Source organism: Lagopus muta, chromosome 18 (genome assembly GCF_023343835.1).
Source record: "Lagopus muta isolate bLagMut1 chromosome 18, bLagMut1 primary, whole genome shotgun sequence".
Taxonomy (NCBI): Eukaryota; Metazoa; Chordata; class Aves; order Galliformes; family Phasianidae; genus Lagopus; species Lagopus muta.
Window position 1 is genome coordinate 1,921,240 of NC_064450.1, and position 114,486 is coordinate 2,035,725.

General features: G+C 53.3%; 4 protein-coding genes across 11 annotated transcripts; 1 reads left to right on the forward strand and 3 right to left on the reverse strand.

Moving 5' to 3' along the window:
• The first annotated feature begins 13,254 nt into the window (after positions 1 to 13,254).
• CCDC42 (coiled-coil domain containing 42) lies at positions 13,255 to 17,360 on the forward strand. Its single transcript, XM_048965064.1, has 7 exons — positions 13,255 to 13,617; positions 13,933 to 14,038; positions 14,144 to 14,248; positions 14,713 to 14,910; positions 15,590 to 15,799; positions 16,163 to 16,321; positions 16,690 to 17,360. The coding sequence occupies exons 1-7, from the start codon at positions 13,529 to 13,531 to the stop codon at positions 16,759 to 16,761; spliced, it is 939 nt and encodes a 312-aa protein (XP_048821021.1). The 5' UTR covers positions 13,255 to 13,528; the 3' UTR covers positions 16,762 to 17,360.
• A 2,663-nt stretch (positions 17,361 to 20,023) lies between these two features.
• Positions 20,024 to 31,952, reverse strand: LOC125702322 (bMERB domain-containing protein 1-like). Of its 2 annotated transcripts, none has more exons than XM_048965435.1 (7): positions 31,763 to 31,952; positions 26,913 to 27,033; positions 24,840 to 24,913; positions 23,167 to 23,281; positions 22,994 to 23,034; positions 22,386 to 22,540; positions 20,024 to 22,079 (listed from the first exon to the last, which is right to left on the reverse strand). In XM_048965435.1, the coding sequence occupies exons 1-6, from the start codon at positions 31,836 to 31,838 to the stop codon at positions 22,422 to 22,424; spliced, it is 546 nt and encodes a 181-aa protein (XP_048821392.1). In that variant the 5' UTR covers positions 31,839 to 31,952; the 3' UTR covers positions 20,024 to 22,079; positions 22,386 to 22,421. The 2 variants fall into 2 exon arrangements, with proteins under 2 accessions (XP_048821392.1, XP_048821391.1); XM_048965434.1 differs by having other exon boundaries at positions 22,961 to 23,034.
• Positions 31,953 to 34,370: 2,418 nt separating this feature from the next.
• PIK3R6 (phosphoinositide-3-kinase regulatory subunit 6) lies at positions 34,371 to 57,735 on the reverse strand. 4 transcript variants are annotated; one of them, XM_048965370.1, is made up of 20 exons: positions 57,386 to 57,735; positions 49,671 to 49,787; positions 47,955 to 48,038; positions 47,519 to 47,610; positions 45,943 to 46,011; positions 45,399 to 45,531; positions 44,789 to 44,858; positions 44,401 to 44,584; positions 44,099 to 44,246; positions 43,668 to 43,754; positions 42,993 to 43,449; positions 42,221 to 42,317; positions 41,971 to 42,093; positions 41,443 to 41,553; positions 39,939 to 40,029; positions 39,480 to 39,550; positions 39,162 to 39,252; positions 38,964 to 39,034; positions 37,913 to 38,025; positions 34,371 to 37,225 (listed from the first exon to the last, which is right to left on the reverse strand). In XM_048965370.1, the coding sequence occupies exons 1-20, from the start codon at positions 57,729 to 57,731 to the stop codon at positions 37,069 to 37,071; spliced, it is 2,712 nt and encodes a 903-aa protein (XP_048821327.1). In that variant the 5' UTR covers positions 57,732 to 57,735; the 3' UTR covers positions 34,371 to 37,068. The 4 variants fall into 4 exon arrangements, with proteins under 4 accessions (XP_048821327.1, XP_048821330.1, XP_048821329.1 ...); XM_048965373.1 differs by lacking the exon at positions 57,386 to 57,735 and adding an exon at positions 55,054 to 55,534; XM_048965372.1 differs by lacking the exon at positions 57,386 to 57,735 and adding an exon at positions 55,043 to 55,534.
• A 5,094-nt stretch (positions 57,736 to 62,829) lies between these two features.
• PIK3R5 (phosphoinositide-3-kinase regulatory subunit 5) lies at positions 62,830 to 112,311 on the reverse strand. Of its 4 annotated transcripts, none has more exons than XM_048965221.1 (19): positions 105,349 to 105,587; positions 85,995 to 86,104; positions 80,542 to 80,639; positions 79,550 to 79,618; positions 78,734 to 78,872; positions 76,578 to 76,647; positions 74,598 to 74,772; positions 73,815 to 73,968; positions 73,237 to 73,320; positions 71,292 to 72,042; positions 70,813 to 70,966; positions 70,567 to 70,692; positions 70,221 to 70,346; positions 69,475 to 69,568; positions 68,671 to 68,747; positions 68,062 to 68,155; positions 66,644 to 66,726; positions 66,303 to 66,415; positions 62,830 to 65,344 (listed from the first exon to the last, which is right to left on the reverse strand). In XM_048965221.1, exons 2-19 carry the CDS (start codon positions 86,089 to 86,091, stop codon positions 65,203 to 65,205), a joined length of 2,646 nt encoding a protein of 881 aa, XP_048821178.1. In that variant the 5' UTR covers positions 86,092 to 86,104; positions 105,349 to 105,587; the 3' UTR covers positions 62,830 to 65,202. The 4 variants fall into 4 exon arrangements, with proteins under 4 accessions (XP_048821178.1, XP_048821176.1, XP_048821177.1 ...); XM_048965219.1 differs by lacking the exon at positions 105,349 to 105,587 and adding an exon at positions 112,205 to 112,311 and having other exon boundaries at positions 62,831 to 65,344; positions 80,542 to 80,642; XM_048965220.1 differs by having other exon boundaries at positions 62,831 to 65,344; positions 66,303 to 66,412; positions 80,542 to 80,642; positions 105,349 to 105,586.
• Between the last annotated feature and the right edge of the window lie 2,175 nt (positions 112,312 to 114,486).

The window sequence follows — 114,486 nt, forward strand, 5'->3', positions numbered from 1 at the left end:
TCCGATTCCTGTATGACTTTTCTCACCACAGATACATCTCACTTCCATTTGGGTTTCATTATTCTGGTTTTGACAATGTGAGCAATTTCTAAATACTTCCTACCCCAAATCACACAGGAAAGGCTGTTTCTGTCAACGTGCTGTTAATCATGTTTTCAGAGGAGGTGAGCTAAATTGGAAAAAATTCTGGATTTTTTAACACAGAAATTTTAAAAAAATAAATAGAAACAAGCCCAAAAGACTGTTATTTCCCTGCAATAAAACATATAATTCAGAAAAAGAACTTGAGCAAGAGAGAAATGCCTTGGGAATACTTGTAAAATCTCTTATCAAGAGGCTGAAGATATGAAGCCGTCCTGCTGCCTCTTTGCCTGCCTGTTTTCTGTCCTATCAGCTGGAATATCCTGTCCACTTCCTACTGGTCTTAACAGGGACATTAAAACATCAAAAATGTTTTATTCTTGCAAGAAAACCTGGGAAAGGAGAGAGCCCCACGCTTGGGCTGCCACCAGGAGGAAACCTGGCAGCCATGAAGCTGGGAAGGACGGGGCTGTGAGCAGTGATGGAGCTGGGGGTGTCCCTGCTCAGTGCATGAAATGGGACCAGGTGGCCTTCAGGGGTCCCTTCCAACTCCAACCATTCTACAAAGCCCTGGAGATCTGTGGGACTGCAGGAATGGTGGTGGTCCATGTGGGGATGGGACATGGGGTCCCAGGACGAGCTCAGCGGGTCTGAACAAACAGTGCCAAACTTGGAAGCATCTGCCCTTGTTCAGAGCACTCTGCTGCAAAGCACACGCATACTTTGACTGAACGTGGGGTGCATTGCAACATCCTCTGCGTTTGGAGTGAGTCCTGGACGCTCTCTGATGACACTGTCCAAGAAATGAGAAAGCTTTTGCAAAACCAGCACCTTGGATCCTGGCTTGCTGGACCTCGGGTTGTTGCACGGATTTGTTTCCTGCAGCACTGCTGAATCACAGCAAAACCCCACAACGTCCCAGCTCTTCTCACCTCTCCAATACTTCTGCCACTGCAGCAGATGCCAAGGCTCAGTTATACCCAGCTTTGCCCCACGCTGCATTTGATGCCACTGCTTCAGGTTTATGAAGTGACAGCCTGCTGGCTTTAGAAAGGAGCTCCCCCCAAAACTTGGTCCTTTTGCCCATGGGCTGCTGCCTGCTTCTTCTGCAGTGATCTCAGTGGCGTAAAGCTTTCTTCTGCAGACAAACTCACACACATCCCTTCTGTTTCTGCAGTCCTGGTAGGCAGAGATATCTGCTGCAAGGCTTTGGGGTGGGTTGCAGCTCTTTTTGTATCTGCTGTCCTAAGTGCAAGCACTGAGCATAGGCTTCAATGCACTGAGCAGGAAAAAGAAAATACTGGTGTTCTTCCAGCGGTCAGCGAGTAAATATTTATCTGCTGTGAATTTTTGGACAGAAGGTATTTTATGGGGTTAGAACTTTTGAAACAGAGAATTAGGAGGCTTAGTGCTAAATGGAGGGCAGGCACTGGGCGAGGTTACACTTAAAAGAGATTCGTATCAGATTTATTAGGATTTGTTTTACACCACATACAAAGGAATCCCTGGAGATTGTTTCATTCTCACAGCTGTATCTGACAAAGTGCCGTTCTGCTCTGTCCTTCCAGCACCTGCCTTTCCCATCTCCCACAAAGCACCGACACTCCAGCAGCGCCCTCATCTCAGTGCTTGGGGTTGGAAAGCCGTGTGCAGTGCTGAGATGCAGGAATTCCTGGTGGGGAGGCAGGAGGGGCTGCCAGTTCCTATCAGCCACCCATCAGCAGGATGCGTGCAGCTGATGCTGATTTCCTCCAGGACCGCCGCGCATCAACCTGGGTGAAGCAGCTCATTAAAAGCAGCTAATTGCTGCAGTCAGCTGTGACATGAATTTTTCAAGGTTAATTCAGCGGCCTCACAAATCCTCCATTTGTGTCCAAAGGTGGTGAATTGCACACTCCGGGCAGTCACTCCTCTGCTGCATCTCCCCCGGGCTGTGGGGGCATCCGGAGCATCCTCAGGGAGCACTGAGAGGGATTTGCCATGGAGAAACCCAGCCCAGAGGATGCCAGGTGGTGGGACCAAAGCATTGTGCTTAATGCGTGCGGTGGCTTTGCTCTGCCCCCTCTGGAAGATGATTTCTGAGATCCCAAATGCTGGGCCTGAGTGTTGGGGCATTGGGGGCACCCTGAGCCCCAGCACTGCCAGACCTGAGCCCTGACCAAGGAGGAGGTGTGCAGTGCTGGAGGGGAGCTGGTGCTGGGGCTCATCGCACCTGAGCAAAGGCTGCCAGCACCCACCGCAGGCAGGGAAGGGAAATGGGCTGTTTAATGAAGGGATCCTGTGTTTATGGAGAACCCGCCAGCCATGACAATCCAGATGTTTCCTGTCTCCCCGCATCTGCAAACAGCCATTCGCTGGTTAAAAGTGGTTCCCAGCACGAAGCTGTGCATCTGGGCTTTGGTTCTGCAGCCCGAGGCAGTGGCGGACCTCCAGCATGTGGGACGTGTGTGGGTCTTCATGGGCCCAGCCCTGTGGGGTTGGTGTCCATCTGCAGCCAGGTCCAGGGGCAAAACTGAGCCCAGTGCTGAGATGGGGCTGTGCAGGATGTGCTGCTCTGCAGGGAGGCAGGGAGAGCCTAGGTGGGAGCACAATGGGAGGATGCAGATCTGCTCACTACCAACCCCTGTTGAGTCTCTGATTTTTCCTTCCTGCTGGACCCCTGGAGTCTGGTGTTGATGTCTCTTTTGGTTCGAAACTGGTTAGGAAGCAGACAGCAGCAAGGTTTGGCTCCTCTGCTGTCTGAGGACAACCTGCAGGCACAGCTGGGTGATAACTTCTTCTCTTTGTCTGAGCAAGCCCGGGTGCAGCAGACACCAGAGCACTGTACAGGCACAAAGCAATGCTATTGGGAAACTGAGGACAGGCCTGCATCCCAGAGACTGTGCTAAATGGGGCTCCTGAGAGCTGCTCCTTTCCTCTGGGATGAGTCACATGAACAGACTCAACCAGTTCTCCAGCCTCAGGACAAGAGCAATGACCTCCCCTCTTGCTGCTCTCCAGTCTTCCTCAGTAACGTGTGGAGCCTTGTGGGGACCATGGGAGTACAGGGCATAGGGATGGGACCATGGCACAGACCACTCAGAAGCCATCTCCTCTGAGGAAGGGTGCTGGGAGAGGTTTGCTTTTAAACACTGCAATATCACCAATTTCCTCTGAGGGGAAATATTTGAGAAGTTTTGCAGCAAAAATATCCTATTTTCATCCCAGTTTGCAATGCCAAATGAGCAGGACTCCAAGTGGAGTGGAAACACTGACTCTGCTCTGCTTTGCTTTGCAGTTTAATAGCAAAAACCCAGAGTTCTCCCTTTGCCTGTTCCTTTCCCATCCTGCCAGCTTTCCAGGAGTATGAAGCAGTTTTGGAGCCTGTGATGGATTTTCCCCTCTCTGCTAAAGGTTCTCACCATCTCCTCCACCCAGCTCACCACGTGGGCCCCTCACGTGTCTTCTTCCCAAGGCCTCTCATTTTCTTGGGCTGTTGCCACTTGGGCTCTATGCAAATTACAGAGCTGCAGCAAAGCAGAGCCCTTTTGGGATGGCATGGGATAGGATGGCATGGGATGGGATGGGTTGGGATGAAGGGGGATGGGATGGGATCAAGTGGGATGGAAGGGGAGGGGAGGGGTTGTGATTGAATGCAGATGGAATGGGAAGGGATAGGTTGGGATGCATTGGGATGGGATGGCTATGGTTCCTCTCCCACTAATGAAGCCCTGCAGCAGGCAGTGTCTGGGCATGACCTCATGGAGCTGACCTGTGCATTTTCTACAACTCACTGTGCCAGGAGCAAATATTTCCCCTGGTGGCTCATGCACTGCAATGCTGGGGCAAGTTCTGGGTATGGAACCCAGGGAGGATTTCTACCCGAGCTTTTTCATGATGAACTCCCATCCTGCCAACACGGAAACATGGAGGTAAATTCACTCCCTGCAGACCGAACAACTGAGTTGGTATCCTCAGAATGCCATCTTACCCTGTGCAGCACTGTTAGTCTCAGCTAACCACCCTGGTTTGTCCCTGATGGACATGGCTACCACACTGCTCCATGCCTGGACCCAGGAGGGTACAGGGATAGGTACTGAAAGCAGGGAAACCCTTCAGCAGTGCCACAGATGTGTTGGGTGTTTAGTGTTTCAAGCCATGGTTGAGCTCAGAGAATCTTGCCCTTCATTCTCTGCTCCAAATCCCAGTTCCTCTCTCTCTGCGGGGCACCCGGGGCCTGGGCAGAAATGCAGGTCTGTCCCTGTCTCTTCCTGTCCCAGGTGAAATCCCCACTATGGGCTCCTTCCCTCTGGGGTGACGCTACTGAATCTAGGACTGCTGTGGGGCTGCGATGGGCACCCAGAGCTGCAAACCCTGATCAGGTGCTCCCTTGCCTTCAGGACTGCACCTCAAGTCACTTCTACCACCCAAGATGTGGGACAGCCTCTATGATCCCCACCCCTCCCTGCTGTTTGTCTTTCCATCCATCTGTCCTTGCGGCAGGAGGAGGCCACGCTGGACACAGAGGATGCCCCAAATGCCTTAAATCCAAGGGAGGTGAAAAATTCAAGGGGACGGAAGCCAAAACTGGACAATTTAGCCACTGTTGCTGGAGCCTGCTCAGAGCCAGCTCTCCATGCCGGTGGGCATGGATTTGGCTCCCGCCTTCGTTTCCCTCCTGGGGCCGTGCAAACAAACACGCCACGATGGGTCAGGGCTCTGCCAGTGCACCCCTAACACAAAGGGGGGTCAACTCCAGAGTGAAGGCAAAGTGAGCAGGAGGGAGGGGGTCAGGAGGGAGAGACAAAGGCACAAGCTGAGGTCTGGCAGCGAGAGTTCTGAGCTGGGAAAATCCTCTGATTTATTGCAAGAGATTTGGCAGCTCGAGGCAGGGGCACAGCCCTGAGCTGCATTTGAGGAAGTGGCCGCTCTGAGAGCTCCTTCCCCAGGCACATTTCTGTGGGGTGGGAGTGAGGGGATGGGTGGTGGGGGAACCTCAGGGCTGCCCTGCTCCATCCAGCTGTCCCACGAGGCACCAGTGATGGGCACAGGGTGCCATGCACATGCCCATGGCTGCTCCAGCATGGATATGGTCGGTAGGGGTTGCACTGATGCTGTTCCATCCCATGACAGCCAAGGGACATCTGCTGGAAGAAAGTCACCAAGCGGAGCACATCGTGTTCATGGTTGAGATGAGTGCTTTGAACAATTCTCTTCCTAAACAGAGGCTTCACAGCTCTTTGGGCTTCTGCTCTGAGGGTGACCCAAAGCAGACAGGGCTGCAGGATACAGGCACAGCTGTCTTTCCCCCCAGGACTCACAATGACCCTTGCACTGGCTCTGGTCCTCCTGCCAGTCTGGGCCTCTTCCAAAAAAATCAGAGCACTTATTCATGCTTATAGACACATCCCCACTTAGAAACATACAATCCTTCTGGCTCCTTATGCTCTTACTGGTCCTCGGAGCAAGCTCCCTGCCCCAGCAGTGATGGCTCTATGGGTGTTTGGGCTCAGCAGCTTCTGAAGTGCAGGCAGTGAGTTGTGTGTCTCCACATGGCCTCCCAACATCGGTGTGAGTTTGCTGAAGGTGTGATCTGAGGAGCACGTGCTCCTGAGTGGCGCCTTGGGTAGGAATGGGTTCTGCTCCAGCTGGGGAAGCTGCTGCCCAGTTTGTGGGGTGCTGCTGGGACCTGCTGGGACCTCACACCCCGCAGCGTTGGGATCCAACCTGTCCCTGGAGCAACTCACTGCCCAGTTTGGAGAGATGAGCAGAAGGAGCATGGAGCTGCCTGTCCAAGAGAGACAAGTATTTTTCCCCTGCCTCCATCCGTGGGTCACTCCCAGCTCTCACAACAGGCTCAGCACTTTGGAATCAGTTTTAAGCCACAGCCTAGAACATATTACCAAAAAAGCAAACAGCAAACACATTCTTCTCTTGAATTCTTGCCCTTCTTCTGCCCCTGACCTCCTGGACAGGCCCTGGCAGCATGGGCTGGAGTGTTCTCCTTCAGCCTCTCTGCTTGCGCAGGTCCCACCCCCTGGTGTGTGCAGAGCCTCCCAGGGTGGCCAAGGGTTGTTCTGCAGCATCAGGCAGGTCTTGCTTCTCCATTTAATGGCAGGGTGAAACACGAAATGTGCTCATCTGCACTTTGTTCCTAGGCAAGTTCCTTCCTGACCAGCTTTGCAGCTTGCTTTAAGGATTCAGAGGGCTTGGGGGATTGCCCACTGGGTTGCTGAGCCTTGGTACTCTGCTCCTCGGCTTGAAAACAGTGGTCTGCTCATTTCTTTGTGTCACCTCTTTCTCCTCCTGAGATCCTTTGCCAAGATCAGACTGTGCCAGGGATAAGTCCCCTATGGCCCCTCAGGCAACCCCATAGACTGGAAGGAAAAACATCTTCTGGACAGTATCAGCCCAGGGCTCCACATCTGCCCTGCTGCTGGCAAAAGCTGGAAGGGAAATGCTGGCTGCACTTCTGTGTCTGGCTCCTCCAGAGCTCTGCAGAGCAGGGTCAGGCCCCTGCTCTTCCCTTGGCCTCAGCCCATCCCAGAGCGGTGCTGAGGAGCACACAGAGCTCCTCGTGCCTCATCTTGGCCAGACTTTTACGACTGGCTGGAGACTTGGGCTTGTTCTGAACTCTTCTACCCCGTGCATAGTTTGCATTTCCTTACTGTGAATCAGGATGTGCCGCGCTCTGCAGGACAGCTCCTCTTTTCGCTCCCTGAGACTTTTCCAGGCAGCACAGAACCTCCAGTGCTGGTGCCCTTAGTGCTGCTCACAGCGATGGGCTGTGAGGATGTGCCTATGGGATGGGCTGCTGGGCATGGGCTAGGTACCAGTGTGCTGAGCAGGATGGGTTCTCCCAGCCTTGCCCTTTCTATCAGGCTGAGGATCGGCGCTCAGCACTGGCTGTGTCATCTCTTCTGGCTCCCTAGCATGGGAAATGCTTTGTTTTTGGGCAGGATTTCAAGCGCTCGCACCTCCCAGGCACGTCCATCCCAGCAGAGCACGGCTGAGGAGGGCAGGAGCCGGGAGCTGTGGGGAGCCCCTGGCTGGAGGCCTGGCCATGGCTTCCAGCATGGCCCTTGATTTATTTATCGAGTGCAGCAATCTGAAACATAGAGGCAGCAGCCAGAGAGGGCTCCACATCCTCACAGCCCTGTGGAACCCCAGCCCTGAGGCTGCTGGAGCTCAGCAGAGGACAAAGCAATGAGCCTGGGGCAGCTCTGCAACATCAGCTCGTGCCCTGGAGCAATGGACGGGGCTACATGCCCACAACTTGCAGTTTCCCTCTCTGCCCCAGGGACAGGCATCCAGGGACCAGCGCTGCTGATGGAAGATTGGGATGCCAACCAAACCTCCACCCCAGGAGCTGGTGGTGTCCTCAGAGCTGCTGTGTGTAACAGGCAGTCCAGGAAGGCTGCTGTGCTGCCTCAGGCAAGAAATCCCACCAGGGCTGTGAGTGAACTGTTGCAAGGGAAGAGGTTCCCATTCCTCCCCAGAGCTGCTCTTCCCACAGATCTCACACTGTGCTCCAGCTCAAGGAGATCCTCCTGACCCCCCCGCATTGGGCTGCCCCCTCCCCCCCCATCAGTTCATTTTCATGGAGCTGTGGCATTTGAGGGCAATCTTTTGGGGAAGGATGGGGTGATAAAGGAGAAGAAGGGGTGGAGAATTAATCTGCCATTGCAGTGTGTGGAACCAAGATAGAGGAGGGGAGAGAAGAGACACTGTACCTGGGGAGTACAGCCCTGTTTCAGGGGTTGGTCCCAGCCCCGTCATAGCATCCCCCAGATCCCAGGGGCAGCCCAGGTCCCTCTTTGCCAAGGTTCCTGGGGGGTGACAGTGAACTCTGGGGACTTCAGGAGAAGAGGAGGAGGGGAAGGGACCAGAAGGCCAGAGGAGCTGCAGCCATATGTCACATCTGTGCCCTGCTTCACACCAGAGATCTTGCCCTCCCTTTGCACTTTGTCCCTGCAGGCCAGCACAGCTCTGCCTGCGCTCCCTGCAGCAGGGTGCGTGAGAGATGCTGGGGTTGGGGTGGAGGAGGCAGTCATGCAGCTGACCATCAGTGCCTCTATCCTCCCCTGTCCCTGGGTTTGCCCTCGGCTGCCCACCTCCCTGCTTCTCCAATGCTCTGCTATTTTTCCCAGAGCCTGGGGATGGCATCACCTCCTCATTTTTCTGGCTCTGTGGTGAGCAGCTGGATGCACTCAGCTTTCCTGTGTCCTCTGCACAGCATGGAGAGGGAGGCAGGTTGGATGGATGGGGCTGGTCTGGGCAGAGAACAAAAAGGTGCCACGCTTCTGTCAGAGCTTTTCACTCATCGTTTTCAGCTTCAAGCAAAGGCTGAGAAAGGAAAAGTTAAAGGGTGAATTTCAGCTGAAATGTGAGGGCAGGAGGGCTGCCTGAGCACTCAGAAGAATTGCACACGAGCAAATCTGACCCTGGAGGGATGGCACGAGGGAGTGGGATGGGAGTGGAAGAGCAGAGGCTGCTGCTTGCAGAGTCAGTGCAGGCAGAAGGAAGAACACCTGCAGGGAGGAAGATGAAGTAGAGCTTAAGCTCATTCCTCAGTGGGGAAGAGGAACTACTAGGGGAGGATGCAGGGAATACAGAACAGTTTGGTGGTTCCTTTTTTTAGCTTAAGCTTCATAGACATCCAGACGTGACCAGATAGCTAATGAGAGGGGAGGAGAGAAAATAGACCAGAGGAGTAGTGGCTGGGTTAAAAAAGACACAGATGTGTGGGGAGTGTTCATTTTGTGAAGTCTGGGGGGTGTTTCAGGGGAGAGGACAAGGCGGAGAGCAGCAAGAAATGGTTATCTTTATTATCTTTATTATCTTTATGGGAATCTTTATTTCTGGCCAGAAATAAAGAAAGGGGCTATGAACCCATCATTACAATGATGTCGGACCAAATCAAGGTGAATTATTAAATGGTTTCTACATGCTCATGTGATCCATTCACACCAGATGAGCCTCATGTCCTCATTTTGCAGGGCTTGTGGCGAGGAAGAAGGGAAGCTGTGATGCTGTGCATCAGTGCACTGAGCTGCTATACTTGTCCAAAGTGCTTAAGGGGATCCCAGCATCAGCCCCGCTTGGGGAGATCTCCATGCTGGAGGCATCAGCATGGCCACCAATATGTGAGCCACCTCCTGCCCGTCTCCAAGCATTACCCCAGTGCTGGGCACAAGCTTCCACCCATGCATGTGCTAACAGGCTCCTGAGCTGCTCTGTCCTTCCTGCCACGATGTTTTCCAGGCAGATGGTTCCAGGTCAGGGCTACCCAACACTTCTGTCAGCGTGGGGGTGTGAAGGGCTGGGAATGAGCAGCTGAGGGCGAGGGGCCTTGCTGCATCACGGACGGATTATGGCAGCTTAACACATCCATCAGAACTCAGCTGGCCTGGCTGCAAGGACAGCTCAGGGAGGCTGCTGGGGATCAGCAAAATTGCACAGCCCTGCACGGCCTGATGGTGGGCACCAAACCCCAGCATCCATTTCCCAGAGGGATTCCAGGCTGCAAGGAGCTCCCACATCACCCTTGCATCCCCTGGTTCTGTGTCTGGCCTGCTGGGATGGCATCAGATCATTGCTCTACAACCAAGGGTGAGGCAACATGATGGAAATGGCTTTGCTGACTGATCGTGTTGCTTGCTTTGTCAGCACTCAGAAAAATGCAGCACACAAAAATGTGCCCTCCTCAGCACTGGGAGCAGCGACGGAGGCTCGTGGTTCACAGAAATACCCTGCCCTACACATCCGTGTTTAGGTGGTGTGATTCAGCAGCCCTGCACATCACCCATCCCATCAACCTCATTGCTCTGAGTGTCCCCAGGGGCGCATCACACAGCTCAGGTCTGCTCCTCTGCAGCAGTCATGACCACAGCAGAGATACATGCATCCTTCCATGGCTGTTCCTGGGCTCTGCCTGCACTGGGATCCTCCTCCTCTGCCTTCTGGAAGGTGTTCAGTGGTCTCTCCACAGCCCCATTTCTGCCCAGATCTTTTCTGATGAGCTCGGTGACACATCAACTGCTTGCCACCACATAGACTTTCAACACCAATGGAAAGAACTGAGCCAGCACAGAGCTCTTGGGAAAGGGCTTTGGGTTTCTCTTGGTTACCAGAAAGCTGCAAGCTGCCCAAGAAACCCCAGAAGCTCCAGCTTTGCAGTGACTCTGCTGTGTGTTTCAGCTCCTGTGGAGCTATGATCAAACCTTTGATGGGGAACGAAAGGAAGGAAGGGAAGGAAAGGAAGGAAGGGAAGGAAGGGAAGGAAGGGAAGGAAGGGAAGGAAGGGAAGGAAGGGAAGGAAGACCTTTCCGGCAGCTGTGACAGAAGTGACAGCTTTGTCTGATGCAAGGGAATGGGGAGTTTGTTATCCCTGAAACAACCTGTCATGCTGGAAAACTGCTAAATGTGGGAGGAGGACCTTTGGGATCGGGTCAGTGTCAGCGGCCCTGTGCTGAACACCTCGAGGGTCTGTGCAGCCTGTGCTGCAGGCATGTCCAAGCACTGAGTCATGGTTTGCTCCTTGTGACGAGTCATCTTCGTATTTTTGATTCACGGACCTCTCTGTGCACAAAAGAGCAAACTGTCCTTGCCTGCTATAAAGCAGACGAGGTCTTAAAATGGAAGCCTCCCCAGACACCTGTGTTGAATTGGACTCCTGCAATAGGAAAGCGCATTCCCTTTTTGCGTTCTTCACCCGAACACCTGGGCTGCTGCTCTTTGGCAGCAAATCCTCCCCATCTCCAGGTGTCGCTGCCATTTGCAGACACCCTTCTGCTGAACAGCAGGATGGGAAGGAGCAGCAGGGGCAGCAGGCGCGGCAGGGAGGTGCTGGGCAGCCCCCTCCAGCGAAGCCCACACACCCAGATGCAATTTCATTCCGGGGCAATTTTGGCAAGCCAGCTCAATGAGAATAGAGATAACACTGCAAGAGAGAGGCTGGGTAAGTCACCATAGCCTGATGTGTGCAGAAACCCAACGTGGCAGCGCAGGGGTGTGACATGCAGGGAAGCCAAAAGCCCAGATGGACAGAGGTGGGTAAAGCAGGCAGAAACAACAGTTAGAAACACACAGAGAGGTAACAGGGGGACAGGGAACCACCTCTCAGCTCTGCCTGCTCCTTGCAGCAGCCCCCAGGTACCTCCAGGTCGGGGTGCAGTAGAGGACTTGGGACAAACCAGTGCTGGGGAACCTTGGAGATGGAGAACCGCCCTGCAGAGTGGAAGAGGCACTGATGGGCACCTCCTATAACCTCAGCTCCTGGGGTTAATGCAGTGCTGGGCAATGCAGAGCAGGCAGCAGAGGAGTGGAGTGGAGACTTGGGGTCCCCTCACCCCCCTCCCCTCATGGATCAGCAGATTCCTCCCTCATCTGCTGCATGCACAGGAACGCTTCGTGGAGTTCTGCTAAGGCGACGGTAAGGCAGGACGGGCTGCGCAGCGACTGCACACTTGTTTCCTAAGTGCTCCCTCTCCTGGGCTGTGGCCACACCATCCCGGGGAAAATCCAGTTTTTTTAGGCAAATCGGGGGTACTTCGGGCTGAGCAGCCTACAGAGCAGCGCTGGGACCTCCCCAGGGCTCCAGGCAAACCCAGATCTACAGGAGATTCACCGGCAGTGTTTTATACCTGGTTATTCTGCAGGCCAGAAGGGAAAGGCTGCGTCAGCGTTCCGTCCGCCTTCAGCTCCAGGGACCTTGGGAGTACAGGGGATTTAAAAGGAAAAGAAGTAGCTTCCTTCAAAGAGTGGAAAGGTGGGGGATGAACCTGAGGGATGAGCAGAAAAGCTTTCTGCTGGGCTGCTGTGACTCAGATATGGCATTTTCTACATTCTAATAAGAGATGTCAAGTCATGGGTAATTTATTCATGGCAGGCTGATGCAGTTGCTATGGAGAGCATGATAGGAAGAAACTCTTTTAATGCATAGTCTATTGAGGAGGAAAGCATTTGTCAAAGATAAAACCTTGGTGAGAGGATAAAAGCAGCAAACAGTGATTAGGGACATTAAAAAAGAAAAAAAAAGCCATCTGAGGGCACTTCCACCACAGCTGTGATACTGTTCCAGGTTTGAGAGGACCTACCAGGACAGGGCACGGCGTTGGCCATCACAGCTCTTGGACCACAGGCATGGACCAGCATCTTCTGAATGGGATCTGCGTGCTTCCTCTGAAACAACAGTGCGTGGTGAGCAAAAACCCCATGGACTGCCCAATGGATGGGCGTTGCAGCCCCAAGGGAGCAATGAAATACTGTAGAGGCCAAGGCAGAGGGGCAGCCCTGGTAGCAGACGTGCCTTGGGAGCAGGAAGGCAGCTGATGGCACCGCCTGCTCCCCACAGCCTGCCTATCATTTGTATGGCCGTGTCGTGTAACGGGGAATTCTCAGCGAGACTGGGAAGCCAGCCAGTGTTTCCCCTTGGAAACGCCTGCCTCCAATTATTCATAGAGGTAAAGAACTTTAACTGCCTGAGCTGCTGATCCCAGCGCCCAGCAGCCACCTCAGGCTGCTCTGCTCTTCCCTAAAATGATTGCATTCCCCCAGAAGCCCAGCTGGAGTCTGCCTGACCTGTTGATATGGGAATAGCTCAGTGCTGTCCACAGGGAAGACACCTGTGGCTGATTTTAACCTTCATAATAAAAGCCAAATGCATCCCTGGCTTTGCCTTGGTCATTTGTTTCTAAATGAAGCATCTCTCGCATAACTAATGGTCCCCACCTGCACCATATATCTTCCTGCTGCTTAAAGCAGACAGAGCTGGCAGCCTTTCCCCGGCTTGCTGGTTCATAATGAGCACAGGGTGATGTTTGCCTGAAAGTAGTTTCCCTGATACAGGTCGGGCTTGTAACCAAAATGAAGCCTGCAGAGAGTCTCACCACCAGGGCAGGGGCATTTCACATGCAGTAGCCTGCAGATGGATCTTGCACGTTAGGGCTGAGGAAGGCAGAGGTTGCCCTTGGCAAACATAGAGGGTGAAATGTTTTGTGGAAGGAGCAGATATGGAGGTTAGTGCTATCTGTGAGTGGGGACCTTTGGGAGCAGTGTGTCATCACAAGGCACTGTCCTAAGCCCATGGGGCAGCAGAGCCCTTCTGGCAGCCCAGCACTGCAGGGAGCTGGGCACAGCACGGACTGCAGAGGGGCAGGGCCCACATGCACTCTGCAGTCCCTTCCATGAGGATGTGGGGTATCACACCGCTTTGGTCTCTAGATAACTGCCTGAGCATCTTCTAACCGCCTTGGAACCTGTTCCATGCCAACCAACCACCAACAGCAGCAGTAGGCACAACCAGGGCATAGAATGCCCTAAAAAAGTAGAAGCAGGAGGCTCCCAGGACTACAGCCCTTCCTGAGCATTTCTCCTCTGCACTGCTGAGCCGTGGGCTGGAAGGGCAGGTCCTGGGGTGACGGGGCAGCAGCTGCACCAGGAAGACCTGAACTCTCTGGGCCGCGCAATGGCTGAAGCAATGGCCACTGTGGACAGTGAGGACCTCTCAGGCTATTTCAGCATGCAATACAGGCAGAATCTGCTGCTCTTGCTCAAGTAGGGAGCTCCTCCATTCCCTCCATCCTCTTGTTTCCTCCACCCCTGCAAGCTCCCATCCCTTATCTCCCCCATTCATCTCCTTACCTCCACCACTTCAGCCTCTCCTTGCACCTCCCTTCCCCAGCCCTGCAACCCCTCCTCAATGTCTCCATGGGATCCCCTCCGTAGAGCTTTCCACCCTGGTCCTGGGAGACTCGTGCTGTTGGACCAGCTCTGAGACAGGTCCTGGGCGGGGTGATGGGGCAGAGCAAGCCAGCATCCTGCCAAGGTGCTGAGCCCAGCCAGTCACTGCACTGAATGCTTCTGTGGCAGGAAACTCAAACTGACCGAGGAGGACTCTCTGTCTCCATTTATTCGCCTCCAGGAGAAGAAGAAAGAAGCCCAAGAGATGCAAAGGGTTCTGGAGGATAAGGAAGAGGTGAGAAAGGTGGAAGGGCTCTGGTCACGGCTGGGATGGCCCACGGCTTTTTGGAGGGTGGCAGTGAGCACGGACAGCCAAGCCTTGTCCCCTCTGTGCTTCCAGGCCTTCAGGGTGAGGATGGAGGACATCACCTGCAGGTGGAAGGAGCTCCAGGCCAAGGAGGCCGAGCTGAAGGCTCACATGAAGAAATCTGAGAGGACCCTAAAGGTACAGCTGCCCCTCCTCTGCCCATCTGACACAACGCTGAGATGCACGGCCAACTCCTCCCCTCCCCTGGGAAGAAGGACTGCAGAGCAAACTCCTCTCTGCATGGATCTCCCTTAAGCCCTGAGCTGCCTTCGCAGCTTTGTACCAGACACAGAAGGCCCTGGGAGGGCCAGTGCAGCACCCAGCTCATCCTGCCCCACTGTGACCCCCAAGGGCCCCAGGCAACCCCCAGAGGGGCTCATACTGTCCCCACTGATTGAAAAGCAAAGTGCCATCCTAGATGCTTGTCTCCAAGAGCAAAGTGCCGGTGCTAATGAGATGGCCTGATTAAGCAGAAAGGAAATGTGTTCCAGGGGAAAGATGACTTCTCACAGCACTTCTGCATGACACAGTTCCTTCTTCTCTTGCTTTCCTTTCCCTGTGTGCATATATATGTGTGTGTCTTGATGGGGAAACACTGACAGGAAAATGATAAGATGCGAATCCAAGCTCTAAAGAAAGCTGGCAAAGAAAGGAAGATGAAGATGCAAAAGGAGAGTGAGCTCTTGAGAGCTAAGAAGGAACTGGAAGCCCTGAAAATTAAGCACCAGAAACTCAGTGACAGAGTGCAGAACTACTCTATCTTTGAAACCTATCTGGAGGATGTGGTGAAGGTCTCACAGGTGAGTGTGGAAGGCAGCTCATGGCCTCAGGGAGGGCCTTACTTGGGCATTAAACCTAGAGAAGATAAGGTACATCCAGGAAAATCATAGCATTTGGTCAAGCCCAGAGGCCTCAGATGGGATGAGAAGAGGTTCACTGTAACCAGGGTGAGTCAGGGGAATCAGAGTTAAAGGAAGAGAACCAGAAAAGGAGGGGAAGGCTTGGGAAAACTAAAGGAAAACTATTAAAAAGGGAAAAGGCACAGGGATGAGTGGAATGGGGAACACTTTGAGTCACTGCTTCATATCACACTGATGGTGTGAGAGGAGTAAAATGCTGTCTGGAGATGGGAACCCAGGCTGTATCCTTTCAAGGAAGCCTGGGAATTATTCCATGCATCACTCCTCCTGGGATGCCAGTGGCCCCCTCCCAGGTCCAGGTAGATCAGCACAGGCAGTTGCATTTGTGCTTTTATCGGAGCGCTGCCCCCTTGGAGAAGAGGCGCCATGCCTCACCTTGCTTATGGCAGCTCTGGGAAGAGCACAACAAGAAGTTACCAGGGATGAAGCACTGCTCACAGCCCAACTTGGCTGGCAGTCCATAATAGAGGGAAGACATTCCAACTGGGGCAGGTGCTGCACCTCATGAACAGTGCCATCATGATGGAGGGCTGGGATTACTAACCCCACTGTGCTGCAGTTTGAGGAGATCCAGGCAATCATTTGGCACTACAAGAGGTTAGTGAGGATGCGCAAGGCCCTGCTGCAAGCAGAACGTGGGCTTAAGGAAGCAAAGCAGAAAGCCAAGGAACTCAGCCAGCATGATGAAGATGAGAGCCTGCAGTACAACAGTGACCTGGATCAGCTTCAACTGCGTTCTCATCAGGCTCAAAGGGATGTTCTCACCAGGGTGAGGAAAGATGGGGCAGGCAGGGGAAGACCTCCCAGGCCTGGAATGAGTTGAGTCCCATCAGGCAGAACGGGAGAGTGGGAGGGTGGCAGCAGGATTCCCAGTTCACGGAGGTCACAAATGGGGTGAAACCCACCAGAGCGAGGGCTGCAGGAGCCAGAGGAGAGATGGAGAAACTCCTGGGGCAAGGAACAACTATGGTGGTGTCTGGATAAGGTTAAAACACGCCAACCAGCAAGCATGTGATCTTCTCAGAAAACCAGTCAACTGTGGAAATTAATCTCTCCAAATCAGGGTCTCTAGTGCTAAGGCAGCATCTTTGCTGGGTCATGTCCACATGCTGCCTGTCTCCTTTCCTCTCAGGAGTGTCTCTGGGCTGACATGCAGAAAACAGCTGCCAAGAAAAGCCAGGAGCTGGGGACCATCAAGATGGCCATCCTTGGCCTCTTCCAGCACGTGAGCAAGCAGATGAAAAGAAGCCTTAATGTGCCAGTGGATGACAGCTACGCACAGCTGAGCGCGGTAGGGCCAAGCCAGACCACTTCTTCCTGCCCAGAAAGAGGAGCAGTAATGACCCTCAGCTGCCCAAAGGGAGGGGAGAGCCCAGGGAAACCAAGATGCCCAGCAGATACCAATGTTTTCACCTGAGTCCTCTGTTGGACAGAAGACATCAGGAAAACCTGGGTGTGGGTCCCTGCTGCAGGGTGACAAGGGGTGGGAGACTGGCAGGTTAGGACAGGATGTGCGGGTCAGCCCATGGCCAAGGTCTGGCCTTTACCCCTTGTCTTCCTAAAGGGCCAATAAGTTCCCCCCTGCCTCTTGCTCCCATCCCTACCGTGAGACACATTCCCCAGCACTCTGAGCTCTACCATCTCTCTTCCCTACCCTAGATTCAACAGTTTATCCAGGACCTCATGCACATCTTAATGGAAGTGAAAAGAAAGGGCATACAGAGCCGTTAGCATGCAGCTATGCCTATGGGGCTGCAAGGAAGATGCCAACTTGACCTGGTCTGCCAGCAAAGGCCCAGCAGCATGAAAAGGGTAAGAAAAGGACAGAGAGCCCCACAGATGTTGTAGACTTTACTATAGGTTACGTCAGTGAAGTTTCATACCTTTCTTGCCCTTCTCTCCTGCACTGTCACTCGCACCTTCTCACACTATTAAAAACAATATGTTTTAAGATGGATCCATTTCTTGGGGTGGTTGGCACCATTGGAACAGCTCCATCCCACAGCTTCATCCAAGCGGTGCCTTCTCTGGCAGATGGGATGCTGGTTGCAGAGTACAGCATCCCAGGATATAGGCTCAGATAGGGGTTCATGTCCACACCTGGACGTACCACTCAGTTTAAGCTGAGGTATTCAACAGGAACATCACAAAGGAGGGAGGACTGTCCTTCCAGAGAGCTTCAGAGATTTTCCTGCGTCACCACACCCAGTGCCTATGGGAATGTGGATTTCCCTACGCAGCCACTCACTGTGTACCCAAACCCATCCCTCTGCTGCTGTTAGAAGTGTTGACAGGTGAAGGATGAACCAGATGAATGAATCGCAGCAAGCATTTGCTTGTTCACTGTGAGTCCTAACATGATGAATACAGAAACAGAGGACTACTTTCACCTGGATTTCAGGTCTCAGCAGCAGAACATCGCCCTGCTCAGCATCTTGGTGCGATGAAAACGCAGAAGGAAACACAACAGTGAAAAACTCAATTGCAGAGGCAAGGGCAGTAATTGCTCCTCAGCTACTGTGTGTGAAAAGAGAGCTCATTTCTTTCTGAAACCTTGACATGTTAATGCTGTGTGGGCCAAGACAGGCCCTGTGTTCTTCTGAATAGATCACCAGAGCAGTGGGAGGTGAGTGGCATTCTGCATTCCAGCTGGCAAGGAAAAGTAAAAGATGTTGCAACTTTATGCAGCCACCGTGTGCCCACACTTTAATGATTTCATTATGTTCCTTCTGTAGAATGGGGATTGTGACTGTCAAGGAGGAGCAGGGGTGGGCTGCTCCTTGAGGCGGGTGCCCCATGGTATGCCACCAAGGAGAGGTTCATGGCTGAGGTTCATGAGTGATGGCCAGGCTATGTACAGCTCCAAGATCAAGGTAGAAAATCCAGCTGGCAGGTCAAGATGAGAATCAGTTATAAGGCCATGCACTGGCTTTCCTGCAAGGCAAAGACCAAAACTCCCACGCTGAGTCTCATGCTGGAAACTCCTTGGGCAGCAGCTCTCCATGCCAGTGCAGGATCTGAGAGCCCTTCCCCCATTGCATCTTCCTATCTTGCACTGCCTTGCATCCTGGGCTCTGCTTTCCAGTGAGACCAAGCAGCAGCAGCAGAAGGGAGAGAGAATTACAGGAGAGAGCACATCTTGGTGAGGTCCTCAGGGGTACCAGAGGTTGGTAAATGTCTTGTAGAGGCACTGGTGACGATAGAAAAAGCTGCTGAAAAAGTCATCTCATGACTCATCCCAGCAGAGATGAGGTTGTGTGTTTGTGTCCTTGCGTCTCCTCTCTGCAGAGATGCATCCAAAAGGACCAGGAGCATTTATACCCACCCTGAGAGGTGACTCAGCTGTCCTCTCTTCTTCCACCCATGGCCACCCCCTCACCATCTTCAACATCAGTGGCAGCTGCTGGTGGCTGATGGGAACGGGGTGGTTGTGCCCAGGGAAATGGGGGCTGCATGGGGTAATTATGGAAAGACCTTGGAGAGTCTCAGGGTCAGGCTGTCCACTGCAAACAGGCTACTGGAGGGAGAAACCAGCAGCTGTGCATCTCCAGAAGGGAAAAGAGTTATTCCCAGAGCCCTGCCGGATGGCTTTGGCATGAGCAGGGTGGGGAGACGGAGCTGAGCCTAATGCCAACCAAACTGTAAGGACAGGGGGGTGACACAGGAGGCGTCCAGGTGGGAAAGTGTGAGAGCAAGGTGTTTCCCTGAGCATCACAATGACTGCAGTGCTGCCTACCGACCCCGTCTGCCTTGTGATGGTGGGTGAAGCAAAAGCAATGTGACTCACACTGCTGTGGGAAATGGAAGTAAAAACTAAAATTACCTGATCAGATGTCAGGGTTTAAGCTCAGTGATGCTGCATATAGCCAACTGTTTGTGTGTGTGTCTGTTAATAGCCTGTCTTTTCCTTGCAGAATTGCAGGGTTTTGGTTTGTTTGCATTGTGTTGCTTGATTTTGAGTGTCGGGGTGTTTGTTTTTTTGTTTTGTCTTGTGTTGTTTTTTTGGTTTTCTTTTTGTAAGATTTCTTTCTCTTGGCGCAGAAATGACTTAAGCATTGGCTAAATCCACAGACTGTTGACAGAAAATCCCCGTCACACTGAAATGTTGTCACTGGTTTAATCTGGGTTCTGTTAACATTTCCTCTGTTCCATCAGTGTGGGAGGAGCTGGAAATGCAGGTCCCCCTGCTCTGACCCCACCAGTGACAGTGGCATTTCCACTGTCCAGAGAAGCCAGGTGTGCCTGGTGCCATTGCACACTCAAGTGATGGGACAGGCTCTGACACAGAGGGTCACCCCATGATGCTGTCACCTGGAGACATGCTTCTCCCATCTTAGGTGCTCTGTGAGGACCTAGGACAACCCATGCTAGCACCAACTGCTGTCCTCCATAGTGACTTCAGAAAACATTGCTGGCTTGTTAACCCCATAATTAGCACTTACCCAGGACTTGGCATGCCAAGCATCACCAGATGCCAGATGGCAGACATGAGAGTCATTAGACCCAAATTAGAGCATTGTTTCTGCATATGTAGTTTCTATTCAAGAGAGAATGTGGGTGCCAGAGCTGCCTGGTCCCCCCTCAGCAGTCACTGGAGTAAAAACACATCGTGTCTGTGAGTGACTGTGAGCTCCTTGGTCCTACACATCTGCACAAAGCCTGTCCTGCTTCTCTGCCCCCAAACTGCCTCTCTCCCCTCCTCGTTATGGCCACCATGAGGTGTTTTATGAACCAGAAAGGGAGTCTCCTGCCTTCCCAAAGATTTTTCAGCCTGATCCAGAAATGAAATGTTAGGTCACCAGCCAGAAAGAGAAGGGTCAGGCTTCTCAACCCTTTTGTTTCTACTCCTGCAACACTAGGGGATCCCAAATGCTGCCTGGCTTTAGGGGACTTGGTTCACGTTCTGCTCCAACCACCCTGCTGTGACACCACCTGATACACCTCCGCAAAGGTTCCAAGCAGGAAAAGACATTTACAAATGAAGCTTCCAACAGACATTTATTAGTTTGGGTTGAAATCAATGCACATGAAGGAGTGTCGCTCCCGTGTGCTGCACACCTTTGCCATCAGTTCAGTACAGGCCAACTGGGATCATACGGCCAGGACTGCAGCCTTTCTCCATGACCAGCCTTACAAACACAGCCATCAACAGAGCAAAGTGAGTCAGGATCCTCCCCACCTTCTTCCTGGCCATCCTCCCTGCCCTACCAGCACTGGGTCCTGGGGCCTCATAGGGTGGAAGCAGGGATTAATTTGGGGGTCAAACTGAATCAAGAGCTCTTCCTTGCCTTTGGCTCCCTGTCAGCCCAAGCAAGCAATGTGGCTCTGCTATTCCCCCTTCCAAAGAAGGCCTGGGGAAGGCTAGCACAGGGAGGGCCTTTCTAGTTCTTCAGGTCTGTTGTCCACAGTCAATGCCCACATTGCACCATGTGTGTGGCTGCAGAGTGATGAAGCCAACCAACCACAGGGCAGGGAATGAAAGAGCAAGGAGTAAGAGAAGCCTCATCTGCCCCACCAGCTCCAGGCTGGATGCTATTGAAGATGGTCCGTCTTCTTGAGCAACAGGCACAGCACCTTATTGCAGTGTGGAGGCACCTTGTGCTGCTCCACAGGTCTGGCAGAGCAGAGGGAAGCACTCTGACCTGCAGTGCTTCCTCCAGGGTTCCACATCCCCAAAGCAAAGGGTACAGGGAACAGCAGGCAGGTACTGTGGGATGCAGGTCACCAACAACAACAACACATAAGGAGGCTTCACACTGAGACCTCAGAAGATACCAAAAGCAGGGTCCCACCAGCACTGAGTATTATCGGGATGAATGTACCATTAGGTGCAAGGAAAAGAGACTGATGGTTGTGATCTCACTGACCTGGGCATGCAGGACAGTGACCCAGGCAGGAATACCATCTCAGGACTGCAACAAACAGCAGCAGCACTGAGCTGAAGGCCTCAGCAACTTGGCTACGGGGCAACCAGAGCTCTTGGGCAGCCACCAAATGCCCCCCCCCCCACCTATTGGAGCCATCCCATCCTACAGGGCAGGCAGGTTTTGGAGATGTGAGAGCTCTTCACATCCTATAAAGAAGAGCCCTTGTGCTGTCATGACAGCCATTAGCAGCTCCAGTTGTGCCATCTAAACATGGATCAAAATGTTGACATGCTCAGAGGGGACACCAGCATCTGAGGCACTGGGAGACCTCATGGTGCTGTGATCTTTCACACAGGGATTACGTGCTGGTCATGGTGCCAAGCCTGGAGGCACTGGTGGGCACTGGTGGTCAGGGCTGAATGCCCTCCTGGCAGTGCAGGTGTCCCTCACCTGCTCTCTCCAACCATCCCTGCCATGTTTCTCATCTCCCGTTTGGTTTCCATTTCCCATTGCATTTTCCCCTGATCTTCTGATTTTTTTCTCCTTTCCTGTTTTGCTCTGGTTTCCTTTTCCTTTGGAGCTGAAACTGAACCCAGTAACAGTGAGCTGGGAAGGGCAGCTCATCTGCCTGTAATTCAACACACTACATCTGTGCTCAGGTGACAACTTCACGAAAATCAGCCCTTCGTTCAGTTGCCTTTAGGGATGGCCCTTCCCTCCTCACAGCCCTACCCAGAGCCATAAAACCAATGCAAGCACAACAAAACCCTGACCAGAGACATTCCCCACAAAGAATCCTTTGGAATCAGCCCACAGAGACTCACAAGGTGGTACAAGGCCAAGGATGAGATCTGCAACGACGACATGTCCAGGGATGGTGGATGCTCCCCAAATATCAGCTCCAATGCTTGTTTAGTTGCCCTGTCCAGGTGAAGAATATCTCTGGATATTCTTGTTTGCTGCACACATCTCTTCCAAGCTGAGCTAAGGTGGAATTCAGTGTTTGTTGATGTCATGGAGGTTTGGCCATTGATGTGGCACCAAGGAAACATACCATCATTCAAGCTTGCACCAGCCTGCATGGAAAGTCTCGTTGGTAGCAGTGCTGCAGTGGGAAGCATGAATAATGACGGGAGGTTGGAACTCTCAGAGGAGAGCAGGTTGTGGACTCTGGCTGGAGACCTGGGCAGGAAAGGAAAGAAACAGGAGACCATGGGTCGCAAGTGTGTGATCCCCTTGGTGCTTCCTTCCATGTCTTCAGCATCCTCCCAGCAATGACCACTGCTTCCCTTCCAAACCCTCTCTCAGGACTCAGTGGGGCTCTGACACTTTTCTTCAGTGACCAACCCACAGAGCAGGGCTGCAGCCTGGTGGTCCATCACACCCTGCTTCTTTTGTGTCCCCCACATACCAGTGCCAACCATCCCTCCCTGCACTTGGCGGCTTCAGCACCCCCAGAAGTCCTTGTCACAAAGCCCAGCACACTACCGTGGTCACGTCCCATGCAGAGGAGCTGGGAGCCGGCTACATGATGGAGCAGGTGAAGCCACAGCACTCCTTGAGCAGGGTGAGGCCCGTTTTGGTCATGTACGGTGCGGAGGTTTGCTGCCCCCTGGAAGTCATTTTTTTCTCTCTGACAGGAGCTACAGAAAGAGGCACTGTAAGCTTCAGGTGTGTTCTTGGAGACAAGGACATAAGTCTGCTTCTTCTGAAAGGTCCTCTCAGCACAGCACTGCTGCCCCAGAGGAAGGCTGAGTGGATGGCACGACTTGTTGCTTTAGTCAGTGCATGACGAAATGGAAGGAGCTGATTAGAAAGGGCCTGATGAAGTACATGAACCACAAGGTGACACCTGCTCATCCCAGATCTCCTAGGACATGCTGGCTGAGAAATGTATGGAAGCATTGCATCTCTACTGACTGGTGATGTTTCCAGCACCAGCACCTCCCCACACTGAGCTAGTTCTACATAGAGGGATGAAATCTTGGCACCAGACTGCTTAGGGAAGGGAAGAAACTGCCAGGGAGGTTCAGTGCAAGGAATATAACTCATTGACCACCTACTTGCTTTCTGGAGGTAGCTTTTGGAGAGCTTACTTTGCAGGAATTCTGCCATTTCTTTGTCTTCTTCTCTCTCCCTGCAACAAAGAGATTGTTTAGCACATGGAAAAGGAGCAACGAGGCATCCAGAAACATCTGTCAAAGCATAATACAGATCTGAGGAAAGCTTGCACTGTCCTCACTGCAAGGAATAACTTGTTCCCAGCTACCTGAGCCTCTCAAACTCCACATCGTCCACCAGGAAATCCCGTGTTTCCACCAGCTTGTGGATCTGCTGCACCAGTTCCTCCTCCTTCTGCTTCTCCTCATTGGACTTCTCAGTCTCTGCATCACAAGAAGTGTATTTAGCTCCTCTGCATCCCTCCCATGCAAAGTTGAGCCAAGCCAAGCTTGCTGTGCTCTGCTCCACCTGGGAGTGGCTATGAGAGTGGGGGTAAAAGCCAACCCAAAGTAGGCTCCAGGATCCAGATACAGGCTGCTAAATAAGCAAAAATCTCACCTCAACTCACCCAGGTCTGGTGTCATCAAACTCAGATTTTTGAGTTTTGCCCCTGAAATTTCCATGGGGATGAGCACTGTGAGATGTAACTGGGAGCTTCACAAGGCAGAGGGGTCCCTAAGCAAGGTGAGATCCCACCAGTGAGGCTACCTTGCTTAGAGATCCCTCCTCTGCTTCCCTAGGGGTCTCCACCCTGCACTGGGCACCTGACCCCCAGGTGCTCAGAAAAGTCAGATTCAGGTGTCATCCTCCTGCCAAGATGCACTGAACCCACGTTTCCCACACCAGCACACCCAGCCGCAGTGCCAGCATGGTGCTGACCCATGGAGAGCCCCAGAAACCCACCTGGCTGCCTCTGAGCACCATGGGACCCATTTGTGTCACACATATAGGAACCTTCAAAGCCCATCTGGTCCTACTCCCCTGCACTGAACAGGGACACCCACAGCTCCATCAGTGCTCAGAGCCCCGTCCCCTGACCCTGGGTGTCTGCAGGGATGGGGCACCACCACCTCCTTGTGCAGAGAGTTAGTGAAGCCCTGGGAAACTCTCACATCATGCAAACTCATGTTCTATACAAACTGGTATATAGCAGCAAGCAGAATGCATAAAAATCCTTGGGGATTGGACTAGAGGATCTTCACACGTTCTCTCTTGCTCAAAGCACTCTGTGATTCTACAAGATGACAGAGCTAGCGCAGTGTTAAATATGGACAGCTAGCTTGGGTGGAAATAGTAAATGCCTGTGTAGCACTATTTAATAACAATTTCTGAATTCAGCAGCCAGCTCCAAAATCAATCCAGCTCAGGATGGATCAATCTCCTGTCTTCCTTCAGCTAAATAAAAATGCAGCAGAATTCACAGCATGGAGCCAGCCAGGGTCTCAGCAGCTCCCTAAGCTGTGTATTGATCTGCAGCTTCAAGTCTGCTTTGTATTGATGGGAGGTGCTGCTGCAGGGGTCTGGGTAGAAGGAACTTCTCATAACCTTTGTGTTGTCAGAAAGATCCCCAGAAAATAATTTGCTGTGATATTTTGGTACAAATAGGGCACTTCACTCTGATGCCACCAGAAACATCAGGTTGGGCACAAACATACCAGCTACATGGGGATAGTTAATGGTCTGCACTCCTGGGTTAGAGCACATCAGAGTTAACATACCCTCCATACAAACACTGCTTTTTTCCAAATTGCTGATGTCACAGTCCACCAGGACCACCCCTTTGAACTACTAAAGGCACTTTAAGCTCAAGCTTCTCATTGCTGCCTTCAGCAGCAGCATCTCCGGGAGCATCCCAGTGTGGGAGCTGGCCAAGAGCTTCCTGGGCTTCATGGAGATCTTTCTGCTGAGCGCATGGCAGGGTGCAGCTCTACAGAGCCTTACCAGGAAGGGCAAGGAGCTTTTGAAGCTCCTTTTTCAGCCGGCTGATTTCTTTGCAGAGCTGAATGTCATCCATCCTGCAGAGACACAAATGGAATCAGGGCGGTTAGCGAAGCAGAAATCTCATCAATGACAACAACACCTCAGTAAAACCTGGCACACGCGCCAGGCGATAGCATGGATAGCATGGAAATGGGGTATGGGCTGCTGGATCATTGAAACCAAGGAACTGTGATCTGTTCTTCATCCCGACAGACTTCATTGGTCCTCCCAAGCTCTACCAAGAACCCAACATGAAGCATGACCTTCCCAAGGCCTCCAGTGCAGCAATGCACCGACACTGCAGGCACATGGCAGAGCAGCCAACCTGGCACCACACAGTTGAGATTTCTCACAAGCTCCACGTCTGTGAGCAGTGCAAAAGCCCTAATTCACGCTCTGTGTCTGCAGATAACACACGATTGGATCCACGAGCTGCTGCCACAGATGTGCCCCTGGCTCCCTGTGCGGTGTGCATTGCTAAGAGCCCTGTCTGCTTCTCCAGTAATCCCGCAGCCCTTCGCTGAGTCACCCCGTCAGGATGAGTCACACTGGAGCTGGGGGCACCAGAAATATTAATTAGAGAGAGGGAAACCAACAGAGCGACAGAGAGGAACCCTGTGTGATACTGCTGTAGGAGGAGAACATCCCAAGTGGAGGAAGCCTTTCCTCTTGGCAGAAGTAATGAATTGGCAATAATAAAAGTTGTCATTTCAGTACAATCTGGGAGATAGCAAAGGCAAGCAGCCGGGTCGTTGCTGCTGGAGCTGGGGTTGTCTCTGCCACCTGAGACATCTCGTTGCAGCAGGTTTCATTATCTTCCAAGCACGGACATCTCAGCAACATTGGAATGTGTTGGTTTGACATTTTCAACAAGAAAACACTGATTGCTATCGACTGACCAGGCGACTCACATCACTGTATGGTGGCACACGACGGAGGTGTACGTCTCCCTGAGTCCTACAGTCCACCTGACCCTAAATATGACTTTTATTTCCCCCACTGTGTCAAAAGTCCCACTCCAACCCCCAAGCCCTATCCGTTGTAGCCCTGGTGTGCGGAAGGTTCCTGTGCCCCCAGCAGGGCAGCCCCAGCTCCTCCTGCCCAGCAAAGCTGATGTTCCCATAGTTTCACACCACAGGTCTGATGCTCAAGCTCTGATGTGCAGCCCTGCTGTTCCCCAAAACACCCAAGCAATGAATGCTGCAGCTGTACCCACCCCAGGATGTGTTTTCTGTAGGTGATTCCCAAGTGCAAGCCAAGGAAGAAAACAAACAATGAGGTAAGAAGAACCACGAGCTGTGAGTTTTGACAGCACCTGTGAGATTTAGGTGCCAGTTGCCATGGAAAACATTCAAGCAATTCAGCTTTTGTGACTCCCAGAAATCCTCTGCAATCCCAACAACAACACCTCAGCTCCAGGTGTGTGGTGTGCGCTCCCTGTGCCAGCCCAGCACTTCTGGGGTCAGCCCAGGGCAGTGCTGGCAGCCCCGTCTCCATGGTTCTGGCTCAGAACCCAGTGCTGAGAGTATTGTTTATCCCATGCTGCAAATGAGCCTTGCTTTTTCCTTTGCTTTTTCTCAGCTCCCTCCCTGTCTGCTAAGCCCGTGTTAGGGCTGTGTGCACCAATTGGCTCCAAAGGAGCCGTGCAGCTCTGTCACATTGGCTTTTCTCTTGTCACCATCCCTCTGTGTTACAGTGGCTTTATTTCTGCTTCTTTGGCAGTGCCATATTGATTCTGGCACTCTGTGGACACAAATCCTCCATGCTGATGCTCCAAAAGGGGAGGAGGGGCTGGGAGGCCATAAGGTCTCCTCCAACCCACCCATGATGTGATACAATTCAATGATAAACTCAGGTTCTGTGGCTGCCCATGTCAGGGAGCAGCAGTGAGCTCCCAAACCTCGAGTACCTTCCCATGCCCAGCCCAAGAGCATCAACCTGCAGAGAAGATATAGTGCTCAGAGGACCATGGGCACGTTTTAGCTCAGTCAAACACATACCCCCAGTCCGCACAGGTTGGCTCCCAGCACTCACATGTATCGCAGCTCTGACTCCCTCCTCACCAGGATCTCCCTGATCCTCTCTATTTTGAAGAGCTCCCCTTCGATGTCATCAATAGTGGTGGAGGAGTCAGCCATGGAAATTATCTCATCCTCTGCAAAGGAAGCAGGAGCCCCGTCAGCCAGCAGCAGATGTTAACCAGGTGCTGAGGACAACAGGGCTGTACAGCAGACACCACGCAGCATCACCAGGCTACACATGCAGCTTCAACTTCTTTTCCAGGCTACCCACCAGGCGCTGCAAGAGGAGACAGCCTGACATGGAAAGTCACCACCAGATACAGGGGCACTGAGCTACTGGCAGATGTGTTTTGCCTTTATTTGTGCTCCACACAAAGCTGAGCACCAGAGCAGCTTTGCTCACTGCTGCAGCTGCATCAGACCCCTTGGCTGAGCAACCTCAGAGACACAAGCCTGTGTCTGCCTCCTCCTCCAGGACATGCCAGGGCCAAACCTGGGCCCATATAACACAAAACCCCCAAGGAGTCATGGAGGTGAAGGTCCCACTGCAGCTCCCGTTCCATTGCAGGGTGGGTGAACCCCTCCAAGGTACCTGGCAGGGCAGTTCAGCTTCCTTATCTCCTGAAGTGCTGAGCATCATCTCTGCAACCCACCTGGGGAAACTGAGTCAGGAAAAAGGGATGCCATTTGCTCCAGACCAGAGGCAAAACCATCCCAGCAAACCACAGGAAAAAGAGGCTGTTGTTTTTTAGTGGCAAGTTCAGGGATAGGCAGGATGAGAGCCCAGAAGCAGAGCTCTGCTCTCACCACCAGCTTTGTCTCTGCCAAAGTCTGATGTCCCACAGCTCCCAGTCTGCTCTATGGGATGACAGCTGAGGTTCTGCTCCCAGGCCAGCTGCCACCTTCCTGCCAGCCCAGCTCCCAGCATCACATCACCCAGCTTGTTATCACTGATGTGCAGCAGTGCATTCATCACACAGTGGCTAATCCAGCTCTCCTGTGATGTACAGGCAGCACAGGGTGGGGGGTGGGGGGCTCAGCAGCTACAGCAAAGCCAGGCAATGAGAAACACTAACAATCACATATATCAGGGGAAACTGAGCTTCCTTTGGATCCCCACAAGGCACATCTCTGCTCAGAGAGTTTCTGCAGCCCTGTAGATCAGGGAGGGGTTGCTGTGAAGGCACAAGGCAGAATGCCCCACACAGTGGTTCTCTACCCATCGCATAGAGCTGCTGGAGAAACTGTCCCCAGCGAGGCATGTTTCTGAAGCTGCTGGTGGAGAAAGTTGAATAGCAGAAATATATGTAGTTTAGGTTGGTGTGACTGGTTTGGAGAATAGCTTTCCACTCTTTCTGGCTTAGAAACTCATGAGGATTAATTGTAGCACATCTCCCTCTCCTCCAGCCATGCAGGTACTTTCTACCAACACCTTTACATGGAATCCTTAAACACTCCCCACCCTAAGCTGTTGGGATGCTCCCAGGAGCCCCACCCTGATGGACCACTGGATATGTGAGCTGAGCACAGAGTGGGGTGGGATGGGCTGCCTTCTGGCAGCTCTTGTCCCCGCTGCAAACGGGTGCTGGAAACCCTGCCCTTAGCCTGCTTTATACTGGCCTGAATGGGGTTGCTAGGGGACTGGACTGTGGTTGCTATGGGACCAAGGATGCAGTTTCTGCAGGACCGGACTGCTGTTGCTAAGGGACCGGACAATGGTTGCTAGGGGAGAGGGATGCTGAGCTCCCTTGTCCCAAGCATCCACCTGCTCAGCCACCCCAGGATGCCCGTGGCCCAGGGGATTTCGTGCACCTGAAGACAGGCAGGTGGCCCTGGTCACATCTCCCTGCAGCTGACGGGGACAAGCAGGTAACAACGCACGCGAGGTTGCAGATGGAACAGCCGCCGTGTGCCTGTAGGCTCCCTGGGGCTCGGCTGTAGTTCAGTGTGGCTGTAGATCTGCCAGAAAAAGCTGCATTGCTCAGCGTCACTTCTGCAACCAGGCTGAAATGACAAGGCTGATTATTTTATACATTCTCCAGTAAACAAAGAAACGAGCTCACTGCAGCTCTCATTAGCCAGGAACAAATCTTGGAGCACAGGGGTGGGTCTGGGGGAGGGAGGCTGTCACTGCTGGTCTGGGTGGGTGAGGGAATAGCCCAGAACATCTTTGATCATCGGTGGCAGAAGTACTTGGCTCAGGTCATCAGCCAGCTGCTTCCCAGTGGACGAGCACAATGCCTTGGAACAGGTGTCAGCATCATTCCTTCTCCCTTTTCATCCCAGAACCTCATTAGCAGCAGCCAGCCCGTCTGGGAGAGGCAAATCCTCACCTGTGTACCAAAGGGAGGAGGAGGCTGGATGATTTTTGCCCACGGTCACTTCCAGCAGCAGAGGCTGCAGGTTAGGAGTGTACTGTGAACCAAGGGCAGGTGGACATCACACAGCACAGCCATGGCTGCAGGAGCTGAGCTGGAGGCTCCCACTGGTGATGGGGTGGCACTCTGTGTCCCGAAGGTGAGACTTATCCTCAGACACACCAGGGAAGGTGTCAACAGAGCTCTAATCAAAGAGCTGCTTAAAACAGGAGAAGGGGCAGCTCCAAGTGAGAGCTCCTGCAAAAGGAAGCCTGTGGACCTCTGGGGGAGTGCACTCTTCCCACTGATTCCTTAAAATTTGCCCCAAGCACCTTCTCACCTTCTAAATTCAATGAGGAATGGGAAAAATCCTCGGGATCATAAATGCCAAGCTGCTGCTGTGCTTTTGGGTAAGGGTGAGGCCAGCATCAGCCAATCCTTCATGCTGTATTTGACACCAAGATTGCCCAAGGGCTCTGGAAGCGGGGCCAGAGACACCAGAGGCTGTGTGAACACCCAGGGAAAGGGACAAACTGCTACACTTCTGCATGAAACCCATCCACCAAACCTCATGAGAAACCAGTGAATCTGTGCAAGAGACCAAAAGGCAGGAACCCTTCAGGAAACTGGAACGGCTACCAGAGAAGTCCAGGGATCTGCATCGTTAGTCCAAGACACCTTCTGGACAAGGCTGTGAGCAACTCCATCTACCTACTAAGCCTGCTTTCAGCAGGGAGTTGGACTCGAGATCTGCAGAGCTCCCTCCTGATCCAAGTTACTCTGCAAAAACCAACTGAGTTTTGCATGGCTCTTCCCTACTAGACCAGGAGATGCCTCCTCCAGACAAATGTGGGGTGATATCAAGTTCCTGAAGCCCCAGCTACAGACATGGGCTAAAGCACAGCTTCCCTTTGCAGCCTGGGGTCCCCAGGGCTCCATGCATCCACTGCAGGTGTGGGAAGTGGGAACACTCAGAGCTCAGGAGGGACTAAACCTGGGCACATGGTACAGCAGGCAGCTGGGCAAAGACTTCCCTGGAGGTGGTTTTACTGAACAGGTCTGTAACACCCAACTCTCATTGCCTCCTTACATCTGGGCCCATGCTTGTGGTGCTGAGCATCCATTCAGGGATGCAGGATGACCCACGTGTGTGCAGCTCCCACAGATGCACACGCCAATGGAACCAGGCACAGGCATCAGCCCCACACTGCCCACAGAGCTCTCCAACAGCCACTGCTTCAACCTGGCAAACTGAAGAACAGGAGAAGGCTTTGATTTCAACTTGGGACTGTTCTGATCGTCACACACAGCCCAGGGGAAGAGAGTATCGTTAATGAGGAGTATAATAGCTGGAGACTCTCACTCCATATGGCTTTGATGCAAACATTTAGACAGCCAGCAACAAGCCCAGGATGAGTCACAGCAGCAGCCAGTGCAGGGTTGAGTTGCAAGTGATTTCTTTCGTGATTAAAGATGGGCAGTAGATTGGCAGTGCTCTGGGGAGGGAGGGCAGAGGTCTTCACCTGGGCTCCGTCCCAAGAGGCTTTTAATTCAGCTGCGGGTTTTCTCTGCCAGGAAAAGCAGTGTGAGCAGGGGGCATCCAGCTCATCAAAACCAACCCTTGTTGATTAGTGCATATGTGATAATGAGAGCAATCGCAGCTCGCTGCCCAGCTCTGGGCAGTGTTTGCAGAGGTGATATGGTGCTCACACCCCTGGTGCCTGCAGCATCTTCAGCACACAGCCAGGCACTCCAGACCTGGAGGACAAGGTCAGATCCCTGCAGGCCCCCCACCCAGATACCTGCCATGCAGGGGCAGGATGGAGGGATAAGTGCTGCTGTGCTGGAAGATACAGAGGAAGATAAAAACTTCAGGATGCTCCCCATGGAGCCGAGCAGCACCCGCACACTCGCATCCAGCTGGATGCTGAAGTTTGCTCTGTGCCTCCCCTTTTTGCCTTTCTGGCTGCTCGCCGCTGTCCTGCTGCACGCAGAGGTCTGGTGGGGAGCAGAACGAGATGGGAGCAGAAGGGGACGGGGGAGATGTCGGAGTGATGTCCTGGCAGGAGGTCCCCCCAGGCTGCGATGCTGCCTCCCAGCCCTGGGGCTCGACTGCGGATGACACCCGGCTCAGACCCCGTTTCCTACAGGAGGAACTGCTCAGAGTGGGGAAAGGCAGCAAAGGGCCGTGCGGGCACCCCAGGCTGCCCATCACAGCCATGCCCACAGCACGGTGCCTCCACATCTCTCCGGGCTGCACCAGCCTTGCGGAGGGCTCCATCTCCCCTCCACCACTTCATTTTCCCCAGCCATCCCTCCTTCCGCTTCTTTCCGTCTTTTCTCTCCCCCCATCCAGCCCTCCCACCCAGCGGGGGGCTCAGCGGCTCCCCCATCCTCTCTCCCCTCGCTTCCGAGACGCACCGCGAGGCTCCGCGACCCGACGTAGGTCGGGGGATTTGGGAAGGGGGCAACACCGGAGCCACCCGGGGGAAAGTTTGGATCTCACCTGGCGCCGTGCTGGCGGGCGGCCACCGGGTGGATTCCAGCGAGCCGTACCGGGGGGGGGTCCGCTTTCCCTCCATCCTGCAGAGCGCTGCGGCCGCCTCGCTTCTCCCCCGTCCGCACCGCTCGGAGCGGAGCGGCTCGGGGCTCCCGAGGCTCCCCGCCCCTCCGCCCGGCTCCCCCCGCTCCGCTCCCGCCGCGCCCTCTGCCGTTCTCCGCCGCCCCGCTCCGCTCCCCGCCCTTCGCCCGCACCGCGGCCGCTTTCTGTCTTTCTCTCTCGGGGCGTTTCGGAGCTCAGCTGGGTGTCCTCTGCCGCCGCGCACCCCCAGCCCAGCCACAGCCCCTGCCTCTCCAGTTCCGTGCCACAGACTTGAGCAGCTTCAGCACGAACACGGTCCCGTTCAGCCCAATGCATCCTTTGTGTCTCTCAGCGGGGCACGGCTTGCTGCAGACAAATAAACCGTGCGACAAAAGCGGGACAAAGAAAAGATGGTTGGCAGCGCTTTGGGAGCACAGGGGCTGGGCATGGGTCTAAAACCTTGCAGGGATCTTAGTGATCATAGAATCACGGCATCATCTCAGTTGGAAAAAATCATCGAGTCCAACCATCAGCCACGTCCCACCCAAGGCCACATCCATCAGTGCCACCTCTGGAACACCTCCAGGGATGGGGACTCTGCTGTAGCCCAGGGCAGCCCTGGAGATGTCCAAGGCCACGCTGGATCGGGCCCTGGGCAGCCTGGTCTGGTATCAAATGTGGAGGTTGGTGGCCCTGCCTGTGGCAGGGGTTGGAGATTCATGATCCTTGAGGTCCCTTCCAACCCTGGCCATTCTGTGATTCTGTGAATCATTAAGATTGGAAAAGACCACTAAGATCATCTATTCCACCCACCAACACACAACCACCATGCTCACTAAGCCGTATCCCTACGTGCCACATCTGCCTTTTCCCTGAAAACCTCCAGGGATGATTCCACCACCCCAGTGCGTGTTCACCGTGGCCACAAGGAATGAGTGCCTGGATCAGCTGTGCTCTGCAACTGGCATTTAAAGCACTCCAGAAGTTTGCTTTGCTCTCCCCAAAAACACGGGATCACCTTTAGCAGCGCAGTCACACTCAGAACTGTTTGCACACCCATTGCACACACTGCTTGCTCTCCTCTGCCCAATGCTATAGTTGTGTACAAACCTCTCTTGCAGAAGATGTTCTACATCCTCGAATCCACTGTAAAGAAGTTGTAATGGATCCACTCAGACACTGGAAAGGTACTGGGAAGCACAAAGAGCACTGAACTGCCTATTCCTGCAGAAGGGCATGTATGCCTGGCCAGAATAACAAGATGGGAGTTATTAAATAATTCCATGAGCTTCTTTTCCTTGGGATTTGTCAAAAATTCAAGCTCACATCTCTCAATCCACTATTAACACGACTCCAGCGTGTGATTGTGTTTCCTGGCTCAGAATTCCTTTTCCCATTAGCACAGGCCTGCTGTTCTCACTGCTATCATCCCCTCTGCAATCCCAACCTGATTACAGCTGGAAATGCTTTCAAAGGTCCAAAACCACAGCCCTACTGCCAACAACGTCCTTCTCTGCTCCGATAAGGTTGGCATGAGATCACTTCTTCTGTTGCTCGATTTCTCCAGGCAGGGTTTCTTAATACGAAAGGTGAAACAGAGCTTAATTTTACAGTTAGCTCCTGCTAAGCTCTGTGTCTGCGTGCACAGTGTTATGGTGTCAACACATCTGATTTCAAGGGAAAAAAAATTGCCTTTGGCTAAAAAAGTAATTCCTATCACAGCAAAAGCAGTGGAGAAGTGATGCACAAAGAAATGTATCTGTGCCCAGAGAAAGGTACAACTGAAGTCAGCAGATAGAAGAGGAAGGGAAGGGAAGGGAAGGGAAGGGAAGGGAAGGGAAGGGAAGGGAAGGGAAGGGAAGGGAAGGGAAGGGAAGGGAAGGGAAGGGAAGGGAAGGGAAGGGAAGGGAAGGGAAGGGAAGGGAAGGGAAGGGAAGGGAAGGGAAGGGAAGGGAAGGGAAGGGAAGGGAAGGGAAGGGAAGGGAAGGGAAGGGAAGGGAAGGGAAGGGAAGGGAAGGGAAGGGAGGGGAAGGGAGGGGAAGGGAAGGGAAGGGAAGGGAAGGGAAGGGAAGGGAAGGGAAGGGAAGGGAAGGGAAGGGAAGGGAAGGGAAGGGAAGGGAAGGGAAGGGAAGGGAAGGGAAGGGAAGGGAAGGGAAGGGAAGGGAAGGGAAGGGAAGGGAAGGGAAGGGAAGGGAAGGGAAGGGAAGGGAAGGGAGGGGAAGGGAGGGGAAGGGAGGGGAAGGGAGGGTAGGGGAAGGGAAGGGAAGGGAAGGGAAGGGAAGGGAAGGGAAGGGAAGGGAAGGGAAGGGAAGGGAAGGGAAGGGAAGGGAAGGGAAGGGAAGGGAAGGGAAGGGAAGGGAAGGGAAGGGAAGGGAAGGGAAGGGAAGGGAAGGGAAGGGAAGGGAAGGGAAGGGAAGGGAAGGGAAGGGAAGGGAAGGGAAGGGGCCAGCTGTTTTAGCTGTTTCCTTGCAGTGTAGGAATGAAAATAAAAGGTGAGATAAAGTATTGGGTTTAATGAGCTGTGTGGATTCCAGTCCAGTTCCATTGGCCATACAATGACTTACATGCAGGGTCTGGGCACTGTTTCACTAAAAGCAAAGAGACATTCAGCATTTGTTGGTGAATGCTGCCTCATCTGCTGGAACTGATTCAGTGGGAACCACTGAACCATGTCACAGAGCACATGTACATCAATCCATGTGACACCCAAACAGCACCAGCCACAGAGGACATCCTCAGCACCACCAGTTAAACCAACAAGGATTCGCGTGGCTCTCAGGTGTGCTGCTTGCACAGGACTGCTGTCAATGCACCCCGTTAACGAGCAATTAGAGTTCCTGAGGTATGATATGGTAACAAGGCTGGAATAGATTCTTGACACTAAAACTGCTCTCTCCTTGAGTTTGAGTTCCAGGGAGAAGGCAGTTCTCAGTACAAAGTTCCAGTTATTCTTGGCTCAAGGACAAGCCTATCTACAGTTCTTGCAGCAGGCTGTGGCATGGCATAGTGGGTTTGTGCCAGAAAATGGGGAGCTAATTATGCTGAAAGCATCTGACATGCAGATAAACTGTAATCAATACACACAGAGATCATCTGCAATAGCATCACTTTTCCTTGTCTCTGCTATGAGCACAGCGGGGAGCAGGGCAGGAGATCACCATGGCCCTCGTATGCTACATAATAAACGTGCATTTAGAGAAGTACTCTGGGTTTTGCAGCTGGCTTGTAAAACTTCAGGGAGACGCTATTAAAGTCAATTCTTCTGCAAAGGAATGAGGTCTTCCCATGTACCTGGTCAAGTGACAGCAGCTTCTGATGAGAGCTGAAAGCTTTTCAATGCAGAGCTTAGTCATTAACACAAGTTCATGAATTGTTTTCCACTTATGGGGCCGCATGTCCTTCTGTTCCCACAATTCATACCCCACTCACACCAGCCACAAGCAAGTAAATTTATAAAAAGATCCATTTCTGCTGCTTTTTTTTCCCTCTTTACATTTATATTTATATATATAGGCATTAAAAGAGTCGCACCTTCTGATATGAATCCTCTATGTCACCTGTACAAATAACTTATAACCCATCTACACCATTTACAGCTGTACAAATTCAACCCTGGACACCACAGACCACTCTGTGAGCTGCTGTGAGCTGCTGGCTGGTGTGCCAAGGGCCAGCAAAGAGCCCAGAGAGGCAGAGGTGTGCTCAAATTCACCACTTTGAGCCCAGCGTTACCATATGCAGCAGTTCAGAAAGGAAGGATGTTGGGACAAGCAGGTTGCTTATTTCTGAGCCTCCTTTCCAAATTCAGCTCCTTCCAAGGCCAAAGTGCTCGGTGCTGTCCTGGCATTGGTCGTCATTTTTGAGGAGAGATGAAAAACTGCACTGAAGAATTGAAGATGGTTGCTGAGACCTTCCAGGCCGTTGAGGTGCTGTGATGCTGTTGCCCATCAGCTATAGGTGCTGGTTTGGGGTTAAAAGCTTTTTGGGACCTGGAGGCTCTTTATGCTGCTGAATAACCCATCACACACCAACAGCTCCAGAGTTGCTTTGCCCCCTGTAATGTATTCCAGTGCTAGTTTGGGGCTGTGTGGTGCATCCAAAGTGAGAGTGCATAAAGCCTGAATTTGGAACAGGAACCAAAGCTGTCTTCCGTGCCCAGGCAACAATGAGGGGCAGCAGCAGGAGGGTTTCACGGGGCCCAACCAGCCAGGGCAACCTGCAGGCTTGGAAGGAAGCATCTCCAGACTTGGGTATCTGTGCTCCAGGGATGCCCTGTGGTGACACTGGAAGAGCTGCTGTGTGCACTGACAAGGATGGAGGATTCCTCCTTGGGGCAGGGGATACAAGCCAGCACCCCTGAGCTGCTGAGAGCTGAGAGAATCAAAGCTGATAGTGTCATAGGAGGGTGCCAAGGATCCCACATCCACTCCAATGTGATTTACAGAAGACTCCCTGGAGACAACCCAGACATCACAGACCGTATTCAGAGAGCCAACCAATGTTGCGCACCGTGTTTCTTCCATTACTTCAGCAAAGATGGGCCTTGGACACACTGCTCCATAGAGCTGCATGGGTTTGAGCCCACCTGCAAACCAGGGGAGGGCTCCCACACCCTGACAGCAGCAGGGGGAAGGAACAGAGGAGTCTGCCAGGGGTTCTGCAGGCTTCTCAAAACAAAGCCAGGCTGTGCTGCCTGGGCAACCTGAGTACATCACTGCCAAATATTGCACTGGATTTCTCGTGTCTCTGCTTCACACCACCATCGTTCTTGCATAGCCCCTCTGCAACAACAGTGGCTGTCCCACTGACTGCACACATTGGACACACAGGCACACCAGGCCAGGAGATGCCAACCCAATAAATACTAGTGCTAGCAACTGCTCTCTGATCCACAAGCACAGCAAGCACCATCACCTCGGCTCTATTTTCTCCAGTCCTTTCCCTGAAATGAAAAGCTTGGAGGTTTTTCACCACTTGTGCAAAAGGTCAAATCTCTCAGTCATTCAGGAGAGCTCTGCCCTGGCAGGGAATGCAGGCTGTGGCCACCACAGCTTGGCGCACAGCTGTCCTTCCCAAGCCCTGCCCACCTCTGCCTTTGCAGCTTTAGAAGGCTTTAGAAACACCTGGTTGCAAATCCACTGTTGGCAGCTTCTTAGTGTGCTTTCTTCTTTCCACGTCTTCTATCACGACCCAGGTGCTGCATCTTGCACATCGGCTTTTTCTCCTTTTCTTCATTGGATGACACCTGCAAATGTGTTGATGGGCAGCAGCAGAGACTTGGGCATGTATTTCACAAGTCCCACATCCTCTGCTTCGTGCGGGCTGAATTTCATTGTCCTTGACTTTTGCAGGCAGTAGCTGGGCTCTAGGCAAGGAGACACTTCCAGGCTGCAGGAGGAACAAGAACGTGATTACTACTCATGCAAAGCTGCCCTTGAGGGCCAGAGTCTGATCTCAGACTAAATCCCAACTCTTTGCTCTGACTGCAGAGCAGGGGCTGCCACACAGAGCCGTGCAATTGCTTTTATGCTTTCAGAGTGGATTTGGCTGGGAGCTGATGTGTACCAGCATTTAAACACTAAAGCAGTGGCGTCAGCCTTGCTTGCTTCAGTTCTCAGAAACTCCCACTTTACCTGTGCTCCACATGAACCTCAAACTCTGTCTATTCCCTTCCAGCACTTCATATGTCACTATCACCACTGCAGCCACATTAATCCCTGACTTTTCACAGGGCTGATTCCTCTGCCTGACCTTCATGTGCTTGAGATACCCCAGGAACCTTTAGACCTAAGATTTTGGACGTACTTGTCCTTCTACTGCCTAATGACAGCACCTTACTTAAAACAGAAGAACCCATTTTTTTCACACCATCACCCCAAGATGCAAATCTAGGAGAGCACAACCCACCTCCTGTCCCTGCAGACACCCAAGGTCAGGCTGCATGGGACTCTGAGCACCTGATTGACTTGAGGGAAGTTGGACCAGATGGCCTTTCAGGGTCCCTTCTGACTCAGACACTTCTCTGATTCCACAGTTCTTTGACTCTGCCCTGCTTTCCCAGGAGAGCACCCTCACCTGATCACACTCCTGTAGGTCCTTCTGCTGTCCTTGTCCAGACACAGTGTGAAGGGCCTCTGCTCCGTGCTCCTGATTTTGATGTTGCACGTCTTCAGCTTGTTTGCCACAGTCTGGGTTGGGAGAAAAAACGACAACATTCTCACTCAGTTTAAACTTTAGAAGTGATGCAAGGTGGCTGCTCTAAAGATGGAAGGGTCTCTCTTTCCATGATCACAGCCTAAGGTTGCAAGGGCAGACTTTGTCAATTGGCCAAGTTTGCACAGGCTGGAAGGTTTGGGACGTCTGATGTGGGGCATGGCCCTCTCTCCTGGTGGACTTCAGTGGGCAGCATGGGCTGCAGTACCTTGGTGTTTACAAAAGCCAGAATAACCAAAAGAGTACTGGCTATCTGAAAACACCAGCAGAGAGACTGAAGGCTCCATGGCAACACAAAATGACCAAGGCACGATAATGCTTATGGACACCCAAACTGTGGAGATATATCACTGCAGGTCAGAACATCCCCTGCCTGGCCTCTCATGCGAAACCAAAGGAGCCTTAGAGAAAATCCGTCTCTCTGAGGTGCTGATCAGATTCACTGAAGTTCCTGTTTCCTGTTTATGCTTTTTAAAGCATTGCTATAACAGCCCCTACTCTGGTGGGCCATACATGGATTGACACAAGTGGTCTGGAGAGAACTGCAGCTGGAGGTGTATAGCTAATGGGGTCGATCCCAAACCTACAAATCCTCTTCCACACACACCCAAGCAGAGCCCTGGTGACCAAAGGACTAAGCTTTATTTCTCTTTAGCCTTATTCATTCTGCCCCTTGAATCACACAATCACCAGTACTTCAGAAGTGTCCTGAGACTGTGTGTGATGCAGTGTTGAGCAGCAGGGACAGTATTTGGGGTTGGACTTGAGAAAATAGACTTTTCCAGGGAACACCCAGCCACGGAAACTCCCAGAGCCTTCCCTTTCCATGGAGAGTTCCCCTTCATTGTGGTTGTAAGGGCTTTCCATTCACTGTCCAACCCTCCCAGGGTCAGGATCACCCACAGCCACGTACTGAGAAGGATCGTCCTGACAGGTTGTTGATCCTAACGACTTCAGTGATGTCCACATTTAGACACGCCAGATCTGCAACGGAAGCAGTATGTTAGACTCGGGCAGCCCAGGCACAAACGGCACTGAGTACTATGGTCAGATCCACCCTATGGAGCACCAGGAATCTCAGCAAAGCTTGCTCCCAAGCAGAGAAACCTACCTTCAGCCGCATTGGCAGGGATGGCCTTCATGGAGAGACCTGTGGAGCGCAGGGACAGTGACACCTCCTTTGCCCGGTCACTCACCACGACCTGTAGGGAAGGAAGGCTCTGTTCATTCAGCCAAGCCATGGGGTGGCTCTGGGGAGCTTTGGGGCAGTTTTTCACAAGTCCAGGGATAGCTGGCAGTCTATCAGAACCTCTCTGTCCTCTCATGGAGTGCAACTCCAGGGAAAGAAGCAGAGCCAGATCACTGCTTTTGGAAGGTCCACGCTATGCCTGCGGACATGGGCACGTTGGGTGCCCAGAGCCCCACTCACCTTCCTGTATGTTACAGTCAGATCTATGCCAGGGCCATCCAGGGTCGTCTTCTTCTTGGTTGGGTTTACCTCTGCAAGGGGAGGACCAAGAAGGATGGAGGTGTCACTCATCCCACCCACCTCAGGGCAGAGGACAGCAGTCAAGGGACAAGCCACTCTAGGCACACTGGAGGCTCTGTGCCACCAAAAAAAGGTTTGGTGAGACGGACTCGCCGTAGGGTCTGTGCTCAGCCCCAATGGCAAGCATCCACTGGATCAGGCACTGGCTACAGATCAGCCCTCGGGCATCACCTGTCTGAGTCCAGGACCCAGCGACACCCTCTTGCCTATCATCACATGCCAAGGAGGGAGACAGAGCAATTCAGGGCGGCTCCCAGTCCTGGGTATGAGGGCTGTGCTCATTTCAGGGCCGTGGCTGGTGTAGCCCCAGCTGTGGGGTTTCACGGGGAGCAAACACACCTCTGGGGGGGATGCTGTCCTGCAGCTGGGCACACAGCTCCGTGAGGAACACATCCTCAGCTGGCTCCTGAGCTGAGCTGCTGAAGAAAACCTGAAAGAGAGGGAAAACTTTGAGAACAGTCGTCTGTACCATCACAGAGGGACTGCGGCAGCAAAAGGTTCTCTGAGAGCCCCAGTGGGACATCGTCAAAGGAAATCTGTCACCTCACTGTGGGGGACAGATGGGATGGGGAGAGCTGATTTTGCTTTGCGAAGCACAGGAGCACGGCACGCCTCGCAGTGCACAGCCATGGGCCCTCGCCACTGGGTGTCACTGCGTGCTCACAGACGGCTGCTCCCTGCAGATGCCCAGTGCTGGGGGAGCAGCTTCCAGCTGCCTTTACTCAAGGCTGGTCATTTCTCCCTGATACACCTGAATCAGCCTCTCACATCAGATCTATGCAGTGCTCTGAGCAAAATATGAAGACAAGCTCCTGGAGAGCTTGCCCTCCACCCAGCTCTTGTGGGGCTCAGTCCTCATTTCTAAGAAAGCACTCTGCAGCCAAAGAGGAACAGCGTGATCTTAACCAAAACAGCAAAGCAGGCTCTGTGCTTCCACATCGTGCTCTGTATGACAGCAGGGCAGTCCGAGTGCTTCTATATGAAAACCACATCTGGAGGCAGTTCCTCTTCCCCCTTTTGAGTCACCACTCTTTCACTCGCTCCTAACTTCTGTCTTGGAGGAGGAATGAGTCCAAGAAAAATTCAGAGGGAAAACAAAATCCTCAGCAACTCACATTGCAGATCAGGTGCTTGCAAGCTACACGTTATTAATTCAAGTCTTGGTGATGCTCCACCAATAATTAACAAAGCTCTTCCATCTCTTTGCAAGCCATGTGCCTGTTTGCTCATGCAGTGGCTGCTCCTCTGCTGCAATAGATCACCACGTTGGCTGCGGGCAGCTTCAAGGGAGATATGTGCACTGATACCACCCTGAGTTTTGAAGGGGGAAACTGCCAGAGGAGCAGATGGAGGGCTGATACTTCAGGACCAAATACAGAAGTGGCAGTATCAAATACCAGGTCTCACCCTGCTACCATTTCAGAGAAAAGCTGGCAGGAAACAAAAAAATTAGCATTTCAGGAAACCCTGCAAATCCTCTGCAAGGTTTTGTTGAAGCCACTCAGTGAACCCCTGCTTGAAGGGGTGGCCTAAAGCAGCAGGAGGTGCCAGAGCTGCTGAGCAAACCTGTGCCCAGCAGAGCAGGGAGTCCGCATTTGCTTTGCTGACTTTCAAGATCCCCAAATAGCCTTCCCAGGATCACTGACCTATCTGTACCCAGAACCTTACCCCTACCCCTAACCGCTGATCTGGGAGTCTGGTGAGGAGGGGGAGGGCTGGGGGACAGGAACCAGCTCAGAGCCGCCCAAATCCAGCTGACCCCAGGGGCTTTGCAGAGCACTGCCAGCAACAGGGAGCAAGCACTGGCAGTGCCACGGGGCAGCACAGCATCCACAGAACCCACCTTCACTGCGTACACCTGGAAGCAGACGGGCTGGGCGCCCATACGGACGTAGTAGGCAATCACATCAGTGATGAAGAGATCAGTCACCAGATGCTTGCTTGGAGAGGAAGGCTGAGGAGGAAATCGCAACGAGGATCAGCCTCGGTCACTGCCTTCCTACAGGGAGCTCGGCTGCTCTGCCATGACCGGCCAAAGCCAATGGGAGAGGTGCAGGTTTGCCCCCACCTCCCCACATTTCTTGCAGGCTGTCAGTGCTGGCTCAAACTGCCAGGAAATGAGAGCTGGGGTATTACAGCAAATGCCTCGTTTACATTTGTGTTCTTGAAATGTGCCATTTCCTGTCCCTTGGCCAAGAAAAAACCAAACCACCATCGTAGAAAATGGGTCTCGTGGGCTCAACACCAACCCTGGCTGCCTGTAGGGCGTGAGCCGCCGTCTGGGGCACAGAAGGGCTTTGCAGGCACGAGCTCACCCCTGCGGGTTTTTGGACAAGGGATCAGTGCTGGGGGTGGGGATGGTTCCTCGTACCATGGTGGCCAGCTTGGGGATCACGTGGCACAGCGTGTTGATGTTGCTCTCATACCAGGGATCGGCTCTGCCCAGGTAGGCGGCCACCTCGCAGAGCTCCTCAGGGCTGGTGGCAGAGGGGTTCTGGTGGAGAAACACAGCTCAGGGCACGGCCACGGCTCACACCTCATAGGAGGCAGAGGGAGGCACTCATGGGGGTCAGTCCCTGGGATCCCCCTGTCCCTCCTCCTCCAGCAGTGACCAGACTCACCGCAGCTGCCAGTGTGCCTGGCTGCCCGGTCACCGGCACGTAGTAGAACTGCAGGTTTAGCCTTGGGGTCAGGAAGACACGGCGTGTTTCTCGCTTCCTTGAAAGGGAAGAAAATAAATATAGCCATGCCTGAAAGGTGAAGAGGCAGGAAAACAGTGCCAGGAGATGACAGCGGCTCTGCAACACAAGCAAACAGCCTCCCTGCTCGCCTCCTGTACCCAATGCAACACAGCAGCAAAGCAATGCCCCTAGATTCCCAAATCCAGATTCCCAGAATCTATGGGATGTCCCATAGGTGGGCTCATTAGGTTCCTTCCCCTGTGCACTGGAAAAATTCTTGCCTGGTTTGACTGTTATTTTTTTGAATCTGTCTTATGCACAGAATGGAAAAATTCCACATGTGCACCATTTGGGCCTTGCAGCTGGGGAAGATGGCAGTTGTTCAACATAAGCGTGGTGAAGCACTGGCACAGATTGTCCAGAGAAGATGTGGATGTCCCTCGAGGTGTTCAACAGTGAGTTGGATGGGGTTTTTGGCAATGTGGTCTAGTGAAAGATTTCCTTGCCTACAGCACGAGGGTGAGACTGGATGGTGTTTGAGGGTCCCTTCCAACCCAAACCATTCCAGCATTCATTCCAAGATTCAGGGGCAGAACATCCAGCTCCAATCCTGTCCCAGGTAACCCTGAATCCCAACCCATCCCCAACCACAACGGCTGCTGCGACCAAGAAAAGCCCCCACTCCACCTCCCTCCCCCTGGCAGCTGCTCACCGCAGGGAGTGGTAGGCTTGGGCCAGGCGCCCCAGGATGCGGTCGTCCCCCAGCAGCACAATGCGGGCAGTGTGCAGCCTCAACATGGGGGCCATGGGCTCAGTGGGGATCCCCACTCTCCTCTGCACTTTGGCTGCAGGTTTCACCCCGGGGCCGTTGCAGCCGGACTGCAGGAAGGCCACGCTCTCCAGCGGCGAGGGCTTTTTTTTAATGCCACCTTTCCTATGGAGCCGGGATTGCTCTGTGTCAGCACTGCACGGGGCTAAGGGCTCCTCGGAAGTCGGTGGCAGATCTCTCTCGATGCCGCTGTCGGTGGAGAGCACGGAGAAGCGGGTCTGCTCACAGCACTCGCAGTCTGAAATGATGTCCTGGATCTCAAAGTTGTCCAGGTCCTGGCTCAGGTGATCGGGCTCGCAGCTCTGCGACAGCGGGCGGATGAACAGCACCAGCTCTTTCCCTGCAGGCAGGAGGAGCTCAGGGAGGGAGATGCAGCCAGACTCAGGCCGAGCCTTTGTCCTGTCCCAGCTGCCAACCAGAGGGCCACCAACAGCTCCAGATTGCCCTTCCAGCCCCATTTCCCAGCTCAGCACCGCTCTCATCGGGCGCTTTGTGTGCACCTCACAGGTGTGCCCTGCTTGTCTTTCCCTCCCCGTCCATCCCTGGTGCCTCACTCACAGAGCTGATCATCTTCTGTCCAGAGGTGGAAGCTGATGTTGGGGTTGGGCAGTGGGGTGCCCTGCAGCCCTTCCAGGGGAGCATCACCTGCAGGAACAAGGGTGTACGTAGCACGTGGAGCAGGCAGTGCACAAAACCCACTGGTGCCCTACTTCAGCAGTTAGAATAGTCCTGAGCCCTGGGGGTTCTCCCACCCCATCACTTCTGACCAATTCCAAGGCTGTAATCACAGTCCCCTGCCCTCACAAACTGCACAAATGAAGGTCTGTACACGACCTGGGAAAGGGAGAGGTGACATGAGGCAACTGAGGCGCAGGCAAGTGAAGGACCTTGCTTAGCTGCAGACAGCAGAGAGCTTGCAGAACAAATAACATTCATGGATGGGCTGTGGGAGGGTAATGGTGAGGATGGGCAGCACGGCGGGGGCTCACCTGGTGGTGAGGAGCTGAGGATGGCACTGTAGATGCTCTGCAGCCTCTCCATGTGCTGCCCACGGTCTGCAGCCACTTTGCTCCCTGTACACTCGACGGCCATCACCACCTCCTGGAACCAGTGCTCGACCTCGCTGCTGGCCATGCCCTGCCACAGAGGTGCTGTCAGTGCCCCCAGGTGTAAGAGCAGATGCTCCATGGGCAGAGCGTTATATGACAGCAAATGGGCCCTGTGCAAATGGGCTCACGGATAAGCCTGTATTAGGAAATCATACTGGGGCCATATGAGTGCTGCTGGTTACCTGGAGCCGCATCCTCAAGGCACTGAGGTCACAGCCCTCGCCCAGGGCTGCCTGCATAGCGTGGGTAATCACACAGCACATACACGCCTGTGGGCTCTGGGAGACACGAGCTGCCTCCGTGTCGCTGAGCAGAGCCTTGCAGATGGCTTCAGAAAGCAGCTCCGGGTCGGCGAAGATGAAAATCCTGCGCAGGTGTAGTTGTTGGGGACATCAACATGTAATCAACAAATTGCATCCCCCCAGCCCACACCCTGCCGTGGAGTTTGCCTCCAAGTTGTCTGTGCACCCAACATCAATTCAGGGTGCAGGAAAGGGACAGCTTCACTAGAAAATTCAAAGGGTGTGGAAGAAATAAGAGTGATGATACATTTGAAGAGGTACTACTCACTTTTCCTGGTAGGGGTAGGGGTCGCTTTTAAGACTTTGTTCGGAAATCACCATCCTTTGGTAGAGCATCCCTACAAAAGTGAGAAAATCAGTGCATAAGGGCTGGAGCATGAGGCAAAACAACCTGGCCTGGCTCGTGGGAAGGGCTCCGAGTTGGCCCTGGGTTAAATATAACCACAGACAAAGATAGGCCATGCTACAGAAGAAGAAAACTCCTTCTATTCATGGATAATTTCCTGTATTTCCCTTCCTTTGTTTAGAAGATTATGAGCTCAGAGGAGAGCTTGGTGCTGGAGGAAAGGCTGACTGCTGGCCACGGCCATGGGGCCACGTCAGGGATGGCGCTGAGTGTGGGGTGTGAAGAGCACCATCCCAAGTGTGGAGGGATGTGCTTCACCCCACCTGGCCCTGGGGTAGGAAAGACATAAGTGTCCCATCCAGCTGCTAATACCCACCCAAAACCAGGAAAGGGGAACTCTTCCATCCAAACATATCCTGAAGACCTAAGGCTGGGCCAGCCTCACGCAGCAACCCCAGGCATAGCTTTAGGCAAAGGCCAGCTCTGTATGCAAACCCCCCAAACTCAGAGGCAGAGCAAGGGAGCATCGTACCTGGTGCCATCCTTTCCATCTTCAGCCTGGCAGCATAGTCCAAACCAATGGTGCAGAAAGGCCTGGGCAGGGTGAGCAGCTTCGTGCAGAAATCATACACTCTGCTGCAGAGCTCGTCGGAGATGCAGGGAGCCTGGGGTGAGAACAGGGCAGCTAATGAGATGCTGCAGGCAGTGATCCCACATGGACTTTCTCCATGACAGACCCTGGGAGGGAGGGCAGGATCAGGCACCAGGACGGTGATGGTGCCTCCATCAGTACCCACCAAAGGCTGAGGGATGCATTTTGACCGGCTTTGGAAAGGTGCTTGGACAAATGGACTTCATTAGCAGTGTGACTTCCTGCACCATCAGCACCAAGAAAAGGGGCAAGGACCCAAGTGGGATGACCTTCCCTCCCAGACGTGTCATTATTTCAGACATCACACTGGGAAATGTGTGCCCATCTGTGGCAGGGCAGGGCTTGGCTGGGCTATTTCAGTACAGGAATAGGTGGTCCCTCCCCTGCCTTCTGATTTCCCAGGATCTTGCCCCAGGGAGGTTACCTTGATCAAGGCGTACATCAGCGTGTGCAGCAGGGGGATGATGTAATGCCTGTAGTCACCTCGCTCTGCCTGCAGGACCAAAAGATGCAGTCAGCGCTGGGGCATCCGCCACAGACCTGCATGGGTGCAGGGTGATGCTCATGGGCTCTGTGGGCCACTGGAGTGGGCAGGGTGTCCCTGGGGATGAGGACAGGTCCTGCCTGGTGGGCTGCCCTTGTTGGCTACAGATCATAAGGGGTGAGTGGTAAACCACTAAGGGCACAGTATCTGCAGAGGGAGATGGCAAAAAGTTTCTATCTGAGCTCACTGGGGAGTGCTTTTTTATTGCCCCTCCCCCCCCCCCCCCCAAAAAAAAAACAACTCAAATAGAAACACAAAACCTCTAGGAACCCTCTGGGAAGGGCCCATGTTGTGTTTGGTGGGAGCAGAGTGGTGAAGGAGGTGGGATGCTCCCCTGTTCCAGGCTGTGGGAAGGCAGCTGGGAGCTCCCACACATCTCCAGCAACAGGAACAGCCCCAGATACACCTGATTTCCACCCCAAAACCTCACGGATCCTCACTGCCAGAGGGAAGGGGCAACGTGTTATATAGGTGTACTCAAATGGAAATTGGGCTGCTGCAGTGTGAAGGTGCTGCACGCTGCTGATGCTCCCCCACTCTCGTGTAGCTCAGCAGAGCAGATAAGAATACATAGCAGGGCTGGCAGAGCCTTGCCGTGGTGGTGATGATGCTCAGGGTCTCCCCCCAGCACCTCTTTTCAGAGATGATGTGCTGCTGCTGGATCCCAGCTAAATGGAACCGATGGCAGCAAAGCTTTAGAAATGATCGATAAAATGAGCAAGGTTGAATTGCTGAAGCCAGCTAATCCCTGGGCAGAGCCATGGAGAAACTCAAGCACGAAATTGCTGAGTTATTATCAGTGGTTGGTGCTGAGTGCTCAGGGCTGCTGCAGTGTCAGGGGACTGAAAAAGCATAATGCTGATTTCCAGGGAGAGCTTCAGGGAGACAAAGGGAATTACAGACCGGGAGGACTGACAGCCCTCTGAGAATAAGAACAGCAGAGGAATAATAGCTCTAATGGGGGGGACAAAGGGGTGGCTGACCTCAGCCCCAAAGGGGACAGAGGGAGGTGACAGAGAGGGGTCTCTGCATATGAGGGCACTGGATGAAACGAGGCACGCTCACAAAGGTGACACCGTGCCCAACCACATCACCACTGCTGCAGGTGCTGAGGGTGCTGAAGGTTCACACGAGTTCAGAAAATGAGGAGATGCATCACTGAAACACAAAATCCATCCGTGGGTTTCTGCACAATGCGCCCAGGTCAGGATACAGGGCAAGGTGTGACACCACGCGGAGGAAATGAGTGGCAGGGAGAGAAACTTCTCCAGTACCTGCAACCACAGGGCGGCGTGGGGGCGGTTGGAAAGCCTCTTTGTTTTGCTGCCTGTGGGCTGCAAACATCATCTGCCCCTGGCTATGAGGCTCCAGTTCATACAGTCTCCTTCACTGGGGCATGTCCTGCTTGGGATGGAGATGAGACCCCCCCACCTGCAGGGCACTGTGAGGCACTCACCCTCTCCAGCTCTTTCACCAGGATCCGGACCAGGATGGGGCTGTTACTGGGATTCTGGTCAATTTTTTTGTGCAGGGTCCATCGTAGCATCCCTGAGAGGTGAGAAGTGGGGGAGGTGAGGCTGCCCTGCAGAGCAGTGAACTGATGGATGGGGAGATCTGGGTGCTTCAACCACCACCCACAGGATCTCTCCTACAGCTCAGTGCTGCTTCTCCACCCTCTGCTTCACCCAGTGACCCTCAGCAAGGGATGGAGCATGCTAATTGGGTCTAAATAACAGTAAAATCAACGCTCAGGCTGAGCATTATTCCGCACCACAGCGATGGAGGGATTGCAGCTGACTCCCCAGCAAAGAGCTGAGCAATGTGTGGCAAAGCAGCAGGCCCACAGGAACAGTTGGTAAATTCCAGGTGGATGGGGCTGCCCCTGGGCTCACCTCGGTCACTCTGGCAGGCAGGGTGGTGGCCATCCAGCTCGCGCAGCAGCGTGCGAACACGGCGCAGGATGTCCGACTCCACCTCTGTGGGGACATGAAAATGAACATAACAGCCTGAGCACCCAGGGATGGGAGCAGGGAAACCTTGGGATGGGTACTGAAGGCATCAAATGTGGCTGAGCATCAGTGGCAGCCAGTCAGAGCCATAGGGCAACCATACCCTGCAGGCATGCTGAGAGCGAAGCTGGGACGTGGTAGAGCAGAGAGGGTCTGCTCTGAGTGAGCTCTGAAGAGCCTCTCTCATTGGAAAAAAACAATCACATATTAAATTCAGAAGCTAAAGGACCAAAAGCAATGCTTGGCACAATGAATGAGCAGAAGCACTTCTGCAGTTGGGCACTGTGGCAATTCAGCCTCATCCCCATCCACCATAGAATCACAGAATGGTTGGAGTTGGAAGGGATCCCTAAAGGCCACCTGGTCCCACCCCTGCACTGAGCAGAGACACCCACAGCTCCATCAGTGCTCACAGCCCATCCCCTGACCTTGGCTGTCTGCAGGGTTGAGGCACCACATCCTCTCTGGGCAACCTGTGCCATTGCCTCACTGCCCATAGTGTGAACACTGAGGGTGTTTTCCTTATATCTAATCTAAATCTCTCCTTTCTAAGTCCAAAACCATTTCCCCTTGTCCTACCACACAGTCCCTGCTCCAGAGTCTGCTCTTTCTTACGCCCCCCCTCCATGGCATGGGAGCATCCCAGTGACAAAGGCTCTCTTTCAGGCTCCTCCAACCCACAGCTGCCCACCCGGGGCCCTGAGCCCCCCCAGGCAGATACGGAGCTCTGACTGCCACCCGCTCCCCATTCACGTCAGCAGTGAGCCGCATCCTTCCCGTGGCCAAAAATAAATGTGAAAACCTCAGAGCTGATTTGGGGTATGACTTGTTCCTGTGGTGAGGACTGCTGCTCACGAGGGAGCTCGTGTGTCAGCACTGGCACGACGCAGCTGTTGAAGCCATGTGAGGGATCAGATGGGAAGCACCCATTCCCTAACTCTAACCCTGACCCTAACCCTAACCCTAACTCTGCCCTTCCGTCCCAGTTTTGCTCCCAGTTTTGCCCATCCCCCACACACCCTCTTTAGCCACAGCTCCATCTGCCCAAGCATCAGGGATGGCTCAGGGCAGTGGTGCATTCCTCTCTGCCTACAGGAAATGAGAGCCTGAGTGATGCTATGGAAGCACTTTGCTCAAGGACCACAACTTCCACACCTCCTTGCAAGGCTCTGCAAAGGGATGAAGCTGACAAAGCTGGGGCTGGGTGGTGGAGCAGAGCCTTGGACTTCCCAAGGAGCAATGACCAAGAGAGGGGAGCCAGGAGCCATAGGAAGGGACAGAAGGAAACTTCCCATTCTTTTTTATTTGTGTATATTTGTAATGACGGGAAGCTTTTCCTGAAGCTGATATAAACACTGTGTCCTCTCTTTCTAAATCAAAGTGCCTGCAGCCATGGTACACTGCCATTTCTTCACAGGGAGCAAAGCATGAGACCAGTGCTCCAACACAAACAAGGGGCACTTTGATCTATAAATGCTCATAGCCTACCAGCAACAGCAGGAGTGGCTTACACACAAGATCAAATATTTCAGCATCAATATCCTGTCGATAAAATGTCAGATTGTGCCAGAATGCGTATTTGATCCGCTCTCCACCCACCTGCACTCTCCATGGCTGGGCTGGGGCTGCAGCAGAGCGTGGGCACGGCTGCAAGGCTGCTGAGTGCACGGCTGCTGCTCACTGTGCACGGGCATGGCCTCGGGTCCGGGGTCTCACCTGCAAAAAGCACAGGGTTCTGTCAGCTGTAGCTGCAAAGGCAGGGCAGGGAAACGGAGCCCAGGGCACAGGGCTCTTGGCACTTAGCCCTGAGGTACCAGATTGGTGTTTGCTGGGGAAAGGCTCAGCTTGGAGCTGAATCCAGAGGAGCTCTTGGTACCCACAGCAAGGAGGATCAGCATCACCATGCGGGTCATCACTGAGAGCCTTCTCCTCCCCAGGAGTTAAGGAGAAATGTTTGGGTTTAAGTCAAATTAAGTCCAAAATGCAAAGTCCAAGAAGACAAGGAACATATGAAAAAGACAAGTGGAATTGCCATAAGGCCAGCACCTCTGAGAAACAAAACCCAGTAGAGCTCAGTAGCAAGCCATGCTCCAAAGCCTGGTGTTGGACAGCATAGAATCATAGAATCAGCAAGGTTGAAAAGGGCCTCCAGGGTCATCCAGACCAACCATCCACCGACCACCCACTAAATCATGTCCCTCAGTACAACATCTAAGGCACCCCTTTCCATCAAGCATTGCTCTCTCCAACAAAAGAGGAAAAATAAAGCAGGGAGGAAGAAAGGGAGGCTCCCCTGTGACACAGCACCCAGTCCCCACCCATGAGACCCTCAGTCCTCCAAATCCCTCCAGGCACCATCAGGCCATCAGCCCATGCTCTTCCTCACATCCTTGCTCTATTTAGGATTTGTTCTCCACCGAGATCCTGAATCTGTAATCACCAAACACAGAGCATCCTGCTGGGCAGCTCCTGGCCGCATTGATGCCCACCAAGGTGCTCCCACTCCTCCTTGCTACGAGCGCCATGCATCATGATAGAGGTCGGCACCGTGGCTCTCAGCACATTATTTCCTGCAGGCAAAAGGCCCCCAGAGGGGCCAGGTGCGTGCAGTGCTCCTCAGTGCCCGCTGAAGTGAAACGCGTGTTGGCTGTGAGCGGCGTCGTGGCTTCCCACATCCGCGTCCCACCTGCCCGCGCGTGGGAGGGGACCCAATGTGCAGTGCTCATTTTCCAGATTTAGAATAGGACCTGGGTTGAGGTGAGTGGTTCCGGACCCACGGAAATGTGCTTCTTATTCTTCTGCTCACTGCTCTGCTGCTGTCCTTGCTGCCTGCACAGCCTGGAGGTGGGACAAGCAGCCCCGCATGCTCCAAGGATGCAGCTCCCCAGGAAAATTCTACCAAAAATGCCCCCAAACTGATCCCCAGCGTCCATCAGAACAAGCAGAAGTTATGTGAAAAGAGGCACTGGAGGACACAGAGAGAAGGTGTGGGGTCAGCTTGCTCCCCACCAGCACCAGCAGCTGGTCCCTGCTCATCCCGGCCATAACCAGCACAAGGACCTGCTGGGCAGAAACCACTCCTTTTTCACAGGGGACATTTTCTTCCTGCTGTGCTCCCCAGGAGTACCAAGAGGCAAGGAGGGAAGGGACATGGGGCTGAAGATGGGAAGAGAAGGGTGGCACCAGGCCTCCGCATCACGCCCGCTCCACCAACCCAGCCCAAACCCAAACCTGACAAGGAGGGCTTTGAAGAAGCAGGAACACATGCTGCAACCAGGACTCAATTCCCCCTCTGTGTAGAGCTCTCACAGACAGCACAGACAGGAGCCCAGGCTTTTTTTTTTTTTTTTGAACAGCAGCAGGGAGATAACCCAATTTGCCCACACAAAGCCAACACAACTGATGGAGAAAGATGAAGACACCAACCTCCACAGACCCAGCACACTTGGTCTGCTTCAGATGAGGTTTACAGCTGCAACAGCCACGTCCTTTGTCCCTTACCCATGCAGATGCAGGCTGCTCCCATGCAGCTTTTGAGTGGCATCAATGAAGCCAGGCTGATCTGTGCTAGATGACCACGGTACCATGGTTCACAACCCCAGGAAGGAGGCTGCCAACCCATGTTGGGCTTGGCATCTGAGTAGGAGGGAAACCTTGGCCACCACCAGAAGCCTGCAGGGCCACAGGAAACATCTCAAGCACCAGTGCCAAATTCAGAGCCATTGATTTGGGTGAAAATGCATTTTAGCAGATGTGCGCAACTGCAGACATGGAGACACCAATGCTGGTGTCACGGCAGTGGCTGATGCTGCACCACAGCACCCATTAATGGGGTCCCCAGTGCCGTGCCAGGCTGGGACAGGATCTGCCCCAAACACCCATGCCACGTCCCCCTGCCTTCCTCAGACACAGCAGCCACAGATGGAGACCCTCACCTGGCAGACAGCCTGTGAGAGAACGCCATGGGCTTTCCTGGTACCTTGCCCTGCAGTCCGGTGGCACCAACCCCATCTCACCCCAAACCCACACCTCCCCACTGTACAAGGGGACCCACAAGGAAGACCCGCAAGGAAGACCCCGTCCCCAATCTTGCTCTGGGCCTCACTCACCTCCCGCTGTATCCTCCCAGCTCCCGGCATCACCGCGGGGCGCAGGATGGGCTCATGGTGAGGAGGAGGAGGGTGCGATGGGCCAGGAGCCAGCAGGCAGCAGCAGTGCTGAGCTCTGCTCTATGTGCACGTGTGAGAGCTTGCAGCTCAGCGGCCACAAGCCTGGCCCAGAAAAGGAAGGGCTGTTGGGCCCCAGGCCGTGGGGAGACGGCTGAGCTGAGGGGAAATGTGACAGCGCGGTGCAAACACTGGCCCTGCAGAAGTGCTCAGTTCCCCGAGTCACACCACTCCTCCTTCTGCCCCCTCCTCCCCACGCATCTCTTCCCTTCTCTGCAGCAGCCATGAGACACATCTCATCCCGTAACTGGTTATTTTGCTGTCTGCCAGCTCAGCAAGACCAGCGGCTTCTCCGCACTCATCCCACTTCTCTGCAGAGCTGCCGAGCCCCGCTTCCTCCCTGCAGTTCTTAAAATACCCATAGCATCAGCTGGATTTTAGTTCGTTTGCAGGGAGAAAAATCAGCAGAAAGGGTGAGAAGGAAAGTCGCATCCCTCCCTTCAGTTTCCAAGAGCTACGAGGCTTTTAGAGATGAAACCTGCACGACTCCAAAGCCACCTCTCCCAGGAGCTGAGGCAGAGATGGGAGCCATCTGGCTGCATTAAGAGAAATGAGGAACTTTGCAGTGAAAGCACGGTTTGCCCCAGAAACAGGCTGATATGATCATGGCTGAAGAGGCTTTGCAGCCTCATCTTCCTCTTCCAAACCTGCAGGGTGTCAGCAGCAATGTGAGCAGAGCACCAGCAGCCCACCCTACACACTTCTCAGACAGTCCTGTAGGTCACCAGGAGGCTTTGCTGACAGGCTGGGGGCCCTGGGGGTATTGATTCCCCCCTTAGTTCCCATCTATGACTCTTCTAAGCTCTGGGGTGAGGTTGGAAGTGCTATGGCAGAAGGATGGAGACATGCCCACCCACATGAGCCATCCCAGCCCCACTGAACTCAGTGGGGTGACTCAGCTGTCCCCAGCAGTGCTTGACTTGGGGATGCATGGGCACCCTGAAAAACCTGCTGCTCTTTTCCAAGGGCCACCAGGAGCTGGCAGAAACTTCAGAACACACTTGAGGGGAGCTGAGATGGCACCCATAGGAGGAGCAAAGCAGAAGTGCCCAGCACCATGGCGGAGAGCCCAGAGCCAGAGGGAAGACCTGGGAAGCTCAGTCAGTCCATCAGAGCTGCTGAGCACAGCCATCCCCTCTGGCAGCTCTGCCATGGACACAGGTGACAGAGCAGGGCAGGTGCAGCCCATGCTGCACACACTTTTGCTCTCCCTGCGTTATATTTAGTCCTGCTCCAAAGGCAGTCTCTCCACGCCTCCTGCAGCCCTGTATTTGGTTACACGGCTCTGCCTGAGGCTTCCTGCAGCTCTTTATCAGCTCAGTGACAGATGCTTGCCAGGAAAAACCCATGTACTGCACAGGAACGGGGCAGCACTGCACAGCGCTCTCAGGCGATGGCAAATAATGGTGTGTGTTTGACCCATTGGATAAACACAGCACTCGAAACAGCAAAAATACACAGCAGGTTTGGTAAAGTTTGAGATTTCAAGAATGCCCCAAAAATCATCCCTCAAACCAGGGTTACAAACACAGGGTCCCATGTCCCACTAGTTTTGTATTTTTGTTCCACTTTTTTTTTTTTTTTTAATGTTTTAGGAAAAATATTAAAGATTGAAATGTTTTGTTACCTACATATCAACGATACTGCAGGGTTCTCAATGATATCAACGACATGAGAGCTGCTCCAAAAGTAACGCCTCCTGTTTTGTGATGTTGGCCCACAGTGTCAGAGGCAGATGTTGGTGGGAGGGCAGTAGAGCCTGAACCTTCTCACCAATATCCTGTTACATTTAGTTGCTGTGTGACAGAGGGCAGCAGAGGGGCACTCACAAAGACACCTGACATGGAAGTGCAGGTGAAGCAAAGGGGGAGAACTGAGTTCATCCATGTGCAAAGGACAGACAGGAGGAGGCATTAATTTTAGAGAAACCTATGATGTAATTCTTCTTCACTCAGTGCATACCAGACAAGGTAGGGAAAGCTACCATCATCCAGCTTCTGCCCATGCCACCACCACCTCACCCCCACAGCAACCAAAGCAGGGAAGGGCTGGCAAGGACTGTGGGCAGCACTGAGTGAGCTGCTCTGCAATGGAGCATCCCAAGGGAGATGGGGTGTGTGTTGGGCTGGGGGGACACGGAGCACATGTCCTCATTGGGAACCAACAGATGTCCCCAATGCAGAGCAAAGGAGAACTGGCCACCCCCTTACTGCCCCCATGGCTGCCTCCAGGCAGCTTAGCTAGGAAAGCAGCACAGTGATGCTGTGTCAGATGTTACCCACAGCCATGAGTCCTTCCAGCACTCAGAGCCAAGGAGGGTTGTCCCTGCAGGAGCTGAGGGCTGTGACCCCAACCTGACCCAGCTGCCTGGTATCCCATGCTGGTACTGCCCAGACAGACCCCAAAATCCCCAAATCCCCAAATGCTGCACTGGGAGCCAGGGTCACAATGCAATGCTACAGCAAGATCCACCAGCACAGCACACCAGAACCTTCTCTTTAGCCATGCAGAGCTGCCAGCACTGGGCTGCTGTCTTTGGGCCAGATCCCCACCTCCAGCCCTGCCACACAGCCTGGGTGGCACACTGGGACCAAAGCAGCCCCTGCGCAGGGCAGCAGCAGCTCCAGATTCCACCAGGGACCCAAGCCACAGACAGCGATGCACGCAGAGCTCAGGCTCATCTCCCCTTAGATCAGCCCCTGAGCACAAGTGTCACAATTAAAATGAAAACTATGCCAAACTCACATGAAAATCACCTGAAGACCTTGTGTGAGAGCCTCACTCCTGTCCATTCTGATCGGTGGGGGGGACACCCCCAGGATAAGCAGCAGAGCCACGCGCAGTCCCTTCTGGCCCCATCTGCAGCCTCAGCTCGTGGCAGGTTGGTGGCTTCAGGCAGCACCGTAGGAAAGCAGCTGCTCTCCCCAAGACTCTCCCTGCCAAGGAAACGCGTCCCCAGCTCAGGCTGTGCTTCCCAGCAGCACTTTGCTGGGCTGCTCCAGCATGGCACGTCCCTGCCAGCAGACCCACAGCACGGGGTGGGCAGGAAGGACCTGGCTCAGCAACCGAACCCCCTCAGAGCCCACATCCATCTGTTCGCCAGCACCAAACGGCCCCGATCCCGTCCCTAAGGCTGCCCTGGAAATGGAGCTCTTCCTGGACACCAACGGCTCGTTGGAGATTTCCTCACCAACGTCACGTTGCATTTTTTCTAAGGGAAGAAACGAGTTTTCCGGACACATCGGCTTTTTCGATTTAGAGTCTCTCTTTCCATTCCCGGAGTGAGCTTTGGATAAACAATCGGAGGGAAAAAAGCTCTGCCAGGATTGCTCACACAGAGTGCTCAGGGGAAATGGTGCGCAGTGCAGCCCCGCAAACCGCGGGCAGTGCATGGGGAAAGCAGCCTCGTGTTGGCTGCACATCCCTTATCCCTTGCTAAGAAATGTGGGGCTCAAGTGGGAACTCGGGGCATGTTCACCTCTCACAGTGTGCAGCAAACCCCCCCCAGGCAGCACCGGCAGGGTCTGAAGAACTGCAGTGGGGCCCCACGTGCAGCACCCAGCGCAGCACAGCTCTCCCAGCAGCTCCTGCCCAAACCGTGGTTGATGGACGGCGCTGCCTTCAAGGCATGTCACACCTCAGAATAGAACAACGTGACTCAGCCAACTCAGCAGCTGCCTTCTGCACAGCCATTGGCACCGGCAAAGCTCACAAAAGCAAGAAAGCAACGGGGAGGAAAGTACTCAGGGAAACAAACCCCAGGAGACCTCACGTCTGGGTAGGGGGACACAGCCACGCCAAGGGGCTCCTTGGATCAGCTCCTTCATAAGGACTTGGAGGTGAGGAGCTGTATTTCTTGAAAAAATCAGAGCTTCTTGCTCTGGGCACATTGGGCTGCAGGGGAGGAGCTCTGCCACCGCATCCCAACCATGAGCTCACACAGCAATGACTGATACTGCTGCTGCTGCTGCACCCACCCCACGTCCCAGAGAGCAATGGGAGCTCAGAGCACCCCAGAGCTGGGGCACGAGTGTTGCCTTGAAGTGGGACAGCATCAGACACGAGGAGCACGTTGCAGGACTCTGTGTGGGAAACCACTCCAACAGAAATGTTGAAATTGGAGCTTCCCCAGCAGAGAGATGGGCAGGCTGGTGTCTGGTGGTGGGCCGGGTGCTTCCCTGCAGCTCTTACGTGCAAAAGTAAAATTAAATTAAATTAAATTAAAAAAAGAACAAGAAAAAAAAGATAAATATATACGTATATATATAGCAAAAAATAAAGTGATTTTGTGTAATGCAACAGCATGAACAGAGCTTCCCATAAAGCCCTGGAAAACGACAGTTTGATGCCCTATGCCACCACGGGCAGCACAACAGCAGTGAGCCCTATTTGCTCCCACTGCAAGCTCAGCTGTGAGGGCTGAATGCTGTCCTTGGATTTGGATCATCCATAGAGGAACTGCTGGAGAAAGCCGGGAGAGCCACGCACCCAGTGTGCAACGCAAGGACCGAGTACACACACACACACAAAAGGAATTGTAATGCGCAGAGGTGATCCATCAGCCCTGGAAGCCCAGAGGAGATTGTTTCCTTGCTCAGACTTGGCAAAGAGGCAGAGGGGGAGGCGGTGCTGTGCAGATGAAGGAAGGGCTGCATCGTGTCCCACGAGCAGCGCACCCGGCGGCTCTTGTTGAAACGCAAACCGCCAGCGCTCCACTTTTCAGTTTCCTTTCCGGACGGGGCTGCTGTCTGCTCCGTGCTGTCACCACAGCCATCGCAATTTACTGCCATGACCCAACGGGCGGCTGCAGGTTGATGAGGGAGCACGCAATCGCTTGGGCGGGCAGGCTGGGTGCGAGCCCAACAGCAGCAGCAGTGGAGCACTGGGTGCCCAGCAGCACCGGGCACCAGGGGGGCCATCCCCACGTCCCTCTGCCCCAGCACCTCCAGTGCCCTCTCCCCTCGCTCCCCCCGGTAAAAAAAACCGCACCGACTCCGTTCAGCCCTTCCCAAGGATCTTACCCGCGGGGATGCACCGCGTATTCCCGCAATTCCACCCTCTGTGCGCGATGCCCATCGCGGCCCGTACCTGCGTGCCCCGCGGGCTCATCCGGCGCAGCGCGGCGAGACCCGGAGCTGCCACTGAGGTCCGCAGTGCCGGCGATGCGGCCGCACGCAGCGGGGCCAGGGCAGCTGTTTTCGAGACAACTTCCTCTTTCAAGCTGAAGCCCCGAATGGAAAGCAGCCGTGCCGCGCTCAGCCGCCGCTCTCCGCCCCGTCCCTGCCCCGCAGAGCCGCTCCGGCACCGCACCGCACCGCCCGGGCTGCCCCGCGCCGGGAGCAGCCGGTGTTGCTACGAGAGACAAGGAGGAGTCTGTCCGAGATCCAGAGCGAAGTTTTGTGCGCTGCCAGCGCTGGCATCCTGCCGTGCGCATCTGCTCCGCGCATCTACAAAGCGCGTCTGCTCTCCGCAGCCGTGGGACGGTGCCCCCCGCAGCCCCCCGCTGCCAGCTGTGGGGACACCCGACCCCCCTACTCCCTCAGGGATGGGGGTCACGGGAAATTCGTCACCGCGCTGACACGGGCCTGGTGCAGAGCTTTGCTGCTGCTCGGCGGTGTCACGTTGTCCCCCACCCGTGAATCGGCGGCGGGGCTGAGCCGAGATGCGGCTGCGCTGGGGGAGGCTGCAGGTGAGGCTGCACGGAGCTGAGCCCGTTTGTACAGCTGCATTAGCACGGCTGGGGCCGGCTCAGCACCCAGCAGCAGAACGCTTCAGGCGCCAAGCAGCTTTGGGGCACACTGCTGACACAGGGCATGGGGATGGCAGCCAGTGCTGTATCCCATCCCACCTTTTTTGCAAGCAAAAAAAAAAAAACACCTGGGCCCCAGTTGTAAAAATAACCCACTTCCTTCCTGCCCAGAAGAGAAAGGCCGGAGGCTGCTGCTCAGCTGCCTGCTGCTGCTCACAGCCCCCTGCCACGCTGGTGCCAAAGGGGGGCTCAGCTCTGCACGCCCCACACACACAGAGCAATAATACCCACATTTCTCCTCAACTGGGTTCGTTCACACTCCATTCATGAAGGACCTGGCCGTGGTGTGGATGCGTGGACAGGGCAGCAGAGACACATGCACGTGGGGTTACTGTTTGCAGTAGGTTTTTCCCCACCAGCGTCACAATTCGCTTCTCCAGCGTGCCGTGGCTCAGGTTTGGGCAGAGCCATTTGACAGCATACATCCACACATCCTGCTGCCATGCTGCATCCATCCTGCAGCAGGCACCTGGTGTGCAGGAACTGCTGCAGTCAGAGGCTGTTTCTCCCACAGCTGCCAAAGCCGCAGTGGGGATGAGCCCCTCAGTGCCACCACCTCTGGGGTTCTGACCCCAATTTCATTTCACTCAAGGATTTTTCTGGAAACCTTCCATGCCTGTGAGCTTTGCCCCTGGTTTCATATGGGGCCAGCAGCAGGATTTCATATGGGGTCATATTTGCTCATGGCAACCCGAGTAATGGGGAGGAAGCAGTTGGTTCCCAGTGTTTTCCATAACAATCTCTGTCCAAGCAACACAACAAAGCACTCACCTGAAGCACCACTTCAGGAGGGGTTTTCCAACTCGGAAGGAGTGCTCTGCCCAGCCTGGGGCTTTCCTGCTGAGGAGTGGCACACTGCTCTGCATGCTTTGAAAACACGCCAGCAATGGTGAGCATGGACTTGTACACCCAATGGCCCACAGCACAGTGCTGGGACCAGCTCCCTCCCAGCCGTTGCTCTTCAGTGCTCACCACTGTACCATCACCCTGCGCCCACCTCCAAAGCACAAAGCTCTTCAGTCAAAGAGGAGCTCTGGAGAACCTCTTTTCCTGCTCTGGTTTCTGTTCACAGATAACTTCATTCTTCCATGCTTTAATTTTCTGTCATTGCGTGGCTGCTGTCACAGCAGACCCAGCAAGCTGGCCGAGTTTCTGAGGGAAGGAGAGGTATTTGCAGGAAGAAAAGGACGCAGTCTGAGCGCTGCTCCTGCCAAACCACCCAGCCTGCAGGGAAGGCTCTGCTGGCCCTCATCTGAACCACCATGGCTAAAGCCAAAGGATGGTTTTCCTCCCATTTGCAGGTGAGCAAGTCACAGACTGAGCAATATTTTATGTCACATCTCAACCCGGTCAGACTCTGGTTTATTCTATCTTTAACAGAGAGGATGGAGATATAGAGGGAGAAAGAGAACCCAAGGGAACAGCTGGTTTTGTGGCTTTTTGGTTTGTCCCAACCAAGCTACCTTCAAGACTTTGTGAAAAGCCCACAGCAAGAAGCAAGATAATAATAAGGCATGGGCTTTGCAAGTCTGAGCAGCATCAGCATGTCTTGCAAGGGTGGATAAAGGCTTGTGCTAAAGTACATGTGCTAACAGCAGGAGGGATGACTGCTCACCTCTAGGATAATACGGGCTAGAAAATCATAGCAAACAGCTTGAGCAGACAGCTGTTAAGAAACCGCTGCGCCTGGAATCACACCAACAGGTAGCGATGGAGCAGCCAAGGCAGCATCCAAGGAGGTGGATGTGGGTGCTGCAGCCACTGTGTGCTGCTGGCACCAAGATCAGCTGCTGGACACCACCTCCAGATCTGGCTTTTTGTGCAGACCTGAAGTGCTGCATGCACGTAAGCCAAGGGCTTGCATTTCTGCTCCCAGAAACGATGTGGGTGCCAGGGCAGCAGGGCTGCTCCCACAGTGGATTTTCAGGCTGCACGAGCTCCGGTTTCCATCCCATGGGGTGGGGCAGAGCAGGGGCAGGTTGTTGCTTAACCCCACGCTTGCTCACGTGGGCAGGGATGGGCCCAGAACCCATCCAGCACAAGTACACAACTGGGCATGGCAAGCATCCCTGCCCTGTGCACAGCCACAGGAGCTCAGAGCCAGGCTGCATCCCAGCATCCCCATATCCTCATCACCCCTCAGCCCCACATGTTGGCCCCCACTGCACTGCAGTCTATGGATAAATAAGGATACTACCTTTAAATTCTGATTTTCCTACCCAGTCACTTTCCTCCTCTGCTCAGCCTCACCTATGAAAACAATTCAGGTGTCATCTGCTCCATCACCCACCTCATTCATGAAAACATGGGAAGCACCACAGTTACACAGCAGCCTTTCTCCCCCTCCCTAAACAACATGGGTATAATGTGCTTTGCTCCCAAGAGATCCCTCATTTCCCCATTCTTTGCAGGTCCTTGCAATGGGTTGGTTTGCACCCTCCTGGCAGTGGGATCAAAGTGAAGGCACTGCCGTTCCCTTACCCACCATAAATGCTGCTCCATCCCTTGTCCTTTGTAAAGCCAGGGGTGAAGAACTGGGGAAGGAAGGAAGATGGGAGAAAGCCACAGAGGAGGAATAAAGCCCCCACAATATGGGGAACTCTGAAATTGCCCAGCAACCACCCAGAGCAGTGAGAACCTGAGGAGCACGGCGTGAGCACAGCCCTGGAAGGACATTGGGTGTATGTTGGAGTGAAACCCCCATTCAGAGCTGCACGTGTGCGCAGGGCCCGGCTGCGGGGGTTGCTTTTGTTTTTCATGTGTCTGCTGGAATAGAAACTTGACACAAGGAGCATGCAGCTACCTGCTGGGTTCGGCCATGTGTTGACAAGCAGACTGTGTCCGTGTCGCACTGCTGTGCTCAGCGATACACTTGGGCACGTCTGTTTGAGTAACAGAGGCTGGTGCTGCACACAGACCCACCCACTCTTTTACCCTAAAACGCGGGGAGCTGTTCCCAAACCCGCAGCAGGGAGCTCAGTGCAACCCTTCTGCCCACATATAACTTATAACTTATAACACATAACTTATAACACAGCAAGCACATCTGTGTGCAGACGTGCCTTGGCGGCACGCAGGCTTCAGCCATGATATAGCACAGATGGCTCTAAGAGGGGCAGAAGTTGGCTCCAAAGTGAAGATTGGCACGTATTTCCTCCTGTGATGGCTGTGAAGTTAAGCAGAGAATCCCTGCTGTATGCAGACTGCTCGTGCCAGGCCCCAGCACATCACATCTTGGAGGGGCCACACGCCCATGGGTCACTCTGCTGTAGGGGCAGGGGCTCACAAGGGGCTGCAGGTGTGCACATAGAGGTGCTGCCCCTTCCTTCGTCCCTTGCATCACCTCCTGGGGACCGTGTGCTAGAGAAGGGGTGCAGCTGGAGCTACCCCACTGCTTCTTGTTGGTAACAGTGCCCTGTGCCCCATTAAAACTGCCCCGAAAACAGCAACAAAACTGCTTTGGGATCACATTTCAGCTGGGTTCCTGGGCAGGGAGGCTCCCAATGGGCTGAGCTTTGTGCAGTTTCTTTGAGGAACCTCTCACAAGAGCGTCCTGTTCTCAGGTGGCTTAGGGCCATGGTTGGTTATAAGTCGACACAGAAACCAACTATGGGAAAGAAAGGCACTGTTGTACAGGAAAAAGCTCTTTCAGAGTGAGGCAGTGCCCAAGCCCTGGCTCTGCAGACAGATCTGTCCTCACATTTCTGGCTACAGGGGCAGTGCCTCAGCCTGCGGTTCAGACAGCCCTTCTGGAAAGACCCTGCAGTCAGTGCACAGGCACAGCATATTGAGCACATCTCAAGCAAGGAAAATAGCCATGTCCTCTGCCAGGTTGCTGCCAGGCCAGGTCTGACCCCTTCTGAGAGCCACCAAATTCCTAAGCCAGGAGCAGAGGGATCAGCAAGGAGCAAACTGTGCCCACAGCGAGCGCTGACACGTGGGCTGTGTCTGAGCACACTGATCCTTACGCAACTTTGTGTTGTTGGCACATTGCTCCTCTTCTCGAGTGAATTTTCCCTATTGGAAAACTGTTCTTCATCCAGGCACTGGGAGCCTCATGAACTTTTAATTGATCATTAATTAGCAGAAGTGAGATAAGGACAGCAGAGCAGCAGGCACTGCCAGCTGAGCACCAGCCTCCTCTGGCGTTCTGCTTCCTGGCTCCGCTCTCACCAATCCTGAACAAAGTGTGATCCCGAGGCACACAGGAGTCACCTGCCCTACTCAGACCTCGGCACTGGCCAAAACCCTTCAGAAATGAGCAAAACTCACAGCAGACTTCCACTCTTTTCTACCTGCAACTCCTTGAAAGCATGATGCTGAACCACGCTTTGGAAACCAGCAGTCCAGGAAGGAAGCAGGGCAGGGAGCCAGGCCCTGCGCCTCACTTCTGCTTCTCCTTTTTCCTCCTGAAAAGATATGAATTGTGTTGGCGAACCCCTGCAAGATCAGGCAGTGCCAGAGGGTCACACAGGAGTGTGGGCAGGGAGCCCAGCTGGGCTGAAGGACACCTGAGCTGCAGCGATGGACGCACACAGAATGGGAGGCACAGCACTGCTGGGCAGGGACTTCTACCAGGAAGGTGCAAGGGGAAGCTTTTGCAGTGGCACTGCCAACAAACAGCACAGTGAGCATGAGGAAGGGATCAGAGGTGCTGAGCTGCACACACCTATGGGCAAGTCCCTGCACCTGGGACGTGACCCACGGCACCCAGCCTAGCACCAGCTCAGCCCATCTGTGGCAGATGGGTGGGTTAGGGCTTTTTTGTCTATACAGCACCCTGATCCTCACCCCTACCAGCTCAGCCTTGAATGCACTCCAGGAAGAGAAAGGCACACACACAGATCTCACACATACAAACTCTGCAAGCTTCTCTCCTTAATCCAGAACAAAGCTGATGTGGGCGTTACAGCACTGGGTCTTGCTTCTGAGCTCAATTTGCTGCTGCAGGTCTCGATTCCGTGCCCTCTGGCACCCAGCTCACAGCCATGGTGACCTGATGGGCTTTTTCCTGCCCTCAGATCAGTGCTCTGCAAAGCACTGGGTGCCCTCTGTGCACAGATACGAAGCTGTGCCTTCCTCCTGCTGGGCAGCACTGACACAAGCACCATGCCTGTACTCGAAATAAATCCTCCTTTAATATCTTACAGTTACTTTAAAAATCCTTTAAACGCTATTTTACAGATCAGCACAAACGTGACACGGGTTTGGTAAGGCTGCACATATATGTACAAGGACGGCCTGAAGGAACCTTCCACTTCCTTCTTTTCATTTCCAGAAAGCATCAGAGGTCAAAAAATGAGCCAGGATTACGAGTCCCCAGAGGGTGTGCTTGTTTTTCCTCCCCAGCGTGGAAACTCTTCTCCTGTAGTTCTATACGGCCAGCTGAGACCAAAGAGCTTTGCACCACCGACAGCAGCAGGAATATATTTAGCCACGGATGTAGGGATCACAAATAGCACTGTTTTGACAGGATAAGGTGCTATTTTAATGAATTGAACAACAACTAAAGAAAAAAAAAACCAGCTGTCAAATTTCAGCCCCACTGGAGACAACGCACACAAACCTGTCTGGGAAATGTGAAAAGTCAACGGGAAAACTTGTTTAAAATCTGATCCCGGTCCTCGGAGCCTCTTGGACTTAAAATGCTCCAATGTCACCACCAAGGGGAACACAGCTGCTGTGCCCACAGGCCTTGGGACGGAGCCCAGTCTCACTCCAATTAGTGCCAAGGGCTGCCCAGGCCCCATTTGCTGGAGGACCCAGATGGAGCAGAGCTCACCGTGGCTGAGCCCCGCAGCCTCAGCAGGATGGAGTCCCTTCCAGATGCCTCCCAGGGAGCACATCCTTGGTGTTGGCATACTCCTAGCCTGCAACAGGCAGCATGCTCTTCTGCCAGCCATCGTTAGTGCGACCACCAGCTAATTTGAAATAACCTGAGAGTTGTCAAACCAAGCAAGGCACTTCTAGCCTCATTTATTGTTCCTGGGGTCAAAATACTTCCAAAAGCTCCCAACTATTGCAAATTTCTGTACCTAAGGCCTCACAGAGAGAAAGAGGGGGGTGGGGGGGAACCTCTCTTTGCAGGGGAGAGGGGATCTCAGAGCCTATCATTGCCTGCAAGCATCACTAGTGTTATTGGTGCTGGGTCCTTCTCCACCAAAGCCACACCCTGAGGTGAGGCAAGGCAATCCTAGCACTTTACCCAGTACTCCCCTCCCTCCTATGAGCACGAACATGGTTTATGCTCTATCTCAAGCACCTATAGAGCATTCAGCCTCTGGGATGTCTCTAGCACTCATGCACTGGTGAGCAGGATGCAAGAACACCAGCTGAACAGCAACTCCATCTCCCTCCTGGATGAACTCTGAAACTCTGCAAGAAGTGGAAGGTTATCTCCTGCAGGTCCTGGATTTACAGCTAACACATATGTGTGATGAGCTGCCCATGCCCTGGTATGGCCTATTGCACTGGATTCGCTGGAACACAAAGAGCAGTCCATAATTCATACTGGGCTCTTTCTGGGCCCCAGCTGGGTCATTCTGCATTGTGCTGTTTCTCTGCACCCATCTCTCATAATTTAAAGCAAACCCTGAGAAAGCCTGTGCCTATCCCCAGAGAACCATCCCCAGCATCACTGGCTTATTGCAAGTGAAATGTCATCAGAACATTGGCTGCATGGTTTTCAACTCCACATGCATCTGCTCCACCTGCCACCACTCAGCCAAAGACATTCACTTTCCAGAATACATTCTCTCCAGCATCACATGGGCTTTGCAGTCACTAAGTATGGCCACAGCACCATTTGCTGGCAGGAAAACGTCGCTGTCCTTGCCTTGTCCTCTCAGTTTGGTGTTGGCAGCCTGCTCAACCAGGTAGAGATCTCACTTTCCTCCCAGGGAATCCTGAGCTGTACCGGAGCCTGACACTAACATCATTTCCCAAGGATGGGCTCAGCTCACATCAGGAGCAGTTCAATCACCACACTATGGCTTCAGACTGCAGGATGTCTTGGACAAAAGTGGCTGGTCTCCAGCAGGACAGCTTCATTTTGGTGTTGGATGCATGTCTGGTCCAATGAGAGCACAGGGTTCTTCTATGGCAACGCTCCACTGAAGGTGGAAATGGGTAAACACAGGAGAGAATGAAACTCAGAGGGGTCCTGGGGAGTCAAAGAGGACCTTCTCAGTGCAAGAGGGTCAGTGTCCCTTGGTCTGTAGCACACAGAGATCTCACACCTGCGAGGGAGCAAAAAGAAACCAAGATGTACGTCGGGTGTGTGGCTGAGAATCACAGTCATGGTGTGCAGCAGAAACTTTGCAAGCAGGAATCAGTGCAGTCTTTAACAGGACTGGGGTTTGAGTGTTAGGGTTCAGGTCCTATAAGCTGGCTCAGGTTGGGATCCAGAGCAGAAGGATCCACACAGAGCCATTTCTGACACCCATTAGAGAAAATGAGAATTTCTGCACCTCTGCTGTTCTGGTGAAATGGAAATAGCTCCTTGTACGTTTCCTGCACTGTACTCTCACATTAGTCCCTTGGGTTTCACAGCAAACAAGTTAACTAAGAAACTTTTCTTTAGGAAATGAAACAACATCTGAAATCTTTTTTCCAGTGGGTCAGCTGGTTTGATCTCTTTGTGCCCATGGAAGCACAGTGAGTTTACAAATCCCATCCCAGGGAGCCAGCTTCTGCCCTGGGGGCACAATGGATGGAAGAACAGTCAAATAGACAATTTTTGCATACTCTACCCCAGGCTCTCCCATGAAAATCATGAGTGGGAGATGAATAGGCATGTCAAAGGTGATGGAGGACTCCAGTGAGATTAAGAAGTTGAAGGCTCTGCTCATATACACCTAATGCTCCCCAAGTACCCATTTAGAATGCATGACTTTTCTCTGACTTATGACTGGTCTTGCTGGAAGAGTTCTTCAAGAAGCTGAAGTTGACTAGAGATCACCCTCTAGGCTGTGGTAGTCATAAAAGGTAAAACACTTTTGGGATCTGATCATCCATCCCATGTGAACACAGCTGCACTACAGATCTTGAAGCTATGTCACACCAACTTGGGCATCTGGCACAGGTACACCATGGTGATCAGGACGTTGTCCCTCTTGGTCACCTGTACTTTGTGGACAAGTCCTTAGACAGAGGATGCACCACTCTGGGAGGCTGGTGCCACGTTGCAGATCTTACCTGGTTACACTCTGCAGGATCTTCTGCTCGTCCTGATCCAAGCACACGGCGAAGGAGGACTGGACACCAATAATCTGGACCTTGTCTACCTTTATCTGGGACACGCTGAGCTGCTGATAGAAAAGGAGTCCAAGTGAGGGATGTGACAGGCTCTGTGCATTAACCCTGTGCAGGGAAGGAGAGCAGGGCACCCCAAAGCTGGGGCCGATGGCCAACACAAACAGGATTCCCCAAGGAGTTACTGACAGCTCCACAGATCTCAAACTCCACCTCTTGCCCTGCTTCCCTCCCATCTGAGGAGCCCCTGTTACCAAATGTAAAAGCACCATGATTTGAGTTACCTGATTGAAACTTTTTTTGGATTTGGAGTTTTGCCTTTTAACCACCTCTGTCAGGGTCAAGTTGAGACACTCCGTCTTTGAGGCTGTAACAAAAAGGGAACTGTTATCACCTGGGGATCCTGGTAGGAACTCAGCTGGTACCCCTGCCCAACAACACGTCCCAAAGCAAGTGGGTCCCAGCAAGACTCCACTTGCAGGGAAATACAGTGTAGCTGCAGCTTTCCTACTTGCATGGTAGGAAAGCAATGAGAGAGACGGCGATAATCTTCCAAACACAGCAGCAAAGAACATGTAAGCATCTGAGCCCCTAAACAGGAGAAAAGCAATGGCCTCAGCATCAAGAGCTCTCCCAGTTTGGCCCTTCCTGCAGTCTGCTTGGAGATGCTCCTGCTTGTCTGGAATTACAGTGACATCCTGTGGCCAAACCACTGAGCGTGAAAACACGGAGACCCTCAGGAGATCAGGTTTATTTGGAAGGAAGGAGATTCACGAAGGAGAAGCTTCTCCCCAAGCACTGAGCTGAAGTCATGCCCTGAAACAAAGCCAGTGCACAAAGCAAAGCTCCCGAACTCTCACAGAAACACACAGCTCAAAGCACACTGGAGATGAGCAACTAACTCCTGCTGGAGTATTTCCAAGGCTGTCTGCAGGACTTAACAGACGGAGCACCAACAGGAGGAATGGAGATCTAGGTGGAGCTCCGTGGGGCACATAGGAGCTATCTCCTGGTTGGTAGACCACCTATTTGACCTGACTGCTCTGCTCACAAATAGAAATCTGCCAGACAAAAAGCACACAAGGAAAGAGGATCCAAAAAAATCCTGTTTGCTCGGAACTGTGTGTCTGCTTGTCAAAATAGCGGAGCTCAAGCAAGAATGAGAAGGTGTTGCTTCTACATCAGCAAGCTAACAGACTAAAAGTCTTGCTGCCTTTAGAAGCTTCAAAGCCTTATTCATACCCTCCCAGCAACCTGAACTGAAAAAAAAAGGTAATTATGAAACAAACCAACATGGCAGCAGCTATCTGCGAGGGCAGGAAGGAAACGGAGCTGCAGTGAGAGCCTGCAGAAGGCCGGCTGCAGGGCACTGCTGCTGTGATGGCAGCACCCAGTACAAGCACTTCTTCCCTCAGTTCTTTATTTAGGAAGTTTAACCTCTTCCTAAGGGGCAACCCAGTGCAGCAGACTCCCCTAGCTAAAGGATAACGGGAAATCAAATGCCCTTCAACCCTGGCATGGTGCAAAGGAGAGCCAGAGGCTGCCCTATCTCTTGCCCCAGGGAGCAACAGGCACCTCCCAGGTGTTTTCTGCAGTCACACATCCCTGCTTTGCTCTGCCTAGAGGAGCCAAGCTGTCATCTCACTCCACCATTCCCTCCCACTGCCTCCCACCCCGAGTCCCAAAGCCCAGCTGTACCCACCCAGCTCTTCGTACTTCTTGCAGGCTTTGCTGAGGTTAACAGATGTGCAGACCTTCTCAACATCGTTCCACTGACTCCTTCCACTGATGGCTGTCTGCAGGGACAAACTGAAGCATGTGAGACGCCATCCTTCAGGCTGTTACCCTGCCTCCCACTTCTACCTCCTGTGGTGGGCTGACCCAGACCTGGGTTTCCCTGAAGCTGAACAGGCAAATTTTGAGTAGGCATTAAAATTTGTTTGGCCTTGGAATTACAAAAACTGATCAGAGGTAACACCAAGTAATTACAGAGAAACCACAAAAATAGGACTGCTGTGAGCAGCAGGAGATTGCTCCCTGGAAGCAATGCCCACTGATATAAACTGGCACCCAGCACGCATCAAGGCTATGGGAGCTGGCTGCACATTCCTTATTATCTTGGGCTTCTCAGGAGTGGAAAGCCACCACCAATTAGCCAGCAAGTTGAACATTAGGTTCATTTTGGCTCCGCTGGCCTTGCATTCAGGCTCCACCAGCACGCTCTCAGCACTTGTCCCTTTCAGCCCCCAGCTGAGACAGCACTGAGGTGGATTTCTGACACATCTGTGCTCTGCAGTCCCCACGTGCTCACCTTGCTGTAGGCGATCTGTAGTGTTAGTGGGATTGCTTCTCTGTCTCCATCTATGCCCAGCCTTTTGCTGCCCGGACCTGCACAAAACAAGGAGCAAATGTCACCTGGTGACCTTTTCTCCCCAGTCTTCAGAGCTGCTAATGCAGCACCACTCAGTACCTACAGAAAAGGGGAAAAAAAATCCTGCTTTGCTGAACGCAGACGCAGAGCAGAAAGAAAAATGTGGCTTAAAAGCTGCCAGAAAGCAATTCATCCAGTGCAGAAGTTACAGGGCAAAGCACTGCAAACTGAGAGCAGTGCAGCAGGGCCAGTGCTCCGGGGAAGGCACAAAGCAATAAGAGGATGCATGGCTAACCCAGCTCCTTGGCCAAGTCAGCACTTTGGGGGAGCGGGGCGATGATAGTTTGTGGGGGAAGGGATGCTTGGTGAGCTCTGTTCAAACGGACGAGATGTCAGAAAAGCTGCAGGTTAAAAGCATGACACAGTGCTGGGATGCAGTACAGTGGTTAGCCAGGAGATGTCCTGCGAGCTGCAGGCTTGAAACTGCTTTACAGCTCATACACTCCGAGAGTTAACAGAAGAAAAAGGAGCAAGGTATGGTCACGGCTTCACTCCTGAAGGGGAACGCAAGAACCTGAAGCCTGGCTTCAGAGCCCTCCTGGATCCCACATTGAGGCCAAAGTCCTCTCCCTTCCCCTGCATCCCTGCAGCCCCTCTTGGCAGACATCTCCCAGCCCGGCAGTGTGTGGACACCCACCCCAAAGCTGCAGAAGTGGGGAGAAAGAAGAAGGAACAGTCACAGACCTGACGCCTTGATGGCCCGTGTGGCTGCCGAGTGACCCAGCTCCAGGGAGTGGATGAAGACTTCGGTCATCTTCTCCCCCCCTATGAAGGTGAGCTGCCAGGAGGAGAGGGGAGATGTGGTGATGAGGTGACCTCACAGGGCTGTGGAGCTGGAGGATGTAACCTGCCCCTCTCACTTCTTTTCATAGGAAATGGGCAAATTATTTCAGCTTTGAAAATACACGTTTCAACCTCTGCCTCGGGTGGCACTTTCCTCCAGCTACACCTCAGACTGTTTTAACAGACCATCAGCACGTGAACCATCAAAGCCACGAGCACAGAAATGCATTCAAACCTTCTCCACTGCAGGAGAACCTTCTCGCACAGCAGGTTATGGAGAAGGGATTATGTGGAGAGGTTTGGCTTGGGAAAAAGAACACCAGAGAGATTTCCAGCAATGTGATTGATCTGCCAGCACTGACAGGAATCTCTCTTGTGTAGGGCAGAAACGTATTGGGAAGGAAAACTGCTCGTGTCAGTTGAGAATGGTTGGGCCAGGACCTGCAGACCCCTGATCCCTTAGCCAGAGCATCAGCCAAAGTGCTGTGGGCCCACGTGCGCAGGTCCCCAGGGGAATACAAGGAGACCAAGCTCAGCCCCACCAGCACACAGCAGCTCTGCCATACCCATACCCACCTCCCAGGTGGGCCCCACGTTGGTGGTACAGGCAGAGGACCCCCTTTCCCCTGCTGAGCTCCTCTGCCTACCTCGGTCTGGTAGAGCTGCAGCAGGACGGGGCGCGTGGCAAAGCGGCAGTAGTAGAGGATCATGTCGGCCAGGATGGGCAGCTGCTCCCGGGAGTCCTCCTGGGGCTCAGCCTCAGGCTTGGCAGACTGCAGTGAGGAGGGGGGTCACAACCCTGATGGATATGTGGGACCTATAGCCCAGCACCACCACCTCAGGGATGGAAACCCTCCTCCCGACCACCAGAACCACCCGTTTCCACCCCATGCCCACACACAGCACAGCCTGTCAGGCAGCTTCAGGTGCGATGTTCAGCAAATGTGCCTCAGGGAAGGGGACACCGGGCTCTCCCAGCCAACACGTTCATACCTGACACAGGACATCCATGGGCAGGTTCATCAGCCCCAGAACGTTCCGCTCGTACCATGGGTCCAACATGCCGATGTAGTGGGAGATGTCGTTGGTGCTGCTCTCCGCCCCAGCTGAGGTGGGCTCCTGAAACCAGAGATGGGGGGTCACCCCGGAGCCCCCCGGCTCTTCTGCCCTGGTGTAGGGCTGGTGGAAGAGACCCCAGGGCTGCTGCTGCCCAGCCTGCTGTGGGATGAGGACACGTACCACCTGTGCTGAGGCACGGAGCTGCAGGTCGCTTGGGGATGGAGGAGGATGCATCAGCAGGGCCGTTGGAAAGGGGCAGCTCCTCTTCACGGGGACATAAAAAAACTGCAGCTTGAAGTACCTTGTCAGTGTAGGGCAGGTGCTCTCCTTCAGCCTAGGAGAAGCGGGGAGAGGGCTGGGTGAGCAATGTCCTTCGGTACAGCCTGGCAAGGCAGGATGTGATGTGCAGAATTAGACTCCAGTGGTAGCTGGAGGACCCTGTCTCCTCAGAGCGAGGCAGCGATGGAAGGCACACAGAAAATGGCTTGTCTGTGCCACACTGACTTAATGACAATGTCACCTGGCAGTCACTGTCCCCGCTGGCAGACAAAAGCAGCTGGATGTCCCCCACACCAGGACCCCGGTGACCTTTAAGGCAAGCCTTCAAGGCATGGACCCCACCACGGCCCACAGCCACGTCCCCGCGCTGCCCCGCTCACCTCAGGTTGCTGTAGGCTCGGGCTACTTTCCCTGAGATGCGGTCGGAGCCGAAGACCACCACACGCATGGTGGCCACTTTGGCATCCTCGTCATAGCTGAGGAAGGGCCGGCGGGGCAGGCTGGGCAGCTGTGGGGTCTGTGGGGTCTGCAGCCTCTGGCCCAGCCCGTGCTGCGGCAACGAGTGAGCGCGCCGGGAGCGTGCCGGGATGCGGGGCTTGGCCGGGGGGTGGCACAGGCTCTCAGCACGGCGCAGTGGGAGCGAGCCCATATCTGGACAGTCCTTCAGGTCTCTCCTGAGGACCAGCTGGCTTTTGCTCTTGAAAAGTTTGTAGATTTTGTTGGTCAGCGTGTGTCTGTATTTGTGGTGGGTCTTCTCCATCTTCAGCTCCGGCCTCCCAACCATGTCCAGGGAGCTCTCGTCGCTGTCCTCTGCGTACCCGCTGTCCATGCAGTCCTTCAGGCTGGAGACAAAAGACCGCAAGGACTTTTTGGAGACCACTGTCAGCTCTGAGATGGAGTCCTTGGAGCTGCTGAAGAGGGACACACGGGAGGGCTTGGGTCCCTCTTCTGACAGCGCTGAGTACACAGAGTCTTTGGAAATGGAGGAGATGGGGGACAGCAGCGAGTCCCTCTCTGGGGAACAGCCATCTGTTTCCACGTCCTCCTCTTCCTCTTCCTCGTCCTCCTCATTCTCTGAGGCCACAGGCTCAACAACGCTGCACTCCTTGCTGAGGACATCATTGAGGACATCTGAAAGGCATGGGAGGGAGATCAGAAACGCGAGCAGTGCATGGGCATCCCACGCAACGGCCCTATGGCAGCATGGCCAGCATTCTGTCTAACCCTGCATGGCTTCAAACAAAGAGCTAAAAACCTCTTCCCAAGCATTTTTAGGTTTCCATAAGGCGCTCTGATATGATGACAAAACAAAACTCGTTTGACGTCACATTCTGTTTGGGTTCTCTAAAAACAAAGAGTGGTTGGGTTTTTGCTTCCTTCCCATGCTGAGTTCCCAATGCACCCTCATCCTATCTGGGTTAAATCAGAGGGGAAGAGGGATCACAGATCACAGAATCACCCAGGTTGGAAGGGACCCCAAGGATCATGTAATTCCAACCCCCCTGCCTAGCAGGGCCACCAAACATACATATTCAGATCAGGTTGCCCAGGACCCCGTCCAGCCTGGCCTTAAACACGTCCAAGGACGGGGCATCCACAACCTCCCTGGGCAGCCCGTTCCAGGGCCTAACCACTCTCCTAGTAAAGAACTTCCCCCTAACATCTAACCTAAATCTTCCCTCCCTCAACTTAAAACCATTTCCCCTAGTCCTGCTGTTGTCAGCCCTTTTGAAGAGTTTACTCCCCTCCTGGGTGTAGGTTCCCTTCAGGTATTGATAGGCTGCAATGAGGTCACCCCGCAGCCTTCTCTTCTCCAGGCTGAACAAGCCCAACTCCCTCAGCCTGTCCTCATAGGGGAGCTGCTCCAGCCCCCTGATCATCTTAGTCGCCCTCCTCTGGACCCTTTCCAAAATCTCTATGTCTTTCTTGTACTGAGGGCTCCACACCTGGACACAGTACTCCAGATGGGGCCTCACAAGAGCCGAGTAGAGAGGGACAATCACCTCCCTGTCCCTGCTGGCCACCCCTCTCCTGATGGAGCCCAGGATCCCATTTGCCTTTCGAGCTGCCAGAGCGCACTGCTGGCTCATGTTCAGTCTCTCGTCCATCAGGACCCCCAGGTCCTTCTCTGCCGAGCAGATGCCGATGCAAGGTGTTTGGATTATCAAACCCTAAATGGACAGTAAGGAAGGTGACAAAGCCCAAGCTAGAGAACAGGTTCAGCACACTGCAGCCATGAAGCCACGAATGCTCAACCTTCTTGGGGCCAGAAGAGGTCTTCCAGGAATGGGGAAGCCAAAGAGGTCAGGACCCCTCTCTGCTTACCAAAGTTATCCTGGTCCCAGCTGTAAGCATAGCAGCGTGAAGTAGGGATGGGGATGGGCTGCAGCCTGCGGGGCTGCGCATCTCCTGTGGAGAGAGGAGAGGAGTCAGCTTGTGGGGACCCTCCCCATGCTGCAAGCCCCACACAGGGCATCTAAATGGTCAGAGCCATGGGGTGCTGCCCACCCCGTGCTGGTTATATGGGCAGTTCACATCACGCAGAGAAACAATGCTGTCATTAACCCATGAAGTCACATGTGACTCTCAGAGCCACCAAGTCAGGCAGCAGACATTGCTGCCACAGCTGGTTTCCTGACTGAACGTTCTCATCTTGGCCACAAAGGCTGGAGATGGATTATTGTTTTTTGACAAGAAAAAACATCTGGCTCATCATGCAGCGATGAAATAGAGAAAGAAAAAAACAAACCCAGTCCCTGTCTTATTGTGCCAGGTTAAAGTTTTGCACAAAACAGGGTTTCACACTTCCAAGCATAGCTCACAGCACAAGGGAACCCATGGCTGATGGTGGGATCAAGCTGGCACTGGACCCAGGAAGCAAGAAGAGTGCAGGGACTTCTCACCTCCAATGACAGGAAGCGCAGCTGCCCCAGCAATGTCCTGCAGAACGCTCTGCAGCCGCTCCCGGGCCAGCACAGGGTCACTGCTGGCAGCTGCGGCCTCCTGAGCTTCAGCAGCACTGGCGTAGATCTCAGAGAGCTCCTCCAATGTCTTGGCCTGGGGAGAGCAGAGCCAAGGGAGAGGTGGAGGGGAGCACAGGTCTGTAGGGATGGTCACGGAGTCTGAAGCTCTGTATCTCTTCCCTCCACTAACCCTCCAAGTCATATACAAATACAGCAAGAACAGAGTGGGATAAGAGTAGAGGAGGAGTAAGGAGTAGAGTAGGAGAAAGAATAGTTCCACCATCAGAAGATCATCGGCTTCAACTATCCAACATATCCAATCCAACCTAAATCTTCCCTCCTTCAACTTAAAACCATTTCCCCTTGTCCTGCCATCATCTGCCCTTGTAAAGAGTTGAGCATCCCTTCTGAGCTTTAAGTTGCTGCAGTTTTTTCTCATATCTAATCTGAGCCCACCCCAATGGCATTAAGCCATTGCCATGAGCCTTGTCACTGTTACCCAGGGAAAAAGGGTGACCCTTCCCTTGTCCCTTAATGCATTCGAACACACCTACAGGATTTCACCACAAGTTTTTACCCCCCACAAACACCAGAGCAAAGAGTTCCTGGAATCAAACAACACTTTTTTTGCTGCGTTTCACAACAGGGAGCTTCTCCTGTCTCCAGCTGGGGGCACAGCACCAGAGCCCAGACCCGAGAAGAGAAGGGAAAGGCCGTGCCCACCTTCAGGAGGCAGCGCAGGCTGCCCAGGTCGCAGCGGGTGCCGAAGGTGACCTGGTAGAGGTGCTCCAGCAGCAGGATGAGCGCGGCGTGCCGGGGCGGCTCAGTGCCGCTCAGCTTCTCTGCGATGGAGAGGAATTCGCTCTGCACCTCGGAGCGGTTCAGCAGCAGCACCGTCCTGGGGACACGGGATGGCTGTTAGAGCTGGCAGCCAGGCAGGCACGCTGCTGGTGTGCAACACTGGGTAAATTCCCGCTAGATGGCAGCGTCCCTTCACACGAGCTGCGGATGTGGCTGTGCAGGAGCGCCAGAGCCGTGCTGGCGGTGAGGGTGGGTGGGAATCCTCTGTCCTGCCCCCCCCGGCATCATTCCTTCTGCATATCTGCAATATCACCAGCCCCAGAAGGGCTCCAGCCTAGCAGCCAGTTGTCCAAACTGGACACCCAGCATTTATGATGGAGAGGGGAACAGAAAATCAGAAAACGCCTTCTTTTGCAAGGTGAACATCACAGCTTCACAGAATCACACAGCATCACAGAATGGCCCGGGTTGGAAGGGACCTCAAGGACCATGAATCTCCAACCCCCTGCCACATGCAGGGCCATCAACCTGCACATTTAATACCAGACCAGGCTGCCCCATACAATCTGACCTTGAACACCTCCAGGGATGGACAAGGCATCCACAGCCTCTCTGGGCAGCTGTTCCAGCACCTCACCGCTCTCATAGTGAAGAACTTCCCCCTGAATCCAACCTAAATCTTCCCTCCTTCAACTTAAAACCATTTCCCCTTGTCCTGCCATCATCTGCCCTTGTAAAGAGTTGAGCATCCCTTCTGAGCTTTAAGTTGTTGCCGGGCTTTAAGTTTTCTGAAGGACTTTGGCAGGGAGATGGTGCAGGTATGAGCTACATTTTCCTCCTTGTTGAGGGTGTCTGGAGGAAAGTATGGGAGACTGGCAGGCTTCATGGGAAGCCCTTGCACACATAGCTCGCCTCCTCCTGCTCTGCCACCAGCAAGGCTGCCTGCTTTCCAGGAGCTGCTGCTGGAGAGAAGAGCCACACCCTTCAGCTGGGAAGGCTTTTTGCTCTGGACCACAACATGAACACCAGCAGGCCTTAAATTCCCAAATCCTGGAGAGCACGCAGTCGTGTGCTTACATTTATGGACGTGAACGATGCACATAACTGAGCAAAACCAGCTCTGAATTAAGGATGGGCCAAGGTGCAACTGGTTCTAGAAAGCTCAGGCAAAGGGCACAAGCTTTCAAAAAGCCTGACATTCAGCTTCTGTACAGCCTTGTGCCAAGTTTTCAGGGTTTCATGCAAATGCAGCCACCTCGCTGCAAGCCACAGGTGCTGGCACTTGCACTGGCACAGAGCAGGGCAGCTGTAATAGGAAAGCAACACAACAGCATCAGTGCAGCTGGGTGGGATACTGGTGCAGACCCCAAGCTGTGCAGCATGCATATAGAAGCCAAAGCAACAGGAGAGCCTTCCCATCGTGAGCAGGGGTAGCTGTGAAAGGACTGTCCCTGCAGCCAGGATGGGCACGTACTGCCTGGGCTCATTTCCCTATTTACAAATGAGGTGCCAGGGCAGGAAGAAACGTTCAGCCCTCAAGTAAGGTGCAGGGTTTGACTGAACCAGCGAGCCCTGCACTGCTGCACTGGTGTGAACTTGCTCCTGTTCTGCTTTGGCCTGGTGGCTCAAGCCTTTGCCTTCCCTGCCTCAGAGTTGCCCTCAGATCTGTCTCCCTGTTTGGGGATATCCAGCACAGGATGCCTGCAGGTACACATCTGTGGTTGTGGAAATGTCACAACCACTCTCCCCCTCCCTTTCCACAGCTCAGCTCTGCCATCCAGCTCTTCTCCCCTGTCACCACCTCTACTTTTGAGATGCTGATTGCTGCAACTCTGCTGTTGCTGCAGAAGTAGCATGGGATAGTGGAAATGATGAAGCAAGGCCAGCAGTGCCTGCACTTACACAGTGGAGCTCTGGTAGTTCTTCACAGGCAGCCCCTGCTCCGTCCTCACCAACCTCTGGAAGGAAATCCCTGGGGGAGAAAGCAGAGGACATAAGCTATGGGGGTACCACAGGCTGCCCTGCTCCAGGTGCTGTCTCCTGTAGCAGGAACAGCAGCAGCAAAAGTCCTTACAGATGCAAAGCACAACTCGAGTGCAAGGGGAATGAGCCCAGGAGCAAGGGAGCGGTGGGAGAGGAACCAGAAAGTGGGAAGGGGAAGCAGCTCCACGTCCAGCCCCTGAAGCCCCACTGCTGGCTGCTGTGGGTTACACCAGTGATAATTCAGCAGACTCTGCCCCTTGTTTTATCCTTCCAGTCCTGGATGTCCCTGTTGGCCAGCAGGTCACAGCCACTGTCCCTCCTGCAGGGACAGAGCCCACGATGGCTCTGGTAGGACTGAGTCTAGCATGGGCAGCCCATGTCCCCAAGCTGCCTCCCCCAGGAATGCCCCCATGGTGCCATCAGGATGACATCTGCTGGACCTGGAGTCGCATTCCTTGTGACTGGGAGACAACAGCAAAGCCCATCCCACCCTAAACAGCAGGAGGGGCATACTGGGAAAGATGGCATCGACAAGATCCAGCACCTTTAGCACCATGGGCAGCCACATCCCAACCCCAACTGCTGCTTGACAGCCCCAGAGCTGCACCAACACGGGAGGAGTACCCACAGCCCCCTCACTTTGCACCACTCTTTCAGAGACATCAGCCCCAGCTTGTAGATAAAAGCTATAGCATTCTTGGCAAATATTGACAGCAGCTTGTTCTCAGTTAATATTTACCCCATCTCAATCAAAACTGTTGCTTCAGCCTCTCATCAGGTCACGGAGGCTGTGAGGTCCCTGCCAGTGTTCCAGCACAGGACACATTTTCACTGTTCTTGGCTGCTCTGTGGCACCCGGCCCCACACACCAACACCTCCCATCAGCTGCTTCATGCAGTGGAGGGGGAATCCCTTTTGTAGGAGGGGAAAAGCCCTTGGATTGAAGTCCCCAGCTCAGCAGCCCTGGGCACTTGTGACAGCATGGTAAGGGCAGAAGGAAGCAACATCCCCAGTGCTGGGGCTTTTCCAGTGGTCTTTACAGCAGGGCCCCAAGTGGTGTCACAGCAATATATGGCCAAGGAGGAGCTGGGACAAGCATCCCTGTGATCACATCAGCCCTGCTGCTCCTTCTGGAGGCCAGGAGCTGTGTGATGGCCCAGACACACCTCTCCGGGTGGCCAGGGTCTCCTTAGAGACTTGCAAAGGGGATTTTAATGGTGGGCATCCATCCCTATCTTTCCTTGTCTCATTAAAAGATTAACAGTGTGCCCCTTGGGGCTTTGCATGGATGGAGACCTTGTGTTTCACATTCCATCTCCAAACCAGCTGTCTGTATTAAGGACACAAGGTGGTATCAGCAGGCCCAGCTGCAGCCCCCATCCCCTTCCAAGCCTTCCCCAGCCCTGCTCAGAGCAGATCACGGCCCTGTGCAAGACAAAATGATGGCTGAAATCTGCTCTGTGCAATGACAGCTCTCCGTGAACCACGGAAAGATGGGGAGATTAGGAGACAGGGCTTTTGAGAAATAATTGGAAGAGCTGCTCCATTGGGAACAACAGGGTATCAGCAAAGAGTCCCTAATTAATTGGGGCGCTGCTGCCACTCCACATGCCCAAAGCCGGATCACAAGGCAGCATCTCTTCTGCAAGGACACAGCTGGGGAGTTCCTCAGCCTTATGGAAACTCCACCCCACAGCAGGCTCAGACCCTCCCACCACCTTCATGCTGATGAATGGACCCACTGTTAGCACCCCCGTTATGCCACAGAGCATCTCGAGCAAAGGCTGTGGCTCGGCGGAAGCTGCTGGCATGAGCTTTGCCATGCAAAAGACCAGCAGACTGAAAGGCAGCCAGGAAATAGTGACAGTCCATGCTAATCCACACCAGCCCTGGGCCGAGATCGGATGCTCCCATTACTTTGCCCACAAGGCAGCACCCCAAAAGCACATCCCCAAAATCCTGCCTTGCTCCTCCAGAGAAATCTGGTCGCGCTCTGCATGCGCTGGGGGCTTTGCTCGCCCAGGGAAGCAGCATCAGTGTCACACGAAAGCCCACGGCAGGGCAAGAGCACTCACCTGGTGCCTTGAGCTCATCACTGATGAAAGTGAGCAGCTCACGGAAAACGTCGCAGTAGGGCACGGGCCAGGTGAGGAAGCTGTGGTAGACGCTGGCAGCTTTCAGGAGCAGCTCGGAGTCTGGTGGGATGTGGGGAGCCTGCAGGGATGGGGAGGGGTGGTGAGAAAGGGAGCAAGGAGCTGGTGCTGGAGCTCTGCGTAAAGCCCAGGGGTTATGGGGTGGGATGGGAGGAGGAGCGGATGGGATCAGGGCTCACCCCATGACACCCCATCCTCTTCTAAGGAAGAGCCAAAGCACCTCACTGGGCACAGCTGCAGAACAGCTTCCTCCCCTGCGCCTCCCCAGACTCACGTGCCACAGCCTATATATAAACTCCCTTTTAACAGCCATAGATCCATGCAGATGAATCACATTGAAGTCTGTGCTTTTGCAAGACCTGGCAGCAATGATTTCCTCGGGATAATGATGCATTGTGCTAATAATAATGATAATAAAAAAATACTTCCTGTGAATGCTCTGCTCCTTTTCATTAGCATTGTCTGCGCATTTTGCCCAACTCTACAGTGCAATGAAAACAATTTGGCTTCTCTGAAGAGAGATACTGCCTCCCTTTCTGACTGACCCATCTTTAAGTGCAAAGATTAAAAGCACCAAAGTGCACTTTTTTCATCTCTTGCAGCTTGTGCAGCCGTTCCTTGCCCTTGATCCCTGCAGATTCGTATGGGATCTTTTCAGAGAGGAGCAGACCAAAGCAAATGGGACCTTGCAGATGGCAGCTACAGGGGGTTGGGGAGTGCTGTGTGCAGCTGACTTACATAGAGGACGGCGTAGTAGAAAAGCAGGGCCAGGGGCATCACCAGGTCGTAGTCACACTTCTCCTGCACCTGTAGGAAACAGCAAAAGGGAGAAGGATGAGCGTGGGGGTGCCAGATGTTCCCCTGTGAGTGCATCTGAGCCCTCTCAATCCACACCACCGTGCAACCTTCCCCAACAGGTGGAGACAGCTCATCTCCATGGGAAAATCCCCCTAAAGCACCCACAGAAGCAGCAGGCAGTGGCACACTCTGCCTTTACTCTTGAGAAGCCGCATCCAGCCGAGCTCCTCACCCTCTGATGCTCTCAATCCTTGCAGAGTTGCATAAAATTTTATGCAGGTGGACCAAAGCAGGCAGCCCAGCCCTGCTTAGGGATTGCAAATGGCAAAGCCCAGGGCAAAGCATGCATTTCTGTCCCAACCTCAGCAGGATTATTTCCACAAGGGACATAGGGAGTGCTCAAAAGCAGGCTTGCAGACACCGTCTCCCTTTGTTTACAAGCATGGCACAAAGTGCAAGAAAAATTTACGTACAGCACAACATAATACAACGTCATTGTAACAAGATCAGTCCCAGCCACTGAAAACAACTCGTCGATTAAACAGTAGCAGCAATCACGTTAATGTATTAGCGAGGCAGCCTTTCTTCCCTCAGAAATAAAAGGCAGCATTTACCCCATCACATGAACCCCAGAATTCCTCCCACATCATGGCATTCCCCCCAGTCCTCCTGCCTGCAGCCCCAGGCGGCCCTGAGCTCTCCCACACAGGGTTGGGCATGGCAGCCAACACAGTGAGCCCCACTGATGCTTCAGCTGCCCCAGCTCCATCCCCTGCACTGCAGGAAGCTGGGCAGAGCCTCAACAAAATCTCCGTATCCATCACTTTGGAGCTGCTGGACCAACATTGCCCACCAATGGGGTTTGAACACAACCCTGAATTGCCCATCAGGACCTGCAAAGCTCCTCCCCAAAGCCAGCAGCCCCCACTCACCTCCCTGGCCTTGCCGAGGATTTTCTCCACCAGGATGAGGTAGTTGCCAGCATCCCTGCTCACCAGCTCCTGCAGGCTCCAGCAGTTCAGGCACAGCCCTGCTGCAAGGGAGACAAAGCACAATGACCAAATGGTGCTCACAGGAGGGATGAGCAGCAGGGAGGGGTCAGGGGGAGGTGTTTGATGCCTGGGTCATATTGCTGTGGGGGAAAAAATAATCACACCCCAATTCTGGACAGATTTAAGCTCTCCAAACGGCGCTTGTCACAGCAGCATCACTTTTGACCAAGCCTCTCAGCACTCTTCTTGCAGCCCAGTGCACCAAAGGCAAAACTCAGATCCCAGCCCCTCTGCAGCCAAGGGTGATGCTCACCCCCTGAACAGCTTCCCAGGCCCTGCAGCTGCATGGCCAGACCTCACAGCAGCATTGCTGCGGGTGGTGAACACATCAGCATCGCTGCTAAGCCTGCCCAGCATTTATTCCACCTCCTCAGTACCTCCAAACAGTCATAAAACGCATGTAAACCCATCCAGAATAGCCAGATATTGAAAGAGAACTGCAGAAGGAGCTGTAGTTCCCTCTGTCCCTCACAGACAGGTGCTGGGATGCCCATGGTTTTCCTGCCATGTTTGTAGATGAATGAACAGGGCAGGAGCTGTTGCCCATTGCAAAGTTCCCTCGCTGCCATGCAACATTTTATTTTCCACAGATCAGTGTTTTCCAAAGCAACCTTTTGTTGTGGCACCTGATCAACGAGGGCACAGCCATTATGGACAGTAATTCAGCTCTGAGTTTTCCTTTAAGAGAAGTCAGTGCAATGGCACAAAACCAAGGCTCTCCTCCAGAGGACCCCAGCAGACCAAACAACTCAATGCTGCCCTGAAGAGCAGCACCCTCCAGGAAAACATGCAGCATCCAAGATATATGGTCAGAGCAGACGGGAGCTTTGCTGACCTCAGCAAGAAGCAAAGCCCTGAAACACAGCTCCAGCAGGGAGGTTTGGGGTTAATTCAAGCTGTTTTGCACCCAAAGAGCCAAGCCCAGCAGAGCTGAGCAGTGCAGCACCAGCCAAGGAGCAAGAGGCTTCCTGCACGAACATGGCTGTAAGCACAGAGGGCAGAGCCAGGCACGAGCCCTTTCCTTCCTCTCACTGCTGGCACAGAGGAGGAAGCAGCAGTGGCTCAGGCAGGGAAATACTAGGATGCTTCCCTGGAGAAGTGCTGGGCTGAATGCACAGCAAGCTGGGAGCAGGGGAAGGCAGCAGAGACAAGAGCAGGGCTGGAGGGAAGCACCGTGCCAACACAACGCAGGGCCGAGGGCTCTGACCCATTTCTGTGTTCTACAGGAAATCTGAGCTAAAGCAAAGGATGCAGCAAGGCTGAGTTAACGTCGCTCTGAGCAGAGGAATTCCTGTTAGACTCACAGCCACGGCAAGGTACTGGGATGACCCACAGCAAAGCAAACAGTGCTGGGAAGCTACAAGCTGCAGGGGCTGGGCTCCTCAATTTGGCAACGCAGCGGTAACCAAAAACACACCAAAACAGCTGCGTCCTTGCTAAAAATATTCTCCAGCACAAAAAGCAGCTCGGAAATCCTGGACACAATAAACAAAGACTGTGCAGCAGAGCACCATCAGGCATCGGTCAGGACGCTGGGTGGGAATTCCCTTTTGTGTCTGCATAGTCCTGGTCACAAGCATCACCTTTCTGAGCACTGGGAGCAGAGTTCAACCTTGTATCCAGAAAAAAAAAAAGGCTCTTTGAGCACTGAAGGTGATGCTCTTCACATGCACAGGTCAGGAACGAGAGCCCCAGATGACACGAATAGCACATGAGCCACCTGCTCTGCAAGTGTCACCTCCATCCCTCAGCAGGTGCCCTGTGGGCAGCCAGGACACAGCTGGGCACTGTGGTGGCACCAGGGCACTTTTATGAACAGAACCGAACAGAACTGCAGAACAGCACCTGGTTTATGAGCAGAACAGGGACAGGCTGCAGCCAGGTGGGAAACCACATCCAGAAGTTTACTTGCAGCTGCTCATCCGAATCAGTACAGCTCAGCAAAGGGACAAAGGGAGGATGTACACTGAGTGCACACCAAAAGCTCAAACCAGACTGTCCTGCACATTGCACTTGCACTTGATTCACCAGTAGCACATTTCTTGCTCTGAGATACAAAGGAGGCTGGTGGTCTGCAGGGAGGGCACAGCTTGGGGGCACCCTTGTATGATGCTCGAGCCTTGTTCCCCATTATCTCCTGTGAAAGCACTGGTGGGGGGAGATAGGAATATCCACCCATAGGAAGTGCTGTGAGCAGAGACCCAGGAGGCTTCAATTGCTGTCAAGTTCTGGCCCCGTGGGTGGCCTCGGAAGGATGAGGCTCTGTGAGCAGCACTGTGAGCCGCCTCCTCCTGCTGCAGCTCCTTCCTGACCTCAGCTGCTGCGGTTGCTGCTTCCCCTGCGCTGCTCATAGAGGGGGGGAGCATCAAATGGGGATAGATAGATAGATAGATAGATAGATAGATAGATAGATAGATAGATGGATAGACGGATTGATGGACAGATAGGGATAGGAGAACCTTCGCCCACGGTGCTCAGGGCGAGCATCCCAGTGCTGTCAGAAGTGATGCAGTTGGAAGGAGAGAAAAGCAGAACACTGCAGCTCCATTTCCAGGCTCAGAGCCACACAGGTGGGGCCCTGCAGCACATCCTGCACTGTGTGCAGCCGTGGTGCTTCCAGCAAACCAGGGGGTGGAGAGGGCAGTTATCCCAACCATAAAACACCACACCAGGCTGTGAGATCAGCTCCAGGGTTACAACCAGTAGGGCTGAGAGCTAGTGGTAGTTCAGTGTTCTGTTATTAAACTGGAGCACCCCAACTACACAATTCTGATATTTAGATGACTGCATTCAAGCAGTGCTTTCAGCCTCCCTTCACTTAGGAGGAAGTTTTTCACCCAGAGGGTGGTGAGACACTGGCACAGGTTGCCCAAGGAGGCTGTGGATGCCCCAACCCTGCAGGCATTCAAGGCCAGGCTGCATGTGGCTCTGGGCAGCCTGGGCTGCTGGTTGGCGACCTGCACACAGCAGGGGGTTGGAACCAGATGATGTTTGTTGCCCTTTTCAACCCAGGCCATTCTATGATTCTGTGACTCATTAGAGCTGAGCACACCAATCTGAGCCCCACTATTGTATCATCAGATGCTGCTCTGGCTCTCCAGTGACCTCCATCCTTCCTCAGCAGCACCTTCATCCTTCCTGGCACCAAGCAACCCACAACACAGACACAGCATTCACCTCTCCCTGGGACCTTCGGGGCACCAGGCTGCCCTACAACTTCCCCAGCATCTCCCCACCCATCGAGACCCTCAGTCCCCATCCTCCTGCAGCCCTTCTCACACCTCTGATTTCCCCAGCAGCCAGACCCAGTGCACTCCTCCACCAAACACTCTGTTCCTGTGAACAATACACCGTTTTGCTTCCTGTGGCACACCAGGAGTTTACTACCATGCCCAGCAATGAGGAATAAGGCAGTCACACTGTGCCCAAATGCATCTCCACGAAGGAAAGCACATCACGTTTGCTAGCACTTTTCCACTTGATTCCTCCCATAAATGCTGCAGTGTAGGAGGGATGCTCAGTTTAGGCTCCTGAGCTCACTATGTGCTCTGGGACGTAAATCTGCAATGCCAAAGCACTCTCACTTCTGCCCTTTGCTGATTCCACAAACCTCAGCAGCTCAGTTGCTCACGGGGGTGAAAACGTCACATCGGAAGTGATTATTCATCCTCTCCAGAACAACCTCCTGCAAAATTACTGTGCAGAAATTGGACCTCCAGTAATTTAAAACGGAGCAAAGCCCCAACAGCGCTCCAGCCCAATGAGCTGCAGCGTGGAACACCTTATTTTGGTGGATTGCACAGGGAAAAAGGAGGGGAGTGCAAGTAAACTGGGAAATAAAAGTGATATAAGAAGTTGAAAATGAAAAAGGAGAAGGATGCTGCCCAGCTAAGAATGAGACAGAGATTCAAGGAAAATAGGAGGAACAGAGCCCTGCCATAAATAGCAGCATAGCTCTGACACTGGACAGCCATAATAAAACTGGCGTTTGTTGCACAACAAAGGCAGGAGAACATGAAAAAATTCCCACTCTGTTTGTGTAAATAAATAGGATATGTTCTACTATGCTCTGTTTTCCCTACACCACCTTACTGCAGTAACAAACTACTTCCTATAACAACCACAAGTGGGTCAGACTCGAAGCAGCAGCTCTTCCAAGGCTGGGCAGCACTGCTGCTCCCATCCCTTCCACCCACAGCCCAGGTCAGCCTTATTTTCACTAATGAGCTGGAAACATTACAGAGTGGTTTTTAAAAGGCTACATCATGCAGCCACCAGCACTGAGGGGCTGGGATTAGTGAGTGACGTGGGGAATGATGAGTTGTAATGATGGGAAGAGGTGAGCTGTGAGTGGCACAAGGAGCTGCCCGGGCAGAGGCATTCCTACAGGCACAGCCACGCTTCCAGGAACCAGGAATGTAGGTCACACTTCAGGAACTGGAACCCAGAATGCGTGCAGGCCCAAAGGACTCTGGTGCTGGTGATATCTGCATGAAGCAGGCCCTGCAGCGATGCTACAGCCCCAGAGCCAGTGTTGCTCCTGTGGGTCTGGCATCAGACAGGAGATGGTTTGCAGCTCCTCTTTGACCCATGATGGAAAAGCAGAGGAGGCGTGCAGAAGAATTGCACAGACATAAAGAAACCTGGGTGTGACAGCCCTCATGTTCACTTCTTTCATCCCCAGGTGGATACAGGAGCGATTTAATTGCAGCCTGGAAGTGCAAGTATGAGGATGAGAATTCAAAATGTGATATGTAAGAACGGCTTCTGCTTGTTGCAGCTCTTCCCTCACCTTTGCCACCCTGAATCTTGTCCCAGTGCTCTGAATGAGGCTCCCATCTTTATGGCCAGCACGGTATCTGAACCAGATTAACCAGCCGATAGCTATATCTCAACAGTTGCTTCTGACAATGCAGCAGGGATACGCCCAGAGGGTCTGAGGTCTTTGTGCCCCAAAGCAGGTATTCCTGGCTGATTACAGAAAGGGGCCTTTCCTTGGAGTGAGCAAAGAATCCTCCTCTTGCCAGCTCATGCATGGGCACCTGGCAAAACAAATGGCTGCTCTGCTCAGGGTGCATCTCTGTATGACCTAACCTGACTTGCTCAGCCATTCAGTCCACCCTCCTACTGCTATGAGAAACTCAGGAAAATGGACTGGATTGGATCCCACCTCTAACTTTGAATGTTGGAAGGGACAAAAGGCCGCTCAGCCTCCCAGGAGCACCAGCAGGTCTGTGCTGTCCAGGTAGATCAGCAACAAGAGGGTAAAGCATGCAGAAACAAAAGGGTGCCATCAAGGCTGTCAGGGAGCTCACGATCAACAGGTCACCTACCAGCCCATCTGCTGGAGACAGCATCTCTGCTAAGCCCGTGCAGACATCTCTCCAGTGCATGGTAGATCCTGTCCTCCGTGCACGTGGTGTGCTGCATTTTAATTCATCTCCTAAGGAAAGAGAAGGAAGAAGGTTAGAGCTTAGCTGAGAGCATGGTGACACTCCTGTGGTGCGCACAAGATGCTCCTGGTAAAATGTCCTGCTGTTGCTGCCTCCTGGCACCTTTTCCAACCCCAAAGCCAATGACATTCACCCTTTGTTGTCCTCTTCTCTCCCAGTCCCTCCCAATCATGGCAAAGAAAAGGAGTTGCACACATCCATGACCAACCGTGAGGCTGTAGGACCAAGGCACCCAGCTCAACCCACTGCAGGCGTATCTGCTGCCTCATTGCTTCCACCTGTGGCACAGATGGAGTCTTGCTTACATGTTTGTGGGTTAGCCTCCATCAGAGATAGCATTGCAGGAGCTTACAGCTGCAGCACCTTGCAGGGGAAAAGCAATGGCAGCCTTCAAGATTCCATTGCTTGCATTATGCGTGGATCATCCTTGGTGCCTCCAGCACTGTCCCCTTGCTGCTGTGCAGCCAATGTGGACAGGATGCCGTGTGGCCCTGTGGCAATGCTGGAAAATACCAATGGGACCTCAGCCCCAGCATCTACAGGCATTGTGAAACTCTGGACTGTGTGCCTGGCTGTGCCCCTTTCACAAAGTGCTGCTGTCTCAGCTCTCCCCATGGCTCAGGTGCCAGCCCAGACCTCAGACAGACTGCACTGGGGACATGAGGATTTTATCCCACCCACTCCAAATGCTGGGACATCAGGAAATCAAAAGCCATTTGCCCAGAACCTCTCCTTAGATCTGCTCCACCTCTGAGCAAAGAGGTGCCCAGGGCAGAGAGTTCCTCATCCCCTGCAGTGCCAGCCCTGCCTTCCCCAGAGACCTCGGGACAGTCACCTCTCTGCTCCCAGCACACAGAGAAAGGCTCTTGCCTTTTGGTTACAGGTGGCACAAGCGCATGAAAATAATCCAGGAAAAGGAAATAAAACTTGCCAATATTACAAAAGACACCTGTCAATTAGAGACTTTTGCTGTCAACCTGGCCAGGACAGTCGTACATTTCCCAAAGCTACCCCAAAATGTTTGATTTCTTCTATTCGGTCAACACTCGATGCTCAGCAGACACCTCCCCACCAGCAGGAGCAAAAACTGAGGGATCTCAGCAGAGGGGTCCCCCCGTCTGCCCGGTGCTGGCTGCTAATAAATAGCCCCTAATTGCCATCAGTCCCTCATAAAGTCCCCCCCAGGGCTGAGGCTCCAGTCCCAACACTCACCATCCCTCAGCTCCGAGCAGATGAAAGTGAAGCCGTCTGGAAGCACTGACCTGCATGGGAGATCTCTCCTTTGCCCTGAGAAGGCTCCCGTGCTCCTGCCCCACCTGCCACTGCCACGGTTTGTTCTTACATCTTCTAAAGTTTTGCACATCCACAGTGTGAGGAACGCCCGCGAAGCGCCCTGCTGCTGTGCTGGGGACTGACTGAGAGCGGAGCTGCACAGCACCTTAGTCATGACTTGTGGTGCAAGCAGTGACTAAGAGCACGGCGTGACTCACCAGCACCGTTCCAACACCCGGCTCACAGAAATACACCTCCTGCACGTCAGCTTGCTCCAGAGCACAGCTTGGCTCTCGGAGGGGAAGGGTGATGAGGTGAGCCCTCCGCCAGCCCAGCTGCCCCTTCCCAACGCCTCAGCACAGAGCAGGCAGGGAACATAAGGGTGAAAGATGACAAAGATTTTATCGTTGTGTTCTAAACCAGAGAAAACACAGAGCCTTTGTTTTCTTTTCCCTGGTGTGCTACGGACCACACAAGGATTCAACCCAAGGGGTGCTTACAGAGGCATCTTTCATGGGAGAGCGCTGCGTGTTCACCGCAAGCAAGAGGGAACTTTTCAACCTCTTCTGCTGTTTATTCCCCAAACTCTCCCTTCCTTTCCACCCACACTGGGCAAAATGACACAAGGCAAGGGACAGTTGTGGATGTAATCGGACTTCCCACAGAGCTGGGAAGAAACCAGGGTTAAGGTCAAGGGTTCAGATCGATGGGAGGGTGGGTAGGCATTGATTAAAACAAAAAACAAAAAACAAACAGAAATCTGTCCTCTCCCTCCCTCCAGCCAGACTCCCAGCAGCAGAGCTGTTAGATCTTGACCCTCCCTGCAGGCTGGCTGGTGCGAGGTGCTTGGAAGGGATGGCACAGACACTGCAGGGTGAAGCTGTGGTCACATTTGCAGCACGCCCAGGGTGTCCCAAAACCCTCATCACCAAGACTGATGGCTGCCTGGCTCACATCTAAGCAGAGCAGCATGTTGCAGAAGCCGTGGGTTTCCCTGCCTTCTTGCCCCTTGCTCACAGCTTGGACCCCAACAACATCAACTATGGGACTTCAAGTCCTGGATGTCCCTAAGACAAGATTGCTTTCTCTTCTCCAGTAGTAACAGTGCACACTGTGAAAGCAGCCTCCCAGCACTGGGAAAGCTGTCATCACCACTTACAGAGAGAAGTCAATGCTTGGAAACATCAAGTAGCTTTTCTGCTGTCCTACAGCGAGCTGTGGCACAGCTGGGAGGAGAAGGCAAACCTTCAGCTCTCCAGGCACATTCCTTATCCTCATAAAGTCCTCATGCTACATCAGCAGTCAGAAGGGGTTGGAATTCTTCACAGCACAGCTAGACCTCCTCCACTTGGAGCCCTCTCTGCCTCCCATCATGCAATCCATACATATGGCTGCTTAGCAGAGGCAAGCATCTGCCCCTCAGTGCCCATGGAAACATCTCCTCCTCCACCACTGCCCCAATGGAGGTGGCAGGAGGAACTGACACAGACCAAGAGCAGAACCAGGAACCGCAGCATGGATCTGGGCACAGGACCTCACAACAAAAGTACAGTTGGCTCTGTCAGCCTTGCATCACACCAGCAACATTACTGCTGTGACAACACTGAAGCTTTCTGGTTTCCTTCGGAACAGAGCATTCTTGCCTCGTGGCTTTGTTTTGGAGAAATGAGCAACAATTTAAGCAATGCCACAAGCACGGGGCAAAGGATCCTGGGGCGTCTGTGAAATTGTCCCAGCAACCCAAATGGATGCAGAGGTTTCCAGTTGAGTTTGCTTCTTCTGTGTGTCACAGTTAAAAAGGTGGGCAGAGCAATCACGTTTTTCCTGTTAACCCGCGCTGAATAGGTAAGCACTCATCCCTTGGCACAAAGAGGGGATTCACTGATTGCTGTTCTCCTGCTTTCAGGCAGAAAGTTTGCCAAAATCCTGACGTTTTTGAAGAGTCCATTTATTTATGGATTCTCCTGCTGGCTTATGAAACTTAAGGCCATAGAGAGCCCTCAGGCACTCCCAGCTCCAAGACGCGTTTTCCACTCAGCTGACACAGTCTGTGGTTACCCTGCTTGCCTTTGGTGCCTTCAAACCTTTCCTTTTCTCAGCTTTCCAGCTCAGAGTTAGAACAAATGAGACCTGAGGCCCTTGGTGCCTAAGTGCTGCTGCCCCTCTGCATAGAGTCAAGGATACGAGAGAGGCCACCAGCAGCTCCACATGGTGGGGACAGGGCAGGTGAGAAGGTGACTTGGGAGGCACACATCTGCTTCTCTGCATGGTGGGGCACCTTTCTGTGTTAAGGTCCACATAAGCCCTAGCTGTCATCCAAAGAACTTCCCTGGTTTCCTTCTACTGTGGTGGAGCCCAGGACACCACTATGAGATGGGAACAGAAGGAGATGCTCAAAGACCAAATCCAGTGTTGGTCTTCCCAAGTGAAGGAGTGAAGAGAATTAAACCATCTTCTGTGGGTACACAGGGCACTGCCTACCCCAGCAGCAAGCAGATTCCTGCCTGCCCACCCCAGTGCTCTCAGAGGCAGCACTGCAGCCAACATCCTGCTGGCTCCCAGCCACCTTCCCAAAGAGGAGAAATGCAGGCAGACATCAAATAAGTCGAGATCTCCCCTTCCAGAACAGCAAATCCCGGCAGTATCTCCTGTGGCTGGAAGTCCTCCACCTTCCTGCAGGGAAACCTGAATTGGGAAGCACAGCCCTGCTCTCCAGAGAAAGCCCCTGGGTACTTTCACAGCCAGATAACTCCCTTTCCTGCCCTGATTGCTTTGAGGCCGCTGGCCGAGCATCCCAAGCAGGAAACAGGAAGGAAAAACAAGTGCTCGACCCACGGGAGCAGGTCATGAACACACTGCCCAGGTCCACGGGCAGTGGCAGTGGGTGGAAGGATGGAAGGACAGATGTGGGTTGCCTTGCAAAGCTGCTGACCCATGGGTTAGCACAAAGAGGGACCTCAGCACTTGGCTTGCTGCTGCAGCAGGGCTTAGGGCACTGGGGATAAAAGCAGCGATTCTGATGAGGATAAAGGAAAAAGGAGCTTGGGCTGATGCTGCAAAAGAAGGAAAAGCACTTAATTGGGAATTAAAGCAAATGGATTCTAAGGAGAACTACTTTTCAGGGCAAGGTCCTCCTACCAGTGCATCAGCAGGGATCTTGGGCAAGTTCATGTGCCCCAGGCAATACTTGCTTGCTGCCTCCCTGGAAGGTGCAACAGGAGCAGAGCAGCACGGGAGCCCTGGGAGCTGCATCCCCACTGCACTGCAGCAGATGGTGCATGCGTGGTTTCTGCTCCACCAACAAAAACATCTGCTTTTCTTAGATTGCACTGAGCTCTTGGCTTTAACTATCCTTAGCTTGCAGGATTTTATTGCTACCTCTACACCGTGCACAGGAACCAAAGATAGAAACTCTGAGCCGAGAGCAGGAGCAGCTGGAGGAAGTCTTTGTAGAAATCAGGGCAAAGAGGGGAGGAACCTGCGAGTTTTAAGATTCAAACTTCAACCATGATGTATTTACAGCTCAGGCGAGCGCCGGTGCATCAAAGAGCAGCAAGATGGAGGTGATAAGATGCTTGTTCAAGCTGCATAAAGGAAGCATATCAGAAGATCCTGGAGGCAACTGGTTTGACAAACATCCTTTTGGGGTGCTTGCAAAGGACAGCGTACCATGCAAACACCCCAGCACCACATTATTTCCTTACAGACCCACAGGTTCCTGTCCTGCTGAGCAAGCACAAAAGCTGCTTTTAGCCCAAGAAGTAACAGCACTTCATGCCTTGGCGGGGATCATGACTGACCTTCGCTCCTTCGGCTGCAAAACCTCACCTCCAGGGAGCCTCCATAGCAGAGAAGCAAAGTAAGGGCAGAGAAGCCGTGGTACAGGCTGCCCATGGAAGCTGTGGATGCTTCACCCCTGGAAGTGCCCAAGACCAGGCAGCCAGCCCAGAGGGATGGACCTGGGTGGGTTTAAGGTCCCTTCCAGCTCAAACCATTCTGTGATGCTATGACATGGAGCATCTTGTCCAAAACCTGACTGATAACACCCAAAGGGAGCTCTTATTGAACCCTGGCACAGAAGAACCAATGACATCAACCACTGATGAGGCCACAGCGGGCAAACGCAAGTGAGATCTGCTTGGGTGACAGCACCCACGTCCCTGCAAACCACCCACACACAAACCCACTACATGTTGGCTTGCCCAGAGCACCGCCTCTACTGCTGCCAAGTAAAAGTACTGGTTTGAGAATGAGCCCAAAGACTGACAAAATTGCCTTGGGTGACTTGAGAAGAGGAGAGGGTCCAGAGGAGAGCCACAAAGATGATCAGGGTTCTGGAGCACCTCCCATGTGAAGACAGGCTGAGGGAGCTGGGCTTGTTCAGCATGGAGAAGAGAAGGCTGTGGGGTGAGCTCATTGCAGCCTTCAGTACCTAAAGGGAGCCTACAAACAGGAGGGGAGTCAACTCTTTGAAAGGGTAGATAACAGCAGGACAAGGGGAAATGGTTTTAAGTGGAGGGAGGGAAGATTTTGGTTGGATGTCAGGGGGAAGTTCTTCACAGAGAGAGCGGTGAGGAGCTGGAACAGCTGCCCAGAGAGGCTGTGGATGCCCCGTCCATCCCTGGAGGTGTTCACTGGCAGGTTGGATGGGGAGCTGGGCAGCCTGGTCTGGTACTAAATGTGGAGGTTGGTGGCCCTGCGTGTGGCAAGGGGTTGGAGATTCATGATCCTTGAGGTCCCTTCCATTCTGTGATTCTGTGAGAAATGCACCCTGCAGAACTGCCCCCTCTCCTCATCCGTGAAGCACAGAACTGAACTACTCAGGACAGCCTACAAACATCGATCACACCAAGGACCCCATGAAGCAAAGATCTGAATTACTGAGGGCAGGTGACAAATGTGAATCACACCAAGGCCCCCCTGATGCTATCTGCTGTACTTACACATAGTGAAAGACAACCAACAGGCAAGCAAAAAAGAACAACAGGAAAAAGGATGTACTGCTACCCCCTCCCTCTTTTTCAGCGCTGGAAAGGCACACTGAGGGGTGACCAAATGCAACTGGGGCCATTGTTGTGAATACTTGCTGCCATCAGGGTACCAGAGGATGAACCAGAGCAGAAACAGCTTCAAGGAGCAATGCAGACTCAGGGGTTTGGTGCTGAGGAAGTAGGATGCACGAAGCAATACACACCAAGGAGAAAAGTCCAGACAGAGTGGTGCACTTGTGATAGAGACATCAAGATCATGGGAGATTTTGAGACAACCAAAACCACATAAAGATGAAATTGCTGTTGTGTTAAACAAGGAGCACAGGAAAACATGGACACATGGAGTGTGCAGAACTACAGCCAGGAATAAGCATTCGTCCATCACTGAGAAACTCCACCTTTGAGGTTTCCAGCTACTGGGATGTATCTCCATTGGAAAGAACAGGACAGTGCTGAGAGAGCCCATCAGCATCTGTAACAGCCCATTTCTGAAGGGCAGCGATGTCCTGCTGAGCCACAAAGGCTCATTTCCACCAGCAGTCATGAGAACTGGAGAGCTTACTAAGACACAGAGCTCGCTCCTTGCTCTCACTGTGCCTGAGAACGGGGCTGAATGAGAGACTCCCATCACAGACAGGGGAAGCACCTAACGTGCAACAGTGGTTTCAGAGACCTTTTAATATTAAAGGGCACCTAAAGGTAGCTAAGCAGATCTGGACTGGATGAGGCAAACTGTAGACCCAGGCATTAAGCGTTCACAGAACACTTCGGCTTCTTTACAGAAAGAAGTCCAGACCACTTCATGATACAGATTTGCCAAAGGAAATGGCTCTGTGGCAAGGCACAGTCAGGAGCATCTCATAAACCCACAGCTGGGACACTGCATCCCTAAGCAGCAAAATGAAGGATAGTTCAAGTGGTCCCAGCAGCTGCATGGCCATCATTTTTGCTGCTCTGCTGGCAAAGGGGCACAGCATATCAGTGTGCAGCAAAAGGAAATATCTCTGGTCGGGGGGGGGGGGGGGGGGGGGGTACCCAGACTAGAAAGGCAGCCAAGGGCTGGAGCATCATCCTCATAGGAGATGAGAAAAAGTCACCCAAGAGGAGCAGAATGAAGGCAAAGAGCCACTTTCCCATCACAAGCAGCTTCTAGTTTTGCAGCCAGTCTTCTGTCTACAACAGCAAGCCCATCAAGAAAGCATCCCAGATGTCATAAAACAGCCAAAACCTGGAGACAGGGTGCATCACATGCCCAGAGCTGGGCAGGGGAGCCGAGGGCAGGGAGGAATTAAGGTCTGGGCAGGGCTGATTTAGTGCTCATGCAAGTTTTCCAGCCCTGCAGCAGCGACGCTTTGCTCCCAGGGAAACGCAGCAAGCTGCGAGGCTGCATTGCCGGCAGGCAAGAGCAGGGAGGGGGAGAAGGGGCGGAGGGGAAGAACCACGAAGCTCCCACACGTGCGGTGTGTGATGTCGGAGCCGGCAGCGCTCAGCATCACGTAGCCCCGAGCGGCAACGCCAAATAAAGAAACGCAGCACCCTGCCCGTCCCCGTGCATAGAAAGCACAAGCGGTGCAGCCGTGGGAAGCGGCGGACTCGATTTCGGCTCTGCACAGCCGCAGCCCGCTGAGAGGATCGGGCAGGGGACGGGCTGCTGTCTGCTGGTTGGGGAGCAGCATTCTGAGCCTCTGCTGAAGTGGGACAACTGGGCTCGGGGCTGTGGCTGCGGTAATGCAGCTCCCTGCAGCGCAGCTTTGCCCTGCTCGGCCGTCGCTAAGCTCGCCCAGTTCAGGTGATGAGCAGGGAAAGCCGAGAGGAAGCTGAGGAATGCCTAAAACACGTCAGCTCCGTGCTAATGCCTCCCTCTGAGCCATTCGCGGTGCTGCAAGGGGAATTATTTAATGGGATTTCCCAAATTCCATCCTTAAGATTACCGTATTAGCAGCCGGGGCTTAAGGTTCATGGGGTGAGGAAGCTGAGAGCACCAGGAAAGTAAAATCCAGAAGGGCAAAAAACTGCCATTGCTTTTCATTTCAGACTCAAAGTTGAAGGCTCCACGGGAAAAAATAAAGATGCTCAGCCCTAATACTGCACACCTTTTCTGTCTTTGAACTGATGGAGCCTCAACTGTGATTCACAGCACTGGGAGCCAGACTGACATTGACAGAACCAAGTCCATCGCCACAGTGATGCTGGAAATGCTGCCTAGGGCCAAGTTTTCAGAGGGCTGTGGGTTTAACAAGCTAAATCACGGTAGCAGCAATAAAAGGGCTGCAGGAAACTTGGCAAAAAGAATAAAGTAATCAGATAAACTGCTTCAGAGTGAGCCAGCTCCTCAGTGAGTCGGACTGAACCCCAGCAAAACGCATCTGCACAGAGGGTGCACAAGGGGGGCAGTGGGGGGAAGGGGTCCTCAAGGGCTCAGAATGAAACTTGCCAGCCCATCATTTTGAAACAGCATTCACACTCATCTCACTGCAACTCTGAAAGTAAAAATCGAGCCACAAGTAGATGAAACTTGTAATTTCAGACCAAATAAAACATTTTCCTCCTGCATGCACGGGTATTTCGGTTCTCACTGCTAAGAGACCCCCACTGAGACAGCTCTCCTGGGCCCAGTCTGACACCAGTTTTCCACAGCACTGAGTATGGACACCAGCACCCAAACAGGCACCTGCTACCAGAGGTGCTGCTGTGCCCATTCTCCCATCCCAGCAGCCCCAGGCAGCTGCAGCTCCAAGCTCTGATCACACTCCTGCTCTCAATGGCTCACCAGCACCCCTCCTATGGAAACCCTGGCAACATTCATCTTCTCAGGGCTGGAGCCAGATGCCAACCTCACAAACACAGCCAGGAGAAACATCTCACCCAGGTCAGAGTGGTGAACCTGTGGCATCGCTCCAGGAACGCTTGGAAGAGGAGAGCTGGGTGCTCTGCTCACAGCGCAGTGCTGCAGGTTCTTTGGTTTTATTTATTATTATTTATTTCATTCTGTTGAATGGAGAAGCTTTTCAACCATTTCCCAGCTGGCTTCCCCACTGGGAAGAGCCAACCAGGACAGCCAGGCCCAATGAACCCCTCAGGTCTCCGTGCTGACCTGCCAGATGGCTGAGAGCAGGAAGGAGCTCGGCTCAGCACAGCAGCACCGGCGGATTGTTTATCTGCTGGTTCCTGTTTTTAGTTTTGTCTCTGTTTTCTTTCTTTGTTCTAAAATTGTGTTGCAATGGCGATACCTGCTCTGAATGGACACGCTGCTTTGAAGCAGGAACCAGCTCAATGCTTCATGTTGTTCGTTTCGTTATCTAATAAAAGAACAGAGACCCCAGCCCTAAAGTTAGCCTTTAACCCTTCAACGTTTAAGTTGAATTTGGAGCAGGGATTAACTCAGGAGTGAACCCAGGCACACAGGAGCCCCAGTGAGAAGGCACAGCCCTGGACACATGCCATCCTCCCAGACCCAAAGCTGACACTCACCTCTCTTGGGATGAAGCCACCAGCTCCCCATACTGGGAGACCAGTTTGAGTGATGATGGGATTTGTCACCAGCATCAATTCAGGGGAACCAATCCACAGAGTGCCATCGAAACCCTCATTGCAGATGGCATCTACAAGGACACTGCTGGAGCTGGGTGCTCTGGTCCCAGGCAGGAGGTGGGTAGGAGTGGTGATTTCACCAGGAGGATGCTGCCAGCAAAAAACTCACATCACTGGGAGCTCATGGCCTGGGTTCCTTCTCTCACCGAGACACACAGACAGAGGTCTAAGAGGTGACCCATGGAGAGAGAGCTTGAGGGTTTGATGCTCCTTGGGTTTGGCTCCCAGCAGGCCAGAAAAGCCCACCATCCCTCAGGGAGGACCATACTCCTGAAGGATGTGGGACAGCAACACAAGCGGAGCACTCTTGCTTCCTTCATGCTGCCATCCCAGCACTGATGCCCTTGAGCACTTGAGCAGTGTCAGCTGCATTCCCCTCCTCAGGGTGACCCAGAGGAGGGCCTGGAGCCAATTTGGGGCAGCCTGGCATGGGACAGGCCAGCCACCCCTGACACCAGCAGCAGTCACTGAAGGAGTGAACCCTTGCCAGTCCCAAGCCACAAGCCCGGATGGGAGCAAGCTGTGCTCCAGCTGCAGCTCATGAACACGTCTGGCCAGGCCAGGTACCAAAAGCTGTATTTTTAGCAAGTCAGGGTTGATTCCCCAAAACGGCTCAATTGAACATCTTTTCATGCAGTCCCTGCCTGATTCTGATGACTTTCATCTTGGCTTCTACCCTACAGGTCCTCCAGTTCCACCCTGCACCCTGAGCCAGCCTTCAGCCCCCTCTTGGTATGGGAGCCAACCTCAAACGTGCCCCTTCCCATCACCTTTGGCTCCATTTCCACCTCTAGACCCAGTCACCACAGCCATCCACATGGCAAGTTGTGAGAGGTGCTTCAAAGGGCATTTTTAAAAATAATAACAAATGGAAATAACATATTGTTTGGATATGTGAAATAATACTATCTTGGAAATAGATACTACTGATAGAAATAAAAGAGCAGAGGCTCAGCAAAGCAAGATCCCTGCTCTGCTGGCTCACAGCTCAGTGCAGACCTTTCAGATTCCCCTTCAGCTCTCCCTGCCTGGCAGTGACCCATTTCCTTTCCCTCTGACCTCCAGGGAAACCCCAAGAGGTCTCTTTTGCTTTTGTCTTCATTGGCACCAAACAAGTGGGTCTGACAGTTGGAGCTCATGTCTCACCTCTACCAGACACCAGAGCGATCAGAAGACACAGCAATCTGATCCAGCACCTCCCTGGGAAGTTCCTGTCCCCTTGGCAATGGGCTCCACTCGCCAGACCAGTCAGGAAGGTGTAATGAGCTGACTAATTGGCCAGCTGCAGCAGGAATTAGCAGGCAATTTGCCCCAGCAGCAAACTGCCGCCAGTGGGACCTTTCTGTAGATAAGCATCACATCACTACGTTTCTGGGAGGGCAACTCTCAAGTGGGTTAAGTGCAAATTGCTTTTTCTCACAGCTTTTTTTTTTTTTTTTTTTTTTTTTTTTTTACTTTTTGCAGTTATTTCTGACCCCCTCCCTCAGCTCTTCCCCTACAGAACTCTTTCAAGCAGATGCAGTTCTCCACCTCTAAAGGCTGCCATCATTTTCTTGAGCACAAGTGGTGCTGGCCCCACACTGTCCTAGGGTTTGGGATTCTGCATCAGCTGAGGCAAATCCTGTAATACTTTGAGAAGAGCCAGCAGACAGGTGAGGAGAGCAGAGCGTGAGCTCTGTGCTTGGGTTTTCCTGCAGCCAGCCTGGTCCCAGGAGCTGCAGCCCTGTAGCAGATGAATCCAGTGCTGAGGGAAGCAGCGCAGCCAGCACTGCCCTCAGTGCTGACTGATGAAGCTGGCACTGATTCCGACTTCCAGCAACTGTCCAGAATCCTTCTTTCTTCAGAGCCCTCAAATATTCACCGTGGTGAATTCACTTAAAGCAGCAGTGTGGCCACGCAACCCTCAGAGCATCCCAGTTGCCTGTTTGTAAATGGGATGAAAGTGATGGCAGCATGGAGCGGTACCACAGAGTGCCCAGTGCTGGGCACCACCTGCTGGAACCCCTTGAGCTGAGAACAGAGCTGTCTAGTGGTTACAAAAGGAACCGAAAGCCCCCAATAGAAACCAAGAGCCCAATGCCATGGCATGAATGACCTCTCTGTGCCTCAGTTTCCTCCTTCCTGAGCAGAAGCAAGGCCCTGCTGCAGCACACCCCAGCAGCCCCATCTGGGATTCATTGGCAGAGGAATATGATGGCACTGTGGTCCTTCCATCCCCTTATTTCTAATTCCTGACCTAGTCATCCCAATCCCATTTCCGACCTTGGCAGGTAGAGCTGCCAAAGCAGGACACACCGAAATGCATAATTAAATGAAAAAAGAAACAGTGATATGTCACAGAGGTTATTTGCAACCCACAAAACCACTTGCCTTAACCAAGATATCCTGCCGCGGGCACCTCAGGAGCGCAGCACCCAGACACCCATCCTCCAGCAGCAAAAAAACGATGGAAAGGGATGAGAACAGCTCATGCAGCAGCAGATGGGAGGAACGGAGCTGTGTGTGAGCAGAGACGTGTTCCCAGCAGCAGCACACGCACCGGAGCTGCACGTCCAAACGCCAGCAGCAGAACCAACACAAAGCTTTGGGCAGTTTTTAAAACCCAAATTCCTAAGAAGCAAAATACAGAGCTGCCTTGCCCAGACTTTTGCAGCAGTCGCTCGGCTCTGTAAATCTAATTAATGAGCCGGGAAACAAAAAAAAAAGTGTCACTCGTTCGCTAACGACTTCACCAGGGGCTGCCAAATAGACAGATAAAGGATTGAGCTGGGGCCCTATTCCAGCCAAAGGAGCTGGGAACCTGGCAGGGCTCGCAGAAGATTGGAGAGGGGTGAAAGGAGAAAAAAAAGGAGGAAAAAAAAGAAAGAAATACCTAAACAGATTAGCACTTTCCAAATGCAAGCATGTAAATCAGCTTACATCAGTATAATGGCACTGTTGTGAGTGCCCGGATCGGCTCTGCTCGTGGCACTGCAGTGCAAAGTCCCGGCTGTGTTTGGGCTCAGCAACTCACAGCGCTGCCTCCCTCACCAAACCAGAGGGTTTTGTTTTTACCAGCTTTGTAAATTCTCACAGGAAGCCAATTAGGGGAAAGCTGGGAACAGAGGAAGATTCATAATTGCAATTAAGGCTTCAAAGCACTTATCCCAAGCGAGGCTGTTAAAATTAGAGCTGGGGAAGAAAATGGCTTTGAAACCTTGAGACACCGCCAGGCTGGAAGTGCTCCCCACTCCCATAGCAGCCCATCCCCCAGCACAGCTCACCCAGCACAGACCCAAGCTCCAGGCAGGCACCTTCTCCCACCTGCCTCCTGCCTTTGGGAACAGAGCTCAGCCCTGTGCACGCAAAACCTTTTCTTCCACCACCATCGGAATCCTTTGCTTCATCTCTGGTGGTCTGAACTTGTAGGGTTGCTCCCCACCACTGCTGCATCCCCAGCAAGGTCAGAATATCTTTGCAGATTAAGCTGCCCACTGGGATACAAGAGATCAGCATCCAGTGCTACAGACCAGCGCCCTTCATGTTGTCATAAGTGAAAACATCCTCTGAGAGGGTCAGCAGTGTCAGCAGCGAGCTGGACACCGGCAGGCAGTGGCTAAGCAATCCAAATAGCTGCGTTTATTTGGACTGCTCTGCCTGTTTGCAGTCCCACATCCACCCCAGCAGCTTGCTGTGAACACTGCCTCTGGGCTCAACCACTTCAACTTGGAGTAGAACAGACCAGCCCTACAAGTAGCTCAGCCCTCCACTGGTAGCAGAACTAGATCAGGGCCTTCGGCATGATGGAAAATGTCAGCAAGCATGTGCAAGCAGGGCTGGACAAACACTTCTAACCAAGACCATGAACATTCTATATCTAGCGTATTTGTATACATACATATATATGTAAATACACATGTATACACATATAGATACGTTCCATAATCTTAAATCCAGGCCAGTCCTTCTGTTGAAAAACTCACGTAGGGAAAGCACAAGTTACAGAAATACCACATCTGCACAGGGACACTTTGGTTGCATACGGGCCTGTGACAAGGCGCTGGAACCTTGTCCTCAGTCATCTTCAGCCATAACATCCCTTAAACACACCCACTGTCCCCACTGCACTCATCCTGACCCTATAGTTCCATGCTCTCCATCAGCTGCCTCGTGCCACGGCTGAGTTGTGCTCAAGGACTTTGCAGATGTGGCTCAGGGTCCACTGCAGGCCCTGCCCTGTGACCTTGGAAAGTCATCTTTGAATCTGGAAATGGCTTTGGGTATTTTTGCATAAGATACCTTCCCACTGGTATTCTCACCCTACTGCTGAGTGCACAGGGCTCAGTAACCAAATGAGGTCAAAAAAAATTCCAGCCAAGGCCCCAGCAGTCTCTGCCCTTCCCCAGCAGCTGATGGCATCCAAATGAACGCAGCCCAGGTGTGGGTGATCCCTTCCCTGCTGCAGCAGCACGGGAAACAGGGATTAACCCCAACGTGCCACGAGCAGGAGACCTCTCAGACAGCACGAGGAGGATAGGGGCTCCCAGGAGAAAGCAGATCCCCAGTGCAGAGGCTGTGCCCCCCGGCCTCTCCCTGTGCACTGAACATCCTTCCTTCCCACCTGAGGTGGAAGCCATGAGTGCTCCCAGAAGCATCCTCCCCCCACTGGCTGGATCTCAGTTCTTGCCCCTCAAGACAGTTTCCAAGAGCAACCTGCACTTCTGCATTTTCTACAGAGATCTTACTTCACCTTCCCGCTCACGCTGCTGCCAAAAGGAGAAGTGCCCTGGAGCCGGGGGAAGTTGTGCCACCATTTCCTATTTGGGACAATGATTTCATGCTCCTGCCACATCCGAGGGCCACACGTGGCAGCCACAACACCGTGCTGTGGGCTGGCAGCGTGCAAAGGGCTCTGGTTTGGGCCAGAGAGTTCCAGGAAACCTAACAGTCGCATTTAAGCAAGTGCAAAGCAAAGCAGGGTGCACGGCTCAGCAGAGGGGAGGGAGCCATGTGCAGAAGCTGCAGCCCAGATCCCAGCAATGACTTCTAGTGCTGCTCCTAAACTGCAACACACAGGGCTTGGTTGGGCTCATGCAGCCCCCACTGAGAGAAAGCCTCCTTCCATCCCTTCACTCCTGGCTTTCCATTTTCTTGCTCAGCACGTGTTTCAAGGTCAGGAATCACACACCCCACCCACAGACTTGGGTCTTGCTTTCAATCTGGACAGAAGCTCCAAGGATCACTCCAACAGTTATATACTGTTCTCATTACAGCTGCAGTAACTTGGCTTTCCCCTGGCAACAACAGAAATGTCATCTTGAAAGGACAACACCTCCCATCTCCCTTCCCATAAGGATCTTGCTAAGCCTCACTACAAGAAGCTTCTTCCTACAGTACAGCCAGAAAGTGTTTAGCATATTGCCTGCTTAAAACCTATTGCTGTAACCTTACCAGTGAAGCACCACCAGATATTTTTAGAGGTAAAGGAATTGCAGCGCATTAATTAGCAGCAAGGCACAGGCTGACAGTCACAAGGTCATAACAGAACATCCATAATTTACACCTCACTGGGAGTTACTGAGAAAACAGGACATGCAGGAGCCAACACGAGGTGGGATGACTTGAAAGGCTCTGGGCACACAGGATCCCATCTGCCCAAAACAAACAGCAGAAACATCCAGAGTGGATTGAGCAGGACAACTGGTGTTCAATGTGTCGTGCTTGTTCGTAAGCACGTTCTGTTTGATGCCCTTTCTGCTAGAGTGGTTTTCACCCTCTTCCCTGAGCACCACGGCCCACCAGCAGCCCTGCTGGCATCCCCATGAAGGCTCTTTCCAACACAGTGAATGAGGAAAGTCCTTTACACCACGAATACATTTGTGAATCTGCTGTACAACCAATGACATTTCAAGGCAAGGAATACCAGACAGAAGTCAGCATCTTGTTTTCTTACATCAAGGTGTTTAAGGCTGGTGACTTCAGTGTTATCAGCCAGTCAAAAAGCAATGGGATTCAAGGCATGAAGCAAGGCAACTGAGCAACAAACTGGTCTGGAGACTCTAGAGAATCCACAACCACTCCACTCTGGGTCCAACCCAGAGATAGGATTCATCTCCTGCAACTTTACCTATACAAAAATGAGGTGAATTTCGAAGCAGGCCAACAGCTATGGACAGACAGAGGACATAACACAGCAGTCAGCTCATCCCACCCATCTGGATTGAACCCCTCCAGGAGCAGCCAGCAGACTTAGTGACTTTAAAGGCCCCAGTTTTCAGTCAGGCATCCTCGTGCAAGACAGCTCCCATTCTTGTCCCCCAAAGCTGCTTCCCACATGCAAAGCAGGAATAACAACACTTCCTTCCTTGCCCAGCAGTTGCATGACCAAACGTTTCAGAGCCTGCAACAAGCTCAGATAGTGCAATAATGAAAACATGGACATTGCAATACACTCAGCTTAGCTTACACTTCTTTCACCCTCAGACTTGATTCATAACAAACAAAAGCAGAAGTCAACATTTCTGCAAACTTTGTCCACTTGAGATCTCCAGGCCTCTGGGGAGGAGTGCTGGAAGGAGCAGCTCGTGGGTCAGTAAGTCACTGACCCAAGAAATCCTTACAAGCATGACACTTGGCTGTCTGCTTTTACAGCAGAGACCTTTGAAAACAAAGTGTGTGCTTTGATAAGGTCAATTTCATGGAGCCATTCACAGATGAAACGCATTAGTACGTGTACAGAAGTCAACCACAGCAAAATTCTAGTGACTTCAGAGTGAAACCACCATTTTATGCTGGTAATGAGCTTCTCACTCTCATCACAGTGTTACTGACAAGCCTCCAGCTCCAGGGACCTGCAGCAAGAGATCATTTCCATGCCATGGAGCAGATAAAAGTATCCTCCTAAGCCTGAGCAGAGATAGCAATGCAAAGCAGGCTGCAGAATACAGTGTTGGAGCTGGAAGTGAGTTGAGTTTGCAGCTAGGCTCTACTAGAGGCCACACCAGACTGCATGCAAAGGAACACGCTGCTTCCAGCTGCATGGAGACACAGATACCCAAACCTGCATGGCCTCAGAGGTGGCAGGGCTGATGGCATTGCCAGCAGCTTCTGGGCAATTCTCAGCTATTTCAGAGAAAGATGATCTCAGAAGCAAAGTGATGAGCAGCTGTCCTGATTTGAATCACAGAATCACAGTTACAGGGGATGAAAGGGACCCCTGGAGACCTCCCAGTCCCCCTGGCAAAGCAAGTTGTGCACTTCAGAAGGAAGTAAAATCTGAAAGGATTTTAAATATCTCCAGAGAAGGAGGCTCCAGTAGCTCTCTGGACAGCCTGTCCCGATGCTTTTGCCATCTTCCACATAAGAAGCACAACCCGCTGTCACCCTCATTTGCAGGGGATACCATCAGATTCATGGATCCCCTGAGGAACCCCCCCAAGTGTTTTCAGAATTTGGCCCTGGGCAGTCAGAGCTGCAATGGGAGGAAGCGAGAGAAAAGGAGTCCCAGCAATGTTCAGTAAGAGCAATGTGGAAACTGCAATCCAGCCAATCCACACAGGCATGGGGTGACAACAAAGCAGAACTTTTGTCCACCTCTGTGGTCTCGTGGGAGCTGATGGGAGACACGAGAACAGCAGCCACTCGTGGGCTGGTACCCATGGGTAGCTAATTGCAGCAGGGCAACACAGCCACCCTCCTTAACCCTGAGCAGACCAGCAGCAGTTTTCGGAAGCCAGGGGACCTCCCAGAGACATAAATTCAGCAGAAATTGAGTGACTGTAGCATTTTGCAGCTGGACGTGGACTCAGACAATCAGATGCTTTCTGCTTCCACATTCAGCCTGCATTTTGGAGTAACTGTGCATTTCCTTGAGAAATAGAAATAGCATGTGATGCATTGCAGACTCACGCAAGCTGAAGACACGAATTATTCTGGGACTTTCTACAAGCAAGAGATTTCCTCACTGCAATGTCAGCCATGCCAATGTCGATGTTATGGTGGTGAGACCAGGGTCAGCATCAGACCCCAACAGCAACGCTGATGGGAAACCAAAGCCAGCACAGGGTGAGTGTCCCACACAGAGCTGTCTGCAGTGCTCCCCACCGACTGCCCAGCCTGCAAGCTGAGACTTCCTCACCAGTTGTGTTTAAAATGTTCTTTTCTGCAGTCATGGCTTCTCAGGACAGGATCTAGTGTTCTCTTGACAAACAGACAGCAGGGGAATTCCACTCGCTGCCCCTTTAAAGCCACGATATGAGAAATAAGAATCTCTAAATTAGTCCCACCAAGCCATCACTGAGAAGAGCTGCGATGGTGCCTCCTTTCTTTCTCCAAAAAGACATTTCTCTTTTTGCTCACTGAGGTCCTTTCAACCTGAGATGCTTTAACCATTGGCAAGACATTGCCTTGGCAAGCTCAAAGCATGGCCCGCACCTTTCATATCTCAATTTTAGCTCCTGTGCCACAATGCTCTTAAACTGCTCAAGTACCAGGCTGCAGGGAAGAGGCACAGGGAAGAATGTATCCCCCTGCTAAGGTTTGATTTGAGTCTACTACTTTTTGCAGTGATTTCTGAAGGAAACTGTAAAAGTCCCATTCTTGGAGCAAGAATAATAGAATTATTTAGGTGTGACGAGATCTCTAAGGTCGAGCTGAAAGACAAGCTTCAAACTGAAGGGCGGGGAGAAAACACATTGCTGCTGGGAGCAAAGAAATGGGATGAATGATCATAAAACAGCTGCTGGAAAGAGGAAGAGAATTAGCAATGCCATCCATGTCATCAAGGGCAGAATGAGCAGAGACTCGCACCGAGTGGAAGTGGCAGAGCGGTCCATGCCCCAAAGCCAAGGACCATCCTCAGCCCTCCTGTGCTGCTGCCTTGCCCACCCTCAGCTGGATGAGTGGCCAGCAGTGGGAAGTTCATGGATTTCACCATTGTGAAGTATGTCCTGACACCAAACTGTAACTTCTGAAAAAAAAAAAGCAACAAATGACAAGAAAAAAAGAAAAGAAATCCCAGCCCTACTCTGTTCTTCCTTCTCTCTTTGCTCCATCAACACTTTCCTCACCTTCCAGAGCACCAGACCAAAGCTGGCAGGTTTTGGTAGCTCGAGGCTCTCTCTGGCCAGGAGCACAGAGCCACGCTGACCTCTCCTCCTGCCAAAGGCAGCCCTGTCACCAGCAGCATCTGCATCTCCCTAGCATCCAGACCTGCTCCTAGTCAGTCTTTGGGGGGTGCAGAGGCATCAGCACACCCAGCCCCATCCATAACCACACAAAGGACTGTGTGGGCTGGACAAAACTCAGCCAGTGTCAGAAAAGCCTCTGTTTTTCTCATCAAAAATCAGCAGAAATGACACAGATCTGATCTGAGTAAGAAAAGACCAGTTAGGCATACTCACTTTTCAGAGAGGAAACGTGCTTGTTCCTGGCATCGATTATGAAAACCCCTCACCACATGATGCAAGAGTTAATTTTAGCTCCTATCAGCCTTTATCAAGGGAGCAAAGGTTGAAGTTTCACCCAACACCACAGCTGACAACAGGCAGAGCCAAGTGAAGCCCCAGCGAGAGGCAGGTTGGAGATAGCACTGGGCTCTGGCACAGCCCAGCTGGGCTCTGCCATCAGCACAGCAGGGAAGGGAGAACTCGGCAGAGAAGTGGCAGATCAGGTGGTTCCTCCCAATGTTCCCCAGGCTGACTTCAGCCCAGGGGAGTGGATCACAACCTCTGGGAGGCCTTCAAAAGTCAGTCAGTGGGCCAAAGGGGACGAGTCTCCAGGTATTTCCACATTCAGCAGGGAGAATCTCCCAAAGACATGCAGCTATGTCTTCTTCTTGGGAGGGAGCCCAGCACTGAGCATCTCTGGGCATGGATCTCAACTCGTGGGCTTCCCAGGGCAGCCGCTGGGTACATGGGGCTCCTTTAGGACATGACCCTCAGGAAAGCACCACACTTTTACAGTGGAAAGTCACACATATGTGCACTAGTGTATTTAGGATGGCATCAAACGAGTGCAAGCAATGATACCACGATGTAACAAAGAAAATCCCATTGGCTCTTCTTCATTCCACCAACACAGCACTTTCTTCTGCCTCTCCAAACTCTCCCTAAGACTTCTCGTTTCTCTCACAGGAACACGTCTTGCTTCTCCCTGCTCTGCTACACTGCTTCACTATTTCTTGGGCTTCCCTTTCATGCATTTTTTTTAATGCTGCAAAACCATCCGTCATCTGTGGTGGGGCCATGGACCACCCTCGTGCCCCAGCTGAGCAGAGGAGCGCAGAGCCCACCCACCCAAGGGTCCCTTTGTGTGCAGACCCCAACCTCTGCCCCTCACAGCCTTTCCTCCAATCCTCTCAGGATGAAGGGCAATAAGAGCCCACACTATTTCCTTTCAGCCTATTCAGAAAAACAAGTTTACATGTGAGATTTCCATTGGCTCCACCTCTGCCTGATTACTCCAGCTGTGAAACAAAGCAAGTGAGAGACAAAGCACTGCACACAGGCAGCGTGATCATTCCAGAGGGCTTTATGTGAGCCTTATGCCAAGCCCACTAAATAGATTAACTTACAGCATAAACAAGCAAGTAAATCTTTCCCCCAAAGCCCCGTGTGTCCAAAGGAAGCTTTAGAAGTTACTTCCTGCCATTGTGGAGGCCCTGCTGGGAACCCAGAAGTATTTTCAGTCCCTGGCATGGTTGCCCAAAAACTTCAGTTCCCTTCCAGCACCACTGATGGCAACTCCACAGACCACAGATGATGGTGAGAGTGGTTTTGGCTGTTCCTCATCACACTTAGGCCAACAGCAAGTGAGGTGGTGACTGACACCCGCTCCCAAAGCCCACCGAGGGCCTGGGGCCGCTTTGGGCAGAAGGGTTGGTACAGCCCTAACCAGCTCTCGTGCACAGGAGAAGACACCAAACCCTTCCAATGTGTCACAGGAGCAGCAGCAGACACAACCTGAGCTCCTTCCAGTCCTCGGCTCCTCCCGTGATGAGCAATGCCTTCATCCCAACTCATCACCAAGAGCCAAGTCTGCAGGAACTAAGTTGCACCAGGGGATGTTCAGATCAGATATTAGTAACAATTTATTCTCAGAAAGAGTGGTGATGCAGTGGCACAGCTGCACAGGGCGGTGGGGTGTCACCATCCCTGGAGGTGTTCAAGCACCGTGGAGACGTGGCACTGAGGGATGTGGTTGGTGGGGAGGGGTTGATGGTTGGACTAGATGATCTTTGTGGTCTTTTCCAATCCAGCACTGCAAGTCAGCAGCTCAGGGACTACCATGAACAAGGTCCCCAGGCTCCGGGTGAGCTGCATACCCAGCAAAAACAGACTTGGACTCCTGCAGCCATTTCTTGTTTCTGCCTGAGTTCATAAAGGATTATGCACTGTTCAGCATTCAGACCAGAACAACCCCAGAGTAATTTGCACCTGAAGAGCAGTCTGGTGAGAACATCAAGCTTATTATGTTTGCTTGCCATCCAGCTGATCAATCCAATGAGGCAAACATCAAACAGGAGCCTCTTTGGTGAGCAGGATCCATGCCCAGGAAAGGCAGCAACAGCAGCAGCAGCAGTGTAACCCAGGCAGGGCATCATTCAGTCACACACAGAGGACCCACAGCCAAGTGCCACCGTAGCTTCTTTGCACAGCCCCACGTGCACCAATGTGCAAAGTTTATCAACACAAAGGCACCGAGAACAAAGAAACATTTGTCAAGTTTCACGTGGAGAGACTGCCAAAAACAGTGAGAAAAGGGAAATGCCACCTGAAAGGATGACTGTTGGTTTGCAGAGAAGCCTCAGAGCTGAGGAGGTTTAAATAGACACAGAGCGATGGGGGAAGCAGCTGAAAGGGGAAGCGCTTCATCCTTATTTCAGACCAAACAAGAATGGGCCGTGTGGAAGGGGTGAAAAACTCCTTTGCAAGTTTGAGACAGCACAGTCCTTCCTAAGTGAGCCTGCCCATGCAGCGCTGCATTTCAACACTGACACAGCTTTAATGCTAAAGCTGCCTACTGGGTATTTCAACTGCTCTGATGTTACAGCACAAAACAACTCTAACAAAAAAAAAAGGAGACGCTGCAGCACTGGTGGGGAAGGTCACAAGACCGGGCTCAGAGCTGACATTGTGACCACAGCAGGACAACGCTCCTGCATGCGCCGCGGTCCCAGGCGTCCTCATCACATGTGCTGCTCACTTCTGCTTCAAGCCACCCCAAACAAGGACAAGCAGCATCTCAGGAGCTGCTCTCACTTCAAGCACTGTGGGAATTTGTGGCAATAAAATGAGGCATTCGAGGGAAAACCAAGCTCTCTTCCTACCAAACAAGACATCAGTGATCATCACAGCACCGCAGGAAACATCACTGAGAGAGCATTTTCTAATTCCGCTTTTAACTCAGCCGTGGGGTGAGCGTTCACATCTGTCAGCCAAAAACATCTGCAGCACTTTCCACTGCCCAGCACAGCTGGGACGCAGCTCTGGAGCCCGCTGAGCACCCAGGGGCTGCCCGGCCCCATTCCGGGAACAGCACAGTGCAGGTGGGAGCACTGAGCCACGCAGCTGCTGGTCAGGCTCTGACTGCTGGGCTCCTTCTTACCAGCAGCACACTGGAAGCCAGGCGAGCTCTCGGATGTGGCAGGTGAAGCACAGCTAAATACAGCAGTCAGACTTGCGAGGGGGAGCACATGTGAGCAGAAAGCACAACACCACGCTGCGCTGCTCCTGGCAGGAGAGCATCCTGCAGCACTGTGCTGCCTTCTCCTCCTGCTTCACATCTGCACAGGCAGCCAAGCATCCCCTGCAGCACCGAGCACAGTGGGGAGCGGATCACCCAGCCATGAGCTGAGGTGGCTTTTCTGCTTTTCTTCTTCAATGGCAGAGCTCGAAATCAGAGATGGAGAAGTCTGAAGGAGCTCAGCCTGTCCACTCATGTATTCCAGATGCACGCGCTGCAATCACGGCTTGCCAAACAGGATACGAGCCGTAAGAAAATAAAGCATTTTATCTTCAAGCTTTTCCAAGAGGGTATTAGAAACAATGGGGAGGAAATACAAAATTAACACTAGAGAAGAGCAATTGGCAGAGCCCCTCGTGAGCCTGTTCTTCATTACAAGGCTGCCTATTCAGTAGCTTTCATTAGGAAAATCTCATCTCAGAGCCATTCCCAACAGTGTCCCTATTTCCTAATTAAGCTTCACCAAACAGCCACGTCTTTTAGCTACCGCACAGCACACAATCACAACAATTACCATTTCATCACGCTCTGGCTGCTGAAAGCCCTGCAATTAAAGCATCCGAGGAGTCGTACAGACGTGTCACTGGGGAGACAAATTCTCACATGGCGTTAATTGGCAGCAAAAAGCACGATCCTAAAGAGGGGAAAGCTGTCACCTGGAGACCTCCAGAGATGGTTTGTGGTAGGTTGGGACCTCGCAAGGAAGTGGCTGGCAATGGAGTGGTGGTAGATGTCCACACAGCAGGTCCAGTCCCACAGTACTGAGCCTCTTAAGGAAGCAGAAAGGGAGAGGAGAGGAGAGGAGAGGAGAGGAGAGGAGAGGAGAGGAGAGGAGAGGAGAGGAGAGGAGAGGAGAGGAGAGGAGAGGAGAGGAGAGGAGAGGAGAGGAGAGGAGAGGAGAGGAGAGGAGAGGAGAGGAGAGGAGAGGAGAGGAGAGGAGAGGAGAGGAGAGGAGAGGAGAGGAGAGGAGAGGAGAGGAGAGGAGAGGAGAGGCTGATTGCATCCACATCTCTTTTTCCTCCACTGTGTTTCCAGCCCAAAACACCTCCCTGGTTGAGCATGGCTGCAAAGCTGCAGCAAGGGAAGATGTGTCAGGCTGCAATGTGATGCCTGTGGGGACACACGGTTTCCATAGGAAACTTACATACCCTAACTTACTGCCCAGCAGAAGCTCAAAGCAGGCATGGGAGAGGAGTTTAGAAGCAGCAGGAGCCTCCCACAGCTCAAAAACATCTCATCAGGGCACTCACCTGAGCAGCTCTCCTCCAGCAAACTCATGCACATTTTCCTCTTGCAGAATGATAACCCCCCCCAAAAAAAAGAGAAGCTGAAACGGCCTCAGGTGAGCTGCAGAATAGCAAGACTGCAGCAGTCCCTGCATCACTGTACAGGTGCCACAGCCTGATCCCCACCATGGCTGGAGCATCACTCTGATGGCAATCAATGCCACATCCTTCAGCCCCAGAGGCTGCAGCAGCACTTTGTCTGGATTCAGTTCTTCTTTCTCAGTGCAAAACTCACATCTTTGTTTTCACGTTCAACAAAAGGCACAAGGTGACAGTTTTGGTTTGCTTTTCTCCAAACGGGGATGGCCTGATCTATGAGGGGGGAGGAGGGTCTGGCCAGCTGCATCCTCCTGCAGCACTGGTGATGTGCCCCCGTCCCAAACCCACCTTGCCACTACAGCTGCTCCTCCTGCAAAAACACCCACAGCACTTTTGCCATCCCCTTTCCTCTGCCCTGACCTGCAGAGCTGCAGGAGAGCCCCAGCCATGCAGCACAGAGCAGTGCATCCCTGCTGCCAGCCACGATCATGGTGCAAAGCTGAAGCACTCCTCCATCTCACAGCATAGCAAACTGAGCTCTGCACCATCAGAAACATGCAGGGCACCAGCCAGCCCCGCTCCAGGGGATGCCAGCATCCTTCAGCCTCCTGCAGTCACTGCAGCCAAGGGATGCACCCACTGCTGCAAGGCTCTCTTTCTTTATTGTCTCATCTTTCCAGGCTTAAACTCTAATCTGAGCAACACTCGCAGCTCCAAAACACTTTGCAGTCGTGTTGCAGAAACCATTTGCAACGCCATCCAAGTTTTTTGCTGTGACCATGAAACAACCAAACACCACAGCCCTCCCCAGCATGTACACGCACAGAAAGACACAAAAAGTCACACAAAGTGTTGACATCCTGCACATCCCTGGAGTTTGCAAACTCTGCATCTAACCAAGATCTAGAAAATTACTTTAAATCAAGAAACTAAATAAACTGCAGCTGCTTAGCATCACCCCTTTCAGACACAGGATGAGCAGCACCAGCCTGCAGCTGCCTGAGCATGTTTTCCCTGCACTGAGAGTAACAGCACCAGCACCGAAAATAAGCTGTTCGCAAAGTTAACGGGTGCAGAGGGCTAGCAGTGAGATTTTAATAAACATGAAAACAAAGGTCTGAAATCTCTTTTCTCCCACTTTCGTTAGTGATTTGAGTCAGCCCGAGCCCTTTCCTCCTATAGGGCTTGCACCATCCGAAGCAGCTAACCGTGTTTTCGGGTAGGTACTGCAGCGCTGAGCAGAGCATTTGGCCGGGCTGTGTCCGTGTGACTCCCTGGCAGCCCTGCCCACCGAACGGAGCCGCCGGGGGCACCGCACCAAGACGCTCCTTCACGGGCACGGGGACATCTCGGCGGCCGATGCGTGAGCGGACACCGACGCCGAAGGGATGACACGCGGCTGGGCTTGTCACATCCCAAACCACATCCTGTTGCCACAGCACAGCGCTGCCAAGGGCGCACCTCCGCCCTGCCGGGCTGCGGGGCCGAGGGTGTGCGGAGCAGCGATGCCCCGAGCAGCGGGTCCGTGCGGGGGGAGCTCCGCGGCGGTGACACCGGGCGGCGGTGACTCAGTGCCACCTCCGGCAGCGGCACCGCCAAAACTCCAACAGGGTGCCGGAGAACCCCCGGGATTTCCCGGGGCGCCGCGTGCACTGGGGGGGTCCCCTGGGGCCGGGCCCCACACCTGGGCCCCAGACAGCATCACCGTGGGGCGGCAAACAAACACGCGGGCCTGAAATGAGTCACGGCAGCGCGGCCCTTCCCCAGCCGCGGGTTCAGATGGGGGATCCCGGGGGATGCGGGGGGTGAGGCGGGGATCGGCGCTGCCGGGTGAGCCCAGCACCGCGTGCTGCTCGGGGGCTGCAAGGAGCCGTGCGGATCGATCCCAGCGGCTTCTCCAGCACAGCGCTCCCGACTGATCACGGAGCCCTCGACTCCGCGGTCCCCCCTCATCACACCGCGATTATCACCCCCACAGAGCATTTGGGGCGCTTCTCAAGATTACACGGTCACCACACACACCACCAGCTCCTCGTTTTACACGGACGCTCCCGCTATAAGAAGCCCCACCAGGGGCAGCAGGAATGCAGAGCACCCCGGTTACAAGTTGCTCCCGGTTACACCGCCCCCCGGCCCGGACTCGGGGGGGAGGAGGAATTTCAGCGCCCCGTTTCCCGGTGTTCCCCACCTGGAGGGCGGCAGCCGCCGGGGCCCCCTGCCCATCCTCGCCGCGCCCCGTCGGGCTCCGCTCCGCGCCGCTCCCCGCCGGGCGGCACCGGCAGCACCGGGGCGGGCTCGGCGGGCGGGAGGGGGCCGGAGGCGGGGCCCACCCTGCACGTGTGGCCCGGCCGGACTTGCCCCGCCTGCACCTCCGCCCCGCCCGGCCGCTCATTCCTCCAGCAGGACAGCTTTGTCCTTCCGGACCTCCCCATCCACCCGTCCCTCCATCCATTCACCTCGTTCACCCACCCACCTACTCCTCCATCCACCACCCCACCCACCCACCCACCCATCCATCCATCCATCCATCCATCCATCCATCCATCCATCCATCCATCCATCCATCCATCCACCCACCCACCTCCAGCCCTCTGTCCACTTACCCCTACATCCCTCTCCCCTACCGCTGTCCCATTCATCCAACCCTTTGTCCATCCAACAATTCATCCAACCATCCCTACATCTGTCCTTCCCCGCACTTTCCATTCCATTCCATACATTTACCCCTCCCTTCATATCTTTCTCTAGTAATTCTTCCTTTCACCCGTCTATCCATCTCTTCACCTATTCACCACTCTGTCTCTTTATCCATCCACCCATCCATCCATCTGTTCATCCACCTATCCACCACTCTCTCTTCACCCACCCATCTGTCCACCCATCCATCCATCCACCTATCCAACTACTGCTCTGTCTTCTCATTCACACACCCATCCATCCATCCATCCATCCATCCATCCATCCATCCATCCATCCATCCATCCATCCATCCACCCACCCATCCACCCACCCACCCACCCCACCCACCCATCCATCCATCCATCCATCCATCCATCCATCCACCCACCCACCCACCCACCCACCCATCCATCCATCCATCCATCCATCCACCCACCCACCCACCCACCCACCCATCCATCCATCCATCCATCCATCCATCCCCCACCCACCCACCCACCCATCCATCCATCCATCCATCCATCCATCCATCCACCCACCCACCCACCCATCCATCCATCCACCCACCCATCCATCCACCCATCCACCCACCCACCCACCCACCCACCCATCCATCCATCCACCCACCCATCCATCCATCCATCCACCCACCCATCCACCCACCCATCCATCCATCCATCCATCCATCCATCCATCCATCCATCCATCCATCCATCCATCCATCCATCCCTCTACTCAACTCTGCTGCTTTCTGCTCTGGTGGCACCTGGAAACGTTCTTCCTTGCCGCCCTCAAGAGATCTCCAGCACAAGGCCCTGTGCCATATCAATTTTGGCCAATGTTCTCCACATTTTCCTTGCGGTCCATCTGCCTCCCAGGGCCGGATGGAGCCCAGCTGATGCTGCATGCAGTAGCAGCAATCCGGCTTTGGGTTCCTTTGCGGGTTTTCATATTTCAGAAGAGAGTGACCGCTGCTACCGACGTTCCGAGACTCGAAAGCCGCTCAGGCACTGAAATAGTTGTGGGTTTCACTGTGAGATTCCAGTGAATTTCAAAAAAAGCAAAGGTGCTCAGAGCCAAAATCCCCCTGGGGTTCTGACCCCTGGGACCACCTGCAGTGTTTGTCATGTGGCATGCCCACCCTGAGCCCCGCTGCCACCCACCGCATGGCTGCCCCAAGGCTCGCACCAGGTGAAATCCCATGATCTCGGCCTTTGCCAGCTGAGTGACCCCGTTTTGGGAGAAATTCAGCAAAAATGACAGGGTGGAGAAAGTCTGTTGTTGGTCATGCCTTGCAAAATAGTGCAGCTCCCAGCAGAGCAGCAGGAGGGTGGGAGGGATGCTGTGTCCTGCACTGCCGGAAAGAACGGTGATGGGATGGGGAAAGGATGGTGGGTACCAGCCCAGGTTCAGCTGTTGGGATGCTGATCTGATCTCTCCCACCCATTCTTCTCCAATCCCACCTTCCAGTTTCACTCCCAGCCCTTTGTGTTTATCCCTAAAGCAAAGGAATCAGGACACATCAACAGAGGCCAAACTCTTTGGGGTGTCCAAGCCACACATGTTCTGTCCCTCCAGATCCCACCTGTGCACTCTGCCTTCTGCTTGTTTTGCTCCTCGGGGCACACAGCTAGCCTGAGGAAGTCCACCAAAAATGGTAACGAAGGGGCTGGGGGGGCGGAAGGAAGCAGGGCAGCGCAGGGAGGTGCCTTGCTGCAGCATAAGGGATGAGGTGACAAACAGCAGTGTGCTGCCCACCGAGCAGGATGAAACCTGCAGGGTGCAGCTCAG

Coding starts and splice junctions, on each gene's coding strand:
- CCDC42 (XM_048965064.1), top strand. CDS start 13,529: ATGGCTGAAGCAATGGCCACTGTGGACAGTGAGGACCTCTCAGGCTAT. Junction 13,618..13,932: donor AATCTGCTGCTCTTGCTCAA/GTAGGGAGCTCC, acceptor CTTCTGTGGCAG/GAAACTCAAACTGACCGAGG. Junction 14,039..14,143: donor TTCTGGAGGATAAGGAAGAG/GTGAGAAAGGTG, acceptor CTGTGCTTCCAG/GCCTTCAGGGTGAGGATGGA.
- LOC125702322 (XM_048965434.1), bottom strand. CDS start 31,838: ATGGAGGGAAAGCGGACCCCCCCCCGGTACGGCTCGCTGGAATCCACC. Junction 24,914..26,912: donor GAGTCAGAGCTGCGATACAT/GTGAGTGCTGGG, acceptor GTGTCTCTGCAG/GATGGATGACATTCAGCTCT. Junction 23,035..23,166: donor GTGGAGTTTGAGAGGCTCAG/GTAGCTGGGAAC, acceptor TCTTTGTTGCAG/GGAGAGAGAAGAAGACAAAG.
- PIK3R6 (XM_048965370.1), bottom strand. CDS start 57,731: ATGCGCACGGCAGGATGCCAGCGCTGGCAGCGCACAAAACTTCGCTCT. Junction 41,554..41,970: donor TCCCCAAGCTGGCCACCATG/GTACGAGGAACC, acceptor TTTCCTCCTCAG/CCTTCCTCTCCAAGCAAGCA. Junction 40,030..41,442: donor TCCAGGTGTACGCAGTGAAG/GTGGGTTCTGTG, acceptor CCTCTCTTTCAG/GTTTTCTTCAGCAGCTCAGC.
- PIK3R5 (XM_048965219.1), bottom strand. CDS start 86,091: ATGCAGCACACCACGTGCACGGAGGACAGGATCTACCATGCACTGGAG. Junction 70,693..70,812: donor TCCGTGCCTCAGCACAGGTG/GTACGTGTCCTC, acceptor CTCTGGTTTCAG/GAGCCCACCTCAGCTGGGGC. Junction 70,347..70,566: donor CCATGGATGTCCTGTGTCAG/GTATGAACGTGT, acceptor TCCTCACTGCAG/TCTGCCAAGCCTGAGGCTGA.